The sequence below is a fragment of the Salvia splendens genome, chromosome 2 (genome assembly GCF_004379255.2).
Source record: "Salvia splendens isolate huo1 chromosome 2, SspV2, whole genome shotgun sequence".
Classification (NCBI taxonomy): Eukaryota; Viridiplantae; Streptophyta; class Magnoliopsida; order Lamiales; family Lamiaceae; genus Salvia; species Salvia splendens.
Window position 1 is genome coordinate 11008343 of NC_056033.1, and position 144179 is coordinate 11152521.

The following is a 144179-nucleotide window of genomic DNA, read 5'->3' on the forward strand; positions in this document are numbered from 1 at the left end:
CTGATAATCGCTCCCAGAATTTCTGGGCTATTCCTACTGGCAGTATATCATCGACCGCCTCGTCGATGTCCAATCTTAGCTGCTTTGATTTTGTACAACATACATAATAATAACATACAATTAATTACATAATGTACAAACTTAATAAAATAATGTGGACAGTTATACTGCATTCACTTATACACTCTGGTACAGAAGCATCAAAATAATGCCTAAAAACCGATACATAATGCATTTTAATAATCAAATGATGTTCAGAATAAATCAACAAATGCACCATGAATATTGCAATCACCCATTGTCCCATGTCCAACAACAGTCACATAAAGCATAAACCCTGATAAATAATGCACTAAAATAACTAAATAATGTACAGATCCGGTCAAGTAATGAACATACAAATATTCCATTCACTCTTTGACCCATGTACAACAGCAGTCACATGATGCATAAAACAGGATAAATAATGCATTCAAATAGCCAAATGATGAACAGAATCACTCAAGTAATGAACATATAAAAATATTCCATTCACTCTTAGACTCATGTACAACAACAGTCAAATGATGCATAAAACATGATAAGTAATGCATAGAAATAGCTACATAATGTACAGATTCAATCAAATAATGCACATAGGTATATTGCATTCAACATTTCACCCACATCACTCAGCAAGCATTCAAATAATGCCAAATACTTGACAAATAATGTAAACTACTACATAAGTAATGAAAATGTCAAATAATGCAATCACATCGGTAAGTAATGAAGAAATTATATCAAGTAATGCACAAACAAATATACTATCTACTCCTCAGCAATATAACACAACATTGACATGATGCATTATACATAATATATAATGAATACATATATACAAATAAATGAACAAACTCATTTTATGTATAAGCATTAAACTTCTCCATCCGCAATGCCAACAATGACCAACGGCAGTTTTTATTTTTCTACAGTTGAATATAATGAATGTTTATAGGCATATAATGCATATATTTTACCAAGTAATGCATATACACATATTCCATGTACTCTTCAACAATAAAAAACACCAGTTACATGATGCATAATACAGGATATGTTGATGCATATAAATATTCATATAATGTGCAGAACCATTACAGCAATGAACACACTAACATTGCATAAATTTTTACAATAATGACCAATAGCATACAAATAATGAATAATTAAGTTAAATTAATGCACACAATTATGAAAATAATGTACAAACTCGACTATAACATGTGGGATTAAGATTCAAATATGTCGAGCACAAACACAGAGCAACAGCCCAACGGAAGCTCACCCTCTTCCTGCGAATGCTGGGAATTTGACGGTCGTCCTCTTTTACTCATTCCGAAATCTGCGCGGGACAGGAAACAATCAAAACCCAATAAAATTTTGTCAACCAATATGCGCGGTTGATGGTACTCGGGTGAATCGTGGTGTGGGTGATGTGTAATGGTCAAAAATTGGGCAAACGCCTGTTGAAACTCGTAAAATAAACGACCAAAAAAAAGGGTTTCGACAAACCATACCTCCTATTAAACCGCAGCGAAATCTTGTTGAAAATCGGAAGGGCTATTGGAAATCAAAGCAAACACTGGTTGAATTTCAGAGAAAACGGTGAGTTCTTGACTTGGGGCGGCTAGGGTTTTGGCAGGGTTTGGAATTTGGGAAGACGAATCGGGAGAGGATTGTTAATAAATGCGTTTGATGATGAATGTTGTGTTCAGTAGATGGAAAGTAGTGGGTATATCCCGCTTAAATTTCGCACAATACGTTTTTGTCAGTTTTGGGTGCATCAAATTATGAATTCACCCTCATGATGCACGAAATTGTTCAAATAATGCACTGCGGGATCATATCTATGATTGTAATCAGGATCGTCCATCCTCCTGATCCAACGCTCCAGATTTCGAAGAAACTTAAATCTAAGAGGAGAAAAGGAGATTAACACTACCCTATATATATATATATATATATATTAATATTAATTATGTTATAATATATATATTACATTTATATATATATTATATTAAAAAAAATAAAAAATAGAATTCTCTAAAATTTAAAAAATTTAAATGTAATATTTTGGATATATATTATATTAAATTTAAAAAATGTATATTACATTTATATATATTATATTAAATAAAATTTTAAAAAATTTAAATGTAATATATATATATAGGGTAGTGATCAAAGTATAACTAATATTAAGTGTATAACTAGAGAACAAATCTCAGCCACACATTTTGTTAGTCTAATTTAATCTTATAAGTTAAACAAATTTTCAGATTTTTGTTAAAAATAATAGCTCAAGGGCATTTTCGGAATTGAGGGGTATGTTGAAGAACATCCCCCAGAAAACGAGCTCAGCTTCATCCTCTCTTTTTCCTCCATTTTGACGAAACCAGCCAACGCCATCTCCGCCTTGGTCTCCACCATTCGAGTGCCGAAATCAGTGCACACGTTCTCCAAATCAGCGTCGCAACAGCGCAGCTTGCCGGCGAGCAAGGGGTAGTCATGCAGGACTCTTCCGAGAGACTCTTTAATCTGCCCGGCAACCAGCCATCCAGAGTCCTCGGAGGAGCCCTTGTTGTAGCAGAGGAGCAGGTGGAAGCGCCGCTGCAGCACCGCCGCCGATCCCGCATTCTGTGAAACCGTGATTCTGCACGATTGTCGTGGATCTGTTGGCTTTGTTGGAACCACTGTTTGAATTGCTTCCACGCGCACTTTGCCCACCGGAGTTGCCATTATTTTTTTTTTGTTTTCAAGATGTTGTGGATGAATTTCAGTGGCAATAGCTTTAGTGTTGAATAATTATAAATTTGACAATACACATTAGTGTAACCAAATAAGGAGTTACTGCTTAGATGGTGATCGGAGGACATTTTATTCTTGGTTAAAATAAACAAGAGTATTAAATAAGTGTTTGCTTGACTGTGTTACTAAGTTTCATTTCATTCTTTGTCAAAGCAACTCCCAATTCATTCGATGATTTTATTTACTTCACTCTTGTTAACAAAACACATCACTCTTATTCTGATTTTACTTCACTCTTGTTAACAAAACACATCACTCTTATTCTGATTTCACTTCACTCTTGTTTACGAAACACATCACTCTTATTCTGATTTTACTTCACTCTTGTTTACAAAACACATCACTCTTATTCTGATTTTACTTCACTCTTGTTTACAAAACACATCACTCTTAATGTGATTTTACTTCACTCTTTTTTAACAAAACACATCACTCTTTTTCTGATTTTACTTCACTCTTGTTAACAAAACACATCACTCTAATTTTTATTTTACTTCACTCTTGTTAACAAAACACATCACTCTTATTCTGATTTTACTTCACTCTTTTTTACAAAACACATCACTCTTATTCTAATTTTACTTCACTCTTGTTTACAAAACACATCACTCTTAATGTGATTTTACTTCACTCTTGTTAACAAAACACATCACTCTTTTTCTGATTTTACTCCACTCTTGTTAACAAAACACATCACTCTTATTCTGATTTTACTTCACTCTTGTTTACAAAACACATCACTCTTATTCTAATTTTACTTCACTCTTGTTAACAAAACACATCACTCTTATTCTAATTTTACTTCACTCTTGTTTACAAAACACATCACTCTTATTCTGATTTTACTTCACTCTTGTTAACAAAACACATCACTCTTATTCTGATTTTACTTCACTCTTGTTAACAAAACACATCACTCTTATTCTGATTTTACTTCACTCTTGTTTACAAAACACATCACTCTTATTCTAATTTTACTTCACTCTTGTTAACAAAACACATCACTCTTATTCTAATTTTACTTCACTCTTGTTTACAAAACACATCACTCTTATTCTGATTTTACTTCACTCTTGTTTACAAAACACATCACTCTTAATGTGATTTTACTTCACTCTTTTTTAACAAAACACATCACTCTTTTTCTGATTTTACTTCACTCTTGTTAACAAAACACATCACTCTTATTTTTATTTTACTTCACTCTTGTTAACAAAACACATCACTCTTATTCTGATTTTACTTCACTCTTGTTTACAAAACACATCACTCTTATTCTAATTTTACTTCACTCTTGTTTACAAAACACATCACTCTTAATGTGATTTTACTTCACTCTTGTTTACAAAACACATCACTCCTATTCTGATTTTACTTCACTCTTGTTTACAAAACACATCACTCTTATTCTGATTTTACTTCACTCTTGTTTACAAAACACATCACTCTTATTCTGATTTTACTTCACTCTTGTTTACAAAACACATCACTCTTATTCTGATTTTACTTCACTCTTGTTTACAAAACACATCACTCTTATTCTGATTTTACTTCACTCATGTTTACAAAACACATCACTCTTATTATGATTTTACTTCATTGTTGTTTATAAAACACATCCCTCTTATTACCGAGCAGCGCCGCGCAACTGGAACTCGCTTCTGCGGAACTCCATCAACATGATGACCCCCTCTACTTTATATTTTAGTCTACTCAAAAAGCCTGGATTTGAATCTACAATCTTATCAACAATTTAAAATACACAAAAAAGATTTCTTTATGATAAACAAAGGATACCAAAATTAATTAAATTTTTAATTAGAAAACACGAATTCATCCAAGAAACTGCAGCATCACCTTCTTAACAAAATCAAGGAAATTTGAATGCTACAACATCGAATTCGACATCTATATCACACATATTAAGAAGATGAAAAAGAGGAATGAATCATCGATTTCTTGCAATGAGCGAAAGCTACTTTAATGGAAACCTCAATCTCCGCTGCGCTGCTGCTCCGCCGGAGAAACTGCAGCTCATGCAGACCGCTCAAACTGAACGAGGACGATGCCGTCGATGACGAAGACGAGCAATCCTCTTCATCATCGCGCTGATCCCGTAACTCTCCTCAAGCACCGACACCACCGTCGCCACGTCGCCCAACAGCGTGCTCCCCTCCACCTCCTCCGGCGAGTGGCCGGAGATCTCCTCCGACCTTCACCTGGAGCTGAAACATGCCTTCGAGATTGTTATTATGGCTATGCAATGACCATTATACCCCCGCGTTGTTATTATGGAGTAAATTTATGATTGAGGGAACTAATTTCTCCTTAAATTCAAAAATTAATACTAGCCCTTGATTTTTTTGATCTTGTGGCTATGATTTGTTCTCTAGTTATTTGGTTAAGGGGTATTTGCCATAGATCATTACTATATATATATATATATATATATATATATAGGGGAGCATTAATCTCCTTTTCATCTATTAGATCCTATTTTCTTCTTAATATTATCCGTTAGATCTAATGCATTAACGGATCAGATTGATTCTACAAATCTATATCCGTGTTGCATTATAGATGGTGGTTATATGCATTACAGGGGTAATGTAGACATTTGACGGAAACATGAACCGCCATATTTTGGTATATGCGAATTTTACGGGATTTGAAAACATCAGCCTCTTCTTCTTTCCTCATTCATCACGCACACAACCAAAACCACTCCATCCACTCCACTACCGCAAACCCTAGTTTTCACTCCCTGCCGCAACGTTCGAAGAAATAGCAGCAGTGCACCAAAATTTCTGTGACAACAAGCTACCGGCGTTAACAGCTGCTCCTAAACACCGACTCCTATCGACAAGGTATGTTTCAAAAGGAATGTGGGCATGTTTTTTCCGCGATTTAGCATACCCGAATTGTTAAAATTGAAACTTTTAGTTGCGGAGGTGCAGAAATTTCTGAAATAGCTTGTTCTTTGTTTATGTTTTTCTCTGAATCTGTAGTGTAGATATTGGGTTCGGTTCAATAAACATCAATTCCGGTATCTTATTTTTTTTTGGTGTCTGCAGATCCAAAATGACTAAGAGGGGTCGACCGCTCTCTCAAGCATCAGAGGCCGCAGGTAAAAATTGCATCGGACTTAAACAATTCAGTATCTTATTTGTCGATTGTGTGAAAGGATATTAGCAACTCTGTTGAATCCGCATTATCCATGTTGTGTGGTGTGGTGACTACACACACGAAAGAGTTCATAAGTGCATATCTATTGAATGCATTGTGGAACTGTAATCATGCATTTTTTTTGTAGTAATGGCTGCATTATTTATACAGTTTAATACATTGTGTGTGTCACACATGTACGTTTTCATTTTGGAGCATAATTTATATAGGCTATGGTTACCAAATTTTGTATTACACAGGGTATTTGCTTTGTCTTATGCATTATGGAGCAAGTTTTATGCATTACTTGTTCTGACTGGTGCATTATTTGTTGTGGTATATGTATTAATCCTCATTGCTCTCAGTTCATGTAGTCTTTTGAATATGCAGTGCATTATGTAGCTGTATACTGGCATAATTTGCAGTATATCATGCATTTTAGGGCCATGTGTAGGGTATTGTTTGTTTTAGATACTAAACTCAAAAAAAAAAAAAATTATGTGCATTATTTAAACTGGACTGGGCATTATGTACAATGATGTATGCATTATGTTCAGTATATTAAGCATTATTCATGGTATTATTTGTGGTTATTGGAAGATACGTATGTGCATTATTTGGTTTAGGTAGTGCATTATGTAGCTGTTAATTGTCGTTATCTGAATATATTATGCATTATTAGAGGTATTGTGTGTATGGGTTAATCAACGTAGTGAAGATTACATATGTGCATTAATTGGTTTAGACATTGCATTATGTAGTAAGTAATTGTCATTATGTGCAGTATATTATGCATTATGAGAGATATTGTGTATATGAGTTAATCAACTCAGTGAAGATTACATATGTGCATTATTTGGTTTAGACAGTGCATTATGTAGTATCTAATTGTCATTATGTGCAGTATATTATGCATTATAAGAAATATTGTGTATATGGGTTAATCAACACAGTGAAGATTACATATGTGCATTATTTGGTTTAGGCAGTGCATTATTTGGTTTAGGCAGTGCATTATGTAGTATCTAATTGTCATTATGTGCAGTACATTATGCATGAGGATTTTGTGTATATGGGTTAATTAACTCAGTCAAGGTTACATATGGACATTATTTGGTTTAGGCAGTGCATTATGTATTATCTAATTGTCATTATGTGCAGTACATTATGCATTATGAGAGATATTGTGTATACGGGTTAATCAACTCAGTGAAGGTTACATATGTGCATTATTTGGTTTAGGCAGTGCATTATGTAGCAGGTTATTGTCATTATTTGGAGTATATTAGGCATTATGAGATGTATTTTGTATATGGGTTAATCAACTCAGTGAAGATTCAAAGTGCGCATATCATGTTGTATTCTGTTTTAATGATAATTTTCTAATGTTTTATGTTGTTTGTGCCATATCAGAGAAGCAGCTAAGACTCGACATCGACGAAGCGATCGACAATGTAATTCCGGTAGCACTTGCGAAAAGATTCAGGGATAGATTGGCCGAGGTGGCCCAAGTACAGCTGGAGATCAGGGTGAGCGCCGAAGAGCCGTAGAGGAAGAAAGGGCCCTCGTCTCTTACATAATATGTACATTATGTAAATCAGTAAAAATGAGTGCATATCCGCGATTATAAATAAACACTAGTTTTATAAATCAAACTAATGGTCTTTGTTAACGTTGTTATTAATGTGTACATACTAGACCCTAGCCTCTGGGCTTGTTAAACCCTTAGGGAAAACAAGAAACGTGCGCCAAACATCTAAACACGCCCAACTTAAATTAAACGGGGCAGGATAAATGTGAATTACAAATCACAAAACATGCATCACAGAAACTAAACTACGCATTATACTCTACAAAAAATGTACATTACGTACATCTGTTTTAAAAATGTCTACGCGCTATGAATGTGCAACCCCAGACGAATTACTGCAGCTCGTGTATTTTGACAACGTTATGTAGACTTAGAACGTACTACACCGTAGCCCCTAGGCTTGTTAAACCCTTAGGGAAAATAAGAAACGTGAACCAAACATAGAAACACGGCACAACTTAAATTAAACGGATGAGGATAAATGTTCATTACATATCACAAATAATGCATTACAGAAACTAAAATGCGCATTATACTATATAATATGTACATTATGTATATCAGTAAAAAAAAACCTACGCGCTATGAATGTGCGACCCCAGATGAATTACTGCAGCTCGTGTATTTGGACAACGTTATTTAGACTTAGAACGTACTACACCCTAGCCCCTAGGCTTGTTAAACTCTTAGGGAAAACAAGAAACATGAACCAAATATCGAAACACTGCATAAGTTAAATTAATCGGGTCAAGATAAATGTTCATTACATATCACATATAATGCATTACAGAAACTAAACTGCGCATTATACTCTACAGATCAGAATTCAACAAAGTATCGCATCTCCTTTCACGCAGCGCTCCCTCTCTCTTAGAAAATTCTCCGTCGCCGTCAGCCATTGTCTAGGTCTGCTCTCCCTCATTCGTCGGCGTTCCGTCGCTGAACTGTTGCGCGGCTGCTGTCCTTCGCGCAGCTACTGCCCCTGTTCCCAACCTTGCTTTCTCTGCCCTCCGATCTGTACTCCGTCGTCACCGTCGCCGAGCTCGAAAGCTCAGCTCTCCGCCTATCTTCTTCTCTCATCGCCGCTGTGATTCGCGCAGCCGCGACTCTCCATCATCGCTGTTGATTAGCCACCGCTGCCGCCACTAGGGTCGCCGTTGAATGGATATTGCTGTTTTCCTCCCGCCGTGGCTGTGCGCGATCCAGCCCAGAGCCGACGTCACATCAACCCCTGTTCCCCGTCGCTGCCTCTCATAAAGCACAGATGTAATGGAGAAATTCACGCCAGTGGCGTTTGGCAAGGAATAATAACCGTGAAGATTGAGTTAGAGTAAATTTAGGAAGTTGCCATAACCAACCAAATTATTGATTACTAATTCAGCCCTTTTCGTTTTTTTAATCATTAAATTAAATGATTATACACACTAATTTAGGCCATTGGATACAGGAAATCAACGGCTAAGATCAAGAAGGAAATAAGAGGAAATATGAGAAAAGGAAATGAATACATCCATATATATATATATATATATATATATATATATATATATATATATATATATATATATATATATATATATATATATATATATATTACATTTATAAATATTTTGGATACAATAGGTTTTTTACGGTATACCGTTACCATACCGCATACCGTTATTACGGTATGGTAACGGTATAAAAAATTATCATACCGAATTTCTGGTATACCGAAAATTCGGTACGGTATCGGTATGGAATTTTGACATACCGTAATTTTGGTACGGTATGCGGTATGACACGGTCAGTCTGGTATACCGTACCAACCCACCCCTAGTAAAATCCACTTCACGCTAAAAATCAGGAAACTAATGAGAAGGGGCAAATGCCCCACTTCGAATTTCCCACATACACGTAAATTTATATAGCAAATTATATTAATTTATTAATTAAGTACTAAATTGCCCCTCTATATTTTATAATAAAATATATAATTGCCCCATCTAATATGATAAAATGCAGTCAGAAACCAAGATAATAGAAAAGATGGATTCTTTTCCTTAGATAATAAAACATGCAGAAAAAACCAAGGTTTTATAGCGGTCAATCGAACAAAAATTAGAGCTTCTCTAAACAAAATTTTGAATGTTTATATTTTTGCCCCTTCGACAATAATTTTCTGGCTCCGTCCTTGAAACTAGCCTACGTGGGTAGAAGAGGCGCTCACAGCCGCTCACGAGAGTCGCGCAGGAGAACATCTCTCATGTATAGATAGATAGATTTGATTATCTATTTAATTTATTTTAAATATTGTAAGATATGTAAGTAGATTATTAAGTACATTTAAAGTATTTTAATGGTCACGTAGAATAAAAATGATAAAGTACTATAAGTTTAACATTCATTTAAAACAAATAAAAATTTTGTTAACCAATTTTATACCCAAGTTCTCTTCTTATAGTCGTGTATTCAATTAATAAAATTGAATTATAGTGTGGAGTTCATTTTTTAGGTATTGAATATTTTAAATTATCTAAATAGATTTGAATTAAAATTAAATGAAAAACTCAGGTTCTTTGATTCATTTTGATTCATACACTAACTGTGGCCCGATTCCGATTTCTGGATTTATAAAAGTCCACAATGGTTAATTGATTTTTCGATCCATTTATAGCCATAACATGCCTATCTAAAAGTAATCAGTATGAAAAAAATTATTCAAAACTATTTTAGTAGAGAAATATTAATTATTAATGTTAATTTATTCATGTCCAAATCGGCTACCTTTAATTTTAATACAATTATTTTTCTTCTTGTATATATTTTTAGAAATTTTGCATATAATATGAAATTACGACACATAGTGATATTAACACAACAATTAATTTAGTAGTTTTTTTTACTCCAATGATTCTTATTCTTCAGAATTGAAATGTTTATTTTAACAACATCATGATTTAAAGTTTTGGTTCAATAAAATTGAGGACAAAGATCTTAAATTGTGACATACACTTTAAGTTTGATAATTAAATGGGTATTTACTTTCATATAGGCTAGTACCAAAATAACGGCCCATTAAGATAAACAGAACGAAAGGATTGGGCCCACTGTCCATCTGCACCTCGCCGTCCGATTCACCGACCTCCTCGGAGACTCCCACCCTGCCGAGCCATCTCCCAAATCCTCAATTTACCTCTTTCTTTCTTAACAGTTGGAAGTATTGAAACCATCTTCCGTCTCTACAACAAGTCCACTCCCATGCCATTCCTGGTTCTGGAAAACAGGGTAAGAGATGTGAATTTCAGCTGGTTCCCTCACCATTATGCTTGTGATAACTTTATTGATTGAATGTGATTCCTCTGTAACAGACTATAACAAGACAAGAAGGGATTGGAGAAGAAATTCGAGATTGTTTTTGCTGGAGTTACTTATTAGGAACCCTGTTAGCAGGGGAATGGAAACTAGCTCCAATATTTAAGAGTTGATTCACTCTCCAGCTATTCTCAGATAACATATTGCATCTTCTCTTATTTGTCTTTTGAAATACAAATGAAGAATGATGTGATTTATTTGATGTAGTTTGGTTTTAGTTTCCAATGAATGGGTCTTTTAAACAAGAAATGGGCGTGGTGGTATTGGTGTATTTCATCAAAACTTCAATAAAATCTTCGTGATTAAGAATTCCAAATTCACGATTCTTCACAAAACTATCTAGTAAAAAATACGTAATGTTTAGGTACAAGTTTCTGTTGATTAATTTCTACAGAGGTATTTAAAACACACTCGTACAAACCATACATTCCTTGAATGGTCCTAGACCAGACTGAGGTTATTGCACGCACCATACATACTTATGTAACACCTGATGTGATGTTCCTGTCCTAGGTAACTGGAAGCCAAACAAGGTTGTCCGAGGGGAAGAAATGGCACACGGGGGAAGCACCAGGGACGCTTCCAAGAGCACGGAAGGCGTTGTGACTAGGATCCCATTGTGAGGTATCCATGTGGCACATAGCAGCTGCCTCCACTCTCCCTCCGTCCTCCCCTTCCACCACAACCTTGTACACCTTGTTATCGCTTTCTTGGCCGTGACAGTAGAAAACTGCATACGGATAAGGCAGCGTGTGGCACCCTACAATCTTGGGTGCTGATATCTCCACCGGAGGTTCAGATATAGTGTAGTTCTGAAGAGGTGATATCGAGTTAGAGAGGTAAGTGGTGGTGAGGACTCTGAATTTGGAGCTCAGGCCGAAGATCTTGTGAAGGGAGTCGAACATGGACTCAAGAGACGTGGCGCAGAACTTGGCCTCGCCTTTGATAGGAGGGAGCTCGCAGTGGTGGAGCGTGTCTGTCATGGCGTTGGCCTGTTTGGATCCCTCGGGGAAGGAGAGGAGGCGGAGGATGTGAGGGAGTTGAGAGGAGGAGAAAGGGATGGAGTCGGATTCGTGTTTGGAGAGGAGATGGGGAGAGGTGGAAGGGTCTCTTGTGGGGAAGTAGATCTCCATTTTGTTGCCAGTTTTGAGGTCCTTGTAATGGAAGAACACCTTCAGTTCGGGTTCATGCCTTTTCATTCCGGAATCATCGGTTCTTGATCGAAGATGGTTGTTCCAGTGGCTGCCATGGTGCAGATGCAGCTGCCCTTGTGTTGTTTGGAGACACTGAAAATATGACATCTATTAGTAATTCTGTTTGTGTCACAAACATTGCTATTATTGGATTGTTGATATGTTTTACCTGAAGAACAAATAGTGAATACACAAGCAAGATTGAAGGAGGAGGACTCATGTTGATCTTCTTTTCTTCAAACTCTCTCTGTTTTTATATGATAGCCATGATTTTTATTCTGCAACTTGTAAGAGTGCACATATATGCCTATGTAAATTTTTTTGGTCAAAAACAGTTTAATATCCCCCACCACCTTCCAACCCCTCTCGTAATAATTAAAATCGACAAATGCGTATTTAATTCTTACTCCATTTGGTCTCAATAAAATGTCCCGTATTTGGTTTGACTTTATAAAAGAAAGGAGTGAGTGAAATGACTGGAAAAAACTTAGAAAAATTAAATATTAATTTTCTAATGACTGAGAGTAAAATGCGATAGTAAAATATGAGGTTCATTTATTAAAAATAGTAAAATGAAATGTACTCAACATTTATTACATATTATCAAAATAAAATAATATGAGATATTTAATGGAAATCGGTAAATGGGTGAGTATTCAAACTCAAAAAAATAAAAAATTATTTAGAGGAAATGTTTCTTAATTTTTTGATATACTACCTCCGTTTATAACAATTAGTCTTGTTTTTCTATTTTGGACCATCCACCGAAATTAATTTCTTTTTATTGGTGGCAATTTCTTCTTCTTTAAAGAGATTGAGTCCATTTTCCATTTACATATACTACTTTAGTTACATTTTTTTTCACTATTTTTCTTACTTTATTAATTTTTTACATTAAAATATAATTATATATTATCAAAACTATATTTTTTGAACGATTGTTATATTAAAATACAAGTTGACTTGAATATATTATGATATGTATGGTGCTTTTTGTCCCTTTCCATGGTAGGAGAAACCAATAGTTCTTCGTAAAACAGAAGAGGCGTTTTCTTCTTTATTATCCTCCTTTAATTAAATTTGAAGATTCAGCCTCTGATGACGAGTGCCAGATACATTTTGTGGGTAACATTTTTCTATTGCACATGTCATGTAAGTTTTTTAATCACATACTCCCTCTTCTGTTCCACAATAGTGGAAGCGTTTCTTTTCGACAAACGATTTAAGAAAAATTTATGTTAAGTGAATTAAGTAAATAAAGAATAATGTAGGAAATGAAAAAAGTAGAGATAATAAAGTAAGAGAGAACAAAGTAGGTGAGAAGAACTGTGTTGACTTTTACTAAAAATGAAAATGACTTCATTACTATGGAACACACCAAAATAGTAAAATAATTTCACTACTTTGGTACGAAGGGAGTACTACTATACTTTTGTTAAATGGTATAATTAATTTCTTATCGAGATGCATGTTTTTTTTAAATCTGAATTGCTAAGTTGGCAAGGTTTTTTCCAAGGCATGCAAATAAAAGTTATACTTCGTCTAAAATTATTGAACGTCACTACTACTCCATTTATAATTCGTAAGATATGTAACAAGTTACTTGGAGACAGTGGCGGACGCAAGAAATTTAATTGGTAGGGGCTGTACTTAGTGATTTTATCCTAATAAAATACTCTCTCCGTCCGCAAATAGGAGTCTCGTTTTTCAATTTTAGTCAGTACGCGAACAGGAGCCGTGGTTCACTTTTACCATAAATGGTAATAGAGCCCCACCTTTCACTAACTCATTTAACTCATATTTCATTTAAAACTAATATATACAAGTGAGACCTATATTCCACTAACTTTTTTCCACCCACTTTTCTTAACACTTCTTAAATCCGTGACGCCAAGAAATGAGACTCCTAATGGCGGACCAAGGTTGTAGTATCTTTTCGCTACATATATAATAATACTGCTCCATGTCATATGAAAAATTGAAAACACAACGATAATAAATATACATAAACATTTTATATAAAACTAGTCCAATACTTTTAAATTATTGAATTTACATAGATTACGTGGAAAGAAAATTAAAATTATATTTTGTATGATGATTTTTGTCGTGAAACCCTATAATTAGATTTTCTATTGGTTGATATTCATTTAAAATTTTGTTTACAACCTCTAAAGCAGCAATTTATTTAACAAAATGTTTTGAAATGATACTATGAGAGCATATAAGTGAACAGCTGTCAACATTTTAACACATTACACATTTTACAAGGTACTTTACTAATAGGAGTAATATAATATTATTAATATTTATTTTAAAACGTTTTCTTCTTCATTAACCACACGGTAGTCATTGTTGCTGCATTTTTCAACTCTGTAATTTTCGATACTTTACATTACTTTAGTTCAGCCCCTCCTTATCTTTCAACATTGATCATTTAGGCGTCTAAAACAATATTTTAGTGAGGGCTTATGATGATTTTCAGAATTTTCAAAAAATTTAAAAGTAAAAATATCAAGTAAATGGAACTCTTGGGAGGGGCTTAAGCCCTTCCCCACCTCTTACTGGGTTCGCCACTGCTTGGAGATATTTTTTGTAATTGGACAAAATAAGATCATATATGCAGCTTAAATAATGAATATATATCAATATACATTAATAATCAATCTGATCATGTATAAACGTTTAATTCTCAAAGGATACTTGAGGACAATTCATTCTTACTTGAGAACGTATATATTGTATACAAATTTAGAGATGTTTAAATAAAATCTTTTCTAACCTAATGAGTGTGTTCGAGTATCACGTGACTGGTCCATCCTTGACAAAAATCTTTTCTTATAGTGATTAAATCTTAATCAATATTAAATCTGTTTGAGAGTATATGAATCAAATTGTTCATAATTGCTGCATGCGTTGGATATTGGTTTGGGGGAGTTGACTAAGTATAAATCAATATTATTATTCAAAAAGGTGAAGTAGATAAGTACAATGTACGTGTTAGAAATGCTATTTGTACTCTTCTCTAACCACCCAATATTTTATCCCCATACCACCATTGTCAACTCAACTTTCTCCATCCCCACATCAATTCACATGCACCATCATTGCCTCTGTATGCAATAGTGAGCTTATTCTGAACTGTAGATTTCAATTAGGATAGTCCAGATTTTACTAATAAAGTTAGTTGGAGTTTGTTGAAATTCAAGATTATGATGTACTAATAAACTTAGATATTTAATGGCAAAGAGACAACAAGTTTTGATGAGTTTGTCCTAAAGTATTTGATGGATCAATTTATTTCAAACTATATATGTATAGTCTATGAGGGGATGTAAAATAAGTTCTAAATTTTATAAGAAAAAAAAAGTTTTACCTGAAATATTTAATAGGACTATTTCAGTTTATATTCAGGATGAATATCAACCACAACGTGTGGATTCAAACCTAATCTAAAATCTAGTGGTGTGATCTCATGATTGCATCCTGCTACATAGGTTTTCACTCCACCTTCATTATCCGCAAATTTTTCAAAGTTGCCTTTATTATGTGTTGCAAGTGTTGACTATGGGAGAAGGTTCTAGGAGAAAGAATAGTAGTAGTAACGGTTGAAAGATACAGAGAATTATGAGATTGATTGTAAATTGATTTGTTACTAAAGATAGAATAAGATCTCACTGATATAGGTTTATAATATAGATGCATATTCTATGCCTATAAAACAACGTAACATATTGTATGATTAATCATCAAGTAAATAAACAAAAATATCCTCCCAATCTTTCTTTCATGGCGTCAGAGCAGAAAGATCCGGCTTAGAAAAACTTCATCATAGCCGAGTTCATACCAATCCGGTCAAGAGGCCAAAATCAAATCAGAAAAACCAATCCCTACCAGAAAAACAATCCCTGCACACAAAACATGTCGGATTCAGATTCAGAAGGAGATACCAAACCCAAAATTAAACCTTCAAAGTTGAAGACAAATAAGAATGTGACTGTTGCATTCAAATTGAATGGACAGAACTATTCTTTATGGGCGCGACTGATGAAGGTCGCGATAGGAAGCCGAGGAGGATACTCTCACATCAAAGACCAGCCACCGGAACCAGAAAGTCACGGATATACCGATTGGGAGGAAACTGATCTCGTGGTGTTTTCGTGGATCGTCGACAACATCGAAAACGACATAATCACAGACTTCGCCCATCACCAAACCTCGAAAGCTATATGGGATAATCTCGCCGTAACGTTTGAGGGCAAGAGGGATCCTTATCTCATATACGATATGGAGGATAATGCTATTGCACTCAGGCAAGGGAACTTGGATCTTGAAACCTACTACTGGCGAATCCACGGACTGTGGATTAATGTGGATCGGTGTCGAAAACAGCCGGTCGACTGCTGTGACAAGGGAGTCAAGCAATTCAGGGAGTTCTCAAACACGACAAGGTTGTTCAAATTCCTCACAGAGCTAAATCCAGAATACGATACAATCCGATGGGACATCCTCAAGGACGAGCCCTATCCCTCAGTCGAAGAGGCTTACAGAAGGGTCCAGAGGGAGGCGACTCGATTAAAAATCATGCCACCGGCATCCCCTAAAACCACCGAAGACTCCGGCGTTGGTAGCGCCGATGCATCATCGGGAGAAATTGGCTATGGATTCAGGGCACAGAGAGACCGACCGACCAACAGAGGACCGCCGCGACCGCCACCTATCGGAACCAGTCACCAAACCGGAGGAAAAATAGACATGAGCAAGCTTTGGTGTTCACACTGCGGGAAGAACAAGCACACGAGAGATACCTGCTTCCTCCGTGTTGAATTCCCGGAGTGGTGGGATGAAAAGCAGAAAGCATGGGCTCAGACGAAGCTTGCCGTCGTCGGAATCAGTGAGACGGGGCAGAGGCAGAGTAATGCCCAAATTCAACACAGAGACGGAGCAATATGAGGGTTGAACCAGATCTCCCATCGAGAAAACACCGGAGAGAGTGGTGGGGCGGCGGTAGCGGCGGGGTTCGGGTCGAAATTTTGTGGAGCGAACTGGAGCGACCGAATCGCAAAAATGGAGTAGCGGCGCCTACATAGGAGGTAACGGGTTTGATCCTAGATCAAACCCTAAACATTTTAGTTATTTTCATTCTGGTCCAAACTTGTCCTAATTCCAATTTTATACCCCAGCCTCCTAAATTTGAATCCCCATATATGCATAATTATGAAACCCCCCCCATGAATATACAAAAATCCAAAATAACCCCAACTATCGACCATATTTCAACACATAACCGATTTGCACCTCTGAATAATATTTCTGCTGCTTTTTCTGTGCAAAATACCGATAATGTTGATAGGAACGGTTAGATTTTTTATTGTGGTGCCACAGATACTATGACTCCAGAAAGATCTGATTTTAGTGATTTTGGGGAAGTGACTAAAATCTACATTAGAACCGCAAATGGGGAATTAATTATGGTCGTTGGGGCTGGAATCATAGAAATTTCTCCTACTCTTCAACTATCAAATTGTTTGTTTGTTACTAGCTTTATCTCAGAGACTAATGTCAGTGAGTCATGTGACACGAGAATTGAATTGTACACTCCTAATGCATCCAAATTTTTGTATCTTACAGGATATTCGGACGAGGAGGATCGTTGGGCGTGCCACTGAGAACTAAGGACTCTACTGCGTGGATGGGGTAGCTCAACATGGCAGTGCGATGCTGGCTCACGGGTCCATGAAAGTAGAGGCTTGGCTGTGGCACAGAAGACTAGGACATCCTTCTCCTAGATATTTTAAACTTTTGTTTCCTAATTTTTCTTTGCCTAGAGATTTTTCCTGTGAGACATGTGTTATGGCCAAGAGCCACAGACAATCTTTTAAACCTTTAGATACTCGTATGAAATTCATATTTGATTTAGTGCATGCCAATGTGTGGGGTCCTGTACCTGTTATTGGGGGTAATGAGTTTAGATATTTTGTGACATTCATTGATGATTGCACAAGAATGACCTGGATCTATTTTTTGAAACATAAATCAGAAGTCATTGACAAATTCATCCTGTTTTTTCAAATGATACAAACTCAGTTCCACACCACCATAAAAATCCTTTGCTCAGATAATGGGAGGGAATTTGTTAATAACACCATGTCAGAATTCTTTAGGGAAAAAGGTCTTCTTCACCAAACATCCTATGCTTATACGCCTGAACAAAATGGGGTTGCTGAGAGAAAAAACCGAACCATTATATGGAAGTTACCCGTGCCCTCATGATTGAGTCCAACGTCCCAAATTTCCTTTGGCCTGAAGCAGTTGCAATCTCTGTATACCTGATAAATAGACCGCCTACCAAAATCCTGAAAACAAACACCCCTCTTGACATCCTTTCCCAACAAGCCAAAATACCAGAAACCCTTAGCATGTCACCGAAAGTCTTTGGGTGTACTATTTACGTCCATATCCCAAAACATGAGAGAACCAAGTTTTCCCCATGTGCAACCAAATGTGTTTTTGTGGGGTATGGGGTCAGCCAGAAGGGTTATAGGTGTTTAGATCCGAGTACTGGGAAAGTCATCACCACTATAAACTGCAATTTTCTAGAGACCGAGTTCTTTTACACTCACCACCTTCGCAGTCAGGGGGAGAAAATACCTGAGAGTGACCCTATAAATAATCATGGGGACTGTCTAAGTTGGTTTGTGCCACCTCCAAGCCCTTCGATTTAGGATCCACCAGAGATAGTCGTCACTGTCGCCGAGCAGGCCTCCCCAGAGTCATCTCAACCGCGCTCTCCTGACCCTCCTCAACCAATATCTGAGGTATGTCCGGAACCATTCTCTGAAGAAAATACTACAGTTGATACTAACAATGCAAAGATTGAGGAGAATGCTATAGATGGTGATACGAGGAGATATGTCCTTCCTCACCGGAGTACTCGGGGTATTCCTCCAAAAAGATACTCCCCTGAGAAGACTGGGGCAAAAAGCAGATATGGAGTGGCAAATTTTGTCCAAGGAAATCTGACGAAAATGGCCCGAGCGTTTGAGGCTGCGTTATATGAAGATGAGGAGATTCCGTAGACTGCCAAAGAAGCAATGAAACATAAGCATTGGAGAGAAGCTATGTTTATAGAAATGAAAGCCTTGATGAGAAACAACACTTGGGTGAAGGGAAAGCTGCCAGAAGGAGTCAAGGCCGTGGGATGTAGATGGGTGTTTACTATCAAACGAAGACCAGATGGTTCAATTGATCGATATAAGGCTCGACTAGTGGCAAAGGGATATACCCAAACATATGGAGTCGATTATGCCGAGACTTTCTCCCAGTGGCAAAGATAAATACTGTACGAGTACTATTCTCAATTGCAGCAAACAAAGACTGGCCTCTCCACCAGTTTGATGTCACAAATGCATTCCTACATGGTGAACTGCCAAAACCCGTGTTTATGGTTCCTCCTCCTGGGTTCACTGAAGAGTTTCAGCCTGGTGAAGTATGCGAGCTGAAAAGAACATTGTATGGGCTGAAGCAATCCCCGAGAGCATGGTTCGGACGATTTACTGAAGTGATGAAGAAATATGGATACAAGCATAGTAATTCTGATCATACATTGTTTCTCAAGAAGAAGGATGGAAAAATTACGTGTCTCATTATTTATGTTGACGACATGATTATCACAGGGGACAATGAAGACGAGATAGGTGAATTAAGGAAGAACTTGTTCACATAGTTCGAGATGAAGGACTTAGGCCTTCTCAAGTATTTCTTGGGCATTGAAATTCTAAGGTCAAACCGAGGAATCTTCATCAATCAGAAGAAGTATGTGCTCGATTTGCTTGCGGAAGTTGGGATGATAGACTGCAAGCCTGCCGACACTTCAATGGTACAGAATCATGGATTGCAGATACGTGAAGGAGCAAAGCTTACTGACAGGGGGAGATATCAGAGATTGGTAGGAAAGCTCATCTATCTTTCACACACTCGTCCAGATATAGCATACGCGGTAGGTGTTGTCAGCCAGTTCATGCACTCATCGCAGGAAGATCATTGGGAAGCAGTTATAAGAATTGTTCGGTACTTGAAAGGGACGGCAGACCATGGAGTACTATTTGAAAAACACGGTCACTTAGAGGTACATGGGTTCACTGATGCAGACTGGACTGGGAACCTGAATAATAGAAAATCAACTGCAGGGTACTTCACTTTTGTAGGAGGAAACCTTGTCACTTGGAGAAGCAAGAAACAGAAGGTGGTCGCACTATCAAGTGCGGAAGCAGAGTTTCGAGGTATAAGGAGTGGTCTCACTGAGATATTGTGGCTGAAGAGACTTATGACAGAACTTGATCTTCACTCATCACAACCTTGCAGGTTATTTTGTGATAACAAGGCTGCAATTAGTATTTCGGAAAATCCAGTTCAACATGATAGAACCAAACATGTGGAGGTGGATTGACATTTTATAAAGAAGAACATTGAAGCCAAAGTTGTCGAGTTGCCATTTGTCAAGTCAGAAGATCAGTTGGCTGACATATTGACCAAAGCTGTGAACTCGAAGTCGTTCAGAGAAGTATTGGACAAGTTAAGTATTGGAAATCTCATCACTTAACTTGGGGGGAGTGTTGGAAGATACCGAGAATAATGTAATTGATTGTAAATTGATTTGTTACCAAAAATAGAATAGGATCCCTGAATCTAGGTTTATCATATAGATGCATATTCTATGCCTATAAAACAATGTAACATATTATATAATTAATCATCAAGTAAGTAAACAAAAACCTCCTCCCAATCTTTCTTTTAGTAACTATATAAATAAATTATGCAGCTTTGAGCTTTCGTTTTTCTATTTTACTTAAATCTTATCTTCTGACTGTGTATGTTGCCAAGTGCATAATTATTAGTAGTATTATATACTCCTAATACACTCTCTTGATATTTTGACTAACATTATTGATTCTACGCGCTTCCAAAAGTTGACTTCTTTTTCAAATCATTTTCCAACTCATTAAACAAAACACCAAAACCCTTGATCATTTATTTTTTATATTAGTTAGTTGCAGTTTTAAATGGATAGATTTGCTACACCAATTTATAATTTCATAAAATTTGGGTGGCGCAGGCCAGGGCCAATACTTTACATCTAGATACGTTGCATATTATATTAAAAACGGCAACCGGTCTATAAAATAAAGACACAAGACATCCCTCAAAAAAAAGAACAACAAAAGCTAGTGCTAACTGTAAACTGGCCAGTTCAGTTGACTATGTGTTATTTCTATACTCTGATTCACATAAAGACAATAGTTTCTTTAATTCTATGTGCTAATAATAGTCACGAAAGACTTTTGAAAACTCCAAGGTTACGGTATTTAAATGCTTAATTTACCAAGTTTATTATTGGTGAAGTGAACCTAATATAAAAACTGAGTTCAATTGGGTAAAGTAGGAAAAAAAAACTGAGTTCAATTGGGTAAACGGGTAAAGTAGGAAAACGAAAGAGAATATGTCGGTAAAATAGGAGAAAGAAAAATAAATGTACGTAGACTAATTTGGATGGACGGATGGATGAAAATAAAAATATGGAACTATTTTTTCGGGACATTTGAATTGAAAATTTTGAATTGTTAAAGGAACCTTTATATTTTGGCAAGATCATGATCATAAAATGACTAATTAATTAGTCAGTAAGATTGGGAACTAATTGCAGGTGGCAGGTTAGAAAATATTAGTATATTCATTGCTAGCTAGCTTGTTGTGACATCCACCACGCGCATTAAATAGTAATGCATATTCAAACAATAGCTACCATTACCTATTTTTTGTCAATTGTTAATCAAAGATTCAAAATTCCATAACGTGGATCCGTGTTGACTTACTGGTTGATCTTCTCCTTTAATTTGTCCGAATCTTTATTGCTTCCTTTAAATAGGAAGTCAGAGGTTGTAAAGTTGACAGCAGCAAAGAAGATGGAAAAGAGCAAAGCTTTCTCAGCTTCATTCCTTCTCTGTCTTCTCATGGTAATAAATCAATCATGTTTAGCCCAGCATCTCTAGTTTCATAGTAATTTTTTTCAATATGTTAACAAAATTTGATTGGTTGGTTTCAGTTTGCTTATGTGTGTGATGCAAGGAAAGAGCCAGGAGAGGTGTGGAAGGCTGTGATGGATGAAGAGACGACGATGCCTAACGCAATCAAAGATCTTATGGACTTGGGCTCGAATCGTTTCGTTAGGGATTTTGATGTAAAGCCTAATGTCATAATATATCACAGCCGTGAGCATGCTCATACTGAAATCAAGCCTTTTGATGTCGAAGGTAAGTAGGTGTCGATCGTTATGTAATAAATCAAATTTGTAGCGTATGAAAGGGTTTGAGTGTGGTAGTGGTTACTCAATTTGTTTTAATCCCCTATGCTTTGATAGTTTGAATCAGTATTTGTTTGCTTTAATTATCTGTAGTTACTATATTACTAGTATATCCTTGCAACGAGGACTAAATATTTTATGGTGAAATGTACTCTAACAGATATACATAACTTTAACGTGGTTATATTTTGTGATCAAAGAATTCCATCTTATATTTTCAAGAGAAATGATTTACCTGGAACATTAAATTTGATGAAGATAGGTTACAAGTACACACCATTTGAATTACTACGTATATCCTAACTTTTTTTTGTTGCAAATTTTATTGCTCGAAATTCAGACATCAACAACCTTAAATATTCTCAGCACATATACTGAAAATCGAAATTTGCATTTTGCAACTCATATATTAAGAATCAAGAAATAAGTTAATGTTTCATAATAGATATAGAATTGAGAGATTTCCTTCTATGCTACGTAAATATCAATTTCACTTTTCATCAATTAACAACCTTTTCTTCAAGAATTTAGTCTTTGAGCAGACGAGTGCTTTCGCAGTTTGTTCATTTTTTCTGTCTGGTAAGAATTAATCTATCCTTGTGCACACTGCATTCTAATTCTGGTTAATATATCTAAAATTTTTAATAAACTCTACTGGAAAAATAATGAAATTTAATCCAATTTTTTTCAAGTTTTTGATAAAAGACAATTCGTGATTGGACTTTCAGTTACTTGTAAATTGTGTGAAAGGGAACCACAGCTGGATAAGAACGAAAGCCGGAAAAGATCAAACTGAACAAGTAAAAATTCATAATATTGAATTCTTAATTTATTATATTATCAGTGTCAGATAAAGTATATTCTTATTTTCGTTGGTACTTGGTCACTTGTTGCATCAGCTTGAACATAAATCTCTTTCTTATTTATGTATAAGGGTCTTTTCATCAGGGACGGAACGAGGATTTTAAGGAAGCCGGTGCTGAATTTAAAAACAATATTAAAATATTTAATTTTATTTTTATTTGTAATATTTTATAGTTTTTAGGAGTAGTAATTGTATTAGACGGATCAACATGACTATAAACTATAAATAATAATCTTATTATCAATTTTTTTTAAAAAAAAATATTTCACTGATATTTGGATCACTTGAATACTCTATATACTCTTCTACTATAGTATATGAGAGAGAAAGGTCTTTAACTTTACCATCAATATTTTTATAGTAAAAAGGAAGTAATTGTCTCAAAACTTACACTATAATATGTATAAAAAGTAGTAGTATATAAATATTCATAATATTAAAAAAAATAGATGAATATAAAAAAGAGACTAAAGAAATATCCTAAATAAAGTATACACTATAATATTACGAAGAAGATCACTAAAATATTAAACTAAAAAGTGAGAGAATATTTATTATCGCATCTTCTTAATAATGTGAAGTTGTATAAATAAGATTTAATATACTAATTAATTAGATACTTAGAAATTTAGGCTTCCATTCCAATCACTAATCTCTAATGACCCATGCCCAACATAAATATAACTAATAGCCCAGTAAGACTATCTTCTTCCCTAAATCAAATTTCTCACACGCACAGTTGCAGAACGACGATGGCGGCCAGGGCGGGATACTGGGTCTGGCACCAGCCAAGCCCCCGCTGGAGCGGTGGCTTGGCCAGTGCTAACTCCGTCCCTGCTTTTCATTATTATCAAAATGTTCGATAGATATAATTTATGCATCGCGCTTCAATAATACTCTAAATTACTTTTGATTTATGTTGGTTTCTGGATTATAAGAGATAAATCACGCGTAATACAACCCAAAAGAAGGAATACAGAATCGAAAAACTGAAACTGAATTACAAGGAAAAAAGAAACAAATAAACCATAAACAATAGCTAACCTAGTCGAAGAGTCTTCTTTCTGCAAGACGAGATACGCCCCGATAGTGCTCTCGGATTGACGTTTCGTCCCCAAAGATAAAACGGCTACGTCTCTGATGAAGCAGCACCGCTATCAATAAGCTCCGACGAACTGGATAGAGGAGAGGGCAGAGCTTTCGACAGAAAAAACAATGCAGGAGAGAGAGAGAGCTTCTAATGCAAAATGCTTGTGAATTGGTGTAGAGATGCATGGAAGGACTAGCCTATTTATAGGCTCAGTCCACTGCAGGGGTCAACCAGCCTTGATGGTTGTCACCATTGCGAGCTGTAACCGCCGAGCATTACATGCGTTACAAACCGTTACGAGAGCTGGAGAGGCTGATCCTGGACGGACGTATCGGGACACGCTGTGCTTCTAGGTTCGTTCACGACGTGGACTTCATCACGTGTCAGCCACATAGGCTTTACCGCGTCATGCTGACGAGGTGTCATCCCGCTTGGCTCACTGACGTGGAAACGTTGGTACTCTAAAAAGAACTAGACCAAAACCAGCCTTGGGTCGAACCTGGACACAAGCATGGGCTCGGGCTCGCGGCGGGGCGGGCAGCGAGCGCATTTGGGCTCTACAACACATCTTAGTCTACTAGAATTATTACATATAGTAATCCTTCTTATTAAATACTTATTTAATAAGCTTGTTACTTTCAATGTGGGATAATTAACTCAATTAATTAATCTCATGACTTCTTCCATAGCTCAATTAAATAGCTTGCAATTTTGCACAACTTTAATTCATTATTTCTCGCTCACCAGGAACCGGATTTGAGAAAATGAATATACCACGGTCATCTACTCCGAACGTAGATCGATGCTATATCATTTAATTTCACAAAATTAAATGTCTCATTGAAAATATTATTGGTCAAATTCCTTTGACCGGGCATACGATTCCAACAATTTAAACATTAACACCGAGCAGGGTTAGACGTCATATATTAACCAGCATATGTGACATCACTGCATTACACTCTCGTATTATACTTATATTACAATAAAAACCCATTAAAATATTTTAATACAATTAAGGACGCTAATTTGTGTTTCTAAATATACCACCAACGCTTCAAAAAACATTCTTATTGTTAGTGTCTCAACTAAAATTAGAAGACGACGCAAATAGAAGTGTCATAAAAAAATTAAGTTAAGTCGTCCTTCATTCAGGAACGCCTTTTTTTAATCCTAAATTGTTACTCCATATTTTAAAACTTTTCAACACAAGTAATCGCGTCCAAATTTTTGTATCCTTAAAAATTAAATTTTTTGTATCCTTAAAAATTAATTTTTTTGTAGTGTTATTTAATATGCTTCATTACCATTAACGAATACGATAACAGATACTCCAGTAAATACACTATAACAAACTCCTCATCTCAAAGAACCAAATTCGGGGACGCAATTTATTGCCTTGAAAATTTTAAATAAAAATTTAGGATGAAAAAGCGTGCTTAAATTGGGAATACATTAAAAAAAAGGGAAGATCTTTTTTTATCCACGAACTTTGTCAAAGTATCATTTTAGGTCTATGAACTTTGAAAATATCATTTGAGGTCCGTCAACTATGAGTTAATATCATTCGAAGTACTTTGTTACTATTTCAAAGTTTTTATGAACGAAAATACCCTCTATACCTTAAAGGATATATATTTTTAATTAATTTATCACATATTCATATTTTTAACGAATTTTCTAAATATAATTTGGCCCTCAATATTATCACTTAATTTTGTGACATGCAAGAAATGTTCCTTATTCAACTTTTTATAATTAAAGAATTTCAAAATATTTTTAAGATATGTATACTCGTAAAACTAATGTCACCGTCAATAGATGATACTTGAATATTAATATATTATTTAAAATAATATCAATATATTAGTATTCAAGTATCGTCTATTGACTGAGACATTAATTTTACGAGTATACATATCTTAAAAATATTTTGAAATTCTTTAATTATAAAAGTTGAATAAAGAACATTTCTTGCATGTCATAAAATTAAATGATAATATTGAAGGTTAAATTATATTTAGAAATTCATAAAAAAATATATAGTAAAGATATTCATTAAAAAATATGAGTATATGATAAGTTTATTAAAAATATATACCCTTCAAGGTATTGAGGGTATTTTCGTTCAGAAAAATTTGTAAATAGTAAAAATGTACTTAGAATGATACCAACTCATAGTTGACGGACTTAAAATGATATTTTCAAAGTTCACGAACCTAAAATGATACTTTGATAAAGTTTGTGGACCAAAAAAGATATTCCCTCTAAAAAATTATCTTTAGTTAATTACAGAATCCAAATCCAAACTCCAATTATTTTAACCTATTATCTCGATCTAAAACAAATTCTTGTAAATAGCTCATCCAATCTCCATTTCTGTTCAAATCAATGTCTCATACGTGAATCAAATTATTGTGATTTTCTTTATAGGTTTTATTGAACTTTTAAAGTGTTCTATAGACTCATTTGGTTTTAGTTTATTATGTGGAACGTATCTCTCGAAGAGATATATGATAAAAAGAAAAACCTAAATGTAGGTTGTGTTGCATTAATACTATTGATTTGGCTTAGGTCATCTAAGAAAACTTCGAAACACGCAAGAAGGACGTGACATTGTTTGACATCCCCACAATCGAGCAGATCATCGAGGATATGTGTCCCCAATGCGTCAAAGTGTTGTCCCTCTTCTCCAGGATAGATGGAGCAGAGGTGGTGCTCCACCGGCTTGGCTCAGGATAGTTTGTCCTATACCAAGTTGACTCATTCTACTTTATTTCAAGTACTTTTCAAGTTGACCCGGATAATTTGAACTTTTAAAGTGTTCTATAGACTCATTTGGTTTTAGTTTATTCATGTGGAACGTATCTCTCGAAGAGATAAATGATAAAAAAAACCCTAAATGTAGGTTGTGTTGCATTAATATTGTCATAGATAATTGTGGAGTACTCCAATGATTAGGGCATCCACTATGCGGCCGGCTGCCCCCATGCCGCCGTCGCCCCGCCTAACTATAGTGCGGGTAGCGTCCGCCCTGAGGCGGAGGTAATTTTTGGGGCGGAAGGCCCTCCGGCGAGAAGAGTGCGAGGACGCGCCGAGGGAGATGCGCCGCGCCGATAGGCGCTCTGGCCTATAGCGCGCCGGTGCGCGGGGCGGCGGTAGGTGGCGGACAAAGGTTGATTTGAGGGAGGAGAGATGGCGGAGGAGGCAGCGGCGTGGAGATTGTGTGATGGAGGAGGAGCGACAGCGGGTGGTGGTGGAACGGCAAAGAGGTGGCACGGAAAAGAAGTAGGAGAATCCGGTGGGTAGTGGTTGTAGCAGAGCGTTGAAGAGGAAATGGAGGCGGTGTTGATGTCGCCGGAATTTGCGAGGGAGAAGGGAATTAGGGATTTGAGTGGAGATTAGGGGAGGAGAAATGGGAGAGGAGAAAGGGAAATAATTTTGGTTGCCCAAACTATATATTAATTGGAATAAATACTCATCTATATGAAATTAATAATTTTCGATACAATCTATATGAAATTAAGCAATTATATAATTTATGTATACCCTATCATTTAGGGGAGGGGGCGCAGCGTGAAGAACATGTGTGATTTTCTATAGATTAAATGTTCGTTGTATAATTTTACCGTTTCCAATACAACGAATATTCGTCCCAATTACCTTGTTTTCTAATTATTTACATTCCGATAATTTTTATTATAATTGATTTAAAATAAACGAAAATAAAATAAAATGAAAAGTGGCTAAAAATTTTGGGGCTATTGGAAGTGTCCACCTTATAGCTGTGGACACTTTTTTTTGTGGATGCGGATAAATAAACTGAGGCTGTGGACAAAAAAGGGAGCGGAGCTATTGGAAGTGGATGCTCTTAGGAGAGACATCAAATTAGCCATATATCCTCTAGTTGTAAAATAAGATAAATGGACGAGGCCCTAAAAATATACTCTAGTATTTATTTTTTATATGGGCCTATCCTTCAAAGCCCACTAATACCTTCCACTCGAAACGTTGGATTTAGTCCCGTTTTAGAGTTTAGTTAATGTTCGTAAAATTATACTCCACTAGTGAACTTTATTTTATGAGCAAATGAAATAAAATTTAAAGGTCATATCACAGTAGAATTCGAACCTTTTAGTTGACATTGTAAAATTATACTATGTGTACTCCTTTTGATGAGGAAATGAATTTAAATTTAAAGGTTGCACCACTAATGTCATCTCACACACACGGACTAAATAAAATTAAAATAAAAGCAAATGGGCTTTTATTAATGAGGATAACTCTTCATAGACTATTTTGTTTAAGAGCATTAGCAATAGCGCCCATCCCGGCGGAATTCCGGCCGGTGTACCAGAAGTCCGCGCGGGACGTCCGCCATTGTGCAAGGGAGGCACGGATACGGACATCCGCTGCGGACACCGGAGTTCCGCGGTGTTCGTCGGATATCTGTCGCGACGTCCGTGTGGACGTCCGCCATTGCGTTGACCCCCACGGACGTCCGCGCGGACGTCCCGATTATTGCATTAATTTCTTTTTTTAATAATTCTATAAATACGTATCGTTGAACTTCATTTCATTAACACCACATGTATTAACGAGTATCTCTCTCTTTCTCTAAAATACTTTTCTTTCGAAGAACAATGGAGCACCACGATAACGATTCCCCCGCCACGAGCGAGTCACAGGAGCCTTATTTTCCCATCGGCGGTAGTACGCCGATGTTCGCCGCGATGCCCCAAATGCTGGGGATGATGCCCCAATCTCAAACGGCGGCGGGGATGATTCCCGGGTACTACAACATGTACCCGCAGTGGTATGAGATGATGCTCCAAATGTCCCAGATGCTCGGGGCGAGTCCCGGAATGCTCCAAATGCTGGGAATGATGCCCAGATGCCCGGGATGATGCCCCAGATGCCCCAAATGCCGGGAATGATGCCCCAGATGCCCGGGATGATAATGTCGGGGATGATGCAGGGATCGCATGGCACTGCGGGAGGAGCAGGCAGGGGGTCCCCCAATCGCCGGTGGACAACATCTATCGGCCCTATATGGATTTACTGTCGCCAGACAACCCGCCGAGTACTCCTCTCGAGACTCAGTCCACTAGCATGGAGACGTTCTCGCTTGAGGAGTTGGGGCTATCTCCGATCCGGGATTTTCCCACCGACGCACCAACGGCGACAGGGAGGAGGCCAGGGAGAGGGAGTGGCAGGGGACGGGGCATTACCTCGCCCGTCCCGATGTATGGAGGTGAGGCGGGGGCCGCTGAGGTAGGGAAGGGGTCCAGCGGGAAGAAGAGGACCGTCTGGAGCATGGAGGAGTGCATCGCGCTGGCGAAAGCGTGGATCAGTGTGGTGGAGGATCCGTACGTCGGGGCTAACCAGCACATCGACAGGATGTGGTGGCGCATTAGCTAAAGCTACCTCCAGTTCAAACCGCCAGGGGGGAAGCCTCACAACGGAGACCAATGCCGGAAACAGTGGGAGCGGCTGAGGAGGCAGCTCAGCCGATTTACTGGCATTTAAACTAACAACCTCCGCTCGGCAACTATCGGTATGTCTGCCGAGGATGTGAAGCTCCTGTCTCACCATCAGTTCATCGACACTCTACAGGGGTTCGGGGAATTCAAATATTGGGAGGTCTATATTGTGGTGCAGACTTCGGCCAAGTTCACTGGCGGGTGTTGAATCTGACTGGCCGAAGCGGACGAAGATCAGCGCCTCCGGGGAGTATAGTAGCAGTGCTGGATCCCACGAACTCCCCTCCCCCCGCCGAGGCAGAGTTCCCGACGCCCACATCGTCGGGCCGTCGCCGTCGCCGTCGCCCGGTTGGGCAAAAGTCCACGGCGCGGATGGCGAGGGGAAGCGCCAGTGGATCCGGCGAGGCCCACTCGGCAGCACCAATCCAAAACGATCCCGAGAACCCCTCATTCGCCCGCATCGCGGCACATGAAACCTTGTTACGTGCAATGGTTGAATGGCGCCAATCGACCGACCACCATTACAAGCGGTCGCTTAAGAATATCAACAACAGTATGCGGCGCGATTTGGGATTCGGAGACATGTCGAAGAGTGACGACGAGGGGGTGGCGGCGGCGGGGACGACGAGGGGACTGGCGGCGGGGAATCCGACGAGTGAGAAGGCGGTTTTTTTTAACAATGTAATTTTTTTTAATAATTATGTATTTTTTTAATTAAGTATGTTCTTTTTAAATAAAGTGGTTTCATTTTCCTCGTATTTGTGTCGAAATTTTAATTCCGTAAATTGTTTAATTTGTGAATTTTTATTGTGGGAAGTCCGTCGGGATGTCCTTAGGGATGTTCGTATGACGTGGCATCCGCAGAGGGATGTCCGTATGACGTGGCAGGAGGTGTTTTTAGGATGTCCGCGGGGATGTCCGCCGGGACATCCGCACTACTGCTAATGCTCTAAAAACATCTTTCTGATTAGAATAAGTAGCAGTATTTCACTTATATGTGATTTCACATGGCCAAATTACTCTCCACAAACAAACAAAAGAACTATTGCTAGTCCATAACTTTTGGACAATAAAATCAAATGGTACATCAACTACGATTACTTTGTCAACAAATTGCAACTCACTATTTCTAGATTTGACCATATAATTTAAAATATGGGACTCAAATTAATGTCATGTCTTATTAACAATATTATAATTTGATGTCTTTGTTTTCCAGTACTGTTTCTTAATTTTATTTTAGACCAATGATAACCAAAAAAACAGATAGGTTGCCAACTTTTTTCTTTATATAAGAGCATCCACAATGGTTATAGCCCAGCAATAGCTCAGCCACAAACTCCTCATGCCACATCATCAATACTAAAAATCCTCCTGCTACATCAGAAATAGCCCAGCCATAGCCTAGCCATATCATAAATAGCCCAGCCACATCAATAGCCACATCACTAATAACACAAAATACGGAATTTAATTTACGAGACATATACGAGAAACATTAATAATACTATTTTAATTTTTAAAAAAATACAATAAATTAAAAAAAGTACAAAAATTTTTAAAAAGTACATTAATAAAAAAAATTTACATTCATAATCGAAAAAGTACATTGCTTAAAAAAAATCACACGTCGGCTCCCTCGCCTCCGTCGTCGCCGTCGCCGCCTCCGCTGCCTCCGTCGCCACTGTCACCACCGCCTCCGCTGCCACCGCTGCCACCGCCGCTGCCGCCTCCACGCAGATCGTCATTCATGCTCTCGAGCAATATGAAGAGACATCTCTTCTCCTGGGGGTCCGTCGCCGCTCGCCATTCGGCTAACGTCTTCACCATCATCTGGCGCGTTTGTTGACGCGCGAAGTACTTGAGATCCTCTGTAGACTGGCGGTCAAAGGGGGATGCCGACTGGACCTCCTGGGAACCCCCGGTGACCCCCCTCGCTTCCCGTTGCGCCCGCTTTTGCCCAGCGGGGCGAGGTCGGCGGCCGAACGAACGAGGGTTGGGGAGCACCTGGTCCGTCTCGGGGGGGTCGTGGGAACCACCGCTGCTGCCGCTGTAATCCCCGGTATAGTTCAATCGTTGCTTCTTCGGCCAGCCAGCGTCGACACCTACTTGGAATTTCTCGGAGTCGTTCAGCACAAGATAGCAGTTCCAGTAGGTGAAGTCCTTATACAACCCATGCTGGGGGAAGGCTTTCTCCGCTATCCTCCTGCAGTCGTCCTCCGTTTGGCCACTACTCTGCATGCGGAGGGCGTTGGCGTACAAACCCGAAAATCGGGAGACGGCAGCCCTGATTCGGTTCCACGCCTTTCGACAATCCTCCCCGTTGTGTGGCCTCCCCTCCGGGCAAAATAGCTGGTAGGCTGCTGCTACCTTGCCCCACACGTTAACGATCCTCTGGTTATTATAAACAAGAGGATCGTCGCAAACACTCACCCACGCCTTTGACAGCGCAACATTCTCCTCGTCCGTCCACCTTCTCCGTACCGTGGGGTCATCCCCACCCGGCTGCGACGACTCCCCGACCTTCTTTCCCTTGCCTTTCTTCTTTGGGGCGCCACTACCCTACACTGCTCCCCTAGTTTGAACGGGAGTTTCCGGAACTCCGAGACTATCAAACCCCAAATCCGACAACGCAAAATCATCAAAACCGCTCGGCGTGAACTGCACATCCGTTGGGGTCGATGTGTGCGACGAAGCAGTCAAAAAATCAAAACTGGGGCGATAGACGTCCCCCCGCGTCACCTGCTTCGCCGGTACGCCCCCCGGCGTCCCCTGCGTCGCCGGTACGTCCATTTGGCGTCCCCTGCGTCACCGAACCTCCCCCGGGTATCATCTGCATATTGGGTGCCCACCCCGGCATCATCTGCATATTGGGTGCCCAACCCCGCATCGCCGGAAACCCCCCCGGCGGACTCCCTCCGGTCGGCATCCCGGGTAGCATCTGCTGCCACGGGTACATGTTGTAGTACCCGGGCATCTGATTCCATCCGCCTCCAACGGGGATTGTGGGAGTTTGAGAACCGCTCGTCCCTGAACTAGGCTCGTTGTTCAGATCCATTTCTCGGTGTTGATCTTGTACAGAAATTAAGATAGAGAGAGTACTCGTTAATACAAGTGGTGCGAATGAAAATGAAGTGCAAATCGTGTATATATAGTGTTTCAAAAATAAAAAAAAATCCGCTGGGCTATGCGCTGGGCGATCCGGGCGCTGCAATGGAGCCGAGCGGATCGCCCAGCGCATAGCCCAACGGTTTTCGACCGCCTAGCGCTAGGCGAAATTGATTTTCGAAAAACCGCTCGGCGGTTTTCGGATTCTCCAATGGTTCGCCTAGCGACCGCCTAGCGCCGGCGCTCGGCTAGGCGGTGCGCTAGGCGCCATTGTGGATGCTCTAATTGGTCTATATTTCTTGATGCACTTTTCAGTTTTGTTATATTGGTTTCTTATTCTTTTCCGTTTCTAATTTGTTACTACTTCCCATTACCACACTCTGTGGTGGATGTGGACTTGATGATTGAATTGTTTTGTTGGTGTGCATGTATAAAATTAAGATGCAATCAAATTTACTTGCTTCTTTAGTAGTACTAGTACTATTTCCTTAAATACATGGAACTCCAATTAAATTTTTTGTGTCTTATTTAAATTTGTTCTTGCAACCCATTCCTTTAGTGGCTCACCACAGTAGTCCCATCATCGTTTTCCTTTGCAATTTGGGCCAGTTCGTTTTCCTTTAATGCCCTTGCCGTCGCCCGCCACCGGAAGAAAGTTCCGAACAATGTGTCCATTTCCTCAAGAGTCCTCCCCTGCGTCTCGGGGTATAAAAGGTAAAAGAACAAAAGGGCAATTACGGCCATTCCCGTGTAAAGAAAGAAGGCCCCTCCTATGGTGATTGCCTCACTCAGGGACAAAAACGACATTGACAGCGCCCCACTAGTGACCCGATTCGCTGCGACGCCTATACTGCACCCCTGCGCCCGCAGCCGCAGCGGGAAAATCTCGGAGCTGTAGACCCACGTGATGGGGCCCATCCCGATGGAGAATAGCGCCACGTAGGAGAGCACCGAAGCCAAGCAGAGAGCGATGGCCCAGATCAATCTCCGCTCGGAATTCTCGATGATGGTGAGCCCAATGGCGAGGCCCAGTAGAGAGAGGATCATCCCGGCCATACTGGATAAGAGCAGCGGCCTCCTCCCGATCTTATCCAGAAGAAACGTGGCCACTAAGATGAACAGGGTCTTCACGAATCCGACGGCCATGGTGGCGAGTAGCTGGTGCGTGTCGTCTTTGATGCCCGCGCGTTTGAATATCTCCGGGCTGTAGAGCACGACGGAGTCGATGCCGGTGCACTGCTGGAAGAAGTGGATCCCGACGGCGCACAAGAGGATGTGGCGGACGGCGGGGGTGGGGCGGAAGAGGAGGTCGCGCCACACGCCCTCGCCGTGGCTCTTCTTGGAGACGGCCACCACGTCGTCGTCGCAGTCCTGGGGGATCCCGGCGGCCTCCTTGATCTCGGCGAGGCGGAGCTTGGATTCGGCGAGGGAGTCGGAGGTCTTGTCGAGGACGTGCTTGGCGTCGCGGAGGCGGCCCTGCATGACCAGCCAACGCGGCGACTCTGGCATGGCGAGAACGCCGAGGGCGATGAAGACGGAAGGAATGGCGCCCACGCCCAGCATCAGTCGCCACCCTAACTCCAATCGGAGTTTGGAGAAGGCAAAGTTTGAAACATAGCCTAGTAAAATGCCTGCAATAAATATACTCCCCTCGATTAGGGTAAGTGGTCCCCTCGATTTAATGGACCCAATGTGAAGAGGGAGATAGTCCAAAATCAAATTCGTACTCCAATAAAGAGTAGTTATATGGGGAGCGTCAATTCACATCAAATCTCCAAACGTAGTGTAATAAATAACCTAATGATACATATATACAACACTGACATTTTCTAGTACAGAGTAACTTTTGATATATCCCTATATGGTCCACATCATGCATAAATGTTATGTACAAAATTGGCGTCTCACTATATAAACCTAAACTTAAGTTGGCATTATAAAATACATTAATAAACCCCCCCCCCCCCCCACACACACACACACACAAAACAAAAAAAGAAAGAAAGAAAAAGGAAGTTCAATTTTTTTGTAAAACATGTAGGCAGGAATGGGACACTATGTGTGTAATTTGTCTTCCATTTTAATTTTGTGGTCACGCCATTAATTATTGACCCATTGCCATTGGTGAAAAAACTCATGCTACGAAAAAATAAAAATTAAATATCGAACTCTTTCATGGGGTAAAATAAGTAGGTTGATTTACTAATTTGGTAATACTCTTGCGCTGATCATCAAAGAGAATCAATCAAATGAGACGCTAATGATGGCTTAGAGATCAATTAACCAACTAATCTCTTGATTGGTATTCACCGACAAGTGTATAATATGAATCGGCGTGTTAACCTTAGAAAATTTTCATTACCTACCAATCATTACACGATTCCAGCTCATGTGCATGAGAAAGACAAATACGACGAAAAATCCAGAGGACCATAAATTTAATTTATCTAGATAGACACAACTAATAATATACTAACGTACCAAAATTGATGAAGACTTCAGGGAAAGAAGTGAGGAAGCCGCGGGAGGCAGCCGGCGAGACCTCAGCCGTGTAGACGGGCGCTATCATGAGGGCGTAGCCAACGCCAACGCCAGCAACGAAGCGGCCAGCCATGAGGAAGGCGTAGTTGGTGGCAAAGCCCATGAGCAGGGCGCCCACAAAGAAGATGGCCCCGGCAAACACAATGGTGTATCGGCGGCCGATCCAGTCGGAGGTGCGGCCAGCGGCGGCGGAGCCCAGGAGCGAGTAGACGTTGAGAATCCCCATTATCACCTCTTTTTGGGTCGTTGATATGCCAAGGTCTTTCTGTATGTAGAGAATAGCCCCACTCATCACTCCTATATCTGCACCTTGCACATAGTATAAATTAAAAATCACACATCCAAAATTCATGTTTAAATTAAGGAAGGAATAAGAAGAACAAGAAATATACCGTATCCGAGTAAGATGGAGGTCATGGAAGCCAAGAAAGAACAAGCCAGAGCATACTTGTTTCTTTTTGGCTTCGGAGGCGGCTCGAAGGCGCTGATTTGGCCGGCGGCGTCGCCCATGAGAGAGAATTTGAAATGGATGTGGTATGGTATGGTGAAGTTAGGGATGTGTGAAAGTGTCTATATATAGATAGAGGGTGTGTGTGTGTGTGTGTGTGTGTGTGTGTGAATATAATCTACTACTAGTTGAGTTACCTTAGCTGTTTGCAAGTTGCAATGTATGGACAGTATGGTCAAACATGACTATAATATGGTCAAGTTGAGTCGAACATCTATTTTTATACTCACATGACATTGGACATAAATGTAATTACTCACTTATACTAGATATATATAGTTGCCTCCTTCAATTAACATTTGTTGACAACATTGGAAAATGAGTCATCATATTGCTAATTCAGTATACTGTATCATTGTGGAAGAAAAGTTTGACTCTATTGATTATTTAAGGGTTCTTCGTCTTGAATCAATCTATAATTTCATATTCCATGCACATACATGATTATTTCATCACACATATCATGCGTTAATTTCTAAGCAACAAAATTCAATACAAAAATTTCATATATATACACGGAGATGATCAAAGTAAAAATCATTTAAATCCAGAAATATAGCTCAAATCTTGACCCTAGGATTAGATAATCTAATGGTCAATAATTAACCAAAAATACAGAAGATCATAATTAAGCAATTTTAGGTCATATTAAACTATGACCTAAAAGTACCCTACGTATAATATTGTTCTGCGTTTCTGTATTTAAATCTAATTTTGCATTGATCAAAACCCCCATATATATATATATATCATTATCATTACCGCTCTGTCGATCACTTGAATAATTGGTTAGTGATTTCTCTTATCTTTTTCTTTTTAAGTTGACTTATTGATATGTGTTAGTCCATGTTAAGTCACTCTAGTTTACTTAGGTGACTAGTGACGCACATGGTTCACTTTAATAGTCTATTTTGAAGTTCTTTCACTTATTTATTTTATTAATTTTTCTTATCTTTTTTATTTTCTTCTATAAAAGTTAATGTTATTTTTTTCTCTTAAATATTAATATATCTCTTTCTTGGACACAATATTTTCTTCGTAAACTTGTCGAATATCAAATAAAATACATTGACTAACTAAATTTATCAATCTCACAAATATAATCATTTGTTTGTCCCACCCAAAAAACAAAGAGAATCACCAAAAGAGAATTTGGGATACAAGGAGTTAATTCATCATTGATAGAGTCTAGCTAGGTAGTGCACTATAGTTGATATCTCACATGTACTCCTATATAATTGTACCGTCTTGTATATATTGATGCTCCTTACAAGAGTATGAGTGTATTTGAAGTTTAAATTAAGTGAATACTCTCGAATTAGCATGGTACAATCGGTTTGCTCAAAACTCTTCTCTACTTCGTATAACTGTAAATCATGAATTAAAAATCAAATCAAGATGATTCTTTTCAAATTATAATAAACCTTCCATACAGAGTTAGAATTGAAACTTATAAAATGTTGTGTAATAACTAGAAGAAAATCATTTAGTCCAATATATACAATATATATAGGGGTGGTGATCAATTAAGATTTTTTAGCCTAATTGAGAATTGAGATGCATTATTAGCCACTCATTTTTATTAAATGAGTGGTCCATAATTTGTCACATGGAAAATATTTTTAGATTAATTAATTATGAAATGACAGAATGGTAATTTCATTCTGGTCTTGGATGTCATCCGCCACTGCGCTAACTCCTCACCTCCACAAAACCAACGATTTCTCCTACCGCCGCCGCCGTAGCGGCTGCATGCGGCCGATTGTCAAGCAATCGAGACTTCATCTCGTGAAATCCTCATCAAGCCTGCAGGAGGAGATCAAGGTTCCTCAAATTGGATCAATCCCCGAATTCGCGCCGGCGGTACAAAAAAAATGTGACATCTTTTGTGGGGACAAAATAAAAAAGGAAATTGTGACATCTTTTATGGGACAAAAGTAGTAGTAGTTTTTTAGTACTCCCTCCGTCCCAAGGAAGATGACCCCTTCCTTGGGTGGCATGAGAATTTATGCAATTTTGTTTTGTGTTTGAAGAGGAGAGAGTAAAGTAAGAGAAAAGGAATAAAGTAGAGAGAAATGTATTTACATTTTTAGTAATGAGTCATCTTAGTTGGGACAAACCAAAAAGGAAAGTGAGTCATTTTTAATGGGACGGAGGGAGTACAATTTAAAGTTATAATTCAAAAAATTTAAACTAAAGCCTTTTGCAATCTGAAAAGTTTCTAGGATAAATATTTGTCTAAATATAAAATAGTTTTATTTGTAAAGTTGTTGAAAAATTATTAATTTCATTAATATTGGTCATATTTTTTAGTATTTTTATTCTTATTGATATGACACAAACTTGCAACACCTTACAATAATATGATATAATGTCATGCATGTTATGGAGGAGATAAAGACTTGCCTCCGCGGAGGTGGTGGTCATGGCGATGAAGGCAAGGAATTGATGCATCATATGAAAAATAATGAAATTAAAATAGAATCATAACTCTAAAGTAATAATAATAAAAAATACTACCAATAATAATCATTAAATTAATTAATTAATAATAATAATAATTTGTTACTCGAACTCCATTTAAACTCAACTCAATCCGAATCTAATCAGAAATTATCATGTGCCTATTAGAAGACCCGATAAAGATCTGAATATAACAAAGCTTTACACTAATTTATTAATTTTAAATGTATTTATATTGTGTTGTTGTATCGTGTTAAAAATTATCTACTCTAATCTAATTGATGTTAGCTTCGTTACGTAGTTCCAACCATTAGAAACAAATTGTGATTTCGAGTCGTTTTATGAAACATTTATAAACTTTAGTTCCCAATTCAAGTTTCTTTCCTATTAATTTTATCAATAAAGTTTGTATTCTTTGAACATTTTATTCAAACACGGATTGCGCAGCCCTCCCTGATCGATTAGTTAATTATTATTTATTGTAAGTTATATTTATGTGGACATTTATCTACTGCGAAAAATTACAAAGTCATTTTCAAAGATACGGGCGTTCTCATTAATATCATGAATAAGGTGATAACGACTATGGACTATGGTGGTTTGAAAATCACACAAATCTTACCATATCAAGATAACATAAATTAGGAACGTTTTCTTTTGTTTTTACTCTCCATTAAAATGTTTTACCTTTTCACTCATTTAAGAATAGAATAACTTCATGCTGTTGATGCTATTATCTTTCAGGGTATTTGTATTCAAAATCACAAGGCATAATTCGATGATCTTTTTTTTACAACATTTCAACTTGTGGAAATACTTTTTAGGCAGGTTTGTGAGAAGGAAATCATTTACGGGGAGGTTAAATTAGGTAGAAATAGAAGGAAAATGTGAGAAAATGAAATGGTGTACGTGTATCTTTCTTAAAAGATTTATTTTAAGTTTTGAGTTTTTGCCCAAAACTTGCTCTCATATTCTTCAACCCAACAAAAAGCTAAACTAAACACAAATGGAAGGAATTGAGAAAGTGTAATGACTTGTAAGTTAACTCATTTGGGACCTATAAACCTTTTCTAAAACAATGAGGACAATCCAAAATAATGAAGTCCCAAAAGGCTCCTTAATCGTTTTCGAGGAACCTAAATATTAATATCACATTTCAATAATATTGGAGCCAGTTCCCCCATATAAATCAATTAAATATTCAATAAAACTGATTTGGAGTATCTTGGAAGCATGATCTCATTGTGATGAATTCAATTGTATAGTAGCAATAATAAATTATCATTTCTGAAAACTCAGTACATCAATCGGTTTATTGCCATCACAATCCGAAAATTTGATCACCGTCGTTGCTCTGTAGTAAAATGGTTTTAGGAAGATATATTCATTTTCCTGATTTATCTCCACGTGATACAAATTTTCAAAAACAAATGTTCATTACTTCAGTTCTAAATTACATCACATCAAAATAACATTAGCTGCACTATAGTAATGCTTCTATTTCATTATTGTGCAACTTATGCATCATTGCAGATTTGCAGTAATGTTTATATACTAGTGTCATTATACTTGGAAACAGAGTGGCTTTAGGAAGTGAATCCACTTCCTTATTTTTAGGCAAAATTATACTAGCTTTTCCTCAAAACGGCACTCCCTATTTCTTAATAATTTCTTACTAAAATATCATTTTAATGCTATAAGTTCAGAAATATAATGGCACGCGCTGAAATAAAATCTTGAGATATTGATCTAATGTATCATTTTTTTTATCTTTGTAATGTATCTAAAGAGTATTTTACAAATGATGCAATCCTACACATTATCGACAATATTGTTATATTATATGACTGTAAAACGTAACAAGGACCGCATACTAATTTTAGATCTTTGATCAGTATTTACCCTATTTTTTTTTCTTAAAGATAATAACATTATTATAATTTTTTAAAGGGAAAAGTATAGAAGCAGGAAGGCATGTCATTTTAAATAGTATTAGTGGATTCATGCGCATTGAATTATAACACGGCTTTCAATAATTGAAGCAGTCTATCCCCACATTTTGGGACCTTTCCTATTTCACGAAATAATTGGACGCTCACAATATTGTATGTAGTCCAAGGACCACTTATTCATTCCCACTCTTAAAATTTTGATTATTGATTTCATTTGTATCCATGGTTTTAAAACTAGCGCTATCAAAATTTAAAGTTTATTTCTTTAATTATTTTAATTAGTTAATTATTCTGACAATGATTTTTGCAGAATGTAAATAACTTGAAAAACACTTCAGGTTATGTGTTTTATTTGGGAGACACATTTAGTTGGTCTTCCAAGAAAAACTATGTTGGAATGACGAAATTAATTAATTGGAGAACAAGAAGACAAGTGATGAAATTATGGCAAGAATATTAAAGGAGATCAATTAAAGATTATGGAAAATTAAATAAAAGGATATTAGTATAATTAGAATATATTTTCCATATATAGTTAGAAATAGAGTCTATAAATAGCTCTGTAACCATTGAGAGAAATAATTCAAGTCTAATACAATGTAGTCGATAAAGCTTTTAATGTCTTTTATTTTCCGCAATTTACTTTTCAACATGGTATGGTTCGATCATAGGGATCGATCACTGTCTCTATATTAAAAAAAAGGTCATCTCTGCCGCAGGGAAGGAGAAAGGCTAGAAAGGTCGTTGAGAAAGCCACTAAAGCCGAGGAGGTTGAGAAACTTGTCTCGGCGAATTGTTCGGTCGAGGAGAAGAGAACAACCGTGAAAAGACGATGTCTCCAGACCAAATATCTGGAGACAGCTTGTGTCGGCTTCAAGTGGAATCTGTCACAGATGAGAGACTGTCACCAGAAAGATGATACTATGAAAATAGTCACCGAAAAGAGGACCAACGATGGTGGATAATTAGTTAGTTGGAGAAGAGAACAGCCGTGAAAGAAGAGAAAGCCACAGCAGTGAAGCCGTCACGTCACATCTAGAGAAGGCTGACAGGAGCCGCTTCGGCAGGCAGCAGCAAACGCAAGAGGCCGACGTTGGAGAAACGAGCAGAAGCCTAGCGAGTACTGAGAGAGGAGAAGCTACTGCCGAAGATGTGGTAGCCGTGAGAGGCTGCGAACTCACGTTATAATGGATGAAGCGTTTAGCCGAGGGGGAGATATCAGCCACTGCCAAACGATTCAATCTCCGAATCAAGGAGATAGTTGCCGAGGACGAAGGTGGAGTAGCCAACGTCTGCGCAACGAGGGGGAGAGAACTAATGTAGCCACACAGCTGTTGTGAAGAGTTGGTGTGAATGGGATGTTGTCAGGAGGACGTCGAGAAACCCGCTGCCAAAAGACGATGTTGAAGGAACAACTGCGGGAAAAGCCAAAGCCAAACAACCGCGTGAAAAGCCAAAGCCAATAAGAGAAGATGATGCCTTCTTAAATTAAATAAGAGAAGATCCAGAGATGGGGACGCAATGGCCGCGAAGCGTCAGCTGTTGAAGAATCGGAAACTGGATTGAAGGAGTGACGGGAGAATTCTCACCGTCGAGAAATGAGCAGACTTCGGATGGACGACCAAAAGTATTGTCAGAGAAGAATGACATACAGAGCAGAGGCTCCATAGAGTTCGGCGATTACTCGTCGGAGGTGGCATGTTTGGAGTATATGTCACCGAGAAAAGACCCATGAAGAAACATAAAGGAGGCTGATGGTTTCACGTCTTCATTGTTAGGGTCTCCAAAAAGAAGAAATAAATTTGGGCCTAGTAGTTATTAGGCTCAAGAAAGAAAAGAAATGAGTGGGCTCATAGTTTGAGTTGGAATGGGCCGAGAATGGTCTAAAGATAGCTCCTAGATACGAGCTAAAACCTTCTGAATGAGCTCCCCGACAAGAGTCAAAACTGTCTGAATTAGCTCCTCGACAAGAGTCAAAACTGTCTGAATGGGCTCCTGGATACGAGTTAAAACTATCTAAGATGACTCCTAGATATGAGCAAAAACTATCTAAGATGGCTCCTAGATACGAGCAAAACTATCTAAGATAGCTCCTAAATATGAGTAAAAACTGTTTAGACAAGCTCCCGGACACGAGTTAAAACTGTCTAGATTGGCTCCTTGACACGAGTTAAAACTGACAACAAAAATTTGAAGAGCTCCTTGACACGAGTTAAAACCGTCAACGAAAAATGGAAGAACTCCTTGAAACGAGTTTAAACTTTCAATGATGAATGAAGAGCTCCTTGAAACGAGTCTAAACTTTCAATAACTCTTTGATACGAGTATAAATTATCAATGATGAATTGGAGAAGCTCTACGATACGAGAATAAACTGTCAATAGAAATTGAAGAACTCTTAAATACGAGTATAAACTATTTATCAAACTAAAGATCGTGCATGTTAAGTGTCGAAAGACTCGATACTCAACTTGATGGGGAGTGTTGGAACGAGGAAATTAATTAATTGGTGAATAAGAAGGCAATGAATGAAATTATGGCAATAATATAGAAGGAAATCAATTAAAGAATATGAAAAATCAAATAAAAGGATATTAGTATAATTAGAATATATTTTCCATTTATAGCTTGAAATAGAGTCTATAAATAGTTGTGTAACTATTGAGAGAAATAATTCAAGTCTAATACAATGTATTCGATAAAGCTTTTAGTGTCTTTTATTTTCCGCAATTTACTTTTCAACAAAATCAATTGTGAGTCTGTGAGTTTGCCGACATGTATGTAGTGCATGATGGTGTGTTGACATGCAATTTGGTTGAGAAATTTGCTGCGTGAGTTGAACTCTCACAATGAGGCAACTGGAATCCAAATCGATAATAAATCAGCAATTGATTTAATGAAGAATCTGGTGTATAACGAGAGAAGTAAACATATAGACGCCCCTTTTTATTTCATTTGAGAACATGTCAAGAATGGAGATATGAATAAGTCATGCGGCGAAGGCGTGAACAAGCATCAAATATATTGTTGAAGGCTTTACCAACGGAATTGTTTTAACAACAAAATGAAGAAATTTTTGAAATAAACAAATCAGCGCTTAGTCTCTAGACCCGCCAGTGGATACCCTTCGTAATTACAAAAAAAAGTCAATACTATCATGTTATGATCTGGAGCTTAGATTGCCCACTGTGTATGGGTCGGATGAAAGAAAAGAATTTCATTTTGTTCTGACGTGCTAGTTGTCAAAGCACGACTTATGAAAAAAGAACAAAAAAAAACCGACAATATGTACGCATCAATAGTTGAGTACGAAAGGGGTTTGGTCATATAAGTAGAATTCTATCTCCACCTTATTATAAGTCTTTTTTTTTTCTAAAAATTTAACTCCTATATAAGGGAGGAAATTACAAATAAACTCATATACTATAAATATGAGAAAATTACAACTGATGTCAAGAAATTAAATTACAAATAAACTCTTATACTATAGATAGAAGGAAATTACAAAATACAAATAAACTCCTATACTATAGATAGGAGAAAATAAGGCTCGAAGTCGACACCTCATGCAATAATGTCTAAGCTCCTTGCTGCTAGGACAAAAGACTTTGAACCTCCACCATATTATAAGTGATAGTATTAGCAATTCCTTCTTCTTTATATATTATTTGCAAATGCAAATGCAAATGCAAATGCAAATAGACCGAGGCTTTCATGGAGTTTGTCGACTAATTTATTTGCTGCAGTGAGTCGAGGTTACAGGAATGGTACTTGACGTCACTTCTTCCATTACTAACCTTTCTCCTTTCCATGCATTGCATATTTGCATTATATAATAAAGAAACTTACATGTAGCCTCCGAATAAACTAGGCCTAAGCCCATGACTGAAGTGGGCTGGGGCGGACTGGTTTAATTTTATAAATCCAAACCCTGCCAGCCAAGATCCACTTGGTAAATGGGATAGGATTGGATGGCCTGAAGTGGAACTGTGCTGAACACACATTTATTTTAAAAATCATTATTAAAAATATTGTTAATAGAGAATATTAAACCTCATAAGAGAGAAAAATAATTATGAAATAGAAAGTTTATATTTAAATAATTATGAATTATTTATAGTAGTACTATCGTAATATAAATATAAGTTCAGATTTAATTACAATACCAAAACATGTACTCTAATAAATCAATAGTATTTCAATATTTGACCAATAAGAAGAAGACATGTGATGTGTACCTATCCCCACGTTTTCCTTGGGTCGGCAGGGTGATACTGAAAATAGAGGGAGCCTAGCTAGGGTTCGATTTATTCAATTTAAAATTAATTTCTATTTTATCTTAGATGTGTGACCCACAGTCCATAGTTACCGATGGAGGTGGTCTAACGAGGAAGACACAACGAAATTTCAGCGAATCCAAATTTTTACTAGTCAGAGTGATAACTCACTACTACTTAGTATTATGCAAACCAGAAACAATCGATTTTACCAAAAGCAAAGTAGTTGACCACACTCTGAATCAGAGCATAGGAAAAGCAACCCATGGGAGGTGTCCGACCAACTGCTGCAGAGGTTAATGACGGCATACCTCTCGCCGTCGCCGCCGAAAAGGAGGTAGACGCGGGTGCACAATTTGTTCTCAAATCCAGAGGTGATCAAACAAGTTTGTTCTCAATATTTTGCATTATTAGAGAATTATTAAGATTGTGGATTTGGTGATAGTTAAATTCAAATAAAATAATTGTAGGATCGTGGATACACTGCGGGTACCACTTGTCGACGTCAATCGTAGCTCCGACGTTGCTGAGCCTTCCATTTGCATTTGGTTCATTGGGATGGACGGCTGGGATTTTATGCCTGCTCATCGGAGCGATGGTAACATTCTACTCCTACACCTTGCTCTCTCGCGTGCTCGAACACAATGCTCAATTAGGCCACCGCCACATCCGCTTTCGCGATATGGCCAATCACATTTTAGGTACGGTACCTCTCTTTCTCTCTACAATCTTATCAAATTTTGTTTACTTCATTCCTTTAATTTTCAGCATAACCTAAGTATGATTATATATAAAGCTACACCATACAGTGTATATGAGTAGTTAACTTGTAAATCACATTAACTAATTCAGAGTGTTGATTGTAATACACATCTTAATAGTGTTACCGTGAACAACATCAGAATTTCCTAATTCAATTTTTATCAACAAATTAATACCAGGCTTACCTTTTTTATTTTTGGTCAATTTTATAGCTTACTTTCCTCATTAAAGCATTAATTACTTTATTTCACTCAAAGACTGGGCCCTTATAAGAAATGCTAATTTCAACGAGGCTTTGTTTTTGTACTACTTCCTTTCGTTCTGAACTAATTATTTCATTTTAACTAGGCATAGATTTTTAAAAATGTAAAAAAAATGAGTTATAAAAATTAGTGTAATGTTAATCATGTTTTTACATACTATCTTCTTCTTCTTGTTTTCATTTTGGACCAAGTTTCTGTCATTTGTTTTGGGAATTTGTGAAAATCTCTAATAGTTTACTCATCATAATTGATAATCGATCCTAACATATACGTATGCAGCATACACATAAGTCATAACGACTCTAATGCAAATGTAAGGACCAATTAAAATATTTATAAAGTGGAAAATAGAAGGCTGACCATTCCCATCTGTATGGAAAAATGGCCAGACAAATTTAAAATCAAATTGGTTACGTATCAAGTGGAAAATAGAAGGCTGACCATTCCCATCTGTATGGAAAAATGGCCAGACAAATTTAAAATCAAATTGGTTACGTATCAAGTGGAAAATAGAAGGCTGACCATTCCCATCTGTATGGAAATATGGCCAAACAAATTTAAAATCAAATTGGTTACTGACTTACTGATGATAGTGATATAGCTATGGATCTGAGTGAACTTTTATGAATTGGTGTCCAAATTAAGTGTCATAGAGCTGTGGACACTGATTCCAAGTTTTAGTTTATATAGTGCATTCCCATCCGATGTAATATTATAATTTCCAAGCATGGAGAGGGCTACATAAAATTAAAATGCAGTGAACAGAAATACTGTACTAGTTTTTTTCTTTTTGTTGAATGAGAGGTTTGGTTTATGGATTAAGCAACAGTAGAAGCACTTTAAGCTATTTCATTTTTTAAAGTTCAAATAGGAAGATATTATTGATATGAGAAGACACGTGGAGCTAGGATCTGTAGTCAGAGCCGTAAATTGATTATTTTAAAGATTTCAGTGCTATTCCAAAACTTGGACGTCACCCCATAAAATGGTCTATATGGATGTTTTAACCTTAGAGCATCCGCAGCGGTGGCGAAAGACGCCACCGCCGTCCGCGCCGTTGGCAAGGCGCAGGACCGCCGCCGCTGCAGCCGCGCCGCTGGCACGGCGCTGCTCGATGTATCGAGCACGTCCGTGCCAGCGGACGCACACGTGGCGCGCTCCCATTCGTCAACGGCATAGCCGTTGTGTTTAAACTTATTTTTATTTTTTTTTTTAAAAATCGGTATTTAATTATAAATAATGCTAAAAAATAAAAAAAAAATATTTTCCAAATCCCAAAAATATGGCCGTTTTTTTCCCGTTTTTTCTGAATTTTTTTGATTTTTTTTTATTTTTTTTTTCCCCAAAATCATCTATAAATACACACATTCATCATCCATTTATCACATCAAATCATCTCTCATTCATCTCTCATTCATAATTCTCATACAAACTATCAACACATTCATCCCCCACTCAAATTCTCAAATGGATTTCACCCATATTATGGCGGAAACGGAACGCGAAGAACAAGAATACTACGAACAACATCGTGCCGCTTACGAAGCATATGTCGCGGCGAATACCCCTGCTCCTCCTCCTCAACGAACCAGATCAAATCGACGGTACATCCATCGTGACCGGGAGGGAGCCCACGAAAGGCTCGTTGCCGACTACTTTGCCGACCAGCCGCGGTTTCCGGCAGATTACTTCAGGCGCCGTTTTCGCATGTCAAAGCGCTTGTTCATGCGAATTGTCAACACATTGTCCGCACGTGTTGAATACTTTCAAACAGGTGTAGATGCAGCCGGCCGGCAAAGTATCACGGCGTTGCAGAAGTGTACGTGTGCCATCCGACAACTCGCTACTGGGCAAACGGCCGACATGTTCGACGAGTATTTGCATATCGGTGAGTCCACTGGAATCCTATGTTTAAAGAATTTTTGCGAGGGCGTTCGTTCTGCTTTTGGGGATGAATTCCTTCGAGCACCCACCACTGATGATTGCCAACGGTTGCTTCGTCTTCACGAATCAGTCCATGGCTTTCCCGGAATGCTTGGCAGCATTGACTGCATGCATTGGAGGTGGAAGAATTGTCCGACTGCTTGGAGGGGGCAACACTTGAGCGGTCACAAAGGCGGCGGCCCAACGCTTATCCTTGAGGCGGTCGCCGACTACCGCCTATGGATTTGGCATGCATATTTCGGCGATCGACTTCACCATCAACGGAAATATATACCGCATGGGTTACTATCTCGCCGATGGTATCTACCCAAGGTGGTCGACGTTCGTGAAGACGCTCCACAACCCGCACGACCCGAGACGGGTTCTTTTTGCGCAGCGTCAAGAGTCAGCGCGGAAAGATGTCGAAAGAGCCTTCGGGGTCCTTCAAGCTCGATTCAACATTGTGAAGGCCCCGGCTCGGCTGTGGTACGTGAATAATATCGCCGACATCATGTTCACGTGTATTATATTACACAACATGATTATAGCCGACGAAGGGCCGAGGGCGGCTAGCTTCTACGACGAGGACGAAGCCGGAAGCTCAACAGCGAGGTCTCCCCTACGCCGAGGCGAGCATACGACGGTTGGCCAGAGGATCGAGACAAGACACACAATGCGCGATACTCGAATCCACAATCAACTACAAGAAGACCTAATCAACCACATGTGGGCGAAATTCGGCAACGAGTAGTGTCATTTTTAATTTTTAGGATTTTAATTATGTAATTTTTAATTTTTAGGATTTTAATTATGTAATTTTTAATTTTTAGGATTTTAATTATGCAATGTTTAATTTTATTTGTCATTTGTAATATTTATTGTGGGTTTTAAATGAATTTTAATATTATGGAAATGTTTTTGTGTAATTGAATTTTATATTAATTGTGCTCGTCCTTGCGGAAGAGCACAGTTGTGGGTGTTGTGCTCTTGCCAGAGAGCAGGCATGAATAGTACCGCCCGGGCCCACAACCGTGCCGCTGGCAAGAGCACGGTTGTGGATGCTCTTAACCTCACACTAATAAAAAAACCTTAACCTCACTAATAAGATCAATACGGAATTGCAGTTCGATTACTGAAACAGTGATAAAATATCAAAGCTGATCATCTGAATGGGAAGAAAAATTACTAGTATTTTTTTTGAAAATTTAAAACTAAATAGAATGATTATGATCGAGTTTGAGTGTTAACAGGAGCAAGGTGGGGTAAATATTGCGTGGGACCAATTCAATTCGTGGTTTGCTATGGTGTTGTAATTGGGTGCATACTTTTGGGAGGACAATGCATCAAGGTCAATCCCACTCTTCTATATATCCATATTTTTCAAATAATTAACGCATTAATTGAGAAAAGTCTAATAAAATATACCATAATACCACTTACCATCACGATAAATAATTTCGCACTCTCTAGCTATTTACTCCCTTATTTTCTGAGAATTGATTGATAAAATATTCGGCAAACATTTAATTTTCACTTTATGTTTGAGTTAGTTAGAGAATGGTGGAATATACTTTCAACCCTAGACTCGCAGTAAAGACGCTCTAGGGGCTTATTATATGGAGTAATATTCTTCTTTTAATTTCTATTTAAAATTTGCGTAATTATAAAAAAAATATGTTTATCCCTTAACAAATTAATACCTAGAACCATAATAGATATATAGTGCATTCCTATCCGATGTAATATAATAAAAAAATATGTTTATCCCTTTCCTAAGTTATGTAAAGTTGCATTGTGAACGAATAAAATAAATCTATATTAAATTACCATAAAAAACAAAATGCAAGAAGGCACATTCTCTATAGTGCACATAGGCTTTTTTGCAAGTAATAATCTTGTTTTATCCAGGCAATATACCTGTTGGCAAAACCCGAGGGAAACAACAAACTCTACGAATTTGTGATAATATTTGGTGGGCTAATGCTAATTTTAGCTCAAATCCCATCTTTTCATTCGTTGAGACATGTCAACTTGGTTTCTTTGGTACTATCCCTCACCTATAGTGCGTGCACCGCTGCTGCTTCTGTATACATTGGTGAGTGTTACTTTTACCCCTTACATTACAACATTCATTCACATCATTTTTTATTACTTAAGATTATTTGATCAAAATTTCCAAGGGACCTCATCTAAGGGACCAAGAAAAGACTACTCCTTAAACGGCAACGTCCAAACTCAAATTTTCGGTACCTTCAATGCAATGGCCATTATTGCAACCACATATGGCAATGGGATCATCCCAGAGATACAGGTTATAACTTATACATATAATCAAAGGACCGTGTTTGCTTAACGTTTATAAAAAATGAAATACCAGCGTGCAACATTTGTAGGCGACACTAGCGCCTCCGGTGACGGGGAAGATGTTCAAGGGGCTGTGCATTTGCTACGCAGTCGTATTGACAACTTTCTTCAGTGTTTCGATTTCTGGATATTGGGCATTTGGCAACCTAGCTCAAGGGCTAATTCTGAATAATTTCTTGGAGGATGGCAAACCGCTGCTGCCTAAATGGTTCATTTTGATGACCAATGCCTTCACAATTCTGCAGTTATCAGCTGTTGCTGTGGTAAGAAGTTAGAACACACACTCCTTAACATAGTTTGCACACACACATTTAAATAAGAAATTCTAAAGTTACATGCTTGCAGGTGTACTTGCAACCGACAAACGAGATTCTTGAACGAACATTGGCAGATGTGAAGAGGGGGGAGTTCTCTGGGCGCAACGTGGTTCCAAGGCTGATCTCGAGGTCGCTCTCAGTGGCCGTGGCAACCACCATCGGTGCAATGCTCCCGTTTTTTGGGGACATCAACGCACTCATTGGCGCGTTTGGCTTCATGCCGCTTGACTTTGTGCTTCCTTTTGTGTTGTTCAATGTAACGTTCAAACCATCGAAAAGGGGGGTTACGTTTTGGGTGAATACTGCCATTGCTGTTGTGTTCTCAGTAATAGGGGTTGTGGCGGCAGTGGCTGCAGTGAGGCAGATCATTCTTGATGCCAAAACATACCGATTGTTTGCCAATGTCTGATCAAATGTTTTCAGACTTGTGTTATCTATAGTGAGTGTTGCACATTGTTGCTACTCAGTTGTTATCGCGATTCAATTCATCGAAATGCATTTAACCAAGTCAAATAGAGAACACGTTATTCCCAATATTACTTGGCTTACAAATCAACACCAAGACAAATTGGTGATGTTTAGAAATTCTGACCAATCATGAAGACATTTTAATTCCTCTATTAGTACACTTCTCACTACCTGCTTAGTCTAGTTATAGTTGTTGAATACTCGAGAACCACGCAGTTAGAGACTTGTAATATTCCTCGAATTCTAGGTAGACCTCTAAGGTCAATCCAAGTTTCTAGGTAGATGCCCTGTTTTCAGTGAATTACAAAGTCTTTATAAATCTGGTAGCTGAAGTAGTACCTTTATCCATTTCAGTTGGTAGGTAGTTCGTTTAGGATAATTTTGCAAGATGGTCTTGAACCAATGTGTGTAGAGTTACCAAGCAACAGCGGATAAAGAATTTAGCTTTATATAAGCAAGAAAGATTGGAAAATAGGACTGCTGAATTGGTAGGGGTAAAAGAAGGTGCATACCAAGCAACAGCGGAAAAATTAAATATGTAAAAAAAAACGTCTCAATGTTTTTAAAATGGAAGTAGTTTTTTCAATTGACAAAATAACGCAAAACAAAGCGTACGAGTAAAAAAAATGTACGGCGAAGCTACTATTAAACGACGTCTTTGAAAAAGTAAAAGCGGCGTTATCAGCGAAACTCCCAGAACTTTAATCTTTGCCTCCCATGAATCAGATAAGAACCAAATCAAGCTTATCTGGGAGCATCCAAGAAATAATTGAAAACTAAAAGAAACAAATACAGTAGAAAATAAATCTTACTGATGGCGGTGGGAAGCGTCATTCTGAAAACCCTATATGCTGATACGCTTGGGCCCATAGATAACAAGCCCATTATTTGCGGCCACTACACAGCACACATCCAAAATGTTTGATCAAAGTTTCAAATTAGTAAAATGTTTCATCAAAGTTTCAAATTAGTATAAAACGTTTTAAGTTAGCATATATCATACAAAAAGTTTGATTAATATTTCAAATTAGTACATTCCATCAAATAACACTATCACCGTTAATTTTTTTTCTTATTTTTCATCTTTCACTCCACTCCAAATTATTTTTCTTATTTTTCATCCTTCACTGCACTCCAAACAATTCTTCGTCTCTTGAGTCTCTCTCTCTCTCCGACATATCTCTCTCTACAAGAAAATACATACTATTATACAATTTGTCCTTATATTTTCCACCTCTCTTTCTCCTCCTCTGTATATATACAGGAGTATAAAATAAATTAATACTCCTACACTCATATAATCTGTTATACATGTCGACCTATACATACATCCGTATATCGTACGTATATGTTGAGATGATAATTGTGGTTTGGAGTGTAGTGAAGGATGAAAAAAAAGAAAAATAATTTGGCGGAATGTACTAATTTGAAAAATAAGAAAAATAATTTGGCGGAGTGGAGTGAAGGATGAAAAATAAGAAAAAGTTAACGGTGTTAGTGTTATTTGACGTAATGTACTAATTTGAAACACTAATCAAACTTTTTGTATGATATATGCTAATTTAAAACTTTTTGTACTAATTTGAAACATTGATGAAACATTTTGTATGTGTGGTGTAATTATCCCCACAACTATTCGATTGCAATTTTAACAATTACTAGTGTACTAAAATTGTCATACTTTTTGGATTTTAGAAAATGTAACAAAAAATAAATTGAAAAAATAAATATAATAAAATATAAATAAAAAAGTAATTAAAAAATAATAAAGTATGAGTCATACTTTTATATATTAGTTTTATAATAAAGGTGACTAGGAATGAGTTAGTAGAGTGTTAGGTCCATTACTAGAAATAGTAGAGTTAAAAGTAAGTTTGACAAGTATTGACAGACGGACTAAAAAAGAAATTAGTGACAAGTAATAACGAACAGAGGGAGGGAGTATTATTATACAAAGTGTTTTTTAATGTCATCTCTAACCATTAATTTACATCAAACTCAAATTCATTTTTATATGTATGTCATACCAAAAAGTAATTTTACTCCAATCATTTTCATCGAACTTAACTTTTGCATCATTTTTCAGTGTATGCCTCATAAAATTGTTGTAGTATCTACAATACAACTCATATTTGGTATTATTTCATAGAAAAATACACAAATGAGTTTGAATTTGCGGTATAATTGAAAAAGTTTTCTACACCAAAAATAAGATATGAAATATAATTGAATGGTCTAAATACATGCACTCATTGTAATAATTAATCATATGATAGTACAAACAAATAAAATCACATTAGGATTTACAATGTCATGATAAATAATAGGGCAAATTGTTTGTAAATTCATAAACTTTCAAAATAGTTTGATTTTTTTTTAAGCTTGAACTTTAAATGATAAATAAAAAGTCATGAACTTTATCAGACTGTGTAAATTTCTCCTTCGACCCGACCGGATAGATTTCCAACACAAACTTATCTTAAGTGGCGCGTAAAAGGCGTGACTTGACAACTCCACTAATTCTAATTATTTCTCTTCTATCTTTGCAATCTCTGACCTCGGATTTATCACAAACATAAAAATAGCACAATGAAAACATACAAATCGAACTCCATAAATCGAATTCAGCATACAAATCGACATAAACATACAAATAGAATTCTATAAATCGATTCAGCATAAAAGTAGCATTAATTCCACAATTTGAATTGAACCGTAAATTTGTCATTTGTCAAGTCACGCCTTTAGGGCACTATGTAGGATAAGTTTGTATCAGAAATCTATCGGGTCATATCGGATGAGAAATTTACACAGTCCGGTAAGTTTATGACTTTTCATGCAACATTTAAAGTTTACGAGAAAAACCAAACTATTTTAAAAATTTATGACTTTATAGGCAATATGCCCTAATTAACGAGTATTATGAAGATAAAACATGGCTATTAAACCGGACCTAAATATATAACATAAGGAGAGAGATGCTACAAATACTAACATCACATAAAACATTAGTACTCCCTCCTTTCTAATAAAGATGACACATTTTTTTCTTTTTTGTTTGAATAAATCAAGATAACTTATTGCTAAAACTGAGAACACGTTTATCTCTATTTTATTATCTCTCTTATTTTACTCAATCTACTTAACACACAAAATGAAATTGTACAAGAGAAGCATACATCGGCATTTTGTATGATGATTAATGTATGTAATTAATTGAATAGATTGATAAATTTACACAAATAGTACGTCAGTTGTTCGAACAGAAGAACATTCCCAATTATCAAAATATTATCCTACACTAGTTTATGGCATATTGTTTTTCTTTTTTTATCTCGTCCACCGAGAGATGTCTCATTTCACTTATATTATATTTGGCAAGTGGACCATGCATTCTACTTGACTACTACCACTTATATTTTATTATAAAATTAATATATATAAAAGTAGGTTTCACATTTTATTAACTTTTTCTATGCATTTTACTTTATAAAGTCAAACAATATCATAACCCGTATCAATCAGATATGAGGCATTTAATCATGGACGAAAGAAATAGTAGAGATAATAGCCATTTTAAATCGTGAAATTTGATCAAATTCTAATCTGTCTCGTGAATTTTGAAATTAAAATATCACGAAATTAGCAATTTTTCTCAATAGTCTCATCCATGACAAAACAAAACAAAACCCTAAAATTAAGGCGCTGTAAAAGTTGTTGCTTTGATCCCAAGTTTTGACTTTGTAAAATCATTACAGTTATAAACTCTTCCGCGTTTGCCTGTATAACCAACCAATTCTTATCCATGTTTTTAAAGAGATTCATTTATTTTTGGCACAATATATATTTATATTTTCCCATTTATCAAATTAATCCTGGTCATTGTAGATAGAGATAATTTATATATTTATGAATGTACTATTATCTAGATTGCTTCCCGCGTTTACTCTCACATGAATTAAGTCATGCGTGCAAGCTATTTGTTGATAATCTCAACCCTCCACTATTTCTTTTTTCCCTCTTAACCGCTTTGATTCTCTTTAAGCTTCTCCTCATCAATCTGTGTCTCCACACACATATAAATATAACATCGCTTTCCCATCCCCCCTTTATCTAAATCTCTTGAAATTCTGTACTATCCTTCCCATCCACCAATATTTGCATGGATCTTGAACCTTTCTGTGTTCGAATTCTTCATATCATACGTATTTGTATGGTTAAAGTTTTAAACACCCAAATCACTATTTCGGCTTCCTCAATACATTATCAACTCAGATTTGATCTATTTGTAATATTTTCTTACTTAGCTTCCAAGCAACCAAAGTTTATTTACACTGTTGGATGATTGAAGATCATGGGAAGCCATCTGAGCAAGAAGCCAGATCAAGAAACCCAGTCATCATCATCAAACAATCTCCCCTTGTCGAGGGAGCTGAACTCGTACTCGGCCTCCTGCAGAGTGGACGCCGATTTACAGGCGTTCGACGAGTCTCTGCAGGCCCGAACAAACAACGTGATCAGCTCCCTCGCCGCAGCTCTCTCCCTTGATTCACTCCGACAAGTCACGGAATGACTCCTCAACATGAATCAGCAAGTGGTCAAAGTCATCCTAGACTGCAAGAAAGATATTTGGAGGAATCAAGACCTGTTCGATCTGGTGGAGGATTACTTGGACAACAGCCTCGATTTCTGCGCCGCCCGAGACAGCCAGCTCCTCATCCTCCTCGCCCTCAACCAGTTCGAGGAGGAACGCAACGACAACGACCATGGCGCGTATTCGAAAACGCTGGAGGAGTTGAAGAATTTCAGGGACGCAGGGGATCCCTTCACCGATGAATTCTTCCAAATGTTTCAATCCGTTTACCAGCAGCAGATGCACATGCTGGATAAGCTGCATAGCACGAAGCGTAAACTGGGCAAGAAGTTGAAATGCTTTAGCTCATGGAGGAGAGTCTCGGCCATAATATTCGCGGCGGTGCTGATATGCTCGGTGGTGGCGGCAGCGACGTCGATTCCTTTGGGGTCGATGGGGAAGTGGACAGACTCGCTGATGAAGGGGTACGAGAAGGTTCTGATGGGGCAGAAGGAGATGGTGAATGTGGGGACATTTGTGACCATTAAGGATTTGGACAGCATTCGCGTGCTGATAGACGGGTTGGAGATCTTGGGATAGAGGAGATTAAGAAGAAGGTGGATGTGTTGATGAAGAGTGTGGAGGAGTTGGGGGATAACTGCAGCCGCGATATTAGGAAGGCGAGGACTGTCATTGTGCAGAGGATCATCAAATCCCCGCCTCATTCATCAGATTAATCAATTACTTGGGATCCATATTTGATAATAATATTTTTCATTTTAGCAGTTGAAGTTTACTTGATCATAGATTATATAACTGATATGACTCATTCTTTTAATGTGATTCTTGATTTTAACATTATTAAGTTTGATTGGTTCTTAGCCAAGACTGAAGAGATGGAATAGTCAGTCTCTATATCTCCCCTTTTTGAGTTATTTTATTTGAAGTTTGATTAGCCTTTCAGGTTAACGTTCAGGGAAAGGCTGAAACAGCTTTTTATAATTCAGCACACACTCACTCAAGTATACATAGAGAGTGACTATTTCCTGTGTAGTTCTATGCTTGAATCATCAACTATGAGCACCTTGAAATCTCCAACATTGGATCTACTTCTGCCAAGCTCAACTGCAATGGCTTTGAGAAATCCGAATCTCAAACAGTCAAACCTCATGCCCTCACAGTTTTTGTCATGGTATATATGCTTTCAATTTTGTCTTATTTTTTCCACTCCAGTTTAATCTTGTGTCCAACATTGTTTGTATCCATTTCTGCAGTCTTACACCATTAATTTGTGTGTGTGTGTGTGTGTGAAAACTGATATACATTCTTATGAATCGGCTGTGCACCTTAGGAAAACTGGAAAAGTTTGTGTGAAGGATTAAAGTGTCGAGGATTTGGACTTGGGGGCTACACACTTTAGCTATGGTGTGGTTGGTGAGCATTTTGAGGTACATTCTCTCACCAATCTGTTACCATTTTTGTTTTTTTTTTCAAATGCAAAAGGCTCGATGTTTCTATCTTGCGTGTTATATATGTAAAGAAATTTGGTTGGTGAGCATAATGAATTTATTTTCCAGAATATGAAGGTGGTGGTGTAATATTTTAGGTGACAAAATATGCATTGTTGGAGACTATAAAGGAAGCAGTGCCTAAAATGTGCTTGGTCAAAAGCTTACAATCAGTTGGTTGCTGCCATCAAGTTAGAAATGAAGCCCCTCTCTTCAAAATTGGATTTACTATTTATAAATTTTATAATCAATATAATTACTATGAATAAATTATTAGTACTTATATATGCGCTATATGATGTAATCAATTGCTAATTAATTAGTAATTTAAAATTAAGATTAATTTTTAATTATTAAATTAAGAGATCTAGTGGTTGATATAATATTAATTGGATTATATATTAAAATTAAATAATTATTAAATAAAATTAAAGAGTATTAATGTCAATTCTCTCTTATTAAAATTATTTCAAAACTTTAAATTTACGTTACTCTCTCGATTTAAATTATTTCGTTCAGATGATGAAATTTGATGATTTTTTATTTCAGTTTTCGTATATGTTGATAATCAGATTTTTATCAACAAATACATAAAAAATTTTCAATATAATGCATGTAAAATCTCAATAAAACTGTGTTGATATTTTCGTGTACTTGTGTTGATATTTGTAATACACTATGTTGATATAAAAAAACACGAAAATTATGATATCATAATAGAACGACGATCTTATCCTTTTGTTGATATTGTATCTATTATTTATTAAAATTCATAAAATTTAATCTTATCTACTTATTTTAAAATCTAAGGATGAAGATTTGGTCTTGATTTTAGATTATATAAGAGGACCATATCATTTGGTTTGTTATTATTTAACATTAAATGTCTAACCTTGATTCTATTATTGATCCGATCAGATGGAATATATTCTAGAGTTTTATATGATTCTTGTTTAGTTTCATTTGTATTTAACTATTGTTAAATCCTCTAAATTCTGTCCAACATCGACTTGGTGAAGATCCCATCTAATCTATATAAGTGTGGATAACCCTCCCCCTTATGAGGCCTTTTAAGGGGTGAGTGGCCCATTTCTAATATGGTATCAGAGCGGGCCCAAGTCGATGATGGTTTTCTCTTTATCTCTTATCTATCTCACGAGTGGAAGACCGATGTCCTTTCCGGCCCACATCGATGATGGTTTCTCTTGCATTGCCTACCCACGTGATGGAAGACCGATGTCCTTTCCGGCCCACACGTGAGGGGGCGTGTTAAATCCTCTAAATTCTGTCCCACATCGACTTGGTGAAGATCTCATCTAATCTATATAAGTGTGGATAACCCTCCCCCTTATGAGGCCTTTTAAGGGGTGAGTGGCCTATTTCTAATAACTATATTTGGGCCAAACAAGGCCTTATTATAATATTTATGTTAGGTGATTTTATCTTGAAAATGTGCATGAAGCTTACTCCAATTATATGATTATTAAATAGTCTGGGAGTAGAGGGCTACTGGTCTCATTTTCTATTTTGGATACTACGAATACCAATTAGATACAGAAAGTCGTCATCCCTTGAAATAAAAAAAGGTCACTTTACATTATTAAATGTCATCTTTTATAACAAAAAGATATTAACCTAGTAATTATCAATCTAAAAAATTGATTTAACTATAAATCTTGTCTTCATAATCAAGACAAAATGTCAAAACATGTCCCCACCCTCCATCATTTTGAGCCTTAATATTTGTTAAATCAGGGGTAGGGCTGGGGAAAAATACCGAAATACCGAAATACCGGCCTTATCGTACCGAAAAAATATCGAAAATACCGAATTTTTGGTATATCGTGACTTTCGGTATGGTATGATACCTTACCGAAAATTTTCAGTAAGGTAACGGTATGGATTTTCAAATACCGCGGTATACCGCTGCATACCGAAATTCGGTATATACCGTAAATTAAGGTATATACCGTAAACTAAGGTATATACCACAAAAATATAAACACAATTATATATAAAATATATTTTATATATTTTTAAATTATAAAATCTAATGTGAAATATAAATATAATTATGAATAAATTATATTTAATTTATTTTTAAAATTATAAAATATAAATAATATTCTAAAAACTCTAATTTTCTATTTTAATTGATGTTGAAAGTCAGGTATACCGAACTTCGGTATGGTATACCGAAAATGAGGTACGGTATCGGTATGGAAATTCGTCATACCGAAAATAAGGTATACCGAAGTTCGGTATACCGAAAACTTTGGTAAGGTAAAGGTATGATTTTTTTGCATACCGTATTTACGGTAATGTATACGGTACGGTGGTTTCGGTAAGGTATACCGTACCTACCCACCCCTAATTAGGAGTATGGTTTCTATCTTGAACCTCCGTAATCTTATTAACGTTTGAAAATAATTATCGTCTAAATTAAATAAATTATAATCTTATTAACGTTTGAAAATAATTTATCGTCTAAATTGAATAAATTATACTCCTTCTATCCCATAAGAATATGCATTCATTACTTTTTACCACGTTCCCACAAGAATATGCATTTTTCTATTTTAAAAACTATTTTCCCTCTATTAAGGTGAGACCAATTTTCCACTAACACTACAGCAATTATTTTTCTTTCTATCTCTCTCTGACTCTCTTTTATTTTATTAATTGTGCATTAAAAAACTCGTGTCTATCCCAAAGTGCATATTCTTGTGAGACGGAGAGAATTAGAAATTGGATTTTAAACATAATATTTACTTGTAATATTCTCTTTGTAGGGGAGTGATCAATTGCTAACTCACTCTCTAGTTGCTAACTACAACTAATATAAGATCATAGGATTTTAGAAATCTAGTGGTCTAAAATTTACCACGTGTAATTTTCATTTTTATTAATTAAATAGAAAAAGATAAAAAACTAACAAATTAAGGTTTTGAATGAAAATGTCAATATAGTATTTTGAAAATATCAACACAATGCTTTGAGAATGTCAACACATTGCTTATGTCAGCACATTGTTTTAAGAATGACATTCTACATGTATTATATTGATATATTTTATATACTATGTTGACATTTGTTGTTGTACGAAAAAATTGAAAATTTTTGAAATTTTTTTCAAATTTTGACATCGGAATATATGCAAGTGAGATTTCGTTAGAATCTTTATGAAATTATCTTTAATTTGATATATGTTGTGCGAAAAATAATTTAAATCGAGAAAGTTATATACGTTTTAAAGTTATGTGATATTTTTTAAAAGTTAGTTACAACTAATTTGTTGTAAATTGACCTTGATACCCTTATTGACGTTTTTTGTTGATCGTATTAACATTTCACGACTAATGATCTAAACCCTTGATTTGAATATCTAAGAACTATTATTTAATTATAATTAGCAATTAAGTATTGAGTTAGTAATATAACACTCTCCTGTCTTTATATGTCACATAAATGAAAAAGTTAATTTACCTGATATTGATTTAAACTAATATTAGGAGATGATTCCTATGTGTAAAATAATGTTTTCCATTTCTGTCTACATTTTCCATTGACCAATAAGCTTGCATAAGGCAAATAAATTACTTACCTTCGACACAATTAGTATTGTTGAAACTTGAAGCTCATACCAATTCGAGTTTAATTTGAATGATTTCATTTCTATGAAAAAGCTTGAATATTTCATTTGCGAAAAATGTAATAACACGATTACAATAATAATAATAATAGTACATGTAACTGCACTTAATTTATGTCACGAAATGTTCGTTGAATATTCTTTGAATATTCATAATTTGACCACATAAATCATGTATTTACAGCATAGATATTTTCGAAGATCATGAAATAGATAACAATTTTAAAACAGAAAGTCTGGCAACTTCTTCAACAAGAAAAACTCGAAGTAGTCAAGATCATAGCAAGAATGATCAATCCATCCTTGATATCGAAATAAAGTAATTTACAAAATTCGTAAAATAAGAAACAACTCCATTAATTACCATAAACTTTGCCCCAATTAACATTTCAATCTTCAACTATTGCACTAAGCTTGGCAACAAACTTGCGTTGGCCGGCGCCGCCCCCATCGCCACCAAGGAGCGGCATCTCCTTCTCACAAAACAACGCCGCCGGCTGAGCCAGCTTGGACCAGCAACAACAGCAGTATCTAATAATCCGATCATCATCATTAGTTGCCAGAGCTAAGCTCGCCTTCAAGGCCAGCGCCGCCATGTCCTCCGCCTACAGGCGCACGTTCTGCCACGCCAGCGGAAGCTCGAAGTAGATCACCCGGGCTGCAGCACCTCGTCGCCGCCCATCGCCGCCGGGAACTCGCCGAATTCCATCTCGTCGGAGCTACATATGAAGCAATCGGAATCCTGCGGCAGCAAAGCGAATTCATGGAGTTGGCCGGAGAGGAGGATTAGTTTGCTGTGCCTGTGAGAGTGGATCTTGACTCGCATGATCTGTAATTTCCCATTAATTTGGAAACAAGGGAATAAGGAATTTGGATTATTTTACTTGTAAAACACACAATCACATATATATTTGTTTTTTGTGCAAACATACGATAACGATTAGAACTAACTAGATAAATAAATAAAATAACATAAATTAAAAATAAAACGTAAAAATGCGTTTGCCGGGAGTCGAACCCGGGTCTATTGCTTGGAAGGCAATTATCCTAACCGTTGGACTACAAACGCTGATGATGTAAGATTGTAATTAATTGGATATGACTGATGGTACTTTAAAATAAATTCTTGTGCTGTAATGCATCGTGAATCCTTCATTATAGGAGTATGCAATTGCGTTAAATATTTGATATAGTGCTCATTATTACAACCACAATTCCAAAATAAAATCCACAATTTACCTTTCTGCTACATCCAAGATAATTTTCACAGATAACTGTAGTTTACGAATTAGTCCAAAGTCATTGTCCTAGTAGCAAAGAGCTTAGACATTATTGTATAAGGTGCTGAGTTCTAGCTCCTCTTGACATCAGTTGTAATTTCCTCATTTCTATAGGAGTTTATTTATAATTTCCTTCTTCATATAGGAGTTTTGATTAAAAAAACAAAAAAAATGTAGTTTAAGAATTAGGTTTGTTTAATTAACTAATAAAAAGATGCTATGTTCTCCCAATTTAACCATCTTCACATGTAATGGAGGATTGGAACGTCCACGAACCACGTGGCGCAAGCATGGGAATGTCTTGATTAAATTCAAACACCCCAATATGATATTTTTGAGTTGCCATTCATACACCGGATCACATTAATTACTTAGATGAAAGTCATAATTGACGACGAATCTATTTATTATACATATATTTAAGGGCTGACGATGACATGAATAAATTATAAATAAGAATTCAGCCGGGCTTGATTCTGAATAAAGGCAGTTTGAGTGTCATATAGAGAATGGTTAATTGTTTGTGCGTGTACCCACGAATTTGATTCCTCTTCTGATTTGATCACAATTAACGGTCGCATTAATTCATAACAAAATTGTGGCTCTTGTTTATAATTACTTTATAGTATCGGATTAATGGACCATTCACAACGGCTGTTCATCAATCATCATAATTAATTACCCTACCTCATGCCGGTAGCAGATTCTAATTTTAGATTTAAAGATGCCAAAAATAATTACATAATAAACAGAAAAAAGTAGAGACGAGCCGGTGACCAAAAATTCTCTCTTTAATTTGTTCGGCTGCGTTGTCTGGGTTAGAAGTTTTTTCTTGTAAAAAATGTTATACTCTATAGCTTTATTACATTGGGCCATGTAATAAAAGAAAATAAAGATCATAAACTAACACAATCCATCACTGTAGATGCGTTTTTGGGTATGAAATGTTTAGTGATTTGAATGAGGAGAGAATAGAACTTCTCATTCAAAGTGAAGCATTCCATTTCGATATACCATTTTATCGCGTGTTGCTTAGTGTGTTAAGTACGCCGTTTAAGATAGAATAAGGAAATGATTCAACTATTATAAAATCACCGAAATGAATATGATTCAACTATATATGATGAATTATGTGGAATAAATACACCCTCTATCCTATATTTTTTTGTGTTGCTGATTTGAATTGACCAATTTTTATTTAAAAAATCCTAAAATCTTACTTTGAAAAGTGTATTTAGATTGATAAATATAATTTGAAATGAATTGATTCTGATTATATATTTTATATTTTTAGACTAATACTCCATATTCTCATTTCTGCAATCTTACCAATCGTTTAAGAAATTCAAAAAAAGTAAATTGGTACTCCATAAACTCTCCATAGTTTAATAGTAGTCACTCCAGATCATGAATTCTCCATCACCCAAAGCTAAAAGTTTGGCTTCGTCACCGTGTCCAATAATATTTCGTCTGAAAGAGGAGAATCAAGCGAAACTGTTAGTGTAGTTTGGATGACCTTGATATAAGGTTGTGGCTAATAAACGTTGACCTTGATAGGAGCATAGTTTAAATAGTAAAATTGAAAAGGCACGCATTAATTAATTCGCCGAGAAGAGGATACCAATATCAAATTATAAACCTTCTCTTCTTTATTTGGATTAGCTTTTGTTTGGTATATATTTTGGAAATTACTATTGTTTAATTTTAAGTTGGTATTTTAAATTCATGATTTTGAAAATATATACACTATTTATGTGCATTTCATGACAAAATTGATTCTTGATTACATTTCTTTTGGCACGGTTATTCTTTTTGTTTTTACGATTTTTTATCTATAAGTCGACGTCACTTTACATGATTTCTCCAAATGCACTATCTCATTCATAAAGTTGAAATACGTACAGAAACAGAATATTAGGTAAATTTTGGTTTTATTGCGATAATATAAGGAAATTCATATCATATTGTTTTGAAAGCAGTCAAATGCATATTAATTGATTTTTGATATTACAGAGATTTAATTTACTCCATATCAAAATTTTGAACTAATATGCTAATTATGTTATTAATGTAAATATGTTATGCTTGAAGTTAAATTATTCAAAATAAGTATTCTTCTTAACCTCCATAATTATAATACTCCTAAGTCTTAACTGAATAAAGAAAATTCACACACGCAAACGAAACATTTTCCTAAACTTATGCCTGAATTTAGAAAATTAAAGGACAATTTGATTCTAATTTCTAATCAGCTTAGTAACTCAATAAATCCAAAAAAGGGAAAAACAAATATATATGTTATGACATAATAGAGTAATTGTGTAATCAAGATAAACACAAACGTAAATAAGACATAGATTTACGTGGTTCGCCAATTGGCTACATCCACAGAATGGGAACGGAGAACAAATTTTATTCAGAGTGTTTTAAGATTATGACTATAGATTTCAGATTGGATCTAAGATCATAGAATTATGTGCTCTACTCCCATATAAATAAGCACACATGGGATCCTATCCTAACAAACTAGGCTCTGATACCACTTGTTAGGATCGTCGACTGCAACATTAGTTTGATATTGTCCGCTTTGGATCAAGCCCGCACGGATTTGTTTTTGGGTCACTCCCAAAAGACCTCAAACTAATTGGGGTTGGATAGGAATTATGTACACCTTCCAACTTCCCTCATACTCCCGATGTGGGATGGGTTTGTACTCAGCAAACCTCCCTCTCAAACCGAGACAACATCGATACACATTACGGGCCCGACTCAGACTTGTCAGGATCGCCGGCCCCACTCGAACATGGGTCTCTCAGACCAGACCATACACCAACCTGACTCTGATACTAGTTTGTTATGACAGAATAGAGTAATTGTGTAATCAAGATAAACAGAAACGTAAAGAAGACACATATTTATATGGTTCGCCAATTGGCTACATCCACGAGCAGGAACGGAGAACAAATTTTATTAAGAGTGTTTTCAGATTACGGCTACAGATTTCAGATTGGATCTAAGATCACAAAATTATGTGCTCTACTCCCATATAAATAGGCACACATGTGATCCTATCCTAATTCGAAAATATAATCCTATCCCAATTAAGAAACATGATGATTTGAATAGATTCAAGACATCCTATGAATATCAACTTCGAAAATGAGTCTAGTAAGGCATAAAGGTGTCCAAGCTCTTTGGCTTTCTACTTCCACAGCATGCTAGCTAATACATGCAGAAGAAAATAGAGAATAACCAATTGCTTAAGCAACGAATCCCCAATCACTGAAAAGGTGATGGCATGGCCCTCGTGGCATCAAATACTAGAAATTATAGTAGTATAATTCAAAAATATTTTTCCATTACCTCCCTCATGGCCCACAAAGCGACCTTGAATATATTTTAGTTTTAAACAATAAGATTGCATTCACTTTGGTTGCAAGGGATAATGAGAGATAAGAAGATTCTCACTCTATAATTAAATTTCTTCATTTCTTCTAATGCTTATCTATGAAAAATAATTTCATTTGTTATTGGAGTAAAAATGAGTAGTAAGAAATGGCGGAATTCCTTTTATCGATAACGAATTAATATGATGAAATAAGAAAGGAATTTTCATCCAATTTAGTTATTGGAAGTTATTTTCATAATCAATTGTATAAAGCTTCTCGTCCGACTAATTGTAATTATATATTTATATTGGTGAACTATATGATCTCTCTCAATCAGTCATGCCAATCAATCTATACGCCTTGAGGACTGAGAATGTTAATAAATAAGTGTAACGAACAACAAGTTTTGATAGTAAAAGAACAAAAAAATATTTATAGTAATGAACAACGTCATTTTTGTGTGCTAACTACGCATAGTTTTAATATGTTGATGGCTACATACTGTGACCATCAAGATGATTAATGTTAATTCTCAAAACATTCAACGATTTGCAATTTGTAAATGAAGTGTTGAAGCTCAATTCCAATGATGATCCAATATAAGTAGATGAGTATCTTAATGTAATGATGATCCAATAGTTAGATATGAAGATTGTGCTTAGTAGTAATATAGAGTATTTGGCTAATCTAAGATATTCTTGGATAAATTCCATCAACTAAAATTTGGATAAGAGACTTGTTCGATCACAATTGTAATTCTTGGAAAGGAGGTAATATACATATATTAACATATGAATCCATATACACATGACTTTTATAATGAGCTTGCACAAACTTGTTCAAGCAGTTGGATAAGAAGCTTCCATGGCAATGCCACAAAGGCCTTCTGCCGCTCCAACATCCCTCTGCATTCTAATGTATCCATCCTCGCCCCAGCTTGTGCCCCATGAGTTTTTCACAATCCAATACTTGGTGCCATCACTATCCACCCCATACCCAACTGCAGTCACACCATGGTCTAGTTCGGTCCCACACTCTCCGGTGAAGACTCCACTCGAGTAGAACTGGAAGTCTGATCCACTAGCATCAATGGCCACAGATACCGGTTGATTCACCACTGCTTTCAGAAGCGCTGATTCCCTGTTGGATGGCACATCCTCGTACCCGCTGATCTTGGCCGCATCAGATGATTCCTTCTTCGAGTTGCAAGTGCCATCGACTCCTTGGTAAGGGTAGTTGGATTCTGTTGTGAGGCCTTTGTTGCTAATGATATACTGAAACGCATCGTCCATTAATCCACCATTGCAGCCTTGATCTTCACTCGTGTCGCAGTCAACAAGTTGTTGTTCTGATAGAGAAACAAGTTTCCCTGTCTTAATTTGGTTGATTCCTTCCGTGGCTGCAACTGCTGAAAATGCCCAGCAACATCCTGCATTTTGGTTTAAACATCAAAAATGCAAACTACTAATAATGATTGAATGAATTAGAAATAAAATGTGAGAGTTATATATATATATATATATATATACCACATTGGCCTTGATCCTTAACAGCAGTAACAGCTCCTTTCTTCCTCCAGTCTATGCTTGTCGGTGGCGCACTCACATTTGCATACCTAAACGACGAAGAAGCCTTAGACGGCTTTAAAGGAGAAACCATCTTGTATCCATTTCTAGATGCTTGAAATTCAGCATTGGTGAGATCAGCAAATCTGTTAACAGCAAGCTTGTAAGGCCTTGAAGCTGCTTCGTTAAAGGACTCGATGTACTCAACGTTCTCCTTGAAGATATTGAATCTCTTCACCTTCTCCGCCTCATCTTTGTACACACGTCCGTTCTCCACCATCCATTTCTCATGCCTCTCGATCATCGATGCATGAGGGGCCGTTCTCGCTGCAGCTAGAGAAGCGCAGAGCTGTAGCAGCACAAATGATGAAGTGAGAAGCTTCCAAGAATGTGCGAGGGCCATTTCTTGAAATGTTTTCGCTATATTTAGTGAAGACAAGAGTGTTGAATTTATGAATCAATTGAAAAGGGAAAGTCTATTTATAGAAGGAAATAGTAGCAAATATTCATTTGAAGCATAAATAGATTCAAAACTCTGTTTCGTGGAAGCTCATCTACTTCATTGATTTCCATAGACATGTAATTTGATGCAATATCTGTTTACTTATAATTTGTTGGTTAGCTATTTCCTTACATACAAACGTTTGCTGGAAACCAAGAGCTGCTGTTCAATTTTTTTGTCAATATCAATTTAAAAATTAAAGGCGTAGCGTCTCAATTCTCAAACACCACTAGTATCAAAATTTAACTTACATGCAGCATCAATGTTTTAGTTCACTCTATATAGTACTGTATCAAATTATTTTCCTTTTTCTAGAGTCAAATTTAAAGTAAAATTCCAGGTTGTAATACTAATACTATTATACACAATAGTATCAGATTTAAGTTTTATTACGAAGTTGTGGCTCTTATTTGGTGCATTAATGATATGGATTATTCTTTGTTATTCTCCATCTTTTTCTTTTAACGACTTTATTATAACAGTAACTAGAAGTAGCAAAAGACTCCTAATATTTTTGTTGTTTCTCCAGCTGGGATTGCAAAACTATTCTATGCATACATCAAGTTCTATATTTTCAACAACTTAGTGTGGACATCCCAACGGACTAGCACTAGCACATCCCAAAAACACCTTATGTCACGTCATAAGAACATCTCACTGCATTACCACGTTATAAGGACATCCTACTACACAATAATAGCCTAGCACTAGGACCAGCCGACGCCCTAGCCAATAAAACAAATCGAAAAATACGATTAGTTCATTTTAATTGTTGGTGTTTATCAAATATACAAAAAATGAAATGCAATGAGTTGTAAATATTGGGTATAAATAAAATAAATAAATAAAAAATTAAAAAATCGGGACGTCGGTGCTCTTGTCCGTCGCCTGTCCACAATAGCGGACGTCCGCCTTTTACGACGGACGACCATTTGTCCGCATGCAATAGTGGACGTCCGCGACGGACGAGCCGCTAGGCGGTGGGACGTCCGCTATTGTAGATGCTCTTAGGCACTATTCCATATAGTATTGTAGAGTATCCCAAAATATTTACTCATTTACATATGTAGCTGCAGTATTACAGAGCAGCACGATTTTACTCACGAAAATAATGAAAGCTTGATCTTCAACTGAAATTCATCTGAATAGGTTAACAAAGAGCGATAATTTACTTGTAAGAAAATGAACGAAACTTGATTGACGAGTCACATGATTTTATGATATACTACTATCAAAGCCGTTAGCTGGTTATAGTTTTAGGCGTTGTGCTGATTTTGAATGAATTCTGTCTCTGTTATCTGTCATGCTGCGGCCTTAATCTTTGCTACAATTTTAATGGCAAGTGATGAACACTTGATCGTTCTCTGCTAAAGAGAATCAAACCTAATAAATAAAGAGTGAAGAAAACAAAAATGTAAATAAGTGTAAAGATGTTAATGCCACAACCTTGTTAGTATTGGGAAGCATTGGTTTCACTATGCAGTAGCATTCAGTATGTGTGGGTTTGGTAGATTATCAATCTGCATCCAACCATGGAAGTAGCCAAATATTGGAAAGAGATGATAGCAGCAAAAGGATCTACGATTACTGCTGATATCTGATATCTGCTACACAGCCTCGGGGGGCAAAAGGATACATCAGCTTTTAGCAGAAGATCAGCAAGACTTGGAGTTGAGTAGGGATGTCAATGTAACCCGAACCCGCGGGCCGGCCCGAATAACCCGATAAAAATACAGGGTTAGGGTTGTAATTTCGCAACCCGAATTTAAAATCGGGCCATTCGGGCTGACCCGTTCGGGTTGTCGGGTTAGGCGGGCTGACCCGTTCGGGTTACGGGTCGGCCCGTCGGGTTGAAGGCTTCTGCACAGCGAGCAGTTTTTGTAACGGTCATAACTTTCTCTACAAAGCTCCGATTGAGGCATGCAATATATCCACGCGAAGCTCTTTCGAAGACGGAGATAATGATATGTATTAGAGGTTTATCAGACTTCAAAATCGCGAGAAACATTGACTCAAACAAGACTGCTGCACATCCACATATTTTGTATACATTTTCTAATCCATTTTCTATCATTTCTCAACAAAGATGTAAACATACCAAAATATAGAAATATAATCAAAATCATCCAAGACAACCCTCTAAAACCATGCAAAATCCAATACGTCAACCGACTATATAAGATCACGAAAAAAATCACTATGTGGTTCATGATTCATAAATACTCGTATATAAAAGCTTTCTTTTAGTATATTTCCAATATAATAGTGCAAAGTGTTTTGACGTCGCTTCGTCATTGAATTATGCGTACTTTGATGATTCTTAAAACAAAGATAAATTATTATTTGACTTATTTACAGCTGGAATAAATTAAATTTGACCAATCATAATTCAAGAAAACTTAGAATTACTCCAATTAGCTAGCATCTTGATAATTCACTCTTTAACAATTCAAAATATTTTTGTTACATCTACGATGCACCTCTAACGTTATGAAAATTTTATTTAATTTTCTACGAATTGATTTATGTTTGAATTTTGAAACAAAGTGTTGATTTATGTTTTAAATACATAAACATAAACATACTATTGATAGATATTTTGTAAATAATTATGTAATGAATAAGTTATTTAAATTTAAATAACTTAATCTTTTTTAAAAATATTAAAGAAAATTAAAAATACGTATTTTATTGTTGAATGATTAATTAAAAATATGTATATAATTAAAGAAAATTTAAATACGTATTATTTTTTTAAAAATATTAAAAGAATTAAAAATACGCATTGGCCCGAATAACCCGGTGGGTTAGCCCGAAACCCGAAGGGTTAGGGTTAGGGTCGAACTTTTATAACCCGAAAAAATCATAACCCGAATAGCCCGTACCCGAATGGCCCGACAACCCGAACGGGTTGGCCCGAACCCGAACGGGTTGGCCCGATTGACATCCCTAGAGTTGAGCTCGCTGCTGCAAGAGCCAGAAAGGATAACACCTACATATATCAACATACACTTTGTTGGCACTTGATGACTTATCATCAAACCTTTTTACATATTGACCTAGCTAGAGTAAAAATTAATTACCAAGTCCCCTATTATGATAACTGTTGGAAAGACAAGAAACATAAAGAGCCGTCTGAGCATTTATTGGACTTGGGTTCCAAGATAGTGTAGAGTTCCCAAGTGTGTTGTTCCAATATCATTTATTGGGGATCTTGAAGGGTCACTTTTATGCCTATAAATACTAGAGTAATAAGCAAATGTAAATGTAACAAAAAAACAGTAATAATACAACTGTTCTATTCCTTTCAATTCTTCATGGTATCAAGAGCAGGAGAGATTCTGGCTCAGAAATCTTTCATCACAGCCTAACCCTTTCATACCAATCCTTACCCTTATACACAAATACAAATATGTCAGACTCAGAGGAGGAGAAACCTACAACCGAATCCAGATTAAGAACGACCAGGAATGTTACCGTGGCGTTCAAACTGAACGGGAAGAACTACCCGTTGTGGTCACGACTAATGAAAGTCGCGATAGGGAGTAGAAGAGGATACTCCCATATCACCGACGAACCACCCGAACCAAAGAGCAAGGGATACCGCGAGTGGGAGGAAACTGACCTCGTGGTTTTCTCATGGATAGTCGACAATATCGAAACTGATATTCTCGCTGATTTTGCCCATCATCAGACGTCCAAGGCATTGTGGGACAACTTACAGGTCACCTACGAGAGCAAGGCTGACCCGTACCTCATATATGACCTGGAAGACAAGGTTATCTCAATTAGACAGGGAGATATGGATCTCGAAACGTATTACCGTCGAATCCACGGTTTATGGGTGAGCATCGACAGAACCCAAGAAGCACCAATAACGTGCTGTGATAAAGAGGTTAGGCAGTTCCGACAATTCTCAAGCGAGAAAAGACTAATCAAATTTCTCACCGGATTGAATGAGGAATTCGACGGGATTCGGCGTGACATACTCAAGCTGGAGCCGTACCCCTCAGTCGAAGAGGCCTACGGGATTGTGAAGAGGGAGGCGGCTCGACGAAAGATCATGCCACCGGCGTCCTCTTCGCTCACCGGAGACCTCTCTAGCGCGGGAAGCGCCGATGCATCATCAGGGGAGATAGGTTACGGATTTGGAGCGCAGAGAGACCGACCGACCAACCGGAACGGACCACGACCGCCACCTGCCGGAGGAGCCAGCCACCAGACCGGAGCAAAACAGGACAAGAGCAAGCTTTGGTGCTCCCACTGTGGGAAAAACAAACACACAAGGGAGAGTTGCTTTCTACGGGTGGGTTACCCGGAATGGTGGGACGAGAGGCAGAGAGCACGGGCTCAGGCGAAGTTCGCCGCCGCCAACATCGCGGAAACGGGACAGAGGCAGAACGCCCAATTCGCTCAGCGAGATGGAGCAATTAGCGACGGGAACAAACGGGATAACACCCATCTTCTCGGAATCAATGCTGGAGGTGGCGGCGGTAACAACGGCGGCGGCGGAGGTGGTGGAATCCGGGTCGGAAATTTTGTGGAACGAACTGGAGAAGAAGGGGAGGCGACGAATTGGGGAGGAGGCGGATTTAGTGGAGGTAAAGGGTTTGGTCACCCACCAAACCCTTTTAATTTTCTGCACTTTCATTTTAGTCCTCCATGTTTGCCTAAATTATGTCAGACACCCCAGTTTAAAAATAAGCCACCTGACTTGTTAAAATATGATAAGTCACCCACGAAAATTGATAATATCAAATCAGCCCCAGAAAATGATACAATTAGGATCAGAAATCGTTTTGCACCTCTGATAGATATTTCCGCTGCATTTAATGTGCAAAACGGTGATAGAATAAATAGGAAGGGTTGGATTTTTTATTGTGGTGCTACAGATACTATGACTCCGGAGAGAGCTGATTTTATTGATTTTGGGGAAATTACTAAAACTTTTATTCGAACTGCAAATGGGGAACTAATTACAGCGGCCGGGACTGGAACAATTGAGATTTCCCCGAATCTTCGATTGTCAAACTGCTTATTTGTTCCAAGTTTATCCCAGAGATTGATGTCTGTAAGTCATGTGACAAGAGAGTTGAATTGTACACTCCTAATGCATCCGAATTTTTGCATTTTGCAGGATATTCAGACGAGGAAGATCGTTGGGCGTGGCACTGAGAACCAGGGACTCTACTACGTGGATGGGGTAGCTCAACATGGTAGTGCAATGCTGGCTCACGGATCCACGAAAGAAGAGGCTTGGTTGTGGCACAGAAGACTAGGACATCCTTCCCCTGGTTATTTTAAGCTTTTGTTTCCTGATTTTATACTTCCGAAAAATTTTTCTTGTGAGACTTGTGTTTTGGCCAAGAGCCACAGACAATCTTTCAAACCTTCAGATACTCGTATGAAATTTATGTTTGATCTAGTGCATGCTGATGTTTGGGGTCCTGCACCGGTTATTGGGGGGAATGGGTACAAATATTTTGTTACCTTTATTGATGATTGCACTAGGATGACGTGGATTTATTTTTTAAAAAACAAATCTGAGGTGACCGATAAATTTATCCTTTTCTTCAATATGATTCAAACTCAGTTCCAAACCACCATAAAAATCCTTCGGTCAGATAATGGTAGGGAATTTGTTAACAACACTATGTCTGAATTTTTTAGAAAGAAAGGTCTTATTCACCAAACATCATGTGCTTATACACCAGAATAAAACGGGGTGGCTGAGAGAAAAAACCGTACCCTCCTAGAAGTTACTCGTGCTCTTATGATTGAAACTAAAGTCCCAACCTTTCTTTGGCCTGAAGCTATAGCAACCTCCGTCTACCTTATCAATAGATTACCAACAAAAATCCTAAACAAAAAAACTCCACTCGATGTTCTCTCCACCCAAGCCAAAGTACCCGAATCCCTTAGCATGACACCAAAAGTTTTTGGATGTACAGTTTATGTCCACATTCCTAAACATGAAAGAACCAAATTCTCCCCTTGTGCAACCAAATGCGTCTTTGTTGGGTATGGGGTAAACCAGAAAGGGTACAGATGCTTTGATCCGTCCACTAAGAAAATTGTCACTACCATAAACTGCAAGTTCTTGGAAACTGAGTTCTTCTACCCACACCACTTTAGCAGTCAGGGGGAGAAAAATCCTAAAAATGATCACGAGGACTGTCTAAATTGGTTTGTGCTATCTCCAAGTCCTTCGATTGAGGATCAAACAGAGGCAGTTGACACTACCGCCGAGCACGCCCCTTCCCAAGAGTCTCCTCGTCCATTGCTTCCCGATCGTCCTCCAAGAATATCCGAGGTAAATCCCGAACCTGAGACTGAGGAGATTACTACAGTTGTTACTAACAATGCAGAAGATGAAGACAACACTGTGGATAGTGACACTGGGAGATATATTCTTCCGCCTAGGAACACTCAAGGCATTCCCCCGAAGAGGTACTCTCCCGAGAAGATTGGTGCAAAGAGCAGATATGGAGTAGCAAACTTTGTACAGGGAAATCTAACTAAAATGGCTCGAGCTTTTGAAGCAGCACTCTATGAGGAAGAGGAAATCCCACAGACCGCAGAAGAGGCAATGAAGCATAAACATTGGAGGGAAGCAATGTTCACTGAAATGAAAGCGTTGATGAAGAATAATACCTGGGTGAAGGGAGAGCTACCAAAAGGAGTCAAAGCAGTGGGGTGTAGATGGGTGTTTACTATCAAACGAAGACCAGATGGTTCAGTCGAAAGATATAAGGCACGACTTGTTGCAAAGGGATACACTCAGACATACGGAGTTGATTATGCTGAGACCTTTTCGCCAGTAGCAAAGATCAACACAGTCAAGGTACTATTCTCGATCGCAGCCAACAGAAATTGGCCACTCCACCAGTTCGACGTGACGAATGCCTTTCTGCATGGGGAACTACCTAAACCAATCTTCATGGTCCCACCTCCGGGATTCGAAAAGGAGTTTCAGCCTGGAGAAGTATGCAAACTCCAGAAGACGTTGTACGGACTTAAACAATCCCCAAGGGCCTGGTTCAGTCGATTCACTGAAGTAATGAAGAAGTATGATTACCGGCAAAGCAACTCAGATCACACGTTATTCATCAAAAAGAAGAATGGAAAAATCACGTGTCTTATCGTCTATGTTGACGACATGATCATCACCGGAGACGATGAAGAAGAGATCGGTGAATTGAGGAAGAACTTGTTCAAAGAATTTGAGATGAAGGATCTGGGTCGTCTCAAGTATTTTCTGGGAATTGAAGTTCTGAGATCAGAAAAGGGAATCTTCATCAATCAGAGAAAGTACATCCTCGATCTGTTAGCAGAAATGGGAATGGTGGACTGTAGGCCAGCAGACACCCCAATGGTACAGAATCACGGATTACAGATGGTGGAAGGAGCAACGCTCACAGACAGGGGGAGATATCAAAGGCTGGTAGGTAAGCTCATTTACCTCTCTCATACTAGGCCCGACATAGCATATGCTGTGGGAGTTGTAAGTCAGTTCATGCACTCACCACAAGAAGATCATTGGGAAGCAGCTCTCCGAATTGTACGATATTTGAAGGGTACTGTGGAGAATGGGGTGTTGTTTGAGAAACACGGACACTTGGAGATCAGTGAAGCCACTGATGCAGATTGGGCAGGGAACCCAAATGACCGAAAGTCCACGGCAGGGTACTTTACGCTAGTTGGAGGAAATCTTGTTACTTGGAGGAGTAAGAAGCAGAAGGTAGTTGCACTCTCAAGCGCGGAAGCTGAGTTCCGTGGAATCAAAAGTGGCCTTACTGAGATATTGTGGCTAAGGAAGCTCATGACAGAGCTTGGTCTATATGTACCAAAACCATGTAGACTGTTCTGCGACAACAAAGCTGCAATTAGCATCTCGGAGAATCCAGTTCAGCATGATAGAACTAAGCACGTGGAAGTTGATAGACATTTCATCAAGGAGAAAATTGAAGCCCGGATTGTCGAGTTTTCATATGTAAAGTCAGAAGATCAGTTGGCAGACATTTTAACCAAGGCGGTGAATTCCAAATCATTCAAGGCAGTATTGAGCAAGTTAAGTATCGGAAACCCCGTTACTTAACTTGAGGGGGAGTGTTGGAAAGACAAGAAACATAAAGAGCCGTCTGAGCATTTATTGGACTTGGGTTCCAAGATAGTGTAGAGTTCCCAAGTGTGTTGTTCCAATATCATTTATTGGGGATCTTGAAGGGTCACTTTTATGCCTATAAATACTAGAGTAATAAGCAAATGTAAATGTAACAAAAAAACAGTAATAATACAACTGTTCTATTCCTTTCAATTCTTCAATAACCATGAAAATGCCTGATTGATGTACTGGGAAGTTAGCTAGGATGGAATATCCATCAAGTATGGCCAAAGTGAAACTCCATGGAATAGCAAACCCCGAAAAGCTGCAAGGACAATCGTAGAATAAATATTACTACTATATTAATCACTATATATCAAAAGAGAAGAAATTACCAAAAGGCTGTGTAGCTGTAGAATCCAACTCCTAAAGACATGAATGAAGACTGTAGAGGATGAAGAGAATAGGAGCTGCCCAAATCTCAAACCAATGCTACCACTTGTTCCTACAGACCCTGCTACACTTTTCATTGCTCTATGCTGTGATTGTAAACAAGGTAGTAATTTTCTGCCTGATTACTGCCTTGTTCTATATACCAGCCACTCATGGTTTTGCCACCGAGGTGAAATCAACTTGCTTGAATTCTCAGTTTCACCATTTTCTTGATATCTTCCAAGAGAAAATAAGGGGATTCAGCTTTTGTATTACCCATCTCATCTTAGTTTCTTCCTTGACTATACTACATGGATGGATGGCCCGGACTCATCTACTTTTTATTGTTGTGGAATCTCCAGTTGAATGGATAGAATTGTTTTTCTTCAAGAGTTTTCGACATTTTGTGGTGTGAGTGGACTCTGATTTGGCAATTCGTGGCAAATTGGATTTGGACTTTATTGAGTTAATAATGGCATGTGATATCATAATTGTTATGTGGTGTTGAAACTAGACAAATGTTTCTTTGATGAGACGACTTAAGAAGAGTTGTGTGTGTGCCTGCGTACCCACACGCCATTGTTGGCACTTGTCAAACGTTTGCTGGTTGGAGAGGGATATGTTACCTAACAACTTTTGCCCAACCATTGTTTTTGTTTTTGTTTGCCAAAGAATAACTAACTAGAGAGAGACAGAGGTTTCTTTACAATTTATTGGACTTCACTTGATTTCAAAATTTAGTTTAAATTGTAATTAAGGTACTTTTTTTGTGATGAATTCAGTATGTATTCATTCATCACTACTTTTGTATAATTCAAATGCCAATGCTGGGAAATTATAATTAGCCATGAGCAAGTCAAGTATGATGGCTTTGTACAACAAAGCCAACCATCACAGCTGCATGGAGCCACTTCCATGTTTATAGAGTGAGTTTTTGCTTGTCTAATTCCACCTACTTAATTATGTATATAGTCATGTATTTAGATCGTAAATCACTCTAGGAGCATGTGCAGATAAAATTACCGAAATTCAAAATAGAGGCTGCCATTAATTCTGATCTAAGTTGACACCTCCATTGTCAGTAACAAAACAGAAAAGGTAAATACATTGTGACACTTGCCTAGAAAAGAGTCATATCTGCTGGGGGTCCATATACACTCTGCCATGAGAACGGTGTGATCCATTTACCAGCACCATTGTCACCACCTGCGTATCATTATGATACATAAGAAATCAGATTGCAAGCCATATTCCAGAGCAAAACGCAAACCAGAAAAAATGAATATCTTGCTTTAAGCTTAGGTACAAGTCGATTTTATAGCATCGCAAAGATAAAAGATTGAAAACTTACTAGGCAAACATAACTTCGGCATATCTATCTAGAACTCTCGAGATATTAATTCATTATATAGTGCACTGGATGAACATTGATATATTTAGATGCATGTGTATGTTTACTTTTATTGGCTGGAAAAATCAGAAATTAAATAATAAGGAAATACAAGTACTGTAATTCAAGTCGAATGAGGTCAGCTGAAGGAGAATTCTCACCCAGAAAGTCATTTAACCCAACAACTTTGCTTGCTGCCTCAGCCATTGAGAAAGCTTCAGGCATATTGTCCCCCTCCGAGCAGTAACAGAACAAGCAAGTCACCTTCAACCCTTTAGCCTATCAAAACATATGAAACTTTAAAATACAATGATAGTAATACTAATAAGTAAATCAAGCTCAGCCGGATATTTATCTTTTAATGTTTATTCATATAGCTTAAAAAGAACATGATTAGCCATGGGTGTTGGTTTAGATCCTAAACAATTATTGATTTTGTTCTGACTGATTTTTGCCAACCACGTGAGACATATAGTAAGTTCCATATATTCTATAAACGCCAAAGAGTTCATCTGAAAAGACCGAATAGGTTATTTTATGGCTTTGAATAGCACCGGGTTATGCAAGCAGGATCATACAAACAAATGTAATATCGTGCCAGAACGTCATTTAGATTCAAAACCATTACCTTAAAGCATGAAAAGAGTGCAGCAATCATCACTCAATTCGTCAAAAGGAGAATCGTACAGACACTTGAGCTAATGTATCAAGATACTTCCATGTTCTCAGGGCGGGATCATAATTTTGCAGTCTTTTCCACCCAAGGCTTTCACATGCAGAATCAGTTCCGTCCAAATTGGAGCTAGATAAGTAATAGATCTGCAAACCACTGGTATATATCACCGCTGAATTAGTTAAATATACCAAAATTCATTCTTTAAGAAATGAATTGGCAGCATCTCATTACTCCCAGCCTAGCTTATACACATAAAACAAGAAGTTACATTAAAAAGGTTGAGGAAACCAAATAGAGGTATGTGCTACATGCATTTGAATATTGATTTAGAAAAATCAAATATGGAGAGAATAATATACAAATATTTGCTCTTCCTTGTGCCTATACTGCAAAGTTGAAGTTTATTTCCGGGCAGCAAATGCATGGATGGATCACAAACTTCTCACTGGGATGAGAAGACAACAAACTGAAACTAGGGAAATTAAAAATTGCATGCGTCTTTCCTTTACCACTAGCAGGAAATGTCTCCGGGGTTAGACACACAAACAGTTCATATAAAACACAAAACAATTACCTAGATAAAATACCTTGACATATCAATATTCCTCCATCGCCCAAAATCTAAGCTGGAAAGTAAGACAACATGCTTCTTTCCATTAGTAGCTGCAAAATTTGCTATGTTCTTAGCATATGCCACCATCATGCCCTGTTTCACAAGCAATCTGAGACAACCCTACTGGTAAAACTATAAATCACTACCACTAATTTGCAGTCCACTTTAAATAAATGATCCATTTACATTATAGAACTCTGTGAATTTTGTGGATTTTGCAACAAGTAGCACTAGCAGAAACTAAATAAAAACTATCTGAACAATTGAACAAACCAAAAAATCGTACCTTAAGTACTGGAGACCGCTGCTGCACAAGTGTCAATGCACTGGAAGATGATTCATAAGCTGCGATATTTGGCCCCAAATTTACAAACATAAGTATACTACGTAAAAAACAAACACCCCAAGTATTGAAATTTCTAAAGATTGGAAGTAAAATAAGAAGAAATTAACCTTCGAGAGAAAGAGCTAATTTCCGAGAGGCGACGGGGAATAAGCATCATTGCCAACGCAAGGAAGCACATTCGGATAGTCTAAACAGCCCACCTTTTCCGCTTTAAGAGACGAAATTAACAAATCCACAGCTAATTGTCCTACATTTCCGATCGACAGAGCCGGCTGAAACGTGAACAAGCACAATATTTTAAGAAATGTACATGATAACGAAGGAATTAGGGCAACGGCAAATATGTGCGAAGAAAAATCGTAAAACTTAAAAACCAGAATTAGAGTGGATGAATTAGAGGATAATTGTTTTCCATCTTCGAGGTAGAACTCCATTACTGCAAATTCCGCTGTCGTTTTGGAGCTGCAATTTTCAGTTATTCAACTGTTTTACACTGAATTCTAACAAACGAAGAAACGCGCCGAAAATTTTCTTGAAGCCTTTTGCGTCTGTGGACATGTCAATAATATATTGGGCCTAATAGTTTGGTGCTGGATTCAGAAAATAAACATTGGGCTATTACATCAAATTCTCTACGTTTTTAATAGTTTGCATAAAAGATAATAGCATAGTTTATTTTTTGGAAAACAATTTTCAAAATTTATTAATAGTAGTAGTAGGTACTATTTTTCATCCATAAAAAAATGGAGTAGTATTCTTTTTTTCTTTTTTTTTTTTAATTTGGGACATCTATCAAAATTATTCGCTATCTATTTATAGAAAATTTCACTTTCTAATAATGTGATTCTCATGTTTCACTCACAATACCTGTAGGGATCAGACAAGTCCGGGTTCACTATTTACCGAGACCTCTTTGTTCTTATACAAGATAGCTCAGCCAAACTCTCACTCACGCGGCTGATTTACACAAGGAAACTAGCTATTACACAACTAGCTATTACACCAGAAACATGCAATCCTTGACCGGATGCCACTGGACCACCTAAGAACCTGCACACTTAACACACACGTTATCAATATCACAAAGATCCTCTCGAACCAAAAGATTAAAGCAAACAAGTGAGCAGAAATCACAAGAAACACAAAGGAATCGAAGCTATGGCTCAGCCACCCGCTAATAGTACGAATCTATTCTCCAGAAACCAGATCCAAGGAAGCAACGTTGAATCCACCAGTGATTCACCTCACACAACAGATATCAACCCCAAACCACTCCGCTATGCCAGATCTGAAACATCTCCGAACACAAACTCACAGAAAACCCTCACACAGAAAACCCTAGTTTCACCAACACCTCAGCAACCGAAGTGGTTGCCTTCTCCAACTCTCACTCAAATAACCGTGAAAGATCACAGTGAAACAACCAGAGACTCATCGGTGAAGAAGAAGAGAAGAGAGAATTCAACAGTTGAGAGAGAGAGTAGAGAGAAGAGAGAGTGAATCGAATGTCAAGCGGCAGAGAGGAGAGGCAGGGGTGTATATCACCCGAGCATTGGGCTAGGGCAGCCACCAGCCCAATTTTCATCTGAGCCTCATTTAATTCACAGTCCAATTATCCAACAATACCCCTATCACATTTTCTATCTATTTATCTCACTTTACTAGTTTTATATTAAAAATCATACCATCTACTATAATTTTTGTATTTGATTGATATAATGGTGGGGAGAAACACTATTATCTTAATTTATATAGTATGGTCAATTTGTTTACTCCATGATTTGAAGATGTTTTGGTGCATGTGAAATTTTTGGTTTAATCTATTACTCGATTTTTCAAAATAATACTACTAGTACGTAGTAATAGTTAATGCATGATCAATAAGCGGTGCCTAAACCTGTAAACATTAGCTTTAATTTAATTAACTCTAGCCTTAATAAGGAGGAGTTAGTACGTTAAAGTTGGCACAAATAGTTGCTTCGTTTCAGGTCTACGTATTTAGTGCAATTCATTTAATTACTATTTATATAGCTCAAACATCACTAATAATCATAAAAATTACTAAGTCTCGCTAGTTGACTCGTTATTAAAAACTAATATCACACCCGTGCTATGCACGGTCCATTTTATTTTCTTCCAATTATGAAATATTTTGTTTAAATTATAAACAACTATGAAATTAACTTTATAAATTTTTAAATAAATATGATGAACTACTAATTATAGTTAATGTGAATGAAAATTTATTTAATTATTGAGAATCAAGAAGCGGAAAAAATAAAAATGAAACATTCAAACAACATAATTAATCTCATTAATTAATTAATAATGAGAATGTAGAAAATTCAAAATATATTTATGTATGGTGCATATTAAACACTATTTACCATAATTATTTGTGATAATAAACCTGAAATTAAATTAAAGTGTGCATATCAATTTTAGAAAGATTATAATTATACTAAAAATAAATAAATTATTAGTATTAAATAACATTCACGCAGACATACAAAAGTGAGTTTATGAATATAATAATTTTTCATTGATAGAAGATAGAAAATATATATTATAGTTAAATTAATTATCTATTTCACTATAATAGTATATTGATATTATGAAATAGATAATTTTATAGTATTAAAATAAATCTTTAAAATTAGATTATTGCCACTATAATATTCATTATACTTTTTTAACTACCCTCAATCATCTTTCAAAATATTCATTTCATTGCAATATAGTGACCATATACACTAAAAACTAAAACCTTGAAACCTAAATCCTAAACCCTTAACTTTAAAATATACTCATCATGACCAACAAATGAGCCAAATATCAATAAAATTCTTCCTCCGGCCAAGTTCAATTTTACTTTGTTGATCACTTATTCTATTTTGGATGTTTTAGATCTATATTTGATATCTTACACTGGATCGATCTACTTGATAATCCTTACTGATAGTGAGGGCTATAGCTAATGTCGTGATTGGGATCTCTATTAGTGAAAGGGCTTTCTAAATGTCAGGTTTTTTTGAAAATTAGACGAAAAATATATAAGTAGTATTGAAATGTACAAATCATACCTAGTAAATAGAATTTCATTCTAGCGTCAAGAGAAATGAGTTTTGTAGCGGCGCTGCTTCATCTCCAATTATTCCCCTTTATTCTCCACCACCGTTCGTCCGTTCCTTTTCAATTTTTAGGTTGAGAATGTGTATGTATGGGCTCGTTTATATATTGTTGGATGGTGATATGAATGTGTGTCTCTTGGATTCAAATGTGCAAGACTCTTGTCATTCCATTCATAATTAAGAGTCTCTTGAATTCAAATATACAAACTCTTCCTATTGTCATAATTAAAAACGACATTACGTGTTCCACGTAAATCCCTTTCACATAGCGTTTTTAACTTTTTAGTTAGAATGAGAACAGTCTCATTTCTTGATTAATGCATTCAAGTATGAAACTGCCGATTAAAAATTTAGTGCATGGAATTTTTTTTTTTTTTAATCTCATCAAATGTATTGTAATGTTACTTGAACTAAATATGTATATGAAAACTGACGGCATTTAAATGTACAAATTCATTAATAGATTTAGTTCTAATTAAATTATATTTTTAATTTAAATGGCATATTTTATATGCATAATTGAATTATTTCGCATAATTGAATTTATTGAATTTTTTATTTGCTTTCTTATCTATTATTTCTTGATTAATACTTTATTGTTAATTGATTTTCAATTAATGAAATTATTAAATGGTAATTGGATTTAGCTTAGAAAGTCTAATCTACAATCTCATACTATAATATAGTACTATTAATTACCACTTTCAATAATATATGATGTCAATGAGGTAAATTTACGTCCCAATTGAAAGATTTAGATTATTCCATCGCCAAGGTTATTCAAATATTGGATGTATAATAAAATATATATTATGTGAATTTTTTTTCAATCAGCACAATGTATTAAACTGGGATTGCCTTTTTTTTAACTGGTAATCAAGAGTAATTGATGAAAAGTGAGATTGCCTTTTGTAAATTAATTAATAAATTTAGAAACAATATCATTATGTCAAAATTATAAACAAAATAACTATGAATTATACAACTAAAACATACCATAAATTTAAAATAATTAATAATAAATTATAAAAATTTGGAGAGCTCTGATTCACAATACATGCATGGGAACATTTGAAACATCATCTGATTAAGCTTTAAGAAGAAAAAATGACCCCACTTAAATGAATGGCTACAGTTACATTTTATAATTTCACTCACTTTTACATAGTCTTATAAATATTGAAATTCATCCCATAGCTTAAAAAAATTTCAAAATAAGGCCAGAACTCGCTATGCTCATGAAGCTCTGCCCCACTGCCCACCGGCCTCCATCATCTTCTCCGCTCATCGTCTCCAACACTTTTATCATCCTGTATCAAAGCCATTTCCTCCATCAGGACAGTTTGTTCCCATCTGTAGGTAAGAACTTCAAACAAAAATCAACTATAGACCCTATATTGCAATTCTGAGAAATATTTGCTTTCAGTAACGGTGCAAACATAACTTTACGTTTGCACTATTAAAAGTCGCAATCCGTAAGAGTTCATGGCTATAAAATTTCACAAAATACTCACCTATTTCGAAACAAATTCTGCTAGGTGAATGCTACCATGATTTCAACTGATTGATGCTTCCATGATTTCAACTGATGGATGACATTACGGTATATTGTAGATTATTGAGGAAGGTGAATTCCATTTCCATGGTTTGAACTTTCTTTCTTCAGGAAAAACACAAACAACAAATATTAGTACAATATAATAAGAATCATAAATTTAAAGCAATAATTCAATAATGCAATAGGAGAAAGTAGTGAATGTGTTACAAGCCAGCAAATGGCATATATTTATAGCCACCGATTTAAATTGTATCCATTAATTCTCAATTTGTAACGGCACTAATATTAAATGGTGCAACAAACAAATCAATTATTAGGAAAATAAAAATAATTAGTAATTAGATAAAATTGACATCATGAAATTAGCACCGTTCTATATAAAAATAATCATGATTACAATAAAAATAAACCAAATAATGTTGTATAGTAGTTAATCATTATTACATCTAGTTATAAAAATAAACTAAATGATTTTGTAACTGAATGAGTTAATTGGAATTATTAATTCAGTTTATAACAGAAAGTTTAAGATTCACTATTTATGCATAATTGATGATTTATATTAATGTTTGTTACACGTTTATTAACAATTGTCTACAAATTAAGTCCATTTAATTATTTTCCCAACCATTGGCGGTTACATCAATTGTGGCCATGGAACCCGTTACATGATTTAGGAGTACTTGATAGATATATAGTAAATTAATAATTTTGATTAATAAGACTAATAATTTGGAGTTGCAAAGGTGGTGTCCGAATATATCTAGGGAATACATATATATTTGTTAATATAGGGAACACATATATATTGGCTAATTGATGATTTGTGAATATAGGCAATACATATATATTGGCTAATTGATTGAACGTCACATCTCAAATACTCAAAACTCATAAATATTTGTAATTACTATTTATAATCTAAATTCATTAGGCAAATGCTGTTTATAGACTAATTTTTTTTCATGACATTTATTACACATAAATATTCATTCCAGTTACTACAAATATCTAAATTTGCCCCAAAGTTTTAAATATTGAAATTTATACCCAAAACTTATAAATATTCAAAATTATGCCCAAAACTCACCTTTTATATTAGTATAGATAGAACTATCTTTATTTTTATTTTCACTTAACAAATAAAATAAAATTGCATAAAATCCCATGCTGCTTAAAGAAAGAGTCATCTTCATTGGAGCGGATGGAGTATTTAAGTTAGGTCACCTTATATAGTTTATTATTTTCTATGAAGTGTGATATCTTAAGATAGTAAGTCTAATTAGATATTTACAGCGTACATATACAGTTAAACTTCAATTAACTATGTGTATAACCTAACACGTTAACTACGCATCTCTTACCCACCCATTCATTACGTGTAAAACTATTGGAAAATCTTTGACTTCACAACATACACCTAAGCTCTCGTAAAAAGAACCATTTCTTGCATGTTTTTCTTGTCTTCGTAACTGCTTAGTTTTCATAACATTATCTACACTTAATTAATTAGCTTCTAAATAATTAAACTGATTAGTTTTATATGGAATGAGTTTGTTGTACGTAATAATGTAAATCTATTTTTAGGATAGTATGTTGCAAATTTGACAAGAAAAAAGTTTTAATGGCAGAAAATGGTATGATGGGTTTGATATATAAGTGTTTGGGAGCAAATTTGTTAAATTTGGTGAAGACTTTATGTTATATTGCACTGTCATTTAGCCAATCACATTATTTTGTAGGTGGATAAGAAGTCAATACAAGAGTCAAATAGGCTACACTTCTATAAAAGAGGAATGACTCATCCTATTTTATGGAGTCATTGACGCTTTTTGGTTATAAGTATGACTATGTTTAAAATGTCAAATAAGCATAAGTGGATTTGGCAGAAAAAAAAACTACACTTAAATCCCCGTCACAAATAATAAAAAATTTATAAGAAACGGAGAGAATGAGAAGTTAGGGTAAGTCTCTTCTTATATACTTATATTTAGATCTAGATTCATGCCGTTATTTGATTAATTCTGAAGTGAGAAAATTGTCTTCCAAGTGTCAACGTCCTTTCTACGTTTCGATAATAGGAATGAAATTCTATAGACGTATTTATAAATTGCACATCGGGACCATAATAATATATGCACAATAATCTTCATATTTTTATAGATGATTGTTTAATTCGAAAGTAATAATATTAACTTAGTAGCTCATATAATTGAGTTATTATGCTATATATTTTACATGAGCATCATCAATAATCTTCTCATGGTTTTTATTGAAGCTGCGTAGGAGGACAAATGTCATTTTACAGTTCTCCATTCAACCCCAAGTAAAAAAAAGATATATAGGTAATGGAGGTCGTGGTCTGAATCGTGAATCAGTGGCGCATCCTAATCAGACATGTACAGTAAAAAAGACTACGCGTCACCATGTCATTTTCGCAAAGATCAGTTGGAGCGATTCTGTTTCTTGGTGAATGACTAGGTTTTATATAAATATTCATGTGTTTGATTTTGTTTGCCTAACTACTAGCAATATTTCACGAAATTAACTTCTAAATGCTATTTAAATTATAAAACAAGCTCTAACAATTTATAAATCTTAAAAAACTGCTAGTGGATCTAACTAAGTCCAGAGTATAAGGGGCTGCATCTAGCAACATTTCCCTTTTTAAATCAAGAAGGGTGGGGATAGAAGAACCCCAAAACTTGTCAATATAACCAAAATCAATACTCCCCAATATAGCCCAAGCATAAAAGTGACTTAAACCCAATAACAGAATAAGAACATATAATTGGAAACCAAACAAATCGGGTGCAGCTAGGTAATCAAAACTAAATATACATAAAAAAATTCAAAATCAATGATAGAAGTCACTAACAAAATCTTTTAGGTGGTGTTCGATTTCCTAGATAAAATAGTATCAAGATATAATCTAAGATTGAATTGTGAGGTTATTTTAGTTATAGGGTGTTAGCTATGACTAATTATCCCATGATTATCCATCTAGAATTGAGTTGTGGTATTGAATCTCATGAACCAAAAACACTACATATTTAATTCTGAGTACAATCTTGCAAATCAAACACTCCCTTAAAAAACCTCATCCATCTTTGCAACGAAAACTAAAGTCAAGATATCCCATTTGGTTCATCTTAACAAGTGCCTCCAAATATTAAGACACCGAATCAGAATCATTAATAGGGGAACTCACATTCCACTATAAAAGGAGGACTCACATTTCTTCAATCCACTCAATTTTCTTATTATTTATCGAAATCAGTTCTGAGTCAAAATATAACTTTAAATCGTGGGCGGTGAATGGGAGGGAGGCCTTCATTTAAAAAAAATTGATAATAGTATGATATGATACGATATCATACGATATGATACTAGCACGTGTTGTTAGGATCGTCGACTGCAACATTAGTTTGATATTGTCCGCTTTGGGTCAAGCCCACCCAAAAACAAATCCGTGCGGGCTTGACCCAAAGCGGACAATATCAAACTAATGTTGCAGTCGACGATCCTAACAAGTGGTATCAGAGCCCTGGTTCAGGGGCTGGGCCTGTGTGGCTCGGGGTTCGGTGGGTTGCACTTGCAAGTTCTCCGATGTCTCTGCGTGAGCTCAACCAAGACCTGTGGTGACCTGATGACCTGTAACATGGGGCACAGACATGTGGTCTTGGTCTGATGGTCTTGGTTTGAGGGGAGGTTTGTGGTGTAGCAAACCATATCCCACATCGGAGAATGAACAAGAGTTGCAAGCATATAAATGGGCTACTCCAACTCCTTTAGTATGAGGCCTTTTGGGGAGTACCCCAAGAGCAAAACCGTGAGGGCTTTGCCCAAAACGGACAATATCATACTAATGTGGAGTTCGGGTGTGCACCACCGATACCCAACAGTGGTATCAGAGCCCAGGTGGCTATGGGTTGTGCCTGGATGAGCCCCGGTTAGGGTCGGGCCCTGAAGGACTCAGAGTTAGAGTCGGGCCCAGGATGACCCAGGGACCAGGGCTGAACGACCCATGTTCGTGTCGACTGCGTTCTCGATGTGGTCTCGGTTTGAGGGGAGGTTTGTTGGGTTACAAACCCATCCCACATCGGATGAGGGAGGGAAGTTGGAAGGTGTATATAATTCCTGTCCAACCCCAATTAGTTTGAGGCCTTTTGGGAGTGACCCAAAAAGCAAAACCGTGAGGGCTTTGCCCAAAGCGGACAATATCATACTAATGTGGAGTTCGGGTGTGCACCACCGATACCCAACAGTGGTATCAGAGCCCAGGTGGCTATGGGTTGTGCCTGGATGAGCCCCGGTTAGGGTCGGGCCCTGAAGGACTCATACGATATGATACTAGCACGTGTCCCTCACAACTAGCTCGATTAACCTATATATTTATGCCCACTTACCTTACCGTTACACCATCTCATAAAACAAAACTACATGCAATGATGAATGATTTGAACTCCTCCATTTCAAACTCAGTAGTATCATCAACTCCCAATTCCAACTGGGCCTCAATCGGGTCGGTCTTCCGGGAAGAAGGCCACATTTACTCCCTCGCCGCCGCCGGAAATATGTTATACACAGGCTCCGAGTGCAACAGCGTCAGGGTTTAGAAAAACATGAAAGCTTTCTCGGGATTCAAGTCCACCAGTGGGATGGTGAAAGCCATTGTCCTCCTCAACGGGAAGGTCTTCACCGGTCATCAAGATGGCAAAATCCGGGTATGGACTCTCTTCGATGATAAGCCCACCCGCCTCGGCTATTTGCCCAAAACCAAGCATTTGTTGCTCAAATCTTTGAGCCCCAGAAGCTACGTTAAAGTGAAAAGGAATCGTAATGTTCCGTGGATAAAGCATTACGACGCCATTTCATGCATGAGCGTCGATGAGTATCACGGCCTACTGTACTCGGGCTCATGGGATAAAACCCTCAAGATTTGGAGAATCTCGGATTCCAAATGCCTCGAGTCCGTCGCGGCCCCGGTCGAGGTGGTCTTCACGGGATCTGCTGATGGGACGCTGAAGGCGTGGCGGCGGGAGTTTGTCGGGAGGAGGACGGAGCATTTTCTGGATGAAGCAGGAAAACGCCGTGACGGCGGTGTACGCGGGAACGTCGGAAGCGGTTGGTGGCATGCGGCGGTGTGCTGAGGGGGCACAAGGTGGCGGTGGGGAGTCTGGTGATGAGCGGATCGGCGGATAAGGGCATATGCGTGTGGCGGCGGGGCGGAGGAGGAGTGCATGAGTGTGTGGCGGTGCTGAGGGGGTATAATGGGCTTGTGAAGTGCCTGGCGGCGGAGGAGGAGGGTCGTCGGCGGTGGATTGTATATAGTGGGAGTTTGGATAAGAGCGTTAAGATTTGGAGGGTGTCTGAGTGAGGTATACATTCACTCCAGTGAAGATTAGATGTAGGATTGTGCTTTAACTGAGTTTTAAAACTGCCAAATAAATTATTTCTAATTACTGGAGTACTATGACTTATTTGTAATATAGCATTATTTTTAAGATTTGACAATTGTTTGCCCTCAAAATTCTTACTCTTGTACGTTGGACTTCGACATGATGACACGTTTTTGTGATTCATATAATTAATCAGAAAGGTCTATATTTGCATTCTCGTTTTCACAACTTCATTCAGATGAAAGATTTGATCTGAGAGTGTAGTAGTTTGGTACTTGACCCAAATGTTGGTAACAAAGAGTTTCATTCTCAGCGACTGAGAAATAGTACTAGTAATCTCTTCTCTTTGATGACACTAATCTTCTCTCTTTCTGATTAATTATATGAGAACTAGTATGGATTAATTATGATCGATGTACAATTTATGTGAGAGTTTGAAAAAAATATAATTTCTATGATATTCAGAGAAAAGAGTTGTAGTTAAGATTTCATACATACAATATTAATTCGCGTGGTTTCAATGGTGTAAGATTAGCAGGGTAATACATTTATAATTAAGATAATTCAATAGGCATATTACTCAGCAACGGTACAATTTGAGGTTGTTAAGGAAAAAAACGTCAAATAAACCTATTCAAAAATTTTGACGCCGTTGCCGGGGATCGAACCCGGGTCACCCGCGTGACAGGCGGGAATACTTACCACTATACTACAACGACTTAGTGGTAGTGTGACCGACTTTTATAAATACGATGATGTCCGAATTTGAACCCTTTATTTTTTTAACAGAAATACCAATTGCTCATTCTCATATAACTGAATAAAATTAGATGGCACGAGTAGCTTGGATGTTGTGGGATTTAACTTATATCTACTTTTACAAGTGGACTAACCTAATTGTGCGTCAAGGAGAGAAACCAAGTCAGATTATCAGTGTTAAAGTAGAGCTCAAGCTATTGTACTTGACATTCTTTTTTCATGTGATATCTTCATGTTTCCCAGAGGATAAATCTCAGCTAAAAGTATCTATTTTCAGGCTCCTGGAATCAACTCAACTCAACATTGCTAGTAGTTACAACTACTCTCCATTTTGCTTGCTTTTTCAATGTGTAAATGTTGCAACTGTAGTAGATTGCAATAACCAGCCTTATCATTTGTACCACCGCTGGTCGGAAAGAATGTCTAAAAGTTTCTACTCCATGTGTTAGGCTCTTTCATAGCTCCCCTGTTTCTTTGTTTTTGTCTATCTCAACCAAGCAGGGACGGATGTACATGCATCCTACAGGGGGGAAATGCCCCACCTCAAAAAATTTCATTTGTGCTATTTTGATCATTATTTTTAAAAAATTTTTGAAATACCTTTATAAATGCCCCTTTTAAAATCCTTAAAATGTCTTTGTATGGAATTTTGCCCCACCTATATAGAATTTCTGGCTCCGTCCCTGCAACCAAGTGTTCACTTATCTCATGTGGAGTTCCACGCCAAGCATATTTCTTGATTACATCACCAAACAAGTCTTTTAACTCCATGCCAAGATTGTATATTGTGTTCCATTCGAGCATCAAATTCGTAATCCAAAGAAATGTATACATAATATATCTATATTTGTATCATGAGACGAGGAAACAACAAGAACATCTTGAACCTTGTTCTTTTTGTTGAAAAGTAAAATACGGAAAATAAAATTGAAGAACTCTTGAAGACTTCATTTTGATTGATTTTTTTTTATTGCTTGTACATTCCTATTTATAGAACTAGAGAAATAAATGTGCCTAGGCACATTTATTTCTCTTTTGTCCCTAAGAGAAATAAATGTGCCTAGGGACTTGTGAACTTGAGACTCTACCATAATAATGATATATTCTCTAGAGTCCCTAAAAGTACTCTTTCCCACAATCTTGAGACTCTCAAATTATCTATTTCCAACACTCCCCTTCAAGTTAAGTATCGAGTTTTTCGACACTTAACTTGCACGATCTTCACTTTGATAAATAGTTTATGCTCGTATCATAGAGCTTGTCAATTCATCATTGATAGTTTATACTTTTTTCAAGGAGCTTCTTCATTTTTCTTCATTGAAAGTTTAGACTCTTATCAAGGAGTTCTTCATCATTGAATGTTTAGACTCATTCCAAGGAGTTTTTTCAATTTTTCTGTTGACAGTTTTAACTCTTGTCGTAGAGCTCTTCAATTTTTGGTTGGTAGTTTTAATTTGTGTCAATGAGTCATCTTAGATAGATTTAGCTCGTATCCAGGAGTCATCTTAGATAATTTTAGCTCGTATCCAGGAGCCACTTAATTTTTTTATCTAACCGACAGTTTTTACTCGTGTCGAGGAGCTTACTCACCTTTGGACTGAATTTAATTTGCAGCCCAAAGCTTATTTTGGGAGGACCATTCTCGGCCCATTCCAGCTCAAATTCATATGAGCCCAATAAGACCAGCCCAAATGTTCTTGCAAACCCAAATTGAGAAGACGACCAACAACGCCTCCTTTTTCTTTTTCTCCTCATATTCTTACTTCCAACGGCAACTTGCCGCTACTTGTTCGGCGTACGACGCTTCACCTCCCATTTTGCATCTCCCTTCTCTTGCTCTTCTCCGATTGACGATGGCCATGCCTTTTTATTTCCAAGCGCGGAATCATCCAATAGCAATTGTTCTTCACCAATCGTGCCGCCACTCCCTTCTTTTGATCAGACCCTTTCGGAAAGCGCGGTTGCTGCGGTCGGATTACTGCCATTGGGTGGCGGTTTATCGTCTTCACTGGGTCGAGTCTTATCTGACTGCCCTCGATGGCAGCTTTTCTATTTTCTCCGAGGACTGTCGTGGAAGAGTCCACTCCAGCCTACTTCCGGATGCAAGTGATAGTTTCTTTACTCCGAAGACTCTTCTCGGTTGTAGCGACGTGCTGCTACGGATCGATCTTCTCCGGTTTTCAATCCCACCATTCATCGTCTTCTTTCTGTCACCATAATTCTTGAAGGCTTTGATGATGGCTACTTCGAAGATTTTATTCCTACCATAGCCTTCACAACGGCTATGTGGTGATACTATCTCTCTGATACGAGTCTATTATTATTATTATTTAGTTTAGATATATTAGGGATTATCATATCTTTTCTTATATTTATTTCTTGTTCATTAAGTTAGGGTAGTAGTTCTAGTATTATAAATAGGATAGATTGTTATCTTTTTAGTCATTCATCCAATTAATAAGAATATTGATTTTGCCCAACAACTCGTTCTAAACTTACAAACCCTAGCATTCGTGCTGCCCGACGGGAGATCCCCGCGCACAGCAGAAGCTTTGCTCCGCCGACCCGAAGTCAGGGCGCCGGAGAGTTCCTTGATCGTTGGAGAGAAGCCATCGATCGCGGTTAAGAGGAAAGACCCTTAACAACTGGTGCTTTCATCGGTTTACTCATGTCCCGCTTCCATAGCAACGGGAAATCAATGTGGGGGGGTCACCGCCCCGACACTTTTCCAGACGGTGCTTCCCGCCGCACTCACGTGGTAGGCCGCCGCGACAAGTCGGACTTTCAGCGCCCTCCCATGGAGGAGGACCCGATTGACCGCCCTTCCGACGAGGGACACATGGACGACTCAATTGGCAACAAATTGGATCGCGTGATGGATAGGTTAGATAAATTAAATGCTTGGAGAGAGGAGACGGACCGGCGGTTTGAGAATTTGGAACCTGCAATCCCGCACGCGTTCAGCCAGCCGCTTGACTACGATGACGGCGATGAATGGGAGTATGAGGATTATCGTCGTAAACGTAATTGGGATAGTAGTCACCACATGGGATCGGTCTAAACCCGTCGGAGACAGCCCACTTGCTGGGACCCTCCATGGACCCGTCGGACCACTGCATATCAGCATTCTTCATCCTATGAGCTAGATATGTACTCGCCATCACCGCCCAAGCGCCGACCTACCTGTTGGGACCCACCTGCCTATCGAGAGACACCAAGGCAACGCCCCTTCAACGAGGATCACGGTGGAAGACACTCGACGGCATGGGACAGCCCTTGGGGGCGAGGCGATTCAGGGAGACAACGTCCGCTGTTGTCGACAGCGACTACTGTGGCTTCGCAGTCCCTGTTAGGGTTCGACGGGCAGTCGTCTAGGGCTACGCATCAGCCGCTGAGTTCTGAGGTGTTGTGGTGGGATCGTTACGGATCCGACAGCGAGGGAGTTCGGGGGAGATGCCCGACAGCATGGGACAACCCGGCGCAAAGGGTCGACGACCATGCCGGGAGACTGGCGCCTACGTGGGAGACGGCATGGGGCAGACATGAGGGCGGTCGCTATTCGGACCCGCCGCGGAGGATCGACGCGTCGAAACGGCGTGCGGCCATCGCACAACCACCGCCACGACCCGACCCCGATCCACCAGACATTGGAGCGGCAGAGAGCAGTTTTGACGCCGGCGCCGGCGGTAGCGTCAATACCGCGATTAGGGTTTGGCGACGATTCTTCAATTCATGGGCCACAGCAGGCAACCCAACCTGGTGCATCTTCAGGGGCCAGATACACGGTCAAGGGCGACGGGGATCGTGGCAAGCAGCCATCAGCTTCCGTCGCCATCGAGGGCCCTTCATCCTCGACCACTGACCTATTGCTTCAAGTCAAAGACCTCTCCGCTGTCATCGCCGAGTCCAAGCAGCCTATCCTCAAGGGCGTTAATCTTACCGTCCGCTATGGAGAGGTTCATGTTGTGATGGGGAAGAATGACTCAGGGAAAAGTACATTTGCAAAGGTCCTTGCTGGTCATCCAGATTATGAGGTTACAGGAGGAAGTGTAATGTACAAAGGGCTTGATCTGCGTGAGATGGAACCTGAGGAAAGGGCTACTGCTGGATTATTTATGAGCTTTCAATCATCAGTTGAAATTCCTGGTGTAAGCAATATTGACTTCTTAAATATGGCTTACAATGCTAGGAGGAGGAAACTTGGATTACCAGAGCTTGGACCAATTGAGTTTTATGGCTGCGTGGCACCTAAGCTTGAGCTCGTCAATATGAAGACCGACTTTTTATACAGATATGTGAATGAAGGATTCAGTGGTGGAGAAAAAAAGCGCAATGACACGTCATGTTTGAGCACTCTTGGAAGCATGGACAAGCTTTTCGTTTTGGGATGGAGTTCTGCCGACAACATTGGGTATCCTTTGTTGTTTAATGATGGAGGAGATGAAGGGAGACGTTTAGTTGTTCGGTGTGTGTTTGATCCAGGAGGAGATGTCTCGCCAAAGTCGACTTTCAACTCTCTTCGTTGCTTCGTGGTTTCCACCTTGAGGACAAGGTGGATTTTAACCGTGGGGGAGTTGATACGAGTCTATTATTATTATTATTTAGTTTAGATATATTAGGGATTATCGTATCTTTTCTTATATTTATTTCTTGTTCATTAAGTTAGGGTAGTAGTTCTAGTATTATAAATAGGATAGATTGTTATCTTTTTAGTCATTCATCCAATTAATAAGAATATTGATTTTGCCCAACAACTCGTTCTAAACTTACAAACCCTAGCATTCGTGCTGCCCGACGGGAGATCCCCGCGCACAGCAGAAGCTTTGCTCCGCCGACCCGAAGTCAGGGCGTCGGAGAGTTCCTTGATCGTTGGAGAGAAGCCGTCGATCGCGATTAAGGGGAAAGACCCTTAACACTCTCTCCCCTTCGCTGCGCAGACGTTGGCTGCTCTGCCTCTTCCTCGACGATTCTTTCCTTGATTCAGAGATGAATCAATTGATAGTGGTTGCTTTATTCCTTCGATATCAAATCATTCTTCCCTGCTCTCTCTCTCGGGTGTTTTAGATCTTATGGCCTTCTCAGCACACGTGCATCTTTGACTTCTCAGCCAACATTCATTTAGAGAGGGATTGTTCGGTCGGATACTTCTTCTCCCCCTCAGACGGAAAAACCGAGGACTCCTCTGTTTTCTTCTCCGGTGGTGTTGTTACTCGATCTAGCTGTTGCCTCGCCATGGTCAGGCTTCGCCATTGATGCCCGTTTGAAATTCAACTGCGAGAACTCACTGTCATCATCTTGGTTCAGCCAAGCGCCACCGTCGTTTACAGCGCCACCACCACCAGCCCCAGACGCGGTTGCTGCTGCTCCGCTGCCGTCGTGACGCCGTTTCTGTCGTGTCTTGCTATGGTATTTTATCCGTAGCTTTTTCCAATCTTTTTACCTTCATTTGTTCTTCTCCGGGTGAACAACAATGATGCCTTCTCAGACCTCTTTCTGGTAACCTTGCTCCTCCTTTCCCGACAGTGTTCTGCCACTCCTCTCATCTCCTCCGTCCATTTACTGTGCTGGAGAGGAAACGTCCAACAGAGTGTACTTTCTTCCCCACTCGGTTGGACGATTCCTATCTTGTTTGAGGGAGATTTGGCTCATGCTATGGCTTTGGAGTTGAGTAGAGAGTGGCTGAAAAATTAATTTCTTCGGTGGACAGAAGGCTTGAATTTGGTGAATTTTTTTTTTTTTTGAGATTTTGGGGTTTATGATGAACACAGATTCAACTAATCATTTTTTTTTCATAGAGACAGGTCTATCCATGCAAGGATCGAACCTGCTCTGATACCATGTTGAAAAGTAAAAATGAGAAAAATAAAACTGAAGAACTCTTGAAAACTACATTTTGATTGATTTGAATTATTTGAGAAACATTGTGCATTCCTATTTATAGGACTAGAGAAGTAAGTGTGCTTAGGAACTTATGAATTTGAGACTCTACCATAATAATGATATATTTCCTAGAATCCCTAAAAGTACCATTTCCCACAATCTTGTTTTGATTGATTTGAATTATTTGAGAAACATTGTGCATTCCTATTTATAGGACTAGAGAAGTAAGTGTGCTTAGGAACTTATGAATTTGAGACTCTACCATAATAATGATATATTTCCTAGAATCCCTAAAAGTACCATTTCCCACAATCTTGAGACTCTCAAATTATCTATTTCCAACACTTTTAGCTTCTGGTATGCATATCGAATTCAAGATCAACATGATGATTCTTGATTGCTTAGTTTAATGTGCATTTAATAATCAAGATCAGGATTTGTAATATGAAACATAATAGTAATGTTATACAAGCAAGCAACATTCTTGTAGAGTAGTAGGAACATAAATGATCATTTACAGAATAAAAAGAAGATGCGTTGCCCTCAGCTCGGCGCGAACCGGTCCATGAGCAAGAACATGGTGGTTTCCGACATCGTCTCCTATCTTCTAGCCTGTTGTTTTGTTTCTTGGCTTTCTTCCACTTGTCAAGCAGAAAATTGTAGGGGGGGCAAAAATATAAATATATACAAATAAATAAATAAACATAAATCAGTAAAGATAATAAAATATACGTTCTCCGTTCCAATTAAATTGAGTCATTTTTTTTCTACACTCATTTTAAAAAATTGTAATAAATCGCAACAGCCATTTCCACATAATTCATTTTTTCTTTTGTACTCCATAACTTTTCTTCTCATTTTCCTCTACAAGTTCCAAAGCAAGTCACTTTGGCTTTTCAATACTCAAATAACTTTTGATTTTCTCACTTAAAAAATAACTAAATTTTATGAAATACATTTAAAGTACATGTTTGACTTTTCATTTTTTTCAAATGGGGCAACACAAGTTTTTTTTTTATTAAAATATTAGGGGGCAAAGTTAATAATAACACATATAATATATTATATAGAGTTGTGATCATATGATAACCCTATAACTAAATCTGGATCACACATATTTTCTAATCTTGTGGCTGAGATTCAAACTTAGATTTACTTCATAAAAAAGGCGTAGAGGGTAAATATGTCATTTTGTCGGATAGAATGATACTCTGAGTTGATAAAATGATAGTTTTGCCGGATAGAATGATACTCTGAGTTGATAACATGATAAAATGATGCTCACAGCAGATAAAATGATACTTCTGACCTATAAAATGACAAAATGATACTTGCAGCAGATAAAATGATAAAATGATACTTCTGACCTATAAAATAATAAAATGATACTAGCAGCAGATAAAATGATACTTCTGACCTATGAAATGACAAAATGATACTCACAGCAGATAAAATGATACTTCTGACTGATAAAATGATAATCTTGGGTGATTATATTCAAAACCACTATTACAACTACCAGTTTTGCCTCTTCTTCTTCTCCACGATGCAGCCCCAAAAGGTTTTTACATCACAAAATCCAAAATGAAAAAAATTTACAAAGCAACGAAAATAAACATAAGAGAACTCTTTGAAGAGAGAATACAAAAAGGATGGTCATAGATTAGGAACAATTCGTAAAGCCCAAAGTACTACTCGGTGACGGTGTTTGGAAATGGTCAAGAGAACTCTTTGAAGAGAGAATACAAAAAGGATGGTCATAGATTAGGAACAATTCGTAAAGCCCAAAGTACTACTCGGTGACGGTGTTTGGAAATGGTCTGCCGAAAAACCCAGCAACTGAGCTGCGCTCTTCTGCTTCGCATCCTGCCCGCCGCCGCTTCTCTCGCCCGCCCATTCGTTCTCGTCCTCTCCCAGGACGATCTCTCCGACGCCGCGACCCTCAATCTGCCCGACGACGTTTCCGATTTCGACGACTTCCCCGATCCCAACTCCAAAATCCCCAACCCTAATCACAGCAGATAATCTGGCTTCCACCGCCGAAGAATCGCTCTCTGCGTTGGTTAGGTTGTAGTCGAAATGACAATTTTGCCCTTAATATATCCGAAATATAGTTTTATTTGATAAAATGATATTTTTGTTAGATTAAATTTAGACCACATATTTTAAAAATATGTGACAAAGATTTAGTTATAGGGTTATCACATAGATATGAGTTATCATTATAACGCACCCCTATAATATATCTATTTATTTATAAATGAAAATTTGAGGTGGGGCACCCCTTGTGTATATACAGTATATCCGCCCCTGGAGCAGCATCCCTTTCTCTGGTAAGTAACAATAATGGAAATTTTTTCTCTCATCTTTGCTCTTAGCTTTTAGCTTTGTCGGCTCTCCCACGCGTAAATCTGCTACAGCTGCCATTTTCTCTCTCGTGAATTATTGGTTATAAGATGTGGTAGCAAAGTAAATGAAAAAAGTGATGTTTATATAGGGAATTAAGGAGCGGAAGCGGTGAAGAAATTGTGGTATAAAAGGAAAGAAAAATCTCTGTGGTTTTAACTGGACATGCTTTTGTTCATGCGAATATTCTTCAATATTCCAAAGGAATTAAGAAAATGCATAAATGTGGTTGTTGTAAAAGGGTCTCTCCATTTCTTAAAAATATAAACTTTTGAATTTTAATACAAAATTGGTAATTTCCTAAACATAGGAACTTTTGAAACGACTAAATTTTAATACAAAATTGGTAAATTAAAAGAGAGAAAAAAAAGTTTAAATAAATATAGATTATTTTTATGGGATGAATGAAAAAGAAAATTCAGCCTATTTCTATAAGACGGATGGCATATATTACTGCTGAATGTGAGACTTGACATATAGTATCAAGATTCAATACTGCAAGTGCTGCAATTGTATCTTTTCATGGATATCCCTCACCAGCTCACGCATTTCTAGAAATATTGTTATCAGAACAAGCTCCAGGATTGCATACCCAAGTTGCTTCAAACCAGAGGCATATCCAATGTTGAACAAGGGGGTTCAACTGTACCCCAAATATTTATGTATTTATTATATACTATATACACCTCATGAGAGTGAATTGGCACAGCAATAGTAGGCCTTTTGGAGCATCCACAACAGTGGAACCCAAGTCAAAGGCCAAGCCACCAAACTTAGCCATGGCCAAGAAACTTGGCCGGGCCAAAAAAAACTTGTTTACACAATAGTAGACAAGCCCAAGTCACAATTTTTTTTCATTTTTGCTTATATTTTAATTTAACTAGAATTTGCATAATTCAATACACCATTTAACTAGAAAAAATGGTGTATTTATAAAAAATAAGAAAAAATAAAAAATCGGAGTTGGGCGGCGCCGCGGCTCTCGGCCGCCACAATAGCACGCCGCGGCCCCGGCCAGACCACCTATGTGGCGCTCCCTTGGTCGACCCCCCGCCGCGGCTCTATGTGGCGCCAGCAATAGGGAGCCGCGGCCAGCCACCCCCGGGCCGGGAGGCGCGGCTCCCCTATTGTGGACGCTCTTAGTATCGTCAAAGACCCGAGTGCGAGAGCCACTCACTGCATTGTTTTTAGAGTTTACCTTGTTCTATTTTTTCTTCTTTCTATTAGGCCATCCACAACGCTGTTCTTATACCGTTCCTATACCGTTCCTTAAACCACTATTTGAGGGCCCCACTGTACTTTTTTACTCCATTCCTTAACTAAGGAACGGAACCTGCAACCCTCCGTTCCTTAACCGTTCCTTAAATTACTATTCATTCAATTTCATTTTTTATTTTTATTTCCAACTAAATTCAATTAAAAAACACACTTTATTAAAAAACAAACACACTTTATTAAAAAATACACAACATTAAAAAAAATTACAACTTAAACTTAAAAAAATAAAAAGCACACAATTAAAATCCTAAAAAAATAAAAGTACACAATTTTAATAATTTCATCCGCCAAAATTTGCCCAAATGTGCTCAATTAGATCCTGTTGGAGTTGGGTGTGGGCACTAGAGTCGCGTGTCCTTGCACGAATAGATAATCGTTCTTGTATAGACGGATGCGCTCCACTTCGAGGCGGACTACTTGCGGTTGAGCTTCCGGGGGATTCGTCGTCGAACCAATTTCCCGCCTCGGGTCCTTCGTCTTGGACAATCATGTTGTGCAAGATTATGCACGTATACATGATGTCGACCATGTTTTCCATGAAGCACGTACGAGCCGGGGCTTTGATGATGTTGAAGCGCGCTTGGAGAACCCCGAACGCCCTCTCCACATCCTTGCGAGCAGCCTCCTGCTTCTGCGCAAAAAGAGCCTGCTTTGGGTTCGCAGACCCACTGCACGTCTTCACGAAGGTAGGCCACTTCGGGTAGATGTCATCGGCGAGATAGTACCCCATTTTATAAAGCCGGTAGTTGGCGACGAAGTTGATGGCCGGCGCTTTACCATCCAAAACTTCAGTCAAGAGGTCGGACTGGTGGAGCACGTTTACGTCGTTGTTCGACCCGGGGACCCCGAAGTACGCGTGCCAGATCCAAAGGCGGTAGTCGGCAACAGCCTCAAGTATAACGGTTGGGTGGGTGCCTTTGTGGCCGCTCGTGTAGGACCCCTTCCACGCCACCGGGCAATTCTTCCATTGCCAGTGCATGCAATCGACGCTGCCGAGCATCCCGGGAAATCCGTGCACTGTTTCGTGAAGGTCGAGCAGGAACTGACAATCGGTCGTGCTTGGCCTCCGGAGAAATTCGTCGGTGAAGGCTGTCCGGACGCCTTTGCAGAATTTGAGCAAGCACATTCGCCCAGTGCTGTCTCCGATGTGGAGGTATTCGTCGAACATGTCGGCCGTTTGTCCAGTCGCAAGCTGGCGGATTGCTGCAGTACATTTCTGCAGCGTCGTGTGGCTGGGACGGCCGACCGCGTCGAACCCTTCCTGGAAGAACTCTTCCCGGGCTGCCAAAGTATTCGCGATGTGGAGAAATAACGGTTTCCCCATGCGGAAACGGCGACGGAAGTACGTATCTCCCCAAACCGGGTTATCGCAGAAGTAGTCGCGTACTAACCTTGCGGCGGCTTCCTCCCGGTTACGATGGATGTACGTACGGGAGCGTCGTTGGGGCGGCGCGGCTTCTTCCGCCTCCCGTCGTCGATCTTCTTCAAGTGATTGTTCCAATATTTGACGCATTTGTTCATAAGGATCCATTAGTTTGATTAAATTTAGGAGAAGGAAAATAGAGTTGATTTGAGATGAAAATTGGGGTGGAAATAGAGAAGAATAGATGTGTGTTTGTGATTGAAATGAGTATGAAATATGAGTATTTATAGAGTAAATAAATAAAATAAAAATAAAAATAAATAAAAAACGGATATAAAAAAAACGGTCTCATTACCGTTGCAAAATTTTTTTTTTTTATTAAATTCGAATTTAAAAAAAAATGAATTATTGCGTCACCGGACGAAGCCCACTCGCGGGGCAGCGAGTGGGCTTCACGCGTCGAATGGGAGGCCGCCACGTCGCCTCGGCGCGTGGCGGAACGTTCCGTTCCGCGTTCCTCCGGAACGGAACGCGGCACGGCATAGGAATGGCGACGGCACGGAACGGCGACGGAACGCACCCCGCAACGCGTGCCGCCGTGGAACCGTTCCTCCGGAACGGCATAGGCACCGCAACGGCACAGCGTTGCGGGTGCTCTTAGCTGTATTCTCTATGACTTCTATGCATGTAGCTGCATTTTTTTAATTCTTTCTTTCTACTTTTAAAGTTATTATATTTTTTAATTTTAGAAATAACTGAAATTATTTTCATTGTATATAAGAAATTGTTTAGTTATTACTTTCTGGAGTATAATTTTTTCTGTTTTTTAATTTTAGAAATAACTGAAATTATTTTCATTGTATATAAGAAATTGTTTAGTTATTACTTTCTGGAGTATAATTTTTTCTGTTTGTAATTTTTTTAGATAATTGAAGCTTTGTTCAAAAGATTTACTTTCAATGTGTTTTATTTATTATGTAATTATAATTATAATATAATAAAAAAATAAAAGAAATTTGCTCTAAATCAATATAAAAGTCGTACCCTCAAACTAAAAATCCTGGATAGGCCACTGCTTCAAACATATTATAGACTGCATAAAAATCCACACCACGCTCACAAAAAAAGGATTTCATAAAACAAATGCATTTCTTGCTAATACTGATGATACAAGTTTGCATGTACCTGAATGAAGTAGTATATTTCCTCTGTCCTACAAGAATATGCATTTTTTTAATTTTGGAAACTCTTTTATCTCTACCTCTTTCTTACTTTATTAATTTTGCATTAAAATCTGTGCCGAACCCAAAGTGCATATTCTTTAGGGACAGAGGGAGTATATCACTAGCGCAACGTTTGTATTGTTTACGCCCGATCAAGCTGACCAAGACAGCCGGAGCACCATCTATGTCAATTAGACTCCATCATAGTGAATTCTCATATATTTTTATTTATCTCAACTGAAGCCTCCATCATAGGAATGTTAACTACTAGCTATTTTGTTCATCCAATTGTGCCAATTAATGATATTTATGCTCTAAAAAGCTCCCCTGGATACAAATTTAAACATATGAAATAGATAATTTGGTAAACTACTATTCCATATACAAATTGTCATCTCTAGTTATCAAACTAGCCAATTGGAATTTAATGATTCCATGAATAATAAATAAGATGTTAATTAATTAAGTCCATAGCAGACTTTAATTATTAATGGACATTTATATCTTAAGCGCGAGAAATAATTATTTAAACGAGGAAACCCGAATTACTTGTAATTTTGGATTTGGATGGGTAAATCAATATTGTTACTGTAGTGGCTGATAATAATATTCCAATTCAAGCTTATATTAAATTGGAGTTCAATTTAATTAGATAAAAGCTAATTGGGTATGACATGTATCCAAACCTCCATGGATCCCTAATTTGGTCTATCATAACTCTATATAAAGGAGACTAGACAGAAGACATTTGATTGATGATTCATAATTTTTGAAAATCTCTCCGTAGAGAATTTCAAATTTTCTTTCTTCTTCTGGGTAGTTTATGTATTCTTTCTAGTCGAGTCCTTTAAGTTTTGATAAGCTTTGTCCGCCCAAAGATCATAACGTGAGTTCGGCAACAGATTAGATGATTTGTGGTCTAGTATTGAAGATCATCACGTGGAGAAGGCGCAAGCAATCAATGATTATTTGGAGAATCAAATCGGTATTCTTAAACCGTAGAAATCATGTTTTAGGATTTATTTTCTTTAAGCATGAATTATTTGTGTTCTAACATGCAATTCTGTATTAACATGTGAATAGATTAATTTGATAATCGGTCAAATAGATCCTTATCTGATTTATTTGTTTTGTACAAGTCTTCCGCTGTGCAATGGGCACTTAACCCCAACAAGTCCACCTCATTAAACAACATCCTCAGTCCAGCAACCAGGACAGGAGTACAGCAATTGGAACATTCATTAGAATGGATTTACTAGTATCTGCATAAACAACAATTAATAGCTTTAATTTAAGAATACAAATCATGATAGGGTACTTTTTAGTTAAATATCACTGAAACGAAATACAATAGATATTCATAGTTTTCGTGGCAAATAGCTATGTAACTCCACTTTAGTCAAAACAACAAAGAAAGGAATGAATTGTTCTGATCGAAATAATACAGCCGAATCAACAAACCAACAGAAAAGTAAAATTATGCGCATATAAAGCATTATCCACCAAAATAACATTAATTTACAAATATCAGGTTTCAAGCTCACATAAAAAGAAGAAAAAAAAATGTCAAAACTAAAACAAAATGCATTATCTGTTGAAATTAGAAAAATCAAATGTAATTAGTTAGGCATTTTATTGGTTAGTTAGCCTTTTACTTAGCCTATATATAAGGCATTTTAGTGTAAAATGTAGTTAACTTTTTCAAAATGTAGTCCATTAATGAAAAACTCTTCTTTTCTCTCCTTTCCATCCGTCGAAGGTTTCCATCTTCTTTTTGCCTTCGTTTCTTTCATTCTCCTTCAATGGAGATTTATCGATTTCATTCTCCATTTTTCACATTATCCTATTTATGAATCAAACACAGTCATACACGCCACTACACTACACTACTAATGAAATATGCTTACGCGTCAAGGCATATGTGATGGCGAAAATACACGGCATCCACCACATCCGCCAACGTCTTCATGATGTTTTTTTCTTCTTTACCATTCACACAATATTATGCGCAATGGCAGAATCGAGAAATGTAATTGTGCCGTTTCAACGTCGAATTAATCCAGCGATGAGAATGTGAAACATGAAATCAACAAACCCGCGCACTTATCAAGAGAATTTTCCCCGACTGTTGCCAGGGAAAAAATTTCAGTCAATTCATCTTCCTTCAATTTCTTTCATTACTTCATTTTCGTGCTATTTGTGAGGAATGGAGAGAAAAGACGAGGGAAATGAAGGCTCCCACGGTTTCCGTTAGAATTGTTTCTATTTCATTCAATGTTTAAAAAATATGTCAATTTTTGTCGTAAACATATGACCAAAATACCAATTTGGTCCTAAACATTCATTTTTATGAAAACATGTTCATAACAAATGAAAATATCGACGAAGTAGTCTTTTTTTTACGGTTCTGTAAAAAAAACTAACTGTCAACGCTAATTGCACAGTGGCATGACCGTTAGTTTTTTTACGGAAAGTAAAAAAAAGACCACTCCGACAAGGATTTCATTTGTTATGGACATGTTTTTCAAAAAGTGAATGTTTTGGACCAAATTAGTATTTTGTTCATATGTTTAGGACCAAAATTGACATTTAATTTTTAAAAATTATTTAACTTAGTGAAAAAAAGAGAAAGGAAAAAATTGATGAAATGTGAGTCCTACTTTTATATATTACTTCCTCCGTTCCGGCTAAGATTTTGTTGCCGACTTAAGTTCATAATCCTCATTGACATTAGGTTGTTGTAGATTCATTCTTCCTTCGTATTATAGCTTGAGCAATGACATTTGATGCGTTGATTATATATGACACCCTATTGATATTATATTCTCCTGATTGACATTACATGCTCCGATCAATATTATATACGTTAATATATTTTTGTGTTTCTTGAATGCAGATTCGAGTTTTGGTACGAATCACCTTTAACAGTGATAAAATAAATGGGACAAAGGTAAATCACGCATGTAGTAGAAGTATGTCAAAATAAAAAATGGTGATTCCCAACTTGTTGATTTTATCCATTTAATATTTTTTCTATTTTTTGAGCAACATTTTTTATTTTCAATAATTTCAATCACCTTTAATTTTCGATTTATATAAAGGGAAAACAAATCACCAAGATATGAATAGACGGAATATAAGAGATATCAATAAAAATAGTACTGCAATATCAATGAACAATAGTATGATAAGAATAGTAATTAAAAATGCGTGTGAAACATTTGTCAAAACTTACAACGAACAATATGTGATCACAAAAGTTGTGACAAATAAGTAGTACAATTATAGTTGGTAGAATCATATATAAGGTAAATACATATGAATTACTGTATTATTTACCAAATCAAGTTAGATATTGCAATTACTGTTTATGAGCTTTCAATTACACATACATACTCCATAATCAAAGAGGCAGAGAAACAATTAGACATGATAAAATTCCAAGCTGTTGTGTCCATATTTAGCAATTAGAAGGAAATGGAAAGAGGCGAAATACAAGGTTCATCTCCTATATTTCAGTGTGAGACCTTCAAAAACGGATGGCGGTGCTTAAGTTGAATGGAAAGGAATGTTTGAAGAAGTAGCTCTCATATTTATTGTGACAAAACTCAGGTATAAACTACAATGGGTTAATTATCCCCAAGGAAGTTATCATGGAAATCAAAACCTTGGGCTGCTGTCTCCTCCTCCTCCTTTCTCTCCTCGCCACCCCTTCCTTCTCTCAGCTAGGCTCTGAAGCACTCTCGGAGTCCGACCAAACCACGGTGGATCCCGATTTGGAATTAACCCTATCACCTGAACCACATACAACAACAATCCCCCAAGGGAAAGATAAAGATAAAGAGAATGAGAAAGAGCCAACCCCCCTTACACACGAACCCAACAATAATGAAGAACCAGACGTCGAGCCAACTCAGGATACCGAAGAGAAAGAATCATACATAGAGAATGCGGAAGAACCAGACGTTGAGCCAACGGAGCATACCAAAGAGAACGAGTCAGACAATCACGGAGAACCAGACGTTGAGACAACCTCGACTCCCAAAGAGAAAGAGTCTACTCCTACTCCCAAAGAATCAGAGATGTGCAGCTACAAATGCGCCTCTGAGCCAACTCCGAAGCTTGCCAATCCGAGGCTAGAAGGAGCCTACAAAGCCCTGCGGGCATTGAAAAAATCCATATACTCTGATCCAAATGGCTTCACAAGCAATTGGGAGGGTCCTGACGTGTGTAGCTACAAAGGCGTCTTTTGTGCCAAGTCTTTGGACAACGCCAATATCCTAGTGGTGGCCGGCGTTGACCTTAACCATGGCGATATCGCTGGTCACCTCCCCTCAGAGATCGGGTACCTAGTCGACATCAGCCTCCTCCATCTTAATTCCAATAGATTTTGTGGGATCATTCCAAACGAGATCAAGAACCTCAAGCTACTGTACGAGCTGGATGTGAGCAACAACCGCTTTGTGGGATCTTTCCCGGAGGTGGTGCTGGAGTTACCGCAACTCAAATACCTCGACTTACGGTACAATGACTTTGAAGGTGAGCTACCTTCAGGGCTCTTCGACAAGCCCCTTGATGCAATTTTCTTAAACAACAACAGATTTCACTCGACCATCCCGGAAAACATTGGTAACTCTCCGGCCTCTGTTATCGTAATGGCGAATAACCATCTCTATGGGTGCATCCCGGCCAGCATCGGAAAGATGGCAGGAAAATTGGACGAGTTTGTGGTTTCGTACAATGAGTTGTCAGGGTGCCTTCCAGAAGAGATCACAATGTTAAACACAACCAAAGTTTTTGACATCTCCAACAATAAGTTCATGGGTGACCTACCACAGGGGATGGAACACATGAAGAGTATAGAGGTGCTCAATATTGGAAACAATAAATTTAGGAGCAAGGTTTCGAAAACCGTTTGCACCTTGCCGAATCTTAAGAACTTCACTTGTTCTTACAACTTCTTTGATGCTCAAGATCCTGAGTGTATGATCAATGCGCTTCCCGGTGTGGCTATTGACGGCAGGAAGAATTGCTTGCCTCGAGAACCCAATCAAAGGCCAGAGAAGGAGTGTCGTATAGCCTTGAGCAAGAAGGTTGACTGCAATGCTGGTTGTCGACCACCGACTTACAGCCATTCGCCCAAGCTAGACCAACCTAAGAAAGAAACTCCCCAAACTCCAACTCCTCACAAACCAACTGTTTCGTCTCCTCCTAAATCGACTCCATCAGCTCCGACTCCTAAACGTACACCTTTGCTGAAGCCTGAGCCAACACCTAAACCAGAGAAGACGTTTGCTCCGTCCCATACTCCCAAGGCATCACCTCCTCCTATAATGGAGACACCAGCCCCAGCACCCTCACCGGAACCTTCTAAGCCGCCTGCACGACAGAAACGTGTTTCCCCCCTTCTCGCTTCTTCGCCACCTCCAGAACACTCTTCGCCGCCCAGAGTTGAATCCACACCTCCTCCAGTACAATCACTCCCACCACTGGTCCACTCTCCACCACCTCCCGTAAAGTTACCGCCACCACCAGTCCACTCCCCACAACCATCTCCTGTAAAGTTACCACCACCCCCAGTTCAATCTCTCCCACCAGTTCACTCTCCACCTCCTCCGGTCCACACCGAACCACCACCAGTCCGCACCGAACCACCAACCCCAGTCCACTCCGAACAACCACTAGTCCACACTCCACCAAACTCAGTCCACTCCGAACCACCACCGGTCCACTCTCAACCAACCCCAATCCGCTCCGAACCACCACCAGTCAACTCTCCACCAACCCCAGCCCGCTCCGAATCACCACCAGTCCACACTCCACCAACCCCAGATCGCTCCAAACCACCACCAGTTCACTCTCCACCAACCTCAGTTCGTTCTGAACCTCCACCAGTCCGCTCTGAATCACCACCAGTACACACCGAACCACCACCACCAGTCCACTCTCCACCAACCCCAGTTAAGTTGCCACCGCCACCAGTCCATTCCCCACCTCCTCCAGTCAAGTCGCCACCACCCACAGTCCACTCTCCACCAACCCCAATCCGCTCCGAACCACCACCAGTCCACTCTCCGCCAACCCCAGTTCACTCCGAACCACCACCAGTCCATACCGAACCACCGCCAGTCCACTCTCCACCAACTCCAGTTCGCTCTGAATCACCACTAGTCCACACCGAACCACCAATCCACTCTCCACCAACCCCAGTTCGCTCCGAACCACCCGAATCACCACCAGTCCACATAGAACCACCAACCCCAGTTCGTTCTAAACCACCACCAATCCACTCCGAACCACCAACCCCAGTTCGTTCTGAACCACCACTAGTCCACTCTCCACCAACCCCAGTCCGCTCTGAACCACCACCAGTCCGCTCTGAATCACCACCAGTCCCATCTCCACCAACCCCAGTTCGCTCCGAACCACCACCAGTCCGCCCAAAATCACCACCAGTCCACACCGAACCACCGCCAGTCCATTCTCCACCAACCCCACTCCACTCCGAATCACCACCAGTCCACACCGAACCACCACCAGTACACTCTCCACCAACCACAGTTCGCTCCGAACCACCACCAGTCCACTCTCCACCAACCCCGATTAAATTGCCACCACCACTAGTCCATTCCCCACCTCCTCCAATCAAGTCGTCACCGGCCCCACTCCACTCTCCACCAACCCCAGTCCGCTCCGAACCACCACCAGTCCACTCTCCGCCAACCCCAGTTCGCTCCGAACCACCACCAATCCACTCTCCACCAACCCAAGTCCGCTCCGAACCACCACCACCACCTCCTCCAGTCAAGTTACTACCGCCACCAGACCACTCTTCACCACCCCCTGTCAAGTCACCACCGCAATCACAACCAGAACACTCTCCCCCAGTCAAATCGTCACCACCCCCAGTCCATTCTCCACCTCCCCCAGTCAAATCGCCACCACCCCCAGTCTACTCTCCACCACCTCCAGTCAAGTCACCACCACCTCCCGTACACTCTCCACCTCCTCCAGTCAAGTCACCACCACCCCTAGTCCACTCGCCACCGCCACCGGTCCATTTTCCACCTCCTCCAGTCAAGTCTGCACCACCCCCAGACCACTCTCCACCTCCTCCGATCAAGTCACCACCACCTCCAGTCAAGTCACCACCACCTCTTTTACACTCTCCACCTCCTCCAGTTAAGTCGCCACCACCTCCAGTACACTCTCCACCTCCACCGGGCAAGTCACCACCACCCCCAGTCCACTCTCCACCTCCTCTAGTCAAGTCTCCACCGCCCCCAGTCAAGTCACCACCACCTCCTTTACACTCTCCATCTCCTCCAGTTAAGTCGCCACCACCTCCAGTACAATCTCCACCTCCACCGGTCAAGTCACCACCACCCCCAGTCCACTCTCCACCTCCTCCAGTCAAGTCTCCACCGCCCCCTGTCCACTCTCCACCTCCTCCGGTCAAGTCTCCACCGCCTCCACTACACTCTCCACCTCCTCCAGTTAAATCGCCACCACCTCCAGTACACTCTCCACCTCCTCCAGTCAAATCGCCACCACCTCCAGTATACTCTCCACCTCCTCCAGTCAAGTATCCACCGCCCCCAGTCCACTCACCGCCACCTCCTCCAGTTAAGTCGCCACCACCCCCGGTCCACTCTCCACCCCCTCCAATCAAATTTCCACCACCCCCGGTCCACTCCCCACCTCCTCCAGTCAAATCACCACCGCCCCCAGTCCACTCGCCACCTCCTCCAGTCAAGTCACCACCTCCTCCAGTCCACTCACCACCACCTCCTCCAGTCAAATCGCCACCGCCCCCAGTCCACTCTCCACCTCCTCCAGTCAAGTCGCCACCACCCCCTGTCCACTCTCCACCTCCTCCAGTCAAGTCGCCACCGCCCCCAGTCAAGTCGCCACCTCCTCCTGTTCATTCACCGCCACCTCCTCCGGTCAAGTCGCCACCTCCCCCAGTCCACTCACCGCCACCTCCGGTCACGTCGCCACCTCCTCCAGTCCACTCTCCACCTCCTCCGGTCAAGTCGCCACCTCCCCCCGTCCACTCACCGCCACCTCCTCCAGTCAAATCGCCACCGCCCCCAGTCCACTCTCCACCTCCTCCTGTCAAGTCACCACCACCTCCAGTCCACTCTCCACCTCCTCCACTTAAGTCGCCACCACCCCCAGTCCACTCTCCACCTCCTCCAGTCAAGTCGCCACCACCCCTGGTCCATTCTCCACCACCACATGTCCACTCGCCACCCCCTCCAGTTCACTCTCCACCCCCAAAACCTATCGTATCTCCTCCACCTGAACCTGTTCAACCACCACCTACTAATAATTTCCCTCCTTACAAAATTCCAGGTATTATTGGTGCCAGCTATAAATCTCCGCCACCTCCATTAATTCCCGGCTACTAAAATCCAAAGTAGTATATAATGGAGTGAATATTCAATTTTATATAGCATGTATTTATTGAGGATATTATCTAATTATATAATGCTATCTCAATAAAATAGAACAACTCACTACGTTGATTTATTTAGTTTTTTTACTCCCTCCATTCTATCGTGATTTTGGACTTAAGTTGGAGTGCAGTTCTTCTTATTGGTATATAGATATGGAGTTACGAGTACATACATGTTTAGAAAGAATTTTTTTCTTTAGATTTCATTATGTGTTCTACTAGTTTTTTAGGATAGTTCTGTTAGATTATTGTAACACTATTTTCTAGGACAGTTCTGTTAGACTATTGTAACACGTAGATTATTTCATCATAATTCAGTTTTATACTAAAATAGATAAGCTTATAGTATTCTAGTATGTACACGTAGTAACTTTTTTATTTATTGTACTGTAGAATTGTCCCTACATATATTTTTAAATGATCTTTTTTATAAGTTTATAATAATCTTATACCAATAACAAGGTGCTAGAAATTTGCAGCTCAAATATTAAAAAGTCATTCGCAATACAAATCACTCCTCATATTCCAACTTCGTCACACAGTTATTCTTCCAAATTTATGCATTAGACCTCAACTCCAAAAACCTCATACTTCTGATCATACCACAACACAATTTTGTTTTATTTTCATTTTTTATTTATTATCTAATTTTATGTTTTTCTTTTTATTTTTATTTAATACATTAAATTAAAATAAATATAAAATGACATTAATAAAATATCAAATTTATAATATTAAAATATCTAAAATTACATTAATTAATTAAAAAAATCATACTTAAATTTCCTAAAAATGACATCAATTATACACCAAAAATTACATAATGATTTAAATTTTCTATTTTTTTATTAAAGACTAATTTTCAATCAAAAAATAAATATTTTCAAATAAGAATTTTGAATTTACAAAAATAAAATGTCGCGATTTGATCTGGAGCCCCAAGGGACCTGCTCTTCCAGCATTATCAAACCCCTCCCCATGTCGGACCTAGACGTCACCACCGTTCCGGAACCGGCGGTTCACGGTTCGGAACCACCGGTTCCGGTTCAATAAATTGATGAACCTGAACCGGCCTGGCCAAGGTGCGGCGGTGCCGGTTCGTGAACCGTGGAACCGCCTGTGATTGGCCGGTTCCGGGCCGGTTCCGGGCCGGTTTGGCAGGTTCGGCTGTTCGTTTTGATTTTTTTTTTCATTATAAATATGTAATTCAAGTAAAAAATGTAAATATATTTGCATAAATAAAATTAGAATAAAGCAATTTTAGAGATACAAATTACAAATACAATTTTATTGATAAAAATTACAACTTCAAAATTACAAATTACAACGGTAAAATTGCAAATTACAACTTTAAAATTACAAATTACAACTTAAAATTTACAAATTACAACTTAAAATTACAAATTACAACTTCAAAATTGCAAATTACAACTTATTACTTAACATTACAAATTACAACTTTAAAACAACAATTACAAATCGAAAAATTTAAATACAAGTTACTTACAACAATTACAAGTTACTTACAACAATTACAAGTTACAACAATTACAAATCGAAAAATTTAAATATAAGTTACAACAATTACAAGTTACAACAATTACAAATTTACAACTTACAAGTGTTGACAAAAAAGACTCAGAAGATCATTAAAAGATATTCCTCATTTGATAATTATCTTATTGGTGAAAAAGTGGGTAATGGGTATCTTTGGGGCAGATGGTACTGGAACACAAATTTATATATGGAATCTGGATGAATGAGGATCAGATTATAGTTTAAAATGGGAAGCTGGGTTCATTGGCGGGAGTTCGTTTCATCGTCAGACTCGGATGAATATACCACCCTGATGGCCTGATGAAACGAACTCCCGCCAGTGAACTCAGCTTCCCATTTTAAACTATAATCTGATCCCCATTCATCCAGATTCCATATATAAATTTGTGTTCCAGTACCATCTGCCCCCAAAGATACCCATTACCCACTTTTTCACCAATAAGATACTTATCAAATGAGGAATATCTTTTAATGATCTTCTAAGTCTTTTTTGTCAACACTTGTAAGTTGTAAATTTGTAATTGTTGTAACTTGTAATTGTTGTAACTTATATTAAAAATTTTCGATTTATAATTGTTGTAAGTAACTTGTAATTGTTGTAAGTAACTTGTATTTAAATTTTTCGATTTGTAATTGTTGTAATTTATAATTTTAAGTTGTAATTTGTAAATTTTAAGTTGTAATTTGCAATTTTACCGTTGTAATTTGCAATTTTACCGTTGCCCCGATCACCACCACGACGAGATGAAGACATGATATTATGGAAATTGGAAGTAGAGAATAGAGAGTAGTATTTATGTGAATATGATAACGTGAACAAGAACAACGTGAGTAAATTATGAGCGCAAATAACGTAAACAACTTGAGAGAATGAGGATGGAGAATAGAGAAATTGAGATTGAGAGAGAAATTCTTATCAACACAAGAATGGGATAAGTAGAAAATGAAGAGGAGGGGGTATTTATAGGGGAAAAATGTGATTAAAAAAAGGAAAAAAAAAAGAAAAAATTTCAAATTTCAAATTTCAAAATTTTGAAATCCGGCGGAACCGTCGGTTTACTCCTTGAACCGCCGATTTTTGGTCAGAAACCGCCAGTTTCGTCAATGGTTTTCTGACGAAATCGGCAGTTTCTGACCCGGTTTCTGAAAAGGCTACGTATAGGCCGGTGGTAGCCTGAAAAGGTGTCGGAACCGGCGAACCGGCGGTTCGGAACCGCCGGTTACGGTTCGCAAATTTCTTGAACCTGAACCGGCCCGTCGGAACCGCCGGTTCCGGTCACGGTTCGAACCGCCGCCGACGGTTCCGGTTCCGGTTCGGAACAGCCGGTGACGGTTCCGGGCCGGTTCAGCCGGGCCGGTTCGGTTTGGTGATGTCTAGTCGGACCCCAACACCTACAACGCAAAGGGGCAAATTAGACCTCTCCTTGTACCCATAGAGCCGTCTAACCCCCAATTTTATGTCACATAGTGAATGCTCTAAGTCACTTATCTAAAAATTGTAGTACCTTGTTTTTAGGATTGATTGAGATTGTTTTATAACACAATAATTCCAATTAAGTTGGCACGTTCCCTTTAAATATGTCTCAATTAAGTTGAGTCGTTTGCTTTATTGACAAAATAAAACATCTACTCTATCCGCCCTTTAAATTTTATCACACTTTGACCGTGCAAGGATTTTAAGAAATGTAATGGAAAGTGAGTTGAAAAAGTTAGTTGAGAGTGAGTTCTACTTTTATATTAGTTTTATAATAAAATTTGAGTTGGAATGAGTTAGTGGAATATAAAGTCTCTTACCAAAAATAGTTAAAGAGAAATGTGATAAATGTTGTGGGACGGACGGAAATAGAAAATTTTGACAAAATTTAAGGCACGGGGAGTAATTATTTATAATTTACTCCCTCTTATCTCTCCTACTTTATTCCCATTTAGATGGGACGAATAGGTATGAAAATTTAACAGAAAAATCTTTTAAATTTTTTGACAAAATGATGCACTTTTTTTATTAGCACTTAAAATACCTGCAAGTATATAGGGTAGATCTAGTATAGCAAAATGCTAGTACCGGATATCGAACACGGGGAATAAATTTATAAATTATCTACCACATACTCAGCCTCAACTACTATTTCGAAACACATGATTTTTTTGGGTTGAGTAATTAATTAGACAAAAATAAATAAATAAAGCAAGTAACGAAACAAAATTGCAGTAAACTTGTTGAGAAAGCAGACCAGACAAGGGAATCCTAGGGTAGTGATTTCATCAACTTATTAGTAATTCTAATTATTTAGTTTTATGTTCATCCAACTCAAGCTCTACTAGGAGCTATTCCTATCGTGTATCAACACTCATGTCACAAATATTGTATTGACACATAGAATATAAACCACTCAAAGTCATCACCGATAAGAGATTAACAATAATCAAAGTAACAACCAAGCAGTTAAATATAAACTAGGGAATAATTAAAGTAAAACAAGTTCTGAACATTAAACAAAACAAAAAGAACTACATAGAGTCAATTACTTTCATTCCCTTGGATTCTATAAATTTAGTTATCCATAGACATATAATCTAAATAAATATAAGCAAAATGAGACATGTTCAATCTAACAAAAATTAGATAAAACCTGGAAGAATTAATCTTGCTCTTGCTTGATCTCCCTTGAATTCTATGCTCCTTGTAGAAGATGGAGGAATTTATGTGTAAGATAGGGGTGGAATTAAGGTTCTAAGATTGGTCAATAATATGAATTAGGCTATGGGGTATTTATAGGCTTGAAAAAGGTTTGAAGAAGGTAAATTTCGTGCTCCATAGTTTAAGGAAAAAGATTTGGCTTCACAAGTTAATATCTCATTTCCTTTCTTTAATTTCCACCCAAATTCAGCACTTCACAGCATTGTACGATTTTCATAGAATGACCATAACTTTCTCCACAAAACTCCGATTAAGGTGTTCAATGTACCATCGCAAAGCTCTTTTGAAGACGAAGAGAATGGTATGTAGCACGCCCTGATCGGACTTCAGAATTACTGACACAATGAGTTTGAACAGAGGTTGTCGTGCACGACCGTGCCCAGCGGGCCTCTGGACAGCTCCAGAGCTCTCTGGACTCATTTTAGCGACCGCTAGCATGGGTCCAGCGGGCCACTGGGTTGCCCTTCAGCTCCAGCTTCGGAATTTTGACCTTTTATGCATTTTTCAGCTCTATTTTGCACATTTCTCACAAAACACGTCAAAATACCAAAATGGATAAAATATGCAAATAATGGACATGTAATGCAACTTTGAAACTCAAAATGGAGTACAAAATCCGAGCGTATGAGCAAATAAATTCACAAATATGATTAATTCATTTTAATTGTTGGTGTTTATCAAATATTAAAAAAATGAAGTGCAATGAGTTGTAAATATAGAGTATGATTTTTTTTAAAAAAATGGTTAGCCTATCGCTCGCCGCGCAATAGGCGGACATCGATAGGCTAGCAATCGGCTAACGCCTATTGTCCGTGGATGAAAGCTCATCCGTCTTCCGGACGTCCGTCGTGTTAGCCTAACACAATAGCAGACGTCCGCCACGCCATTCTTCGCCTGTGGCAGCGCCACTTCATTTTTTAGCATTAACACCACAAACGCCACTTCATTCCATAATTAACTTAGTATAGATAAGGAGTCAAAACTATTGCTGTATAATGTATTAATTGTATGGTGTAAGAGAGAGATTAGAAAACAAATTAAGAAATGAGAAGCGAATTAATAGGAGAAAAATTGAGGTGGGTGGTCAATTGATAGATTTGGGAGAGAAATAATAAGAAAAAGGAAGATAAAAATTATTTAAAAGTAAAAAATTTGCATGCTTCGATTCCATATTCTGAAATGTTAGTGAATTTAGTGTCAAATTTTGAAAGGATGAATTGAGACTCATATTACCTCCATAAACAATGATGCAAGCTTCCTTTGTCCATCAATAAATGTTAAATTCTGTTATTTTTGTATCTTCGAATAAATGTCTTTTTTTTTGTATTGGTGGACGAAGAAAGTAATAAATAAGAATTGAAGATTATCATATTTTTTTTGTATTGGTGGACGAATAAAGTAATAAATAAAAATTGAAGATTAATTTATCGATTGAATCGTACTCCGTTGTTCCCAAAAAAATAATAAAAATACAGAGGACAAACACACGACTCATCCATCCAAACGGAGCATACCTTATTACCAGAGATCCCTCTAAAAAAACCCTTTTCAGGAAAATAACCAAATAGTTGTTGAAACTATTAAAGGGACTTTGTTTCAGATACCAGTAAATCTTTGGCAGCCTCGCTGAGAAGAAATGGCGCTCAAGCTCAATGCTTCGGCTGTGTACTCACTGCAGGTATTTATTCTATGTTTCCTTGTGTAAATTCGAACCAGCTTTGCCCTTATTGTCTCCTCTCGATGTACGGGAAAATCTTGAAGAATATGTTTCTTCTTTATCAGATTTTTGTCAAAATTTTTATGGAAATTGCCAAATTGTGGGATGTTGGCTTTCAAGTTTTTTTTTTTTTAATCTATTACAGTATCATTTGGTGACTAATCCATTCTTTTGGTTAGTTGTGGAGCTTGTTATTTGTAATTGGCTATTTGGCCATCTTGCTTAGATGGTCTGTGTTTGAGTTTTGAAGATAAATTATATTCTTGTGCTGATATGCTGGCCTTTTGAGATTCTTGAACAGCCAATAAATGACTTACTACATGTGTCCTATAGTTACACAGTTTGCTCACGTCTAGATTTAAAATTTAGTTACACACAACACAAAGAGTTTGTGCTGCTAATTGAACAACCTAGTCTTTTGCTGCACTTTGATTACTCTTACCATTGTCCTAGTAGTCTCACATAACAGTGTCAAATTTGTATGCAGAACCTTCAATTACGTCATAGAAATCACAACTGCTTATGGAGTTTTAAGCCAAACCGATTGTATCAGAATACTGCAAGAACTTCCTGCAGTATGAATATGGCTGCCAACCAGCCTGGTGATCCTAAGAAAATGAGCATCACTCATATTGTGGACAAAGCAAGAAGTTTGTGGGATACTTCTCCTCAGCCGGTCAAGACCTTTCCTTGGAACAGAACATTGAATCATTTCATTCAACTCGTTCTCGACCTTGTCTTGGCAGTTATCAGAATCCTAGCCCTACCTGTATTTTCCATTACATCAATCAGCGAAATATCTTATTGTGCGCATGAAAGGAAGCTATACCTTGTCCCACTTCCGTTTCTAGTTGGTGTCGCTGCAGCTGGGGTGTTACAAAATGCTGCTTTGGAATCGTCTTCATATCTCAAGGTAATTTTTACCCCCATCTTATGTAAAAGTCTTACATTGAATTTTAAATCTGCATACAGAAAATGTAATGCGATGGCTTTGTAAAATTAGATAGGGGTGTTCGCCGATTGGTTTAGTATGGTTTGGCATCAAAACCAAACCAAACCGTAAGACAAGGTTTGATAATCATAGCAAATCAAATCGAATTGCCTCAGTATCAAAACAATTGGTTTGCAGTTTGTATATATTTTTATTTTCCAACATATTAATATGGGTCAGCCTGATAGGATTTAGGATTTTGATTATAAACCATATAGAGATTTTTTAAAAGAGTTATAAACATAAGCTAATGGAGTGTTATATTTTTCGTAGAAATTCAGAAAAATAAGTATTAGGAGTATATACTTCCAATAATAATAATCTTATTATATTGTGGTTCACAGTTTGGTTTGGGCCAGTTAGTATATTTATTAGAAACCAAATTAAACCATAAATCAGTCTAATATTTTTTAAAATTAGTACTCTGTAATATTTTTTTGAAACTGTAAACCAGACCAAACCGTACAAATGTGGTTTGTTTCTGATTTTATTTATAGTTTAAATCAAATTGTGAATACCCCTAATGAAAATGCTTGTATGCGTGTGAAGAAAACCAAGTTATGGACCGGATACATATACATGGGACTGTGATGCTAAGAGGGTGGATGTCCATGATTGTTTACGTGAGAAATACATAGTACCTTCCAGTCCAAAAGGGAACTTTCCCTGTAGTGTAGAGTGGAATAATAAACTTGTTTTCATACAAATGGGAATGGAAAATAAATTTTTGGGCTGAGTCCAAGAATGTCTAAAAGTGTTTTCTGTTGGACTATATGTAAACTACTTGCTCCAGAAAGTGATATAATGGCTGTGGAAGTTAAACGGGTGCTCATCTTTTGATTTTGCTTCTGTTTAGCATGTGAGGAAATAAAGGAGTACAATTGGTCTGCATAGTTATTTATTTATGATGGGTGCTGGAAACAATCAAGTGCCATAGTATTATGCCAACAACTCCAGGGCTAACATTAAACTATTAAGACAGTGTAACAGTATTATAGCAGATCACAGGCACTGATTTTTATGAACACGAAACATTTTCTTTGGTTTTGGTCTAAATTTTTGACGCGGTATTGTAAGTGGATAATTTTTTGGGGGCCGTTTGTGTTCCAGTTTCATGTGACTGCTATTCAATGTGTTCTAAATATGTTTCTTTCTGTATTGTTTTTTATTCAAATCGCAGTATGCAGAAGTACCGTGGCATCTTATTGCTCTTCTGATATTCTTTGCACTGCTCAAGTTTCCTGGCCCTTATTACCCATATTGGGGTCGTATATTCATTCCACACATGGCAAACGGAGCAATTTTGAGGACATTGTGGTTCTTGTTTCTGTGGTTCCGGAAGCCCCAAAAGGCAGCAGAAAATAACCATGCCAACTCTGTAGTCGACAATCCTGAAGCAGACAAGGTCTTGTAGCATCGTAAAATAGGTAATGCCCACAAATCTTGGCATATATTTTGATGTTCTTTAAATTCCTTCAACTGGAAAACATGACCGTAGAATTACTCTCTCATGACCAGATTCTGTTCTTACTGTTGCCCGTGCATCCAGTCCGTGGATATCATCATGAAACATGTCTCTAATTGAAGTTAAAGCTGGTGTTTTGATTTGTGAATAAGCATCTCTGTGCATATTTTCAACTATCTTTATGTATATATTCAATAGGTATTTATTCTACGTTGGAGGGTATGGACAAGTCTTCATTTTTATTTCTGGAATTTTACACAGGTGTAGATGCAGTTTAGCCCTTCGGCCATCAGCTCAACTACTTGGAAGAGGTTTAGGTTTTACCCATATGTTTGATATTATTTCAAGACTCTTTTACTTTTTTCTCTCTGTATTCTCGAGTGGTTGCAACATAATACCAAAGTAGTAGTACAATTTGTATGCCATTCAACTCTAGTCTGACATTGTTTTATAATTTAAAATCCTGAATAAATCATAAAAATTATCTATTTTTACTTTCCATCTAGCTTGATTAACTAATTTTGATAAATAAACTAACAATTAAATTAGATGACGGTGTCACATTAAGTATACTGATTATGAACCAGTCAAGTAAAAAGATTGTGCGCCTTTCTGAGACTCTTGTGTATGGAATTTCAGTTCTAAGGAAATTTTAATTACTTATGCAAAACTAATATTTTAGGACATTCAGATCATGTTGATTTTACAATTTTATAGAATTGAAGACTAGAAACAACACTAAACACCAGAATCCATAAATGAAAATATGTTCATCGCAAGGGAGAATAGTAGTTTTCATTAAAATTAACAGTGAATAATAAACTACAATTAAAATCCTTCAATCAATCCATCTAATTTTACATACAAGGCACGGAACTAGCTAATAAGAAAAAAATTTGTTTCTATACTAACCACCCACCCTACAGGCAAATGAGCACATCTGGAACAATTTCTAACAATAATATACAAACAACAACAATTTGTAACTTATAAACCATCAACCCGAACTTCCAGAGAAATCGCCTGAAAATCCACTCCCATATGATGCAGAGCCACCAGTTCGCGAACTAGTTCCACCAGTACGAGAACTAGCCCCGCCAGTACGAGAACTAGCCCCAAGCGCTTTCTGCAGTTGCCGTATCTTGAAAGCATCTTTAGGTAATGGTTGGCTTTGGATAGTAGACGTGTCATCATCATCTTGCCCTAACAAGATACAATCATATCTTAATCAGCATACCAACTTGTTTCAATTTTTAATTACTGGAGTTCCATGAATGGGGTAGTAAAAACACCATACAACATTCAGCAACCTAAAGAGTAATCAAACTCAATTCCTCCCCAACTCTACGGGAAAAATGATAATGTAGTCCTGCTATACTTTTCTGTACAAGTTCAATTAAATAACTAACAGTTCTAGTACAGTTCTATAGATTACATCGATCTCTAAACAGGGAAACATTTTTAACTATGCAAAAGATCATGATATATAAGTTATAACAAGGAATTATATGATACATTAGCACAACAGAACATGAAAGAAAGAAATAGTAACATACTCTCCATTCCTTTTCTTTTTCCAGCTTGTCTGTCTCTTGTTTGTCTTAATTTGCTTGAACCAGATGCATCACTGGCACTTGGAACAGGTCCAGATGGCAATTGTTGAGGTGCACTGGGTTTTGCACTAGCTGGTGGTATGTTGCTTTGCAAACATATGGATATTACAAAATCAACATCGGGAGATGGACCTAAAAAGCAGCATGAGAAATTGGTCTGTGACGTAGATTCTTTTACACAGAATTCTGTTAGGTCAGTATTTAGTTATAGTCCAGCTTCTAGATTGAAGTTTGGCAAGTTACAAGCACAATTCGGCTAATAAAAGCTCGTTTAATTAAATACGGAATTTTTATTTGATGTACAACTCATTTGTTTTACTTTAATAGTAGGCTATACATTGCTTAACTAGTTAGCCTTGTTTTTATTTTAAATAGAATAGAAACTAATGAGTTTTAGTTTAATTAAGTATTTTATTAGGGTAAAACTAATTTGATCTTTTATAAAAAATGATGAAAATTTAAATGTACATACATATTTAGAAAGCTTGTTTTGGCTTTGACTAAATAGTTGAAAGAGCCTTAAAGAAGTTAGATGAATAAGCATAGCTTGATTCTATAATGAACAAGTCAAGCTTGAGTAGGAGTCGTCTATGAGAGGAACAAAACACAAACTGTGACAAAACCAATGCTGAACTCAGCGGGAAAGGTTCAGATAGTTACCTTCAACGGCTGGCAAATTTGATACAAAGACTGCCAATGTTGGAGGTAAGGATTTCAGTGTATCATTGATTGTGGCTGCTCCTCCACTAATGCCATTTGGCAATGTGCTTGAAACACCTGCTACCACCGGGGTTGTGATCCCTGGAAGGTTTGCATTGTGAAACTTAACAGCAAAGAAGCTTATCTAATATTCTCATTCAAAAAGTATAATCGCTCGGGCAATAATTAATTCAATCAGTAAAGCACATATTTCTTATAAATATGTCATGTTCTTGAATGGTATATATAAGATGAGAATGAGATATGGCTGCAATGATCACAAGTGCTTCAGACATAAGCCAAATCAGTATTACATGGTTCCACCAGATAAAGATCTGACTCCTTTTTCTAGAATTACTTAAGCAAGAAGGATATACCAGAATATCCATATTTACAACACCCTGTTCTGAACCTAAAAACTATCATAACTCAGAAGTCCCATTTTTCTATCACGACTTTGAGCATATGTCAATATTAGGCGCTCACTCGTCAATAATGGGAAACAGGAAAGAGATTAGAAAAGAACTATTGAGATTAAATACCATCTACAAATGATGTTGTAGAGGTAGCAGGACCATTTAGCTCATATGATAACCAAATACATATAACTTTCAAGCTATTTGTTTTCAAAAGTTTATGCAAGGACATATACTAAACTATCTATCAATGGTTCAGATCAACTACAGCAAGAAATAAAATGTACATACCAGGCTTTTGTCCAGGAGCATAAATCACCATTCTTGATACATCTGGATAAACAACCTTGCCAGAAACATTTGAATTAATCGGAACTTCTGGTGTAGTCCGATCTGCATTCAGAACAGAAACAGATTGTGAAAGTCGAAGGGAAAATGTACCCTAATATAGTACTCCCTCCGTCCCCCATTAATTGGCACCGTTTGACTTTGCACTGGTTTTAAGAAATGTAGTGGAAAGTGGGTGGAAAAAGTTAGTTGAATTTGGGTCCTACTTTTATATAGTTTTAATTTTATAATAAAATGTACGTGGAATGAGTTAGTAGGATGTGGAGTCCATTACCAAAGCAGTAAAAAATAATAGTGCCAATTAATTGGGGACGAACGAAAAAGGAAATTGGTGCCAATTAATGGGGGACTGAGCGAGTACAAGTAACAACAATACCTGCAGAGCTAGGTCCATTTACAGGAGTAGGATTTTCAATCTTCTTATTGACACCTCTAAAGAGCCACTACAAGCAGCCCATATGACAGTTATAATTCACTCAAACATTATTCAGGTTAGAGGGAGGGACCAAAAGTAAGTACCTCTTGCCGAGATAAATGATCCAAGTCCTTCGTTGAGCAAGGCCACAGATCCATGAAACTATACCGCGAAATGACATCTTGCAGAGAATTTTCTAAAATTGATTCTCCATTCTCAGTCATACGGCATAAAGCTTCTTTCCTCCTTTGCTCAACCTAGTACAGAGAAAACCAGTGAACAGTGAACACATTACTTCCAACAGATAGGTCAAAAATGTTCAGAGTCGGTACTAAACTCGATTGAGGTCACATAGCATTTTGTGATGTCAAGCTGCGAGAATCCATGAAAGAAAGAACCAATAATCAACCACATACTAGAATGAATAATGACAAATCTACCTTTAACATGCTGGTAAGATCTCCATACGTCTGCTCAAATTGGGCAAATCTTTTCCAAACCTACAGTGAAGTAAATATATAACTTTACAATTTAAAAGTGGAACAGTAACAATCCTATATATTTTGCAATTCGAGTCAAGTAAGTGTGAAAAACAAAAGGCAAAAAAAAAAAGACTTAAATACTTATGATATATCACATCTGAATATCTAATTGACAGGAACAGCATCATAGTTTATACTATTTCCAAGATTTTTATAGCATCTGAATACATAGTAATATCTAACTTATAACAACGATCTACACAAACAGCAGAACATAGCTCAAACAGTGCACCTCAACAGATTCATCAGGTGGAAGTGAGCTCAAAGCACGCTCAAACAAAGCACGGATATTTCTATCATCGTTCAAGCGGCACAAGAAATCAGCATATCTGCATTGTAAATAAAATTTGATATCATGTAAGTTGTGTTTAGCAACATTACCCTCAATATTGACAGTATGAAAAGCCTCACAGAGAACAAGGAGTTGGAATATGATAAATATGGAGTTGGAATCATACAAGAATTGAAAAAACAAGGAGGTTAAATTACTTGTGTTACATGACTCGCATCTCCATGCAGAGATGGGTTACTTATATTACAATTGCTCTAACAGCAGCCACAGCAATCAATACAGCATTTTACTAGAATTATCACCACAATTATTACAACTACAATAACAAATGTCTATGAATATCAAGGATCTCCGAGATAAGAAATGCAGATAGTATCATACTGACTTTAAAGAGGTACTCACTCAAGAATGTAGCTGGGTTCATGCATAAAACGTTTGAGACCTGCTTCAAATATGTTGTGTGCAAGCTGCAAAAGAGTTGCATAAAACACATAACATGAATGTGCAAAAACATAATTTAAAGAAAACCCCAATTTCTTTTCAAGTAGAAAGATTGAAAGGATTTATGACAGCTATGTAACACCATTTCTGTAGTATTTTTTGTTAGAGAAAACTTGATTATCATGTTATCGTATATCTCTGAGCAAGTAACACCCTTAAATAAAGAAAATGGTCCTCTGTTTATATTCAGCATTAACAGATCAATCCCAGAAACACGTAGAAACTAAATCACCTTTGCATCTTTATCCAGACAGAATGCCATCATTGCATATGCAACATAAACATGGTAGGTGCAGTTCGGAGATTTACGGGCATCCAGAAAGTATTTGCGAGCAGCTTCAACTCCTTCAGTCCTCCTTAAGAATCGTATAAACTGCAGAGCAGACAGCAGAAACAATTTACAAATCCAACCACCATTAGAGTTCGGATCGCTCTAACCACTCGAGGATTAAATATAACTGCAGCATCCTTTACAATTCCATGTCCATCTATTAGTTGTATTCTGTTTCTGATAATATTAGATTGCTCTTCAGCAGATACCAGTAATGTGAGTTTTCACTTCTGATTTTTGAACAACTTTTGTACTGCAAATGCAGCCAGAACAAAATTTTATACCTGGATGTGAGATAATGCTGTTGCATTCACGCCATCTCCAAGAAGACTTTCATACACTTTTTTTGCCACCTGGACAAAAAGAAAGCATCGAAATTATAAAAATTATTTCTCCTAGATGATTAATCTTAATGTCTGATCTGAAGGAAACAACCTCAAGTCAGAATAGTACCTGAGCTGCTCCACGAGTCTCCTCTAGCTCAGCATAGGCATACTTAAGCATACCTGAATCTACAACAACAGTAAAGAAATTATTAAGGAAACTAAGGAATAAAAATCAGTGAGTAATGGGATCAGATAGGGAAGAAGATACTACAGTTCAAAACAGAAGAGCAGCTATACCAAAAAAATCGATCGAGACAACCAAAATAAAAATATAGAGAAGAATAGATATTTGAGAAGACATAATCTATCAGCTTATGGATATATACCAGGAAGAGCCTTCAGTGCGCGTTGAAAAACTTTAATAGCTGAGTCTTGAGAACCATTTATGGCATGCCACATGGCATAGTCATACCATATATCAGGGTAATGATACAAGTACATGAGGCACTAGCACCAAAACAAACGTGTGAGCACTTTCTCTTAGCTATCTATTTTTTCATATCAGTTATCTTAGAGTGACCACTACACATAAATCAGAAGCTAAGACAAAAAAAACCTCAACATCAAAGCCACCATTCTAATGGTTCATGCATATAATGGAAACTGAATCACTAAATGTGATGGATGAGAAACTAATTTGAAGAACCGAAGGTTGCAAATCCCAGGAAATCCAAATAAATCCACAACAGGGGAGCATGGACAAAACGTAAGTGCAACCATTTAGATATTTTTTACAGGTAATGCTGAGGATTAAGAGAGGCCTGCAATCGTCATACTTTTGACATGTTGATCATTAAATAGCTGTGCTTATTATGCATTACTTCAGCATTGAAACAATCTAACTGTAAATCCCCAACAAACATAATTTACAAAACATAAATGGGATTCATTTCTAGTGTGCCTTTGGAAAATTTGCAATTTAGCCTAAAACTTTTAATTTTAACAATTTTATCCACAAGATTATGTAGTGTTGGCATACTAATACAAAATAAAAAAATCCATCCAAATTGAGCATGCACCCGTTGACAGGAGGCCTCATGGATAAATTTGATTGGAGAACATATGACGTTTCTTTGAGGTTCTAGTTTAACTAACATACAAATAGCTGTAGAAGGTCCAACTTTAAACAATGCAGCATAAAACATCTCATGGAACATCAACATACAAGAAACTGCTAAAACACAAATTCAAAAATGAAATCCCATTAAATAGTAGTAGTAGTTCTTTCAGTACCTGTTCATACGCAAATGTTATCCTTTTATTTGCTGAAACATTGTCAATTCTCTGTGGATTACCTCTGTGAAGAAGTCAACATAGTTAACTAAGTAAACCGGTGAACTTAGCCCATAAAAAAAATATTCACAAACGATGTATTTTTGGAAAACAACAAAGACATCAAGAGAGGAAAAATGATCTAAAACAATACATCAGGTGTACTTTCTTGTGCCAATGAAGAAATTGGTAATAAGAAAATTATTTCTTCTTCAAGTTACATATACTATAATCCGTCCGTCTTTGAAAAATAAAATTTTTGAAACGGCACGAGTTTTAATGCACACTTGGTAAAGTTAGGGAGAAATAGAAAGAAAAAGTGACTGAAGTATTGTTAGTAAAAAATGGGTACTCCCACCTCATTAAAGAGAGAAAAGTTTCCTAAAATAAAAGGTTTCTAATTTTAAGGGACATACCAAAACGGAAATGGCTTATATTTTGAAGGACGGAGGGAGTATGTTATATGCCAATACTGTAGTAATACATATTTTGTGATGCTTTCACTCATAAGAGAAACATAAGTACATAACAGTGACAGGGATACCTACTTCTCAAAACTTAATAACTTTTTCCAGGCCACCCATTGCATTTCCTCCTGTAAAATAAACAGTGTATTGTTACAAAAATAGTAATGCAAAAAAAATGATACCATTTTATTGTCTTGATAAATGAACCGGGTAAGACAATATTCTATCAGATGTTGTCCGTCCCCTATCTGAATATCAAACAAGAAACTGAGTAGAGAGTCTAGTGACTCAGTCCAAGTTAAACTGAATAAATATGTCAGGTCAGAGACTCCTCAAAAAAACATTTAGTACTTATTGCTTCTTGTATATGCACATACAGTATCTAAAGCGGCTTATGCAATTGACATATATTTTCTTGAAGCTGTTATCAGTAAAACCAGTAATTCAGAAGGTATAGCCACAAAGAAATTTAAATAAGAATACTCCACTTCTATCTAAATGGGTCAAAGAATACCTTAGGAGTACCAGAAGGAGGAACAGCAAGCATATTCCAGTCAATTTCATCAACATATTTCTTACGTTCTCGGTAAACAGCCCTTGCACTGTTATATTTTGGTTGATATTCAGTCACCAACCCTTTTGCCTACAATGTACTTCAATAATCAGCTCGGAAGTAAACGTATCGCTCAGATCATTATATATAGTGATACTATCAGCTACCATGGCAAAGATAACAGATTATATTTCTAGCTGAAACTAAAGAAAACCAATGAAGATCTTCTGCTCATAGTTAGAGGTTTATCTAGTAGTAAGACGCATATAAGTCATCAAATGAAGGATAGAATGATATCACAAACTTTTTTCCCAAATTCCCACAAATAGTTCTTTAAAAAACACTTTAAATGAAAAAACATAAGTTCTAACAGTAAAAAAAATATCAGAAGCAGAGTTCTACCAGTGCACGGCTCACTGAATTCTCGAAATTCTCGTACTCTCTCCAAAGTTGTTCAACATGATGAGTAGGCATAACAATAGCCCTCTGGTATAGTTTACGTATGGTAGTCATCCGCTGCGACTCTTCTAAAGTTGTTTGTGCCTGCTCCATCATATTTTATGAAAAGAATTATAAGATTAGAAAGGTTGATTGACACAACAGCAACCAGTCATACAGTCTAACTTACAGGTAGTGATTTTAAATATGCAACATACTCCATCCATACAGGGCCAGATGCTATATCCGATCCTGTCATTGAAATTCTTACATTTAGGAAACTATTGGAACTACCCATAATTCAACAAGCTTCAAAATCAAGTACTTCCTCCGTCCCAATAAATATGAAACATTGGGTTTCCGGCACGGGATTTTATGTAGTGTTGTTTTGTGAGTTAATGAAGAGAGAGGAAAAAGTAGAGATGGTGTTGTTTCCATTGAAGAAAACGTTTCATTTTTAATGGGACAACTCAAAAAGGAAAACTTTTCATTTTAAATGGGACATAGGGTGTATGACTTAAAGCAAAAAATGAAGGCCACAAATATGCAGCAACAGAAATAAATCATCCAGCCTCAGTGACATAATTTACACAATTTGTATAGGTTAAGCCTTTAAGGGTCAAAAGGCTTTTTACTATTATGACAACTAAAGCAGTCAATTCAAAGCTTTGTTATTGCAATTAGGAATTTAGTACAAATAAAAGGGATCTGATTTCAATAAAAACAAATAGACAATACTAAGTGGTGAAGAGGACTTGATAATTTGGAGGGTAAACTTCATTCAGATGTGCGTGTTTGCACATATATACATATATATATATATATACAGAGAGAGAGAAGCTGAAAATCTCTAAAATCATGATTACCATAGACAAATGAGTCATTAAAACTAGGTCACATCAAAACTGCAAATCTTCTACATTGTCAATTTGGCATACCCAGAAGTTTTACCAAACGGTTAATTATAATTATAGCAAAATACAGGTGGAGGTAGTGAAAAAATGTGTGGACACACGCATGTGTGAGATGGATACAAAGATAAGCACTGCAGGATGACTAACCAACATAGTTAAGCATAAATTCAAAAGCTTTCTTTGTCTCTTCTTGACCCTCTATTCCCTTCTTATCATTAACTTTCCTTATGAAGCGAATGTAGCAGCGCCTGCATAGAAATTGTGGAAGCAAGCAAGGGTTCAGGTTTCAACAAGACTAAAGCATGGAAAGACAGATAGAAGAGAGAGATATTATGAGTACTAAACTCTACACTATAACTCAGGACAGTGAACCTAAATCAAACACATAACTGAAAACAAAAGACTTCAGCAAGTTGTAGAAAATATACCAAAGAGGAACTTGCAAGCAATTCAAAAGACAACGGCTAAAAACTTGTTTTGTTGCTTCATCATTGTTGCTGGCCATGAGAGCCTCAACATATTGCTTCCAGTATTTTGCCTAAAACAGGAATTTAAATAAGCAATGAAAACCAGTGATAGTGGATAAAAAGATTATCTGGACAAAGTTACATGCATTGAGCAATCAGAACAGCAATGTTATCAATGACACAGAGTACAAATTGGAGGGAAGAAACATGCGTGAGTATGTGAAGGACTTCTTAGATGTGACTTACTATCAGAAATAGGCACACAAACCTAGATTCATTAAGTCAGAAATTTAATTAAACTTTATCTACGGTATTAAGTTAAAATTATAGGAACATTTTCTAGGCTCTTCACAAACAGTAAAAGCAACCCACCAATGTGGCTGGTTTTAGATCTCCTAAGAAAAATTATACTCTGAAAAACTAAAGAAGTTCTTGACATCTTATAAACTTCTTCACTTGCACAATGTGATTCAGCATATGGCATGATAAACTAAAATGCACTGTCAAATGTCACACAACTGAAGAACTTCAAGATTATATCCTTATTTAACATAATATAGCCAGGCATGCATCTAGCATCTATCAAAAAAGTTACAGATATGATCCATCACACCCTTGCACAAAATAAGACCCGACACAATTGTGGTAATATAGTATAGCTACCCAATACCCAAACGAAGAAACACCAACACAGCCAGATAAAAAAAAAGGAAAGTAAATAAAGAGAATTTAGAGTTCAAGTCCCACAACATGTGCTTACCGAAGTGGGGAAATTGGCCAGAAGATGCTCATATATGGGCACTGCATCTGACATTGGCAACCGCTGCATAAACAAGATATACATTCATAAATAATCTGCACAGATAGTCATACGAATCCAAAGGGCAAAAACACACGCCAACTAAAAGATGATGATTGAATAAAATTAGGAGTACCAGTGCCTCATTAGCAAGCTTTTCAGCAGCTTCGACGTTAAGCTTATCTGCATTCCCATCTTGGTGATCAAGAAAACAATTTTGTTAAACATTACAACAGGCAAAAACATAAATTTTGGGATACGTAATTGAAGAGGAACGGAAAAAAAGTACCAGAAAGAGAGAGAGAGTTCGTTTGTGCTGTCTCAGTGGCCATGAGCCCCAAATTATGACGATGAAACACTACAACTCAAAGCCATAAATAATTAATTTGGGGTTAGATAAGACAGTGCCACCAGATCCAAAATCGGCGGCGGCAGTGGGTGGTGGAAGAAAGTTCCGGTGGTGATCCGGAATCACGTTTTGGCAACTGAACAGAGGCAGGATAATATAGCAAAGGTCAATCAAAATTATTTACAGGTCTGATTTTATTTAATTTTGGAAATAATCTAGCCATTTTAATTACTCTTATATGGAAAGGAAAATCCCGCCTTTCTATTTCGAGACATCTGGGACTTTTTATCTAGACCCAGCTCATATTTTATTTTGATTTGGACAATTACATACCTATCACATTTTTTCTTACTACTCCTACTATATGTTGATCTATTAAATCAAATAAAGAACACTACACGATTGATAGATTATCTATTTTCGGAAATAAAATGCAAGTGGTTGTTTGGTGCAATTTGGTGTATTAGACGAGCTGCATTCTATGACTTACATAACATCTATTGTACTTCTTCTTTCTTGTTAGAAAACAAATTAAATGGTATGCCTATTTAAAAAATTGACTATGTATAAAATCTTATTATGAATAGAAATGAATAGAGTAATGGGTAACATGCTTCCTATCTTCTTTTTCTTCTTAACATGTTTGGCTAATAAATTAACATTCCATTTTGATCCGTGACATTTGTAAATTTGCAATTGAACGTGATATCATCAAGATAATAGTATAGGTCATGCAGATGATGAATCGAAATATAGTTGCTACACCGAAAACGTGCAAAGCGAGATTATTTTATTAATTGCCATATTATTGATAAATCATTATTCGTGAAGACCTCTCTAACCATATAGGCATATACCAAATATTATTTTTGGTATAGAAAACTTCTCCAATTATACTAAAAACCCAAACTCATTTTGCATTTTTCTACACAATTACTAAATATGGGTGTGTAATGTAGCCATGCAAAATTTTATGAGACATATATTTAAAATTGGTATAAAATTTAAATTTTATGTAGATAATTGAAGATTACTTTGGTGTGATATATTTTTTAAAATGAGTTTAAGTTTGAGTTTGATGTAAATATTAGAAATGGCCTAATATATTACTCCCTCGTCCCTAAAATTTTGTCACATTTTTCCATTTCTGTCTGTCCCACAAAATTTGTCACATTTCACTTTTTACTATTTTTGGTAATGGACCCCGCACTCCACTAACTTATGGTCATTCACATTTTATTATAAAACTAATACTTTAAAAGTATGACCCACGTTCCACCAATTTTTTCAACTCATTTTTCATTATATTTCTTAAAATTCGTGTCAGGTCAAACTATAACAAAATTTGGGAGACTTAGGGAATAGTAAAATACTCAAATAAAAGTACAAGTTACATTGGAGAATTTTTTTGGTCCACCTTTATTTTTAGAAATACTACGGGAAAACATGCAATGGGCAAGGATTCTCTATTGTGGATGAAACACAGCAGAGGGTGCTGTGCCACCGAAACGACGTCGTTCTTCAGTTTTACCCATTAGTTCCACTTTTTAATGTATTACAAATCTACTGCTCAAGTATTCTTCCATTAAATTAATATATAAAGCTCATGTAACAATTTCCAATTTTCCATACGCCTTCTTGTTTTGTCCCCTTCCAGAATAACTTCTTACAAACTATTTAAATTGATTCTCACCCCCAAAATTACCGGGGTTCTTTTTAGGAGTGCTATATATTTTTAATACTTCTATATTTAGAAGTATTTCAAATTCAAACCTTTACTTTGATTTACTTCTAAAATGATGGAGTACTGTATATTAGTAGTAAATTCTTATATTTATGGGGAAAATCAAAATTTTAAAACAATCACCATCATATGTCTATCATTTATGAAGAAGATAATTCAAAATAGCATATCTAATCCTAAATAATCACTCAAATATTTTTTTATAAGATTTTAAGTGAACTATAATTCAAAATAAAATGGTTTATGCTGCAAAATTAGAAATACAAGTGGTAAGGACTAAGGAGTGTAAATTTAAAATTTTGTTTTTCCTACACAATGAATTCCCTATTTTCACTTAAATTCTTTGTTAAAATGTTACTCCATATATTTCATTTTTTATTCTTTAAACATATAGATTGATCTTCATAATAGATAGCATTTCATTTAGAAGTATCTAAAACATAATAAAAGATTAGGTTTCATGATTAAAGGATCAATTAGTGAAATCATAATAGTTCATAAAAGTATTTTACACATTACTATCATTGTTAATATTTTTTAAAACATAATAGTTCTATTGATAAAATGAAACTAAAGCAAAAAAGGTGATGGAAGAAAAAATAAGAAATGAAACAAAAGAAGCTGTAAAGAAATTGTTACATGTATTAAATTAGTGGAAGAATAATTGAGCATTAGATTGGATATTAAAATAAAATTAAAGGACAAAAGGTGATGGAAGAAACTATACTGGAAGTGGAACAAAAAGGTAAAAATATAAGGAAAGAAAGAAAAGAAGAAGGCGTATAGAAATTGTTACATGAGCTTTATTATATATTAAAATGAAACTAATGGGTAAAAGGTCAAAACGGTGTCGTTTTGGGGCACAGCTGAGCAGAGAATCATGCTAGACTATAAATATGCGACGAGTTGAAAAGGACCTATTCCAGTTCATTTGTTAGTTTCAAAACTCGTCGTTGTTCAACAGAATTTTCTCGCTCCATCTCCCTCTACTTTCTCTCTCTGTATAAGAATCTTCTTGTTAATCGCGCAGGGAGTCACCTTCGATTGCAGTCCTCCGTCGAGGATGGATAGCGGAACCGACAAGATTTCGGAGCTCGATAAGTACGTGAATCAGCTGCAAGATGAGATGAAGACGGTCGATGCTTTCAAACATGAGCTCCCTCTCAGCATGATGCTCCTCAATGATGGTATGAATATTCATGAAACTGAATTGTCAAGAATAGGGTTTTAAATTTCGATATCTCGTTTCTCTACTTCTTCTGATGACCGGTTTAATTGCAGCGATTACGATATTGAATGCTGAGAAAATGCGGTGCCAGAAGGAACCGATTCTGAAAGAGTTCATACCGTTGAAGAAAAGTAGCCCCGGCGACAAGGATGAGAAAATCGGCGAAACAGACATTGTTGACAGGAGAGAGAAAATGAGTTGGATGAGTCTTGTGCAGTTATGGAACAGCGGTAGCAATGAAAAGGTAACTGCATCGTCGTTTCTTTAAATTCGAGTTGATTGCTTATTTTTGACGATGAACAGAGAGAGGAAGAATCAGTTGATCGTGCGGCGGTGGAAAGCAGCAGGGCAGCGGGAACCAGTGATTTAACGGTTGGAAAAGAGGGCAGGGATGACTTTCAGTGGCTTTCTCTTGGGATAAAGAATTCGATGGAGGATGATTTTAGCGCCAAATCTGGTTCCAACACTCAAACGGCCGAAATTGTCAGGAAGCAGCGGCGGTGCTGGTCGCCGGAGCTCCATGGCCGGTTTCTTGGCGCCCTGGAACAGCTCGGAGGCGCCCAAGGTCTGATGAATTCCATAATTTTTCGTCGAGATTGGATTAGTTGATTAGATCTGACTTGAATTTTGCAGCTGCAACTCCTAAACAGATCAGAGAGATTATGCAAGCCGATGGGCGGCTCACCATCACCAAAGACGAAGTGAAGAGTCATTTGCAGGTGCGATTTTGTCAGTCCAACTATATATTATGTGAATTAATTAATGTTCAAATTTCTTAATGCGTTCACATTTCAGAATTACCGGCTTCGCAACAAAGACGACGACGGCGGCGGCGAGCCACACTAGTCACATACCGCGATGTATAGAGAGAAGCATACTAGAGTTCTGCAGATACTGTCGACACAGGCTTTTTGATTTGTTAGGAAACTCATATCTCTATCAAATTCCTCTACGTTTTCATCTTTCAATATTAGGAGGAACTTCTTCAATTTTATTGATCCATACGTATTATTCTTGGATGAAAAGTCCTGTGTTTAAGGCATCCTACTCCATTAACGAGATTGCACTGAAGACTTGTCACTACGAATGTTATTTTCAATATTTGTTAGGGTAAGAATGTGTTGAAATATATTTTAGTATATGATTATATAAGTTATGTTGGCCCTAAAAGTTAGACTTCAATATATTATTTAATTTTAACTATAGAAATTTATTCCTCTTTTGATTGAATAAGCAGTTACTGTAAATGACTTTTTAAAAATTATTTACTACATTTTTTCATAATAATATCGATATTAAAAAAAACAGAAAAAATTAAGGAGTAGTACTATTTAACTTTATTAAAACATAAAGATTACATTAATTTTCTTCAAAGCTCTCATAAATTATTGTAAAAAAAACAAACACTCCAAAATTTCGACAATGATTATTTAAATATAAAATCGTAATCCGAAAATGAACCCCTATCAAGAGGCTAAAAAATCGGATGAGGCCATGTTTGTGAATCCGATATTTAAAGCAAAAATTTGGTTTTTGTTGAACTCTTCTCAACTCACAATATTTCCCACAATTATCAATCTTGAAGATGTTTTTACTTTTTAGCACATGAATGATGATGAATGATTGCTACAAATTTTGCATATGATCAATGTATTAAGCTACATGTAATCAATGTATTAAGCTGCATTATAATTTATATTATAATTTATAAGCAAAGTAATGTAGCGTGAAATCAACTGTCGTGTTTGGTAGAGGTATTTGATACTACGTTCTACCGAAGGTCATGGTGGGTGCACAATTGTGGGTCAAGGTCGTTGCACAACTGTGGCATACGGTCTATGCACCACAGTGGGACTTGGGAGTGACATGAAGCCCCTACTATACAAATTCAATCAACTAAGAGCATCATTAACTCCGGCCAGGTTTCACGCCCCAAGTCCCCTCCACATCATCATTCCTCTACAGTTGCGGCCCAGACCCTAACTGCTCTAACCCTGCAGGCCACAACCCGGGCCGCAACTAATAAATGACACTATTCACAACTTCGACATATTTTACGTGTAAAAATTGAAAACGTTGAACAATTATAACACCAAAAATTCATTCTTAATTCCAAAATAATAAATTATAAACTAAAAAACTAAAAATTATAATATAAAAAATGCACAAAAAATTAAAAATTAGAAAATTGATGTCGCCCCTCTCCCTCTCCCTCTTCTTCATCTTCCTCCCTCTTCTTCCTCTTCCGAACTGTAAAAATTCAGAAATTGGTGAACAGTAGCGGCCCGAACCCCCTCCAACCGAAAGCTCCATCGCCCGCCAGGCCGGATCCCGGGACCGTCCCCAGACCGCAACTGCGGCCTCGGGACCGGCCTGGGCCGGAACTCCGTCGCCTCCAACGTGCATCTCGGGTCGGGACTCGCGATTTGCGGTCCGGCCCCTTGCGTTAATGATGCCCTAAAGTAAAAGTAAGCAGTATTGGGAAGTAAATTTGAAATCTAAAATCAAACCCATCTCATTTCAATGGATCCATAAGTTTTAGTCCAGACATCCCAGGTTATTTATGATGATTAAATAATCTTTTATTTATGTGACAAATTATTTAATCGTCAATTATTATAATGATATGTCTTGAGTAAATATTCTTTTATAGGTAAACGAATTTAACTCAATGCAATAACATGCTCCATCCATTCACTAAAAATAAAAATAATTAAAATGACACGTATTTTAATACAAAATTGGTAAAGTAAGAGAGTAATATAAAGAAAAATGTGTTAGTTGAAAATGAGTCACACCTCATTAGAGATAATTAAATTTTTTAAAAAGAAAAGTTTTTATTTTAAAGGAACGAGCCAAAAAGAAAAAAATTTCTATTTTTAAAGGATAAAGAGATTATAGGAGTATACTTAGATCTCGTTTGATAGCTATAATTCACCAAGATAATTATTATTTATCATGAATCTACGTGTTGTTTGGTATACAAAATAAATTAACTACAATCCCATGTTATTTTTCATTTCGGATACACCCGTACTCTTTTTCACGTTTTAAAAGGATAATTGAACCAATAGAAAAACGGGGTAGGTTAATTTATCTCTATTAAAAATTAAAGAAAGATAATTTAGTTTAATACTTAGTTACCCTCAATTAAATGTAATTTACTTTGTAAAAATCATACATGCATTAGGGGTGTGCATTCGGTTTTCCGAACCGAACCGAACCGAAAAATCGAATTTTTCCTAAAATCGAAACTAAACCGAACCGAACTAACCGAAAACCGAACTATGAAAACCGAATTAGATCGAAAAATCGAAATTATTTAAAAAAACTGAAAATATATAAAATATTAAAAAAAACAAAGAGACACTAATATGGTTACATTACTAGAGGAATGATGTGGTACATACCTTATGTGGGCTCCTTGTATGAGCACCACTCACGTTTGACGCACGTTTAGAGTTGTTCGTTTCAATTTATATATTTAGTTTGATTCTAATACATAAAAAAATGTTATTGCAATTTTTAATTTCACAAAATTCATAAAAATCAAAGCTTAATTTGTTGTTTTATTAATTTGTTTGAAATTATAGAGAAAACAAGCAAATCAAGCTTTGATTTTTATGAATTTTGTGAAATTAAAAATTGTAGTAACATTTTTTAATGTATTAGAATCAAACTAAATATATAAATCGAAACGAACAGCTCTAAACGTGCGTCAAACGTGAGTGGAGAGTGGTGCTCATATAAGAAGCTCACAAGGTAGGTAGCATCTCATTCCTCTACATTACTATAATCTATATTTAAATAAAGGCCTAACCACTTAATTTATATACTCCATAACACAACAAACCGTATAAAATATAAGTAAAATGATCTTGAATTAAAAAATTCTAAAATATTCATAAATGGAAGAGAAAGAAATATTAAAAGATCTAGATTGAAGAAATCCACAAATTTTGGTGGAAAATCTCGAACACTCAAATAAATATTAGAGGTGTTTTTTGTGATTCATATAGATATACAAGAACAAATATGATATTAAGTCATAAACACACACACACACATAAAACGTGTGGAGCAGCTGGAACAGTGTAGGAGGAATTTTGAGAGAAGTGAGAACAATGGAGAAGAGGAGGCTCCCCGTCGAAGCGTGAAGGCGTGGAGCCGTTGGGATTCACGGGATGGAGAAGAGGAGACGACGTCGTGGAAGCGTGAAGGTGTGGAGGAGAAGAGAAATGGTGATTTCAGATTTTGGGGTAATGAAATCGGAGGCAGAGGGAGTCCTTTCAATTCTCAAGTAATAGTATGCATTAGGGTTAGGTTTTTTAAGTTAAATATATATTATATATTATAAAATATATAATATGTTAAAAATTTCGGTTTTTTTTTCGGTCCGAACCGAACTGAACCGAAATATTTTTGAATTTGAAACTGAATCGAACCGAACCGAAAAACTAAAACAAAACGAACCGAATTTTAAAATTCGGTTTGGATCGGTACGGATTTTCAGGTTTCGGTTTTTTTCTCACCTCTATGTATTATGCTTTGGAATTAAATACAAGATGAAGAAGGAGACGCAGGTGGAGACGCAGGGCTTAGATATCGGCGGCACTGAACAAGATGAAGAAGGAGACGCAGGTGGAGGTGGAGGAAAAGCTGGCCGATGGTGGAAGAAGATTGAGGCCGAGCTGCAGAGGCGCTTGCTAGCCTTGAGAAGCATATATATATATATGCATACCATACAATATATACTCCCTCTATTTTTAAAAATAGAAACTATGGCAAATGACACGTGTTTTGATAAAATGAGAGAAAGAAAGAAAATAAGAGAGAAAGAAAGTGGATACAATGAGAGAAAGAAAGAGAAAAAAGTAGTGAAATTAATGTTAATGAATTTTAGGGTCAAATTCCTAAAATAAAAAAAATTTATTTTTAAGAAATCGACACAAAGAAATAATTTATATGGTAAGGCCATCCACAACGCTGTCACAATACCGTCCCTTAAAACACTATTTACGGGCCCCACTGTACTTTTTCACTCCATCTCTTAACTAAGGGACGGAACCTGCAACGCTCCGTCCCTTAACCGTCTCTTAACCGTCCCTTAAATTACTATTCATTCAATTTCATTTTTTTTATTTTTTTATTCCAACAAATTCAATTAATAAAAAACACACTTCATTAAAAATAAAATACCATTACAACATAAAATTCATAAAAAAAACATAAATAAAAATCCTAAAAAAATTAAAACTACATAATTTAATTTCCTCCGTCAAAGTTTGCCCAAATGTGCTCCATTAGATCATCTTGGAGTTGGGCGTGGGCGGTAGAGTCGCGTGTCCTTGCCCGAATAGACAATCGTTCTTGTATAGGCGGATGCGCTCCACTTTGCGGCGGACTACTTGTGGTTGAGCTTCCGGGGGATTCAGGGTCGAACCAATTTCCCGCCTCGGGTCCTTCGTCTTGGACAATCATGTTGTGCAAGATTATGCACGTATACATGATGTCGACCATGCTCTCCATGAACCACGAACGAGCCGGGGCTTTGATGATGTTGAAGCACACTTGGAGAACCCCGAACGCCCTCTCCACATCTTTGTGAGCAGCCTCCTGCTTCTGCTCAAAAAGAGCTTGCTTTGGGTTCACAGGCCTGCTGCACGTCTTCACGAAGGTTGGCCATTTCAGGTAGATGCCGTCGGCGAGATAGTACCCCATTTTGTAAAGGCGGTTGTTGGCGATGAAGTTGATGGCCGGCGCTTACCACCCAAAACTTCGGTGAAGAGGTCGGATTGGTGCAACACGTTTACGTCGTTGTTCGACCCAAGGACCCCAAAGTACGCGTGCCAGATCCATAAGCGGTAGTCGGCAACGGCCTCGAGTATAACGGTTGGGTGGGTGCCTTTGTGGCCGCTCGTGTAGGACCCCCTCCATGCCGTCGGGCAATTCTTCCATTGCCAGTCCATGCAATCGACGCTGCCAAGCATCCCGGGGAAACCCGTGCACTTGTTCGTGCAGGTCGAGCAGGAACTGGCAATCTGTCGTGCTTGGATTCCGGAGAAATTCGTCAGTGAAGGCCGACCCAGACGCCTTTGCAGAATTGGAGCAAGCACATTCGCCCAATGTTGTCTCCAATGTGGAGGTATTCGTCGAGCACGTCGGCCGTCTGACCAGTCGCAAGCTGACGGATTGCTGCAGTACATTTCTGCAGCGTCGTGTGACTGGGACGACCGATCGCGTCGAACCCTTCCTGGAAGAACTCTTCCTGAGCTACCAAAGTATTCGCGGTGTGGAGAAATTAGGGATGTCAATGTAACCCGAACCCGCGGGCCGGCCTGAATAACCCGATAAAAATACAGGGTTAGGGTTGTAATTTCGCAGCCCGAATTTAAAATCGGGCCATTCGGGCTGACCCGTTCGGGTTGTCGGGTTATGCGGGCTGACCCGATCGGGTTACGGGTCGGACCGTCGGGTTGAAGGCTTCTACACCTGAGCAGTTTTTGTAACGGTCATAACTTTCTCTACAAAGCTCCGATTGAGGTGTACAATATATCCACGCGAAGCTCTTTCGAAGACGAAGAGAATGATATGTATTAGAGGTTTATCAGACTTCAAAATTGCGAGAAACATTGACTCAAACAAGGCTGCTGCACATCCACATATTTTGTGTACATTTTCTAATCTATTTTCTATCATTTCTCAACAAACATGTAAACATACCAAAATATAGAAATATAATCAAAATCATCCAAGACAACCCTTTAAAACCATGCAAAATCCAAATACGTTAACCGACTATAAAAGATCACGAAAAAAATCACTATGTGGTTCATGGATTCATAAATATTCGTATATAAAAGCTTTCTTTTAGTATATTTCCAATATAATAGTGCAAAGTGTTTTGACGCCGCTTCGTCATTTAATTATGCGTACTTTGATGATTCTTAAAACAAAGATAAATTATTATTTGACTTATTTACAGCTGGAATAAATTAAATTTGACCAATCATAATTCAAGAAAATTTAGAGTTACTCCAATTAGCTAGCATCTTGATAATTCACTTTTTAACAATTCAAAATATTTTTGTTACATCTACGATGCACCTATCACGTTATGAAAATTTTATTTAATTTTCTACGAATTGATTTATATTTGAATTTTGAAACAAAGTGTTGATTTATATTTTAAATACATAAACATAAACATACTATTGATAGATATTTTGTAAATAATTATGTAATGAATAAGTTATTTAAATTTAAATAACTTAATCTTTTTTAAAAATATTAAAGAAAATTAAAAATACATATTTCATTGTTGAATGATTATTAAAAATATGTATATAATTAAAGAAAATTTAAAATACGTATTATTTTTTTGAAAATATTAAAAGAATTAAAAATACGCATTGACCCGAATAACCCGGTGGGTTAGCCCGAAACCCGAAGGGTTAGGGTTAGGGTCGAACTTTTATAACCCGAAAAAATCATAACCCGAATAGCCCGTACCCGAATGGCCCGACAACCCGAACGGGTTGGCCCGAACCCGAACGGGTTGGCCCGATTGACATCCCTAGGAGAAATAGTTGTTTCTGCATGCGGAAACGGCGACGAAAGTAGATATCTCCCCAAACCGGGTTATCGCAGAAGTAGTCGCGTACTAACCTTGCGGCGGCTTCCTCCCGGTTACGATGGATGTACGTCCGGGAGCGTCGTTGGGCCGGCGCGGCTTCCTCCGCCTCCCGACGTCGATCTTCTTCAAGTGATTGTTCCATTATTTGACGCATTTGCTCAAAAGGATCCATTAGTTTGATTAAATTTGGGAGAAGAAAAACATAGTTGGTTTGAGATGAAAATTGGAGTGGAAATAGAGAGGAATTGAGAGGAATAGATGTGTGTTTGTGTGTGAAATGAGTATGAAATATGAGTATTTATAGAGTAAAAAAATAAAAAATAAAAAAAAATTGAAAAACGGCTATAAAACGATAACATTACCGTTTGGATTTTACAATTTTTTTTTTATATTTTAATTTGAATTTTTTTAAAAAATGAATTATTGCATCAGGGTGACGAATCCCACTCGCGAGCCAGCGAGTGGGAGTCACGCATGGCCTGGGAGCTCGCCACGTCGCCTCGGCGCGTGGCGAGACGTCGCGTTACGCGTCTTGCAGGGACGGCACTCGGGATGGGATGGTGACGGGCTAGGGACGAGACGGGGCGCCGCAACGCGTCGCGCCGCCGTCTCATCACTCCGTGACGGAACGCGGGACACCCGCGTAACGCGTTGGGGATGCCCTAATACATACAAACTTATGCCGATGGCTAGAAAAATACTCATTGCATAGACAGAATAATGGCGGGGAATTGCTCTTGATTCTTTGCAGATTTTCTCTTTTTTTTTGTGTTTTTTTTGTTTTTCCTTTTCTTATCCTCTAATTGATTAGATTCCATTTTCGAAATAAGCTAATTCCCCAAAATTGACCATTTAATTGTTGGAAGAGAGAATCTAATAGTAATACTATGCAGCACATGACTTCCAACGAGCCCATCAAATCCTAGCAAATCTATTTACCTATGAATGACAGGAGTGGATCCGCTACTGTGGTGGAAACATAACAGAGGCTGCTGTGCTAAAAAAACGACGTAGTTTTATTTGCTATAGTAATTTTCCAATTAAGCTTTCAATTCTGTTGTGCACGGAAGGCGACGTTTTTTAATCCCACTTTTGCAAACTTTAATCTTGTCAAATATAGCTTCTGTAGGGATCTAATTACTCGGGGTTCACTAATTACCGGGACCTCTTTTTATATGACAGAGACTGAGATGGCTAATCTCAAAAGGTACAAGCCAAGTACAACACCAAATATTACAAACAAGAACAATTCAGGGAGTACAAGAATTGGTAGACTAAACCCTAATCTATTACAAGACTTAACCTCTTGCAATAGTACCAGGCTTCTCACCACAATTCACCTGCACACTCAAGAAATCAGTTAGTAATATAAGGAACAGATCCAGAATGGATCTAAAACTGTAAACACAAAAAACCAGAACACAAGGAACAGATAAATGGCTCAGGTCGCAGCCACGACTACACCAGGGCCAAGGACCTCCTCTGTCCTATCCAACAAGTCACAAGGGAGCACCGTGGAACCAATCTAAACCCCGAGCTAGGGTTATGATACGATACCACAACCGGAGACGCGAGCCGAGCAGGACTCCATTACGGCGTCAAAGCCGAAGACAGACCAGCTGACCGAACAGGGCCCCATTGCGGCGTCAAAGCCGAAGACAGATCAGCTGACCGAACAGGGCCCCATTGCGGCGTCAATGCCGAAGACAGGCCAGCTGCCCGAGCAGGGCTCCATTGCGGCGTCGAAGCCGAAGAGGAATACGAGGCCTCCACAACGGTTGGGCGATTTTGTTCCAAAGTAGTTTTATTTATTAATTAAGTTAATTACTTTAGTTTTGCTTTATTTAAGGACTATTAGTATTTTTATTTTTAATTCTTTTTTCGCATGAGTCGAGTCGGGTTTTCTTTGTTGATTCTTTCCCGATGGATATAGGATTAGGTCGAATCAACCCTAGGGTCCGTAGTTTATAAATAGGGCTTTTGTTCACACATTATGAAAATAATAAGAATATAGTTGCCCAAACCTATCGTTGTTTTCTTGAGACACAAGTTTTCGAGCCTGATTGCCTGACGGGGAAGAACTCCCGCACACAATCCGCTCGCTAATCGTTGATTCCAAAGCCGGTCGCCGGCCGATCGATCTTCGCCGAGAAAGAACTCGGACGGTTAAGGGAAAGACCCTTAACAACTGGTGCTTTCATCAAGTACTCATGAAACGATACAACAACAACGGCAAGGCCGTGTGGGGCTCAGGCCGTCAAGATTCTTACCCACCGTACAGATTCGGTGGACGTGTTTCGATAATGGGGGGCCGCCGTGATCAGGGGGGATTTCAGCGGCCGACTATGGAGAATAGTGAGTTTGAGACGCGGGTGGGGGACGATTTGCCCCCGGAGGATCCGGTTGGCATGAAACTAGACCGTATCCTGGAACGATTCGACAAATTGGATATGTGGAAGGAGGAGACCGACCGCCGGTTAGATAATATGGAGCCGCCGCCGACGGGGTCTGCGGACGGGGACGAGTGGGAGACCGATGGAAATCGCTGGCGGAATTTGGGGGACAGAGGCCCCCGAGCGCAGACCTGCCCATCCGGAAATCGGGGCGGGGGGATGGATTATCGTGGTCGTCGCGATAACAGAAGTCATACGGGATTTGGAGGCGACCATTCTTCCGGGAGTGCCCCGTCTGGGGAGCGCCCACCATCATGCTGGGACCCGCCCCAGCGGTTCCAGGCGGCGGGCTACGACAAGCCTGAACGAGTAAAAATGCAGCCCCCCCGCTTCGACGGGACCGATGCAGCAACTTGGATTTCGAAGGTCCAATTCTACTTCAACCACCTGATGATGCCCGAGGCCCAGCGATTGCACTATGCGGTCATGTTGTTTGACCAACCGGCGGCAGAATGGGTGTTCAATTACTGCTCGAATACTGAATTCGTAACATGGCAAGAATTCCTGGAGGACGTACGTCACCGTTTTGATCGTCAAAGCTTCAAAAATTTTTACGGCTTGATTGCAAAGTTAACACAAACGGGGACGGTGCTGGAATACCATGACACGTTCGAAAAATATATGAATCGGGTGAAAGGGGTGCCGGAGTCGGATCTGTTTACATTGTTCGTCGCGGGCCTTAAACCCGACATGCAGGAGCGGCTGCAGCTGCACAGACCGTCGTCCCTAGCAGCGGCTATGGCTCTAGCATTGGAGCTGGCAGACACGCAGGCTGACCGTTGGCACCAGCCGGCCCAACCGGCGGCAAGCCGTCGGCCCTGGCAGAACAGGGACGGAAGGGGTCCGACGGGAGCCACCCCCGTGCAGCAGCCACCCCAGGCTTCGGGTGCGGTGATTCATCCCCAGGGAGGGTCGGGCCGACCGCCTGTTCAGATGAGATCCCCGATGGTTCGGGTTTCGTCGGCGGAGAAAGCGGAAAGGGCTCGGATGGGCCTGTGCTATTACTGTCCCGACAAATGGGTAATAGGCCACGTATGCAAGCAACGTTTATTGTGCTACGCGGAGGAAGAGGATGTTAACGTGGCTTCAGACGACGAGTTTGCGACGGAGGAGAATGTAGCGACGGACATCTCCCATATCCAAGCCATGAAAGGGGGACAGCGGTCGCGACCCCTAAAGGTAACGGGTTTGATCCTCGAGAGGGAAGTTTGCATCCTCATTGATACCGGCAGTGACAGGGATTTCCTACACCCAAGGATTGCAGAGGTTCTTCACTTGCCTCTATCGCCGATTCATCCGTTTCGGGTAGTGGTCGGGAATGGCGAGGCCCTACTTTGCACGCATGTCTCGCGCCAGACGAAGCTGGAGGTACAAGGGACAGTTTTCATGATAGACTTACATATCCTGCCTATCCATGGACCGGACGTCATTCTAGGAATGGATTGGTTGGAATCGTTGGGAAAAGTAACGGCTGACTTTGTGGGAAAGACACTGGAATTT

General features: G+C 37.8%; 10 protein-coding genes, 3 non-coding genes and 3 pseudogenes across 15 annotated transcripts; 7 read left to right on the plus strand and 9 right to left on the minus strand.

Moving 5' to 3' along the window:
* Positions 1 to 11319: 11319 nt before the first annotated feature.
* On the minus strand, positions 11320 to 12524 carry LOC121761020 (BURP domain protein USPL1-like). Its single transcript, XM_042156603.1, has 2 exons — positions 12323 to 12524; positions 11320 to 12246 (listed from the first exon to the last, which is right to left on the minus strand). The coding sequence occupies exons 1-2, from the start codon at positions 12371 to 12373 to the stop codon at positions 11470 to 11472; spliced, it is 828 nt and encodes a 275-aa protein (XP_042012537.1). The 5' UTR covers positions 12374 to 12524; the 3' UTR covers positions 11320 to 11469.
* Positions 12525 to 33490: 20966 nt separating this feature from the next.
* LOC121788002 (polyol transporter 5-like) lies at positions 33491 to 36154 on the minus strand. The gene is made up of 3 exons (XM_042186858.1): positions 35993 to 36154; positions 35541 to 35903; positions 33491 to 34690 (listed from the first exon to the last, which is right to left on the minus strand). Exons 1-3 carry the CDS (start codon positions 36108 to 36110, stop codon positions 33615 to 33617), a joined length of 1557 nt encoding a protein of 518 aa, XP_042042792.1. The 5' UTR covers positions 36111 to 36154; the 3' UTR covers positions 33491 to 33614.
* Positions 36155 to 44904: 8750 nt separating this feature from the next.
* On the plus strand, positions 44905 to 50901 carry LOC121766910 (GABA transporter 1-like). The gene is made up of 7 exons (XM_042163141.1): positions 44905 to 45174; positions 45271 to 45501; positions 48999 to 49096; positions 49657 to 49843; positions 49929 to 50059; positions 50142 to 50375; positions 50458 to 50901. Exons 1-7 carry the CDS (start codon positions 45066 to 45068, stop codon positions 50836 to 50838), a joined length of 1371 nt encoding a protein of 456 aa, XP_042019075.1. The 5' UTR covers positions 44905 to 45065; the 3' UTR covers positions 50839 to 50901.
* Positions 50902 to 51521: 620 nt separating this feature from the next.
* On the minus strand, positions 51522 to 51652 carry LOC121793228. Its single transcript, XR_006049064.1, has one exon. It is a non-coding gene; the product is annotated as a small nucleolar RNA snoR83 (small nucleolar RNA).
* Positions 51653 to 55251: 3599 nt separating this feature from the next.
* On the plus strand, positions 55252 to 56207 carry LOC121773561 (annotated as a pseudogene).
* A 4812-nt stretch (positions 56208 to 61019) lies between these two features.
* LOC121773567 lies at positions 61020 to 61456 on the minus strand. The gene is made up of 2 exons (XM_042170456.1): positions 61298 to 61456; positions 61020 to 61235 (listed from the first exon to the last, which is right to left on the minus strand). The coding sequence occupies exons 1-2, from the start codon at positions 61454 to 61456 to the stop codon at positions 61020 to 61022; spliced, it is 375 nt and encodes a 124-aa protein (XP_042026390.1).
* Positions 61457 to 61627: 171 nt separating this feature from the next.
* On the minus strand, positions 61628 to 61699 carry TRNAG-UCC. Its single transcript has one exon. It is a non-coding gene; the product is annotated as a tRNA-Gly (tRNA).
* A 4394-nt stretch (positions 61700 to 66093) lies between these two features.
* On the minus strand, positions 66094 to 67276 carry LOC121769920 (senescence-specific cysteine protease SAG39-like). The gene is made up of 2 exons (XM_042166706.1): positions 66829 to 67276; positions 66094 to 66728 (listed from the first exon to the last, which is right to left on the minus strand). The coding sequence occupies exons 1-2, from the start codon at positions 67265 to 67267 to the stop codon at positions 66139 to 66141; spliced, it is 1029 nt and encodes a 342-aa protein (XP_042022640.1). The 5' UTR covers positions 67268 to 67276; the 3' UTR covers positions 66094 to 66138.
* Positions 67277 to 75657: 8381 nt separating this feature from the next.
* On the minus strand, positions 75658 to 80411 carry LOC121788011 (annotated as a pseudogene).
* A 7656-nt stretch (positions 80412 to 88067) lies between these two features.
* LOC121773577 lies at positions 88068 to 88996 on the plus strand (annotated as a pseudogene).
* A 669-nt stretch (positions 88997 to 89665) lies between these two features.
* Positions 89666 to 89737, minus strand: TRNAD-GUC. Its single transcript has one exon. It is a non-coding gene; the product is annotated as a tRNA-Asp (tRNA).
* Positions 89738 to 93274: 3537 nt separating this feature from the next.
* LOC121773584 (ribose import ATP-binding protein RbsA 1-like) lies at positions 93275 to 94613 on the plus strand. The gene has a single exon (XM_042170476.1). It carries the CDS (start codon positions 93275 to 93277, stop codon positions 94385 to 94387), a length of 1113 nt encoding a protein of 370 aa, XP_042026410.1. The 3' UTR covers positions 94388 to 94613.
* Positions 94614 to 105613: 11000 nt separating this feature from the next.
* LOC121773592 (pollen-specific leucine-rich repeat extensin-like protein 1) lies at positions 105614 to 110341 on the plus strand. Its single transcript, XM_042170487.1, has 2 exons — positions 105614 to 109828; positions 110135 to 110341. The coding sequence occupies exons 1-2, from the start codon at positions 106010 to 106012 to the stop codon at positions 110339 to 110341; spliced, it is 4026 nt and encodes a 1341-aa protein (XP_042026421.1). The 5' UTR covers positions 105614 to 106009.
* Positions 110342 to 116124: 5783 nt separating this feature from the next.
* Positions 116125 to 119304, plus strand: LOC121761160. 3 transcript variants are annotated; one of them, XR_006041946.1, is made up of 5 exons: positions 116125 to 116321; positions 116848 to 117273; positions 118532 to 118778; positions 118870 to 118999; positions 119078 to 119304. XR_006041946.1 is itself a non-coding variant. In XM_042156759.1 (4 exons), the coding sequence occupies exons 1-3, from the start codon at positions 116280 to 116282 to the stop codon at positions 118763 to 118765; spliced, it is 702 nt and encodes a 233-aa protein (XP_042012693.1). In that variant the 5' UTR covers positions 116125 to 116279; the 3' UTR covers positions 118766 to 118778; positions 118870 to 119304. The 3 variants fall into 3 exon arrangements, 2 of the variants coding, with proteins under 2 accessions (XP_042012693.1, XP_042012704.1); XM_042156759.1 differs by having other exon boundaries at positions 118870 to 119304; XM_042156770.1 differs by lacking the exon at positions 118870 to 118999.
* Positions 119305 to 119583: 279 nt separating this feature from the next.
* Positions 119584 to 129811, minus strand: LOC121788022 (cleavage stimulation factor subunit 77-like). The gene is made up of 23 exons (XM_042186874.1): positions 129559 to 129811; positions 129406 to 129464; positions 129231 to 129293; positions 128432 to 128541; positions 128151 to 128251; positions 127280 to 127341; positions 127054 to 127194; positions 126613 to 126741; positions 126180 to 126226; positions 125593 to 125656; positions 124686 to 124806; positions 124427 to 124485; positions 124258 to 124326; positions 123875 to 124015; positions 123544 to 123608; positions 123082 to 123178; positions 122748 to 122807; positions 122412 to 122564; positions 122269 to 122335; positions 121836 to 121937; positions 121090 to 121230; positions 120373 to 120561; positions 119584 to 120019 (listed from the first exon to the last, which is right to left on the minus strand). Exons 1-23 carry the CDS (start codon positions 129599 to 129601, stop codon positions 119814 to 119816), a joined length of 2289 nt encoding a protein of 762 aa, XP_042042808.1. The 5' UTR covers positions 129602 to 129811; the 3' UTR covers positions 119584 to 119813.
* Positions 129812 to 132299: 2488 nt separating this feature from the next.
* On the plus strand, positions 132300 to 133670 carry LOC121771857 (transcription factor NIGTH1-like). Its single transcript, XM_042168750.1, has 5 exons — positions 132300 to 132549; positions 132644 to 132834; positions 132894 to 133155; positions 133224 to 133309; positions 133386 to 133670. The coding sequence occupies exons 1-5, from the start codon at positions 132426 to 132428 to the stop codon at positions 133434 to 133436; spliced, it is 714 nt and encodes a 237-aa protein (XP_042024684.1). The 5' UTR covers positions 132300 to 132425; the 3' UTR covers positions 133437 to 133670.
* The last annotated feature ends 10509 nt before the right edge of the window (positions 133671 to 144179 follow it).

Bases quoted from the DNA above. Each gene is read 5' to 3' on its own strand.
- LOC121761020 (XM_042156603.1), bottom strand. From the start codon at position 12,373: ATGAGTCCTCCTCCTTCAATCTTGCTTGTGTATTCACTATTTGTTCTT. The intron at 12,247-12,322 runs GTAAAACATATC...TCATATTTTCAG, and splicing joins ATTCACTATTTGTTCTTCAG to TGTCTCCAAACAACACAAGG.
- LOC121773567 (XM_042170456.1), bottom strand. From the start codon at position 61,456: ATGCGAGTCAAGATCCACTCTCACAGGCACAGCAAACTAATCCTCCTC. The intron at 61,236-61,297 runs GTGCTGCAGCCC...GTGCGCCTGTAG, and splicing joins CGGCGATGGGCGGCGACGAG to GCGGAGGACATGGCGGCGCT.
- LOC121766910 (XM_042163141.1), top strand. From the start codon at position 45,066: ATGGGAGGTGTCCGACCAACTGCTGCAGAGGTTAATGACGGCATACCT. The intron at 49,097-49,656 runs GTCAATCCCACT...TGTTTTATCCAG, and splicing joins TGGGAGGACAATGCATCAAG to GCAATATACCTGTTGGCAAA. The intron at 50,060-50,141 runs GTTATAACTTAT...CAACATTTGTAG, and splicing joins GGATCATCCCAGAGATACAG to GCGACACTAGCGCCTCCGGT.
- LOC121769920 (XM_042166706.1), bottom strand. From the start codon at position 67,267: ATGGCCCTCGCACATTCTTGGAAGCTTCTCACTTCATCATTTGTGCTG. The intron at 66,729-66,828 runs GTATATATATAT...ACCAAAATGCAG, and splicing joins TAAGGATCAAGGCCAATGTG to GATGTTGCTGGGCATTTTCA.
- LOC121771857 (XM_042168750.1), top strand. From the start codon at position 132,426: ATGGATAGCGGAACCGACAAGATTTCGGAGCTCGATAAGTACGTGAAT. The intron at 132,835-132,893 runs GTAACTGCATCG...GACGATGAACAG, and splicing joins ACAGCGGTAGCAATGAAAAG to AGAGAGGAAGAATCAGTTGA. The intron at 133,156-133,223 runs GTCTGATGAATT...TGAATTTTGCAG, and splicing joins ACAGCTCGGAGGCGCCCAAG to CTGCAACTCCTAAACAGATC.
- LOC121788022 (XM_042186874.1), bottom strand. From the start codon at position 129,601: ATGGCCACTGAGACAGCACAAACGAACTCTCTCTCTCTTTCTG. The intron at 121,938-122,268 runs GTATTGTTGTTA...TTCTGAATGCAG, and splicing joins AAATGGACCTAGCTCTGCAG to ATCGGACTACACCAGAAGTT. The intron at 120,020-120,372 runs GTATGTTACTAT...GTATCTTGTTAG, and splicing joins AAAAAGAAAAGGAATGGAGA to GGCAAGATGATGATGACACG.
- LOC121761160 (XM_042156759.1), top strand. From the start codon at position 116,280: ATGGCGCTCAAGCTCAATGCTTCGGCTGTGTACTCACTGCAG. The intron at 116,322-116,847 runs GTATTTATTCTA...ATTTGTATGCAG, and splicing joins CGGCTGTGTACTCACTGCAG to AACCTTCAATTACGTCATAG. The intron at 117,274-118,531 runs GTAATTTTTACC...TTCAAATCGCAG, and splicing joins AATCGTCTTCATATCTCAAG to TATGCAGAAGTACCGTGGCA.
- LOC121788002 (XM_042186858.1), bottom strand. From the start codon at position 36,110: ATGGGCGACGCCGCCGGCCAAATCAGCGCCTTCGAGCCGCCTCCGAAG. The intron at 35,904-35,992 runs GTATATTTCTTG...TGCAAGGTGCAG, and splicing joins CTCCATCTTACTCGGATACG to ATATAGGAGTGATGAGTGGG. The intron at 34,691-35,540 runs GTACGTTAGTAT...TATTTATTGCAG, and splicing joins TGAAGTCTTCATCAATTTTG to GCATTTTACTAGGCTATGTT.
- LOC121773592 (XM_042170487.1), top strand. From the start codon at position 106,010: ATGTGCAGCTACAAATGCGCCTCTGAGCCAACTCCGAAGCTTGCCAAT. The intron at 109,829-110,134 runs GTCAAGTCGCCA...CCTCCAGTCAAG, and splicing joins TCAAGTCGCCACCGCCCCCA to TCGCCACCACCCCTGGTCCA.
- LOC121773584 (XM_042170476.1), top strand. From the start codon at position 93,275: ATGCCGGGAGACTGGCGCCTACGTGGGAGACGGCATGGGGCAGACATG.